The 144,179-nt window shown below is 41.0% G+C and overlaps 8 protein-coding genes across 11 annotated transcripts; 3 read left to right on the forward strand and 5 right to left on the reverse strand.

The window, feature by feature from the left end:
• Positions 1-1,556: 1,556 nt before the first annotated feature.
• On the forward strand, positions 1,557-29,237 carry kcnk2b (potassium channel, subfamily K, member 2b; the record flags this gene model as incomplete). 2 transcript variants are annotated; one of them, XM_080047391.1, is made up of 6 exons in its annotated part: positions 1,557-1,769; positions 12,433-12,550; positions 17,039-17,199; positions 19,940-20,135; positions 24,064-24,206; positions 28,902-29,237. In XM_080047391.1, exons 1-6 carry the CDS (start codon positions 1,572-1,574, stop codon positions 29,235-29,237), a joined length of 1,152 nt encoding a protein of 383 aa, XP_079903517.1. In that variant the 5' UTR covers positions 1,557-1,571. The 2 variants fall into 2 exon arrangements, with proteins under 2 accessions (XP_079903517.1, XP_079903518.1); XM_080047392.1 differs by having other exon boundaries at positions 19,940-20,126.
• Positions 29,238-50,820: 21,583 nt separating this feature from the next.
• On the reverse strand, positions 50,821-61,475 carry prkg3 (protein kinase cGMP-dependent 3; the record flags this gene model as incomplete). The annotated part of the gene is made up of 21 exons (XM_080048098.1): positions 50,821-50,907; positions 51,468-51,543; positions 52,455-52,517; positions 52,905-53,021; positions 53,311-53,474; positions 54,047-54,188; positions 54,667-54,756; positions 54,898-55,034; positions 55,635-55,746; positions 56,286-56,327; positions 56,425-56,472; positions 56,696-56,761; positions 57,200-57,288; positions 57,430-57,507; positions 57,815-57,878; positions 58,047-58,152; positions 58,444-58,557; positions 58,661-58,827; positions 59,026-59,152; positions 59,283-59,345; positions 61,388-61,475. 21 exons carry the CDS (start codon positions 61,473-61,475, stop codon positions 50,821-50,823), a joined length of 2,040 nt encoding a protein of 679 aa, XP_079904224.1.
• Positions 61,476-66,409: 4,934 nt separating this feature from the next.
• LOC307266165 (phospholipase ABHD3-like) lies at positions 66,410-72,077 on the reverse strand (the record flags this gene model as incomplete). The annotated part of the gene is made up of 9 exons (XM_080048106.1): positions 66,410-67,027; positions 67,491-67,656; positions 67,763-67,811; positions 68,181-68,354; positions 68,490-68,602; positions 69,507-69,552; positions 69,776-69,958; positions 70,381-70,541; positions 71,955-72,077. The coding sequence occupies 9 exons, from the start codon at positions 72,075-72,077 to the stop codon at positions 66,822-66,824; spliced, it is 1,221 nt and encodes a 406-aa protein (XP_079904232.1). The 3' UTR covers positions 66,410-66,821.
• A 952-nt stretch (positions 72,078-73,029) lies between these two features.
• LOC307266234 (cathepsin B-like) lies at positions 73,030-75,668 on the reverse strand (the record flags this gene model as incomplete). The annotated part of the gene is made up of 9 exons (XM_080048208.1): positions 73,030-73,106; positions 73,519-73,647; positions 74,209-74,325; positions 74,427-74,570; positions 74,677-74,762; positions 74,861-74,976; positions 75,094-75,208; positions 75,329-75,414; positions 75,546-75,668. 9 exons carry the CDS (start codon positions 75,666-75,668, stop codon positions 73,030-73,032), a joined length of 993 nt encoding a protein of 330 aa, XP_079904334.1.
• A 1,501-nt stretch (positions 75,669-77,169) lies between these two features.
• Positions 77,170-94,017, reverse strand: fdft1 (farnesyl-diphosphate farnesyltransferase 1). 2 transcript variants are annotated; one of them, XM_080048289.1, is made up of 8 exons: positions 93,840-94,017; positions 91,653-91,750; positions 82,172-82,355; positions 81,554-81,682; positions 80,659-80,850; positions 79,880-80,056; positions 79,425-79,577; positions 77,171-78,529 (listed from the first exon to the last, which is right to left on the reverse strand). In XM_080048289.1, the coding sequence occupies exons 1-8, from the start codon at positions 93,936-93,938 to the stop codon at positions 78,299-78,301; spliced, it is 1,263 nt and encodes a 420-aa protein (XP_079904415.1). In that variant the 5' UTR covers positions 93,939-94,017; the 3' UTR covers positions 77,171-78,298. The 2 variants fall into 2 exon arrangements, with proteins under 2 accessions (XP_079904414.1, XP_079904415.1); XM_080048288.1 differs by having other exon boundaries at positions 77,170-78,529; positions 91,653-93,959.
• On the forward strand, positions 86,925-91,374 carry LOC307266297 (uncharacterized protein). The gene is made up of 3 exons (XM_080048277.1): positions 86,925-86,941; positions 88,278-89,910; positions 90,069-91,374. The coding sequence occupies exons 2-3, from the start codon at positions 88,768-88,770 to the stop codon at positions 90,573-90,575; spliced, it is 1,650 nt and encodes a 549-aa protein (XP_079904403.1). The 5' UTR covers positions 86,925-86,941; positions 88,278-88,767; the 3' UTR covers positions 90,576-91,374.
• Positions 94,018-99,474: 5,457 nt separating the features above from the next.
• On the forward strand, positions 99,475-102,361 carry LOC307265839 (uncharacterized protein). Of its 2 annotated transcripts, XM_080047654.1 has the most exons (3): positions 99,475-99,811; positions 100,231-100,353; positions 100,678-102,361. In XM_080047654.1, the coding sequence occupies exons 2-3, from the start codon at positions 100,232-100,234 to the stop codon at positions 101,831-101,833; spliced, it is 1,278 nt and encodes a 425-aa protein (XP_079903780.1). In that variant the 5' UTR covers positions 99,475-99,811; position 100,231; the 3' UTR covers positions 101,834-102,361. The 2 variants fall into 2 exon arrangements, with proteins under 2 accessions (XP_079903780.1, XP_079903779.1); XM_080047653.1 differs by lacking the exon at positions 99,475-99,811 and having other exon boundaries at positions 99,958-100,353.
• A 1,693-nt stretch (positions 102,362-104,054) lies between these two features.
• On the reverse strand, positions 104,055-111,309 carry gata4 (GATA binding protein 4; the record flags this gene model as incomplete). The annotated part of the gene is made up of 6 exons (XM_080047577.1): positions 104,055-104,180; positions 104,367-104,503; positions 104,748-104,829; positions 105,298-105,423; positions 105,682-105,848; positions 110,793-111,309. 6 exons carry the CDS (start codon positions 111,307-111,309, stop codon positions 104,055-104,057), a joined length of 1,155 nt encoding a protein of 384 aa, XP_079903703.1.
• Between the last annotated feature and the right edge of the window lie 32,870 nt (positions 111,310-144,179).

Raw genomic sequence — 144,179 nt, forward strand, 5'->3', positions numbered from 1 at the left:
CTTGGTTTTTGACGGAGAGATCCCTCATTAAACCATGACAGAAATGCCTAAACAACGATAATGCACAGTGACACAATAGGAATTCCTTTGGCTTTATTTCACATGGGTTTTCAGCTCACCCATTGAGCAAGTGACTCTCTCCGTTAAGTAGTTCACTGTTAAATACTGGCTGCTGTGTCTGTGGACCTCATGGGTAGGTTATGTAATGACATATACAGTGGCAAGCTGTTTGCAAAACCGGGATTTGAGAGAAAGAATGTTAAAAAAAATGTAATGAGCTTTCAACTCGAGCCGTTGTATTCATTTGGTGCGTGGAACCCAAAGCTATACGAAACAACATGATATTGTAGTTACAATGCCTGTTGGAGGAGATTTAGGCTATACATATATAAAACCTCTGCAACTGTTTCAATATTGTGTATATATTATAATTATATTCAGATGTTATGTATTTATTTTTATCATCTAAACGTGGCTTTGTTTAATTTTAATTATTTATTTTTTACTCTGAATTTACAAACTTAACATTACTTGTCCATGGTCCAGATATCAGTGTTGGTGTTGTAGAATGACAGTAGGGGAGACCGGGGCTAGTAGGCACACTTTCTACTCTAGTGAGAATTGCTCATCACCTAAACATCTTTCAATAGTCATTCCTACATTAAATTGAAGCTTAAGGTGTTGGCTTGAAATGTGTACCCCTCACTTTTTCTAACTTATTGTGATAAAGAAGAAATTAATCATCAAAGACACCCTTACACATTGTGACAACCAACCCCATCAAGGGGTCGGTTGTCACACACTATGGGGTTGTTTATCACAATGTTATCTTAATGGGAATAATCTTAAAAAGAAGGCAAGAAAGCAGGACTAAATTTGAAAGTTTAATTGCATTGTCAAGTTGACAAATAGGCCTACATAACTTACTGTTTCTTCTTCTCCAGCTGGGATGGAGTGCCCAGGGATGCAGTAGCCTTGGCAGCTGGTCTAGTTTGGGATGCACTGGGTTGTTTCGATTTTGTTGCCTTTTTTTCTTTTGCATGCTAGCTGCCTTTTCCTGCTCTATTCTTTCCAGCTTGACAATTTATTTCATTATTGGGTTCCTTTTCTGGCTGCAGCCTTTGGATAACATGTGACAACCCACCCCCCCAAAAAAATGTGACGACCAACACCAACTTGAATTTCTTGATAGCATCAAGGCCAACAATCATCTGACAACTAATTAGCTTGCTAAAAACAATCTAAACTGTAGCTTACCCTCCACACTTTTTAGGGTGATAGATAGATAGATAGATAGATAGATAGATAGATAGATAGATAGATAGATAGATAGATAGATAGATAGATAGATAGATAGATAGATAGATAGATAGATAGATAGATAGATAGATAGATAGGTAGAGTGCAATAGAAAGACATTAATCCATCTTGAATCACTTCCAGTGGCCGCACCTGACCTGCTGGACCCGAAGTCTGCGGCCCACAACTCCAAGCCTCGCCTGTCCTTCTCGGCCCACCACCCCATAGTGCTGACAGCCCCGGAGGAGGAGGAGGACGATTGTGACACCCGCATGACTGTCATGAGGTGGAAGACCGTGTCGGCCATCTTTTTCCTGGTGGTGCTTTACCTCATCATCGGGGCCACGGTGTTCCGGGCCCTGGAGCAGCCCCACGAGACCCTGCAGAAGCTGGCCATCCTCACCGAGAAGATGAACTTCTTGACCATGCACGCCTGCGTCAACTCCTCGGAGCTGGAGGACTTGGTCAAGGTGAGTGGAAGAGTCAGAGATTCCTATTAATAATCCAAATGGTGTTCTCTTCCCTCCAAGGACCTGCTGATGTATTATGTATGCATCGATGTATTAAAACATTTCACGCACGGATTTTTCCATAACAGTGTTTGAAAACTGTGTTCTACAAAATGGAGAACTGAGGTTAACCCTGGGATTTTTGAAGCTACCCCTGGTTTAACACGGGGCCTTGAGGATTGTGGATAGATGTGGATACAATGTTTTTTTTTCACCTGAGGATATTTGTTCTGTATGTTGAGCTCCTGAAGAGCTAGTATATTATGTGGCCCCAGGAGCCTGTGTTTTATCTACAAATGGTGTCGTACTGGATTATGAGACAATGTGCTTCAGGCTTCAATACACACTACTGCTTTGTTTTAGCTTTTCCAACCGGAATCAGTTTCTTTCAACATTGTGTTTCATTTAAGCATTACCACGACGAGCATAGTTTTGTAACCATGCCGGCAAAGATCCCCTTACCCTAAAGAAGATGTAATTTAGCCCAAACACTTGCTTTTATTTGTAAGCTTCCTGCAACAACCGGTGTGCATGTACATTTCCCTACACAAATATTCTTTAAACAAATACTAGAGAGCACTAAATGAAATATTATAGGAAAGTGCAGGTACAACTTCCTTAAAGCAGTGCTATTCAGATGTCAAACATTTAAATTGCTTTAATGTAATAGCAGAATTAAAGAATAATTTATATCAGATTGGACACAATGTATATGATTAATAATAGCAAAAAAACACAACATCCCTGGTTTTGATTGTGGCCTTTTAACAGAACAGTCACTTCATATAAAGGCACTGGTTGTACCCCTGAGCCTGTGCATTTTTTATTTATGTTTTTGCCCTGTCTGGTTTTCACTCCATGCTTGAAACAAATGCAGAAATAAATCAATTTAAGTGGAAAATAAAGCAAGACTAAACTAAATGAGTCAATTAAACATGTTCAGTGCACATTTCATGCACTATAAATATCAGTATTTAGCGAGCAGTCTTCTACTAACATCCACTGACTCTTGACTAATCCTTTATGGATTTTTTTTGGATCGCACCATCAACCAAACTTGTCTGGTTTGATGAAAGGCTTTTCCTCTTGGGGAATCTAGCTGGCATATTGGGCTTGTGGATGATGATTACTTTTCTAATGTGCCAGAGCGAAAAGGTCTTTAAATCCCAGGGGGAACCAATTTGACTAGCGTTGCTAATTTTGGCCCCCCGTTGAACCATTTCCCTGATTTTGTTTGGGCAACAAAACTGCCTCCTGATGCCAAAAACATTATCTGAGCTCACTGCATATACAGTAGGTATGTCAGCCACTATTATGGTAACGTATAAAGTAGGCATGGGATATGAAGTTGATGTTTCGAGCATACTGGCCAAAATAATTGCGATTCAAGATATTATCCTATTAATAATTTTCAATCTTAAAACTCTGTCTTTTCTGGCTTCTTATGGCTTTTTAATCATACTGGAATCACTTTAGTAAGACACAAATATTGTTATTGTATCATAGACGGGACTCATATTTTTTTTGTGAAGACCCTTTTTAGTGAAAAACAATCTTTATCTTAAACAAAAAAATTACTTTTTTGTCAGGGATACAGTGGGCAAGCCACAGCTTACGCCATGGTGATAGGTTGAGTTTTTTTTAGATTGACTTGAAAAATGCAACACCGCCTTAAGGTAATTCAAAATAAATCAGGAAATCAATTTAGGCAGTGTGCCATTGATGCTATCGTTTGTCAGATACAGTCATATGAAAAAGTTTGGGAACCCCTCTCAGCCGGCATTATAATTGATTCTGGTTTCACAAAAAAAATATAAAAGTGGTATGTCTTTAATTTACCAGGAACAGTTAAGTACTGGGATGTTTTCCAAACAAAGATTTTTTGAAAAGCAGTATTTGGTTGTATGAAATAGAATAAAATGTGAAAAACTGGCTGTGCAAAAATATGGGTACCCTTGTGGTTTTGTTGATTTTAATGTCTGTAACAGCATGTAAAACTGATGACTTTAAACACAAAGTTGGTTGGATTATGTTGTTAAGCCTTGAACCTCATATAATTGTCTGTTTAATCATGAGAAAATGTATTTTAGGTGCCTAAATGCAAGTTGAACTTCTCTTTGACTCTCTGCTGAAGTGAGACAGAATGGGATCATCAAAACAGCTCCCAAAAGATCTGAAAAACAAAGATTGTTCATTGTCATGGTTTAGGGGAAGGCTACAAGAAGATTTCCCAAAGGTTTCAATTGTCAATTTCGACTGTAGGGAACGTTGTCAGGAAATGGAAGGACACAGGCATAGTGGCAGTTAAACCCAGGCATGGCAGACCAAGAAAAAAACAGGAGCGGCATAGGTGGAGGATTGTGAGAATGGTTGCACACAACCCACAGATCACCTCCAAAGGCCTGCAAGAACATCTGGCTGCAGATGGTGCATCTGTACATCGTTCAACAATTCAGCGCAATTTGCACCAAAACATCTGCTTTTTATAAAGACCAAATAACTTAATTTTTGTCTCATCAGTCCAAAGCATTTTCTTCCAATATGAATCTGGCTTGTCTAAATGAGCTTTTGCATACTCCAAGCAACTGTATCTGTGGCGTGGGCGCAGAAAGGGCTTCCTTCTCATCACCCGGCCATACAGATGTTTTGGTGCAAATTGCACTGAATTGTAGAACCATGTACAGATACACCATCTGCAGCCAGATGTTCTTGCAGGTCTTTGGAGGTGATCTTTGGGTTGTGTGCAACCATTCTCACAATCTGCCGCATATGCCGCTCTTGTACTTTTCTTGGTCTGCTAGACCTGGGTTTAACTGCAACTGTGCATGTGTCCTTCCATTTCCTGACAACGTTCCTTACAGTAGAAATTGACAATTGAAACCTTTGGGAAAGCTTCTTGTAGCCTTCCCCTAAACCATGACAATGAATAATCTTTGTTTTTAAGATCTTTTGGGAGCTGTTTTGATGATCCCATTCTGTCTCACTTCAGCACAGAGTCAAAGAGAAGTGCAACTTGCATTTAGGCACCTAAAATGCATTTTCTCATGATTAAACAGACGATTCTATGAGGTTCAAGGCTTAACAACATAATCCAACCAACTTTGTGTTTAAAGTCATCAGTTTTACATGCTGTTACAGGCATTAAAATCAACAAAACCACAAGGGTACCCATATTTTTGCACAGCCAGTTTTTCACATTTTATTTTATTTCATACAACCAAATACTGCTTTTCAAAAAATCTTTGTTTGGAAAACATCCCAGTACTTAGCTGTTCCTGGTAAATTAAAGACATACCACTTTTATATTTTTTTTTTGTGAAAGCAGAGTCAATTATAATGCCGGCTGAGAGGGGTTCCCAAACTTTTTCATATGATTGTAACACGAGGGGTCTCGTTATCATGACGGAGCATCTCGTTATCATGGAAACAAGAAGGTGAGAGAGATAGCTCATTATAGAGGAAAACCTTTGGTCATAATAAGGAGAGGAACCTCAAGTACCCCAAGACTATATTTAGACTACATTTAGAAGCGTCCCTGTGTGAGTGCGAGCATTATAATAGAACCATTAAATTCACAGAGCAACCATGTCCCTGAAACACTTCCTGAAAAGACACAGTGAAAAATCGCTGCCAGCATAGTATAGCATTGGATTTTGACATCTCTCCAGCAAAGCCACTATAATCACATTAACATTCAAGATGTTGTATTATACCTTTTGAGAGCGTCAGTCATCAGTGAGTCTCATTATAAAAAAAGCCCCAACAACAGGCATTGCTATTAACTGCTGGTTAAATATTTATCAATGGGATTTTTTAAGTCATTTATGGAGCTGGATGAAAATCTGTAGCTATATGACATTTGATTGCTCTTTAAGGTTCTGATGCGTTTTAATTTGACAGCTTTGATGGACGTTAAGTATCTAATGCATTGGTTTGCCTTTCAAATAACAACCTTTGTATAACGATCTCTTGTCAAAACCGTCAAAGGAAAGCAATTGGCACCTGAATCCTTTATTTATGATACCATATACTGTACCCACTCTAGGCTTATACGCGTACCGTGACATCAACATTGGCTTTCTTGTATTGAAAGACTAACCATTAAAAGGTTCTCCGAGGAACTCTCCGTTTTTGTTCATGCTTGCACACCGTTTGGACAAAAGCGGTAGTGTTTTTACCCCGCCGGCTGTTGTTCCTGGGTGAGCGTAGCCATGACAAAGGCGTCATGAAAAACAATTTTAAAAAAGCATTCTTTGCCCTGATTGTCTCGTTTGCTGTTACATTTCATTTATGATCATCACAGGAAAAATGTGACTGTTTCAGAAATATTTAAAAGTTCCTAGTAGCACCTTTACATGCAAGTTGTTCTCCAAGTAGGCTATGTGGGTGTTAATGCTTGTCCTCACTCTAAGTTATTCTCATCACCATTTCTCATTTTTCCCTATGCCAGCTCATGTGTTGGCACAAAGCACTCACAGTGATAGTTGTTACTGCCTGCCGGCGGTGAAAACATTTGACCGGGTCACGAGGGCTGTTTCTGAATAAAAGGCATGATCGCTTGCTGTGAGACTGTTTTTATGCTCTTTAGTGTGAGCCCGGGGATGTTGCTGACAACGATATACTGTATCTGTTGCACTGCCTGCATGACCCCTAATATTTAAAATGCCTCTCAGGCTTCTGTCTCACAAAAAACCTAAAAGGTAATTAAGGGCAAACCGTCGTCTGTTCTAAAAAAATGTCTTTTGAGCAGTTTTGAATGCTTGTTTTATGGCAAGGCGAGGCAAGTTTATTTATATAGCACAATTCAGACACAAGGCCATTCAAGGACGACTCCCTTCTGTCACTGACCGTTCCCCCCCGAGACAGTCTGTGTACAAACAAGAACTTCTTAGTCCTGGACACGAGCTGTACAATGAACTGAATTAATTATTGGCTCAAGAGAGATTTTGCCCTCAAGGAGAAATGTTTTAAAAGCACTTAGATGTTTTCTGGATGCTTACGGAGCTAGTTTTGAGCTGGTTTCTACAGCACGTACCTGGGAAAAATCAACTTTTGGTATTTTTTTCCTAGACTGCAACCCAAGCAAACTAGCTCTGCTCCCTCAGTAGCCTTTTTCAGCAACTATTTCTCTTCTGATGATTTATTGATAAACAGCTTCAATACAGGTGTCCCCCCCAACTCACTTCATTATGTATACACACACACAAACACACACACACACACACACACACACACACACACACACCTCTGTAGGCTCCCGTTGATCAAAAGCCAGCCAAGAGAGGTCTGAGGAGAGATGTGCTCTCAAAGGGAGTAATTAAAATTTTTGGAGTAAAGTCAAAAAAGCTCAGGATAACGTGAAGGCAACACCGGCTGCCAAAAAACCCAGGAGAGATTGCATAGTCTGTCTTCATTTCCCCATGGCCGTGGTTTGTATGCATGTAACCCAGTGCCAAGACACAGAATTTTCTATAGCCCGCTTTGGCATGGGAAAACAAAGGCACCAACTGAGCCAGGATGTCTTGATTGTGTGATTTGCTCAATTATAGTTTTTGGAGTCACTGTGTGGATGTAGGGTTTCCAAATGTTTTATCTTTCAATCCTTTTCTTTTGTTGTATTCGGAAATGAACGGATAAGAACCTAGTGATGTGTCCACCTTTGTACTTAGTGTTTATGTTGTCTGTGAATACATGTGTGTGCCATGTATGTTTTCTTGCCCCCTTGGTGAGCAGTAAAGCAAACTGTCAACACAGTGCCTATCGCCTTATAAAGTTGATACGGTGAAGTGTAAGTGAACAGTTAACACATCCAGTGGACACATCAGTATTCATTTGGAGTCTTGTATGTAGCCGCCTGATGGATGTCATTCTTATACACTCCCATTTACATTGAACTCTTTTTTTTAGTCTTGCCCGACTCCAGAAGAGAAATGAATGTCTGTCATCTGTTTGGTGCTGGGGGCTCATCAAATTATGTTTTGCTGAAACCAGCTGCCTAGTGCTGCCCAAAGGGAGGTTGCTGACAGTAGGTGAAGAGCTAAAATGCCACTTAGAGCAGTGGGGATCAAACTTGGGGGGGGGGGGGGGTTGGGGGGTTGGGTGTATTGAACATGTCCACAAGGAAGAAATGTCATGTTCAGCAATCCATAATGGAAAGAAAGCGTAGAGGATACCGGGGGAAAAGGAAATCAATTTCAACCCCGGTGATGGTGAACAAACCTGGGACCTGAGAACAAATCCCTGAAATCATTTGTATTGTATAAGTGCCAGAGGAAGAAAATAATTATTTCCTCTACTCTGCTAAAAACAAAAAAAAATCTTGCTTTTGGATCCAACCAATCGGTGCACTACGTTAGTAACTCTCTGACCCTCTTCTGTGACCTACCGTTTGGCAAAGGTCGCAAAGACATTCAAATGCATCTCCGCGGATACATCATTCCTGCTTCAGGCTGCACACACACAGTCCTTTTTGAGCTTTATTTTCTCTCTCCCCCTTTTGGTATTTATCTGTGCCAATATTTTGTTTGTTGTCCAGGTCATATTTAAAACATACTTCATTTAAAAGAAACACTATCCCCACACAAGGAGATTGATATTGGACAATTCCCTAAAATCCTTATAGATGTTCAGTGATGAATTTGTATGCCAATATTAGAATATGGCTCACTTTCTGCCTTGTGAAGGTCAGTTATGGTAGGATTAAGGTAAGGGAAAGGTCACTTGTACTTTCCACAACACATGTTTTGTCATTTGAGCGAACCAACCCTTTAAGCCGTTGTTTTCTTGCCTTTTTATTTATTTTTCAGCTTTTGTGGACAAGCGAGCACAATTCCTTTTACGCCACCACTGTCATCAATCTGTAGGCCTATCCCTCCCTCATGTCATGATGCCTCCGTTTCCAATTGGTAATTCACCCATTTCATCCGTCACACCCTCCATCTTTACCGCCACATCACATTCAACAGGCGCAGGTTAATGAAAGCACTCTCAGTTTGCAGAAAATTGCTGCCCTGACATTGCATTGACCCTAAACTCTGTGTGTGTGTGTGTGTGTGTGTGTGTGTGTGTGTGTGTGTGTGTGTGTGTGTGTGTGTGTGTGTGTGTGTGTGTGTGTGTGTGTGTGTGTGTGTGTGTGTGTGTGTGTGCGCGTGTGTGCCTGTGTGCATGCGTGTGGACAGACTGCGAAAAAGCTGACACTGCCAGTTCAGGAGGTCTATGCGCAGTTGTATTATGTACATGATTATGATGAGCGTTACTGCCCTGAAGGTCAATTTAAATCAAATACAATCAATGGAGATCATCAAAAAGAGCTACTACCATTCTACTAAAAGTCTTACATTATTTAAGGAGCCATGCACAATAATGAAATCATTTGTATTGCTCTTTCTTGCAGGAGAGACCCCTCCCCCCCCCCTCCACACACACACACGCACACAGGGGAATATGCTTAATGCTATTTATTAGAATCGACTGTGTTGCATCGCTGCTATTCCTCTGAGGTATCAAAGCTTTTTTCTCTTTAATTTATCTTAGTAATGATTCTGTGGCCCATGACACCTTCTTTCTCTTAGTGCAGTTGAAGAACAGTCTGTTAAAGAAAAAAACCCTGCTGGGATCCAGCATCCAGAGAAGTTCACTGATTGCTTAACCTTGCGCCCTGTAGTTTCTGTTGCTTTCCATTCAGGCATGACACAAGTGCAGTTTCCAATGATTAGAGGAAGTCTCTATGAGGGGGTTTCATCAAAAGTCTCAGTAAAATTTGAAATGTTGATTTCTTTATTTTGACAACAGAGATAGATGAAAGCAGAATTATCAAAGGCATGATTTTGCCAGTGAAACAGACACACCTATATTTTATATTTGGAATCCATTATGTATTTATAGTACTAATACACATTGCTTTGGAAATTGCTATGTTTGCACTGGAACCAATGTTATTCATTAGATTCAACGTTTAACTGTCAATCCATAGTCATAAATAATTACCAACTCCATTAACGCTAATAGTTAACACTGCAGCTTAATGTTACCAATGCAAAGTATAGTTCATTATTCTGGCGTTTTCAGTGTTATAACTTCAGTGTGGAAGATTTTGAACATCAGCCACCAAGTTGAGGAACGGATCTAAATGGTGTGGGTGTCTGGTATGCCAAGTTTTGAATGAAAGTACAATACAAACTGTAGAGCCATAAAGCTAAAAAAAAATTGCAACCACAACATAGCTGGCTGTTTGGCCCATTGAAGACGCTCTGACCTATCAGTGGTCTACAGTGATTCATGTCACCGTCAAACTGGTCTCTGGACACTCAACAGTAGAGTAGGGTCCAAAAACTATATAGGTACCAGGTACATGTACCAGGTATTAAGTACTTTATCATAGTGAAAAGGCAAAAAAGGCCAGTTGAGTAAGGCAAGGCACGGCAAGGCAAGGCAAGGCAAGGCAAGGCAAGGCAAGGCAAGGCAAGGCAAGGCAAGGCAAGGCAAGGCAAGGCAAAGAAGAGTCGGGTTTCAATGTAATGGAAAAGCCAAAAGTGCCAAAGGTCTGGTTTAACAAGACTTACTTTGCAACTTTGGTTAACATGTACTACTGTGCTTAATTGCATCGCTATGATTGGACAATTGTTATGTGCTACGAACAATAGACGGTATATCAATCAGGAGAGCACTTCAAGAACAAAAGTTTTAAAGAATGAACAATTCATTTATTGAAATGTGCTGATTAGAAGAGTCTTTGGTGATTACACCCCATTGCCAAGTCATCTGAAGTGGGCAGCCAAATCCTGTGCTGAGCGGAAAACCCCCTGATGAAGCCTAGACACTGGTGATGATGGGGGGGATGATGATGATGTGACGAGGACCGGAGGTGAATGGGGTGGAGGAGGGTTGCATCCGTCATTGAAATTGCATCGATCGCTGAAATGACAACTGCCAGCAGGTTGAGGACGGTTTTAAACATTTGACAGGAACAAGATGATTGGCTCACAGATGTTAAGGTGGATAGGATTGGTATAACTAATAGAGAGAACCTCCCATAATCAGAGCGTGAATGAAACTGAGGGAGGACTCTGTAATAATAATAATAATAGCAGATAGTCAGTCTTCCTGTCTGAACTTTCACTAAGCTTCATAAATGGACTCCACTTATATAGCTCTTTTCCCTGGTTTTTTCACAGCCTCAAAGCACTTTACATTGTTTTGTACACATTCACCCATTCACACACATTCATACACCGATAGCAGCAGCTACCACGTAGGGTGCAAGCTAACTATCGGGAGCAATTTGGGGTTCAATGTCTTGCCCAAGACACGTTCGACATGTGGCAGGGAGGCGGGGGATCGAACCACCGACCCTGCACTCCAGTGACTGACCGCCCTACCCACTTCGCCACAGCTGCCTGAATATATATTATAAAATGTATATTTACATACATTCTGTGGTAAAAATGCACCATATTTGTAGTGTGGATGCACATCTCTCATGGATGTGTAGGTGACTGTTGATGTGAGTAATGGTGCAGTGGAGTGTTGTCCCTCCAGCTGGTGGATCACTCCCCTCCTGTCACACTACAGCGCTGAGTGAGGAAACATGTTGCTGCTCTGTTTCCTGTACTAGCCGGCCGGTGTCTACAGCTGTGTCCCGTGTCACACCTCGAGTTCCCCTCAGCACACACACACACACACACACACACACACACACACACACACACACACACACACACACACACACACACACACACACACACACACACACACACACACACACACACAGCCTACACCTCGCAAGACTAATCAGCACAATACTGACTCAGCTGGCCACACTCCCTATTTCACTCAAAATGAGCTTTTTTATAAATATGTAACACAATGCTTTTCATAGCCTGGGTACCTTCAATGAGGGGCTCTATTTTTGATATGACTGAAACAGAGCCTCAAAGATCCTGGGTCTGCTTGGTTTCTGGCTGTAACCAGAGTTGTCATGATTACATGTGTGGCCTTTGCTGGCCTGCAAACGTTCACTGTTGCACACATTCAGCATCCCTATAGTTGTGTGCAGAGCCTGAGGCTGTGTGTCAGAATAGCAGCTTAACTGTGTGGACTAACAACCAAACCATTGGCTAGCTGCATTTTGAACTCTGATGTCTTGCATGTATCTATTTCTACAGTATGTAATACATAATGAATATTTGACATGTGGGTGTGTGGAGACTGTCAGGTGCCTCCACACACCCACATGCAAACAGTGTTACCAAAGGTACCAAAGTAATGTACCATGTAAGGCACTGTGTTCAAATTAACACATTGATCAAATATTCAAGTGTGTAGTTGTACAAACTCTTCCATGATTTGTGAGTCATTTGTGAATGGATGATTGAATAGGCCATAGGGGTGAGAGTATAAGACTTGTTGGTGAATTTGTGATAAGAAGTTTATGAAGGTGACAGATGCCCCTCATTCATTCTCAAGACTCCTTATTCATTTTGGTTGGTTAATGTTGTCTATCCTTCTCCCATCACCTATTTCCACTTATGTTCCTCAGACCAGCTGATACCAAACACGGGGACACAGTGGATTATGTGCTAACGTTTTTTTTTTTTTTTTTTATGTATTTAATTTTTCGCTCCAGCAAGTGGTGTCAGCTGTCCGATCAGGTGTGAACCCTTCAGGAACTCCATCCAATCAGACCAGCATCTGGGACATCAGTTCCTCCTTTTTCTTTGCCGGGACTGTCATCACCACCATCGGTAAGAAGAGTCTCAGTTTCTCACTCTTTTAACAACTCACTCCTCATTTATTTCCCTTTTGTCACTGCTCCTGACAATAACCCAGACAGCATGCCATGCTTTGAAAATGTCTTTGGAATATTGGAAAGAGCTTTATAAGCACGTCCCATTCATATGTTTTTCTTCATGCACGAAGGAGTCAGAGGCACATTGCAATGTTGATGACAAATTCGGCATAAAATTGCACATTTTGCATGACAGAATTTTCCCCATTTTCCAGACTGTGCTTCATTGCACCAGGATTACACTTGCCTTTAGCCTTTTGCTCCCAGTTTTTTTATTAATCAGCAACCAAACAAAAACTTTTTTATTCCTTATGGTGATTCACAACAACATAAATAAGTTGTATGAGCTACCCAGTGTACCCAACGCAACTCAGAGGTGTAACGATTTGGACCAAAACATGATCAAAAACATTGCCAAAAAACATTGCTGAATGGCTAATGGCTAAAGTAGGAGTTTTCGTACTTGTTTGTTTGTTTCAGAATCTACACTGAAATTATTCTCAACAAATATGTTTATGGGGCCTCGTGTTTTTTTAGGTATTGCAAAGGTTGTGCTTTTCTATTCAATACATTTAAACTCCTGAACGTCTCGTCATGAATGTACGACAACAGAAATTAAGTTTGAAAATGACTAAATAACAATAGCAAGCTGCAATATATTTTAAAGTTAATGCGCGTCCGTTGTACATAATGGGGACTGTATCAAAACTGCCCAACTGAAAAAGAACTGTAGCTTAAGAGCCCAAAGGGATATTATTTAGATATATATTTTCTAGTGCCTGTGCTCATTTGTTCCTAGTTGCTATAGTATGTAACCAGGGAGCTGACACGACGCACTTCCCTTTTTCATCACCTTTTTTAAACCATAACTCCCTCTCTCTGTCACCTCCAGCTGCAAGAGCTTACTAATCATGAAAATGGAATGGATCACACTCCCACACACACACTCCAACACACACACACACACACACACACACACACACACACACACACACACACACACACACACACACAGCCAGTCTGACAGCTCATATGGCTCTTCTCAACGGGCCTTGAAAGGTGTGTGCTTCTGCTCAGTACGGCTGTCGGGCTCCATTTCACATCTCTGTCTCAGCTCATTCTCAAATCAGAAAACGTGTAATACCATACAAAGCTCAGGGTTTAACTTTAAATTTCCCATTTTAAAGTTAACACCTGAGCCGTGGTGTGTATTTTGCCATTACATTGCACGCTTGCTAAAATCCAATCCTTATTCCAGCCCCCCTTTTCCCAGAATGTTGCTTCACTGCAGGGCTTTTACACATACAGTAGCTCTTCTCACCAAAAAAAATATAATTTTTGACTGGTCACAGCAACAGCACACCCAAGCTACTAGTCTTATCCGGCTAGTCCAGGCAGAACCTTAACATATCTGGGTGGACTGCTGAGTTCCATTTCCCATCTCCAGGGTACTGTCGAAGCCCAAATCACAAAATGTTTGCACGTTGCAGTAACTTGACTTTGCCCTCGGGTTGGTAAAGTATTTGCATGTTTCTTTTTTAAACAGATGGAAGGTAATTCCGTGCTGCGCAAAAAAAAAAAAAAAGCTGAATTGTTGATTTTCCCTTTTTTGCTCACCTGAGACTGAGAATGGAGACTTCCTGTTTTTTTTCAGATGTTATTGACTTGAAGACGAAGCGATGCCTCTGAGCTTTGGTGCTTTGAGTGCCAAAGCAGAGAGAGGAAGGAGAGCTCAAGGGCTTTTCATTTAGATCTGAGTACACATATCATTTGTTGTGTGTGGGCTTTCTTTTAAAAAACTCCAACGTTCGGAAAAGGCTGCGAGGTGAAGGTGAATAGAAAATGCTCTCAACACAGTGCTGGAATTTTCACAACAGCTCTGATTTTTTTGCTCACTCCCAGGTGGCGCTTTTGCTGAGTATCATCTCTTGATTCTTGTTAGCGTAAACAGCAACATAATTGCTGCGCTTGTCTGTCGGCAATCATTATGATTGTGCTACTTGGTACAGAATGTTCAGTGCACCTTTTGCTGCTGCAAAAAATAACAAAAAAATAAAAATCTGTGGAAGAAAATTCTGTGACAGTGAACAAAAACATTCAGAAGGCTGAGCTTTCTTCTTCACAAAAAGGGCCGCAGCGAGAAGTCACATCCACGTTTCCTTTGCACGGATAGGTAATTGGATGTGCAGTATCGAGGCAAAGCATCGTTATCATCTTTACCATCTGTGTTCTTTATCCAGGAGATACATCATATACAGTATGTGGCCTCTCCTACATTTCCCCCCCTCTCCTGGGAGCCAAAGAGATGCCAAAACCATTGATCTCAGAGCATTCCCTATAGGATTACTATAGGGTCTCTAAAGCTGTTGTATTCAACAATGGAAAAGCACATTTCCCCATCGAGTATATAGATCAAAACAGGTCTGGTTTGAAACATTCTTTGTTGCCTGGACATTAACCCCTCCCCCCCTTCCCCTCCTCCACCCCCAATGCTCTCTCTTGACTTGACCACAGTCCAGCTCACTTTTACACCAACTGAAACCCACCATGACAGGGCATCATTGCAGTGGTCTTTCCCCTCAATTAATGCTCCAAGACACATCAAAACCAACAGTGTGTGTCTTAACCCCAAGACAATCAATTGGCTCAGTTAAATGTGGTGCTGCCTTTTCTCTCCTGGCACCTCTTAATGAGTTTAGAAATAGGTCGTTAAGCTTTTATTGTCCATTTGCCTCTTAAAGAGACAGCACGTGCCATGATACATCGCTGCACGTGATCTTAACATCACCTTTGTTAATGGGGTCCTGAATGCCTGTGGCCCATACTGACAAATGGTTCTGTCCATTTTGCGACTTTATCTCATTATAAAGAGGAGGTCATAAGGTTAATGTAGTGTTCATGCAGGCAACATTGCAGATGAGGGAAAACCTATTAGTGGACTCATTGGTATGTAACAGAATTTTGTGTTTTGTGTGTCCAAGTTCTTATCATGTTAGTAATATCTCTTACCACTTTTAACTGTTAAAATTAGCTGTTTAAATATGTTTATTTAGATTTTTTGAAATGCAGTCAATTGACCTGTTTAATTCACTCTAAAATATGTAAGTGAGTGGAGCTTCAAATTATAAGGGAGCTGCTGTTTCTGTTTTGTTCTGTGGGGGGGCACCCATCTGGTATCCTGTCTCCTATGGAGTTAATCATGAAATTATCAAAACATGAATGACAATTTATTTTTGTCACGTTTAGTGTCACCCCACTCCAGTGTGAGACTGCAAAGTGTTTACAAAGCATCCCACAGTCCCTATCCTGAGACAGACGACTCTGTTGATAGAGAATAGTAGATTGTTGTTCATTATGCAGACCTCGCTGAAATGTTAAATTATGGAAGTCCTACTTTGTTGAATGTGCAGAGTCAGGTGTATGTTGTGCTAAGGTCTTACAAGGATGTAGTCTTCTGTAAGCCTCATCTGCTTTATCTTGCTGCGACTGATGATATTTTTGAAGAAAAGATGCATGGCTGTGTGCATATAAGGACCACACTTCACAAAACTGTCTTTCAGCACTTTATTTCAAGCACTAGCACAACTTCCACGACAAATCACGCAAAGGGACTTTTTTCTTCAGAAAAATAATGCAACTGCAGCTTTTGAGGAATGGAGCTAGGGATGGGACGATAACCGTTTTTCAAGGTATAACGCAAAGTTTTAAAAGCCCTATTATTTTCCATCATACTGTTTTAAGTTTTGGGAATACTCTGTGTGTTGTTTGGACAAAAGAAGATTGTGTTAATCCGGGGAACTTTGTTTTTGTGTTTACCTAAACATTTCAAAATAATACAGCTGTAATCTAAATACCTTGATATTGGGTATTTTTGCTTAAGGTTAACACACCGTCAGTATATCATCCCAGTGCCTGAATGGAGCGTTTACAGGACCTTTTACAAAATTCCCCACACAAGCCAAAACCATCTCAACAGTGCACTCTGCAAGCTTTCGCACTCATGCATCGACAATCGTCTCTCCTAAATGTATGCATGAGTGTAAATTAAACTGTTGCTCCCAGACGGGAAAATATCAGTCAATTTAAAAGTCACTTACGTAGTAAAAACATTCCTCCTTTTTAAAGTAGGGTGTGCAGTTCTACAGTTGTACACAGTTACTCTCTCTCTCTTATGCCCCAACATTTCACAGTAGAAAGTGTAAAACAATTACGAAATAAGACAACCCTAGACAGACAGACAGACAGACAGACAGACAGACAGACAGACAGACAGACAGACAGACAGACAGACAGACAGACAGACAGACAGACAGACAGACCAATGTCCTGTTCATAACAATATACTCGGTTCAACCTCACTAAGTTGCAGTTCATTTCTACTGACATGTTTAGATGAAATGCTGCCTGACTAGCTGATAAAGTGTCTGTGTCTCCTCTGCTTCAGGGTTTGGGAACATCTCTCCTCACACAGAAGGCGGGCGCATCTTCTGCATCATCTACGCTCTGCTGGGGATCCCTCTGTTTGGGTTCCTGTTGGCTGGGGTTGGAGACCAGCTGGGGACCATCTTTGGGAAGGGCATCGCCAGAGTGGAGAAGATGATTGTGGTGAGCGCCTTTTTTGCTTTATACGAACTGTGAATCGTTTGAGCCTTTCTGTATTACCCGTGGACAATGAGCTGTTTTTGTCATGTAGACAGCACAGCTCGTCAGTGCACCTTTTACCGTAAGGTACATTGACAGAGCTGTTCCTGAACCATCTTAGTGTCCATGTTACTGTAAAGCTGCAACAGAATGTCAATCTGAAATTCAGATACTTTGTATTGAAAGCCCAGGTAAGCAAATTGCAGTTGCAATATTTAAAAGACAAAAAACAAAGTTTTATGTTTTCTTTCTTGCTGAACTAATTGGGCTTTTACCCTTTTTTATTCATTTGTTTATTCACTTTGAATTAACTAAGCATACGCAGAACATTGTTTGTCTCTGGTATACGTTGTTGTGCCACATTGCAAGCCACATATTAACTTCTGTCAAGCACATACAGTATACACATGGACACGTAGCACATGTTAAAAATCTACTAGAGTTTTAATAGGCACATTTAGTCATGTTGGACATGGAGGATATACATTGACAGTATGGTTGACGGTTAGGCCGCATTCAGTTTCTCCTGCAATCTCAAAGTCAAAACAGAAAACAATCAAACAGCTGCTGTTTGCACAAACTAGAAACTAATAACAGATGTTAAATGAATATACATCTACACAGGAGAGTGAAATGATTTACCCATAATGGACCCTCTGTGATTTTAAACCGTTCAGACTGCTGGCAAGTGGTTGCATTGTCGGTACTGACTAGTATCACAAAAAATTTTTTTAGAAGGGCAGGAAGTCCACAATGTCTAACGTACTGAGATGTGTGTGTGTGTGTGTGTGCGTGCGCGCGTGCGTGCGTGCGTGCGTGCGTGCGTGCGTGTGTGTGTGTGTGTGTGTGTGTGCGTGCGTGTGTGTGTGTGTGTGTGGGTAGGTTGAGGGGGTAGGAAGGTTTGCAACAGATTGCGTTGTCAGATAAATTATAGAAATAAACACAGCCTATGTTGTGCTTTAAGTCACTGTTGACATCATAACCCTAGCCATAACCGAGTGCTGTGCGAGTGTGTTACTGTCAAAATACAGTCAAAATTTACACAAAAAAAATTGCCTCCATAATATTTTATAATTCAGCATGCGTCAACTTTTTCCTAATTACAAGAACAATAAACTGCCCTATCATATACTGTACATTTATGAATAACGTACGTAACGTTACTATTCAAAAGGTGGGTGCTTTGGAGCCCTCAGTTGCTGAGATATAGTCCATTTTGTAGACAGTGGTGAAAAAAATGGTAGAACATCTCAAAATCCTTTTAATTCAACCACCGCATCTCATTTTTCTTAGGATGTTCCTTTTTCATCCAGTTGCCGTGGAGTTTAGCCATTTGCACTTACAGTTGTCAGCGTAGCCCCATAATGCTCTGATAAAGGGACACTCAAACGGTCCCCGATGTCATGTCAGCATAAAAGCGCTAACAATAGAAATGCTTCAGAAAAACCAGATACTTGGGAGCAACAGGTTAATTATGATTCTGATTCACTGCGGCTATTCTCCCTGGGGGGGAGGAGGCTGCCGGCTATAACAATGGAAATAGCTAGATATAATATAATACATATACAGTAATATGATAGATATAGGAAATAGATCTGCAGTGTAGCTGCTGCTGTAGTAGCTGCTGTGCCAATTAAGACACTGACAGAGAGAAACCACTTCAGCTTCACAGGTCCCTTTGGAATAAATCTTGTCCTGTAGGGCTCACATTATGTCTCCTCAAACTGTACGCTACCGTAGTGTGCTTTGTTCAGTGAAGCAAGGACATCAGGCATTACAGACGGAGTAATCTGAGGTCTGCCTGCTCTTTATGCCTCTCCTCAGAAGCACTGGGGCTTTTGGGCTTACATAGCTGGGAGGGGAAAGGGCACCGTACACACAAGAAAGCAGTTGAAAGCAAAACAGTCACCTCAAGTGCTACAGCAGCAGAGAAAAAAAAACTGACAGCTTTTTGAATATAAACTCTGATGCACTGTAACTGGCATGCAAGGGAGATATGGCAGCTTGCATTAATTGCATTTTTCTTTTCTCGCATAGTCACATTTGATAGCAGAGGCTGTAACTGTAATGAACCTCGTCTAAAAATCTGCTGATATGAATGTGTGCGAAATTATAAATAAGTCATGTCCCATATCTCCACCAGCACGGGTGGGCGTGCCATCTGACATGTCACACATGGGTTTTCGGAAGCCTGACATTTGAGATTCATTGGAAAACAGCAAATGTATTCCCTCAAAGGAGGTTAAAGGAATTGACTCATCACACTTTAAAGGGGGGCAGTGGTGGGTGGTGGAGGGGTGTGTGTGTGTGTGTGTGTGTGTGTGTTGGGGGGTGACAGGCAGCATGTTGTCATGTTTTATAACAGTGATTGACAAGAATTCACCAATACCTGTCTTCTGACTTGAAATATTTTTTAGATTTTAACCAATTAGCAAGTTATATTACAATCATTCATAGCACTGCGTAGTAAAACATAACATAACATAACTGTCATCTCTTTTCAAATTCAGGCATTTTGTTTACATTCCCGGGCTGTGTGTGTGTGTGTGTGCGTGCGTGCGTGCGTGCGTGCGTGCGTGCGTGCGTGTGTGTTTTAATTTGCTTCCCCCTGGTTGCCATTAAAAAAAAAGTTTTTCATATCTTGATTGTTCAAAAATCCTCTTATCTCTTCTTCTTGTAATCCCCCACACACACACACACACAGAAATGGAAAGTCAGCCAGACCAAGATCCGGGTCTTTTCCACGCTGCTCTTCATCCTGTTCGGCTGCCTGATCTTTGTGGCGGTGCCGGCGGTCATCTTCCATCACATCGAGGGCTGGAGCGCGCTGGACTCCATCTACTTTGTGGTCATCACCCTCACCACCATCGGCTTTGGAGACTTTGTCGCCGGTGATAAAGGTCCACTCCAAATTTTTCTATTTCTTTTATTTCTTTTTTATGATTATTTTTGGGCATTTTCAAGCTTTATTTGATAGTACAGAGATGGAATGGGGAGACAGAGAGAGAGAGAGAGAGAGAGAGAGAGAGAGGGGGGAGGGATTACACGCAGTAAAGGTCCATGGGTCAGGTTCGAACCCGCAACCACTGCAACGAAGGCCGGAGCCAATATGGTACGTGCTCTATCCACTACGCCAGCGGAGCACCCTGAAATTGTTCTATTTCTGATTAATAGGCCTGTCTTTCATTTTTATATGTCGCGGTTTTAGAATCAGTGTATTTATAGTTGAGTTATTCCTCCTCAGTCAGACTTACTCAACAGATGTGCAGGGCAGCCGTATAAGCCTCCCGTTGGTCCTACTACCTATTACTATGCTGCGCTGCACATTATGATAGATGTGTTCCCGATAGTTTCTAACGGGTCGTTATCCCTGCAATATGATAGTGCTCCCATAAGCTTCAATTACTGCACACTGAAATCAGGTTTGAACTCACAAATCATACAAGCACATTAAAACAAACTGTTATTGAAGTAGCCTATCATAATGATGTCAGGCTAACAATACACTAAGGAACAATATAAATTACAGAAATAAGTTCTCTTTCTGTGTCTTATTTCTGCCTATCGTTCCAGTGAAACGGAAACATGTCAATCTTTACATACGGAGAACAAGTTTGACATTTTGGAAAATCTGCTTGAACACTTTCCTGCTATTAATCTGGGGACAGCAGTCTGTTAGCTTAGCATCAATTCAATTCAGTTTATTTAAGAAGGGGACAGTGCAATATAATAAAACACATGATCATACATGGGTTAAAAATGCCAAATTTAGCCAAAAGGCTATTTTTCACCTGTAGTCCCCTGACATCAATGTTAAAAGACAATACAATTAAACAAGTTACAACAACAACATAAAGATGACGGAACCCAACAGACAGAACAGGGCATCACAGAACAGACAGAACTGACTAACCAAGGTAAAACAATACAACACAAAATACAATACTGGAAACCGGGGGAAACCGTTTTTTCACGTTTGCCAATCAACACAATATACAGTATATGGTTTGTATCACACGAACAAAACCAGTGAAAGTGAAAAAAGTCAAATGTTGCTGTTTCACTCGGTATGGGCCGGCCCCATCCTGTTATTGCTCAGGAGCAGTTGCCAGGCAACCAGTAGAGACAGTCACTGCTCCCAGTCAGGAAATAGTCTGACATATAACCCTCTGTGAAATGGCAAAGTGTTATTTTACAGTTGTGTTTTGTGCAGATTAAACAAACGAGACGCAATTAATGTCACTTACTGCAGCTGGGAGGCTGGTTGGTTCCTTTTATTATCTCTGACAGATGTCTCTGTTTTTCCTCCGTTTTGAGTCTTTACTGGCCTATTTTTTTTACTTCTTAATTTGAAGTAAAAAAAAAAAAATTATCTTAATACATAACTGCTAACGAATGATACTTAATACATAATATGCATGTGTGTATGTCAGAGAGACAAAAAGAGGGAGTGTGTGTGTGTGTGTGTGCGTGTGTGCGTGTGTGCGTGTGTGCGTGTGTGTGTGTGTGTGTGTGTGTGTGTGTGTGTGCGTGCGTTGGCTACATGTGTGGCAGGCGGGAGATATTAGGTTGATTTGACCTCCCCTCGACAGGCAACAAGCGAGAAGCAGATGGGGAAAATCACAAACACTTAGTGGCTAGATTAAGCTTCCCTGATCAGGTGTAATGATTGTAGATTAGATTACAGCACCTGTGCAGACACCAGTAGTTACATTAATCTAATCTGCCTGCACTGCTGTTTAGTAAACTGCTGCTGTAATTGATGGTTATCTAAGCACACAGCGGGCGGGCTTGGCTGTGCTGCATCATAACACTTGATTTATTGAGAGCTAACACAAAGACACAGCTCATGGTGAGAGCCGAAAAGGGCATTCAAAATGTACTGGAGTGTAATGTTTACAGGCTGAGAGGAAGTCCATGCTTCCTGTAGGACCTCAGGTGCTATGACACATATATTACATATACATATATATATACATTCACGACTATCCCTGAGTCACTTCTATATAAATATATGTTACATATACATATATATATTATATACATATATATATATATATATATACATATATATATATATATATATATATGTATATATATATATATATATATATATATATATATATATATATACATATATATATATATATATATATATATATATATATATATATTAGGGCTGTCAAGCGATTAAAAAAAATAATCTAATTAATTACAGGCTCTGTGATTAATTAATCTAAATTAATCGCATACTTTTATGACACTTTTATACCTGTTTATAAACAGCTGTATAGCCTGCTACAGTTTGTTTATCTCTCTCTCTCTCTCTCTCTCTCTCTCTCTCTCGCGCGCGCTCGCTCTCCGTCTCTCGTAACTTCTGTCTCCTCCCATCTCCCACAACAGACAGCGCTGCACTGCCACCATTTCGTAGCCTACTTATAGGCAAAAATATTGACACACACACACACTCGTTTAAGTGCGAGACAGCTAGCAAACAAAATTGGAGGAAGATTGAGAGATCGGCCTACTGTTTTGAACCTATAGCCTACATTGTTGCACCCACTAAATCAATAATGCACGGACACTGCGGATAATTAAGTAAGATGTCTTCCTACCTTCATGTTTATTTGCCGAAGCATCCCATAAACCGTCCATAGAGCCCTCGAGTCGGCCCCTTTCCCCTGCTTCACTCTTTACATTTCTCCCTTTTACCCGCGCGCCCGGCCCGGCAACATGGACATATAAAAGCTACAGGTGCAGCTGCGCACCACTTTTGCACCGGATCAAAGGGCATTATAGAAGTGCGATTAATCTGCGTTAATGTTTTTAATCGCGTTAATTTTTCTGTGATTAATTAATCGAAATTAACGCGTTAATTTGACAGCCCTAATATATATACATTCACGACTATCCCTGAGTCACTTCTATATAAAAGTATATTATGTACGCCTTGACTCACATCCATAGTTAGTCAGTTATTTAATCTTCCTATCAGAGTCAGGCCAAAGCATTTGCTCATTCTGCATGAGATCACATGATATCTCTGCATGACGAAGAAAACAAGACAAATACACGTATTCTAGGTTCTGGTAACACATAAACAAAGCCAGAAGAAAAATCATGAGTCACACAGTAGATTTACTTGATTTTCAAATAAGATTCCGTCTTTATGAATACATTTATTTATTTATTTATTGGAAATCATGAATCTCCAGTAGAGGGGAGAAACAAAGTACTTTTAAATGTTCTACGAAAAAAACGTTTTGTTGGTATCTTTGTGCTGCCTGTCTATTTTTATCTAATTGGAAAAAAGAAATTCAGTTTAATATAAAACTATACACTGTATAGACCTGTATGTATATCAGTTAATATATAATATTATGTTAACTGTATAAAATAATATTTGGCTCTAGTTGCATTATCAGAGCACCAATATTACACAAATGGCTTTACAGGAAAGGATAACAGGCCCTGAATATGTATGTGACACTGCAGAATTATATTCTTACTCATTAGTCTCAGTCAGTTCCTCCTTTATATTTTCTTAGAAAATAAAATGGCTCTACTCAGATCTGAGCTCAGGGGCAATTAAATTCAACACTGTAGCCGGAGAAATGTCTACCCTCTAGAATGGAATAGACCAAGGCTCATTAAATTATACTAGTGTGAAAGTTAATGTTAAAACAGACTTAACGGACCTCATCAGGCCTTCTTTCACTGAAATGAATTTTTCTTGAATAAGACACTTTGCTCAGTAAAAAGTTTAACCCATATTTTAAAAAAGAAAATCTTTTTTCTAACCCACTTGTTGTGTCTTTGGTTGTGCAGGTGGGTCAGACAAGCCAGGCTATCTGGACTACTACAAGCCCGTGGTGTTGTTCTGGATCCTGGTAGGCCTGGCGTACTTTGCTGCTGTGCTCAGTATGATAGGAGACTGGTTCAGGGTCATCTCCAAGAAAACTAAGGAGGAGGTAAGTGCTGATGTGCTCCGGAGCTAGGTCACAATTGCAGATGACTCAGGAAAAAAATAAGTAAAAAACAGAATTTCACTTTGGGGAATTTTTTTCTTCCATTGTGGAGAGACGGTGTAAAGGGGAGGCAAAGATCGCCCCCGCTAGTAGCTTTATTTTCAGCTGCTTTAAACCCATTGTCCAACCTTTAATTCTTTTTGTATTGATCAAGATCCAGCTGTCCAGATAAACCTCAATTTGTTTCCTCAAGATTAAAGAAATTAAAAATCACCCCAAACAGCCCTGCACCCAAGTGAGTCATGACATTGGTCACTGTTATAGCGAATAAGACTTCACACATTGATGGGACAAGCTTGTTAGTAGCGCCATAACTGCAACAAATTGTCCTCCAAATACTAGCCTGTTATCATTATTTAAATTTGAATGTGACACATAAATGTTTGAAACAAACTGCATCCTAGATCTCTCTCTCTCTCTCTCTCTCTCTCTCTCTCTCTCTCTCCCTCTCTCTCTCTTAGCACAGCTAGATTAAGCGCCATATCAATAGAATTGGCCTACGCACTTGTGTGGAGAGTGAAAGAAAGACCTTGAGAGAGATTACTTTCACACATTTGCAAACCTGTCAGAATCCTGCATTAAAAAAGAGTTGATTTTTGGTTTATAGAAATGAACAAAAGCAAAAGTTGTTTACAAAAGTTCTAGCTCGAATACTTTGTTTGAGAATACTAAGGCTTTTATAAGTGCAGTCAGCGATTCTGGAGAACCCTTGTTGTCAAAATCAAAACTGATCATCTGTCTGTACTGCTTGTGCAGACTCCAAAATAAATCTGGCATTAATACACAGCCATAGGCTCTGTAAACTGGTAAGTAAACAAAGGGCACCCACTGTAGCTATAGCGACATGCCAGTTTACAGAGCCTATAGGATATGCTTTAACACCAGAATTATTTTCAGCCCACACACACAGCACAGACAGGTAGCGGATGCGTGAAGAGATATTCACTGATTTCGACAAAAAAAGTGATTTTGACTCCAAGCATTCTCCAGAATGGCTGACTCCACCAGTAACACTGCGTGAAATGTGTTCTTATCTCTAGCTGCAGGGAACATATATTTAAAAGAAAACATCACTATTGCTACTAGTGCACATCAAACTGCATTAGACCACTTCATGATGCTGCCATTGCTGCGAACCCTGCAGTCCGTTTCACCAGCCTTACCAGTATTACATCGTAGGGTGGAGGAACATTTGTAGTCAGTTCACAGGTGCGTGATCACGACACACGCCTTCTCCACTCATAATGGTCGATGAATGGCTCACAGTGCAGTCATGAATCTTAGTCGCCCTGCGTAGAAAATACCAATCCTTAACAAGAGTTGGATTAAGTTTTTGTTGTTGTACTGCCGCTCAGCAATATCATCCCTCGCTTTTGTGGCAGTTCCATTATTAACATTGAGGGGGGAAAAGGATGGAGAGAACCACACCACCTCTCCTGTATAACCCAGCCACATGCACGTCTCGTTTCCTTACTACACGTAACGCGGCAGTCTGCAGTGGGATTCCTTGCACATCCATAATTAGGAGTTACAGCTGTGAGCTCTGTAGAGAAATACATTAGAGAGGAGGTTTCGGTGGGCGTTTGGAGGGAGGGAGGGAGAGAGAGAGGGAGGGAGAGAGCGAGGGAGAGAGCGAGGGAGGGAGGACAACTAGGACAGGGAAAAGTGGAAAGAAGCCGGAGAAAGCACGTGAAGTCAAGTGTTTGTGCTCCAGCGCGTGTGTCTAATGTGGGGTAACGCAAGGACACACCAGCCTGGTACAACTCAAGAGGTCGATGAATTATGAAAGGGCTTGTAGCAGGAGGCTTAATGCATTATGAAGGCGGGATCCTCTGCCTCACAAAGGACCTTACAACAAACTGACTGTGCCTACCAGATACAGTGTGCAGAGTCTACAGAAAAAACCTGGGCCATTGGGTCACTCACGTTGTTCCCACACAAAATACATATTGGTTTTATCGCTGGAGGCTCTTGCAAGATCTTGTCTTAACAGTAAATTCATAGGTGGGTATTAAAGCTAGGGTTGATACTTTTTTCACTGCAATATTTGGCAAAACTGTCATAATAGCCATTCAGCTATAGTAGGTGAAGTGGTCTCTGTGTGCTGCCCCCAAAAATTGCCACCGCTCATGTTAATTTTGACTGATCAGAGCGAGGTCAGATTCTCCGTTCTTATTGGCTGTGGGACCTTGGCAACAACGTTGATGCGTCAGTTGCGTGAGCGTTCACGACCCTAGCAGTCTGACACTAGCCTACTGTTTGGCACTAGGCTACCACGGCGGACAGCGAGTAGCAATGTCTTCACAAACGAACCGTCAATTTACCATTCCCCGGATACAAACAACTAACACCGCTAAGACAGCAAAAAAACGAGGAAAGACGAATTTTGAAAAGTTAACTGCTAAAAGGGAGACGGAGAGAGCTCGAAATAAAACCAGAGTAAAGTCGGAGTGTTTCCACACGGGCCATGTCCTCTTGCCCTATCACGTCAAGACCTCTCAGCCGTTGGAATCCCAACGGCTGTTTTCTCGCAAACTCTCAACCCCAGCTTTAAGGTGCATAATGCTAGCTGAGTTGAACAAAGTCAAAATCACTTTCAGAATTCGCAGATGTTTTTTTTATGCTTCTTTATCCCATTGTCGTGAACCCGTAGTGGAACTTCTTATGACACTACAAGTAGTTCCTGAATAATGAGGCTATATACTAGTTATTCTCTAAAGGAATCTGCATATCTTTTTTCAATTATAGGTTGTAATTTTGAAAAGTTAGGTTATTTGTTTTATTGCTCAGACTTTAGGCCTGGGACACACATGCTGTGTCTACTGCTCATCTGCGTCTGACTTTTATATACTACAGCGGCCACACATCCAATCTCCGACGCCCGCTTGAGGCACGTCGGCAGCGGCGCTTTTTTCTTCGGAGAGACGCGAGTCCATATCGAGTCTCTCTGCTTTAACTGGTAGAGAAATACTCCGTTGACAGTCATATTGACTACATACCAGCGGCATTCGCTGTACTTTCATTCGCTGTAGTTTGATTCGCTGCAGTTTCCCCAGTTTTCCCTTTCGATATAAAGCTTTCCACAGGCGAAAATGTGAAAAAAAGGCAGTGAGGCACACTGATTACTGTCGAAATTCGAAATGTATCATATGCATCATAAAATGACATGAAACAACTTTGTATCTATGAAAACTATGTAGAAAGACAGGGCTCTTGCTGCAGCAGCAGCTGAGACGTTGCATGTGTGGCCAAAAACAGCGAGAGAGTCGCAGCAGTAACAGACACGCTCCAGAGGTATAGACGCAGGATGTGTGTCCTGGGCCTTAGATTAGAAGATTGATTCCACTCTCATTTTGTATGTCTAACACCCAGAAAGAAAGCAAATAAGCATAGGTAAAACCATTACATTTAAAGAATCATTCCTAATCGACTGTGTATGGGATGCTTAATGGCAGGTAACAGATAACTATGTATACCTTATCAAATTCATTCCAGAATATTCCTATCCTTAGTCTGGCCATTTCACATTATGTTGAAAATGATAAATGCACTTACAATTACTGCAAATAATAGATGAAGGTTATAGAGCAGCTCTGCCACATGCATAGCTAATTGGAAAGCAGCCAAGACACGTGAGAAGCCAAGAGCTGTCAAACAGATCCTCGATGTGGTGTTTTGTCTGCATGTATTCAAGAGGTGTGCACAGTTAGGTGGGCAGTGCTATTTACCTATTCTGTCTGCACCTAAAGAACACCTTACCAAATAGAAACAGGGCTTTTGTGCGTGTGAGAGATCGATGTCATGAATTAACCATTGCATTTCCTCTCATTTCCAATTCCTTCATTTCTAAAGACAAGAAAGGCAACACAAATAGACCTACACAGCTTCAGTTGAATGTCAGGCTCTGAACACAGCTTTATAAATATTTATTTTTGTCTATGTACAACACAAGAATAATTGGGAAGACGTTATATCACCTGTAAAACAATTCAAGAATGCATATGTTTCTCGACTGTTAACAATTTAAAGAGACACAATACCAGTATTTTTTTTTTACCACAAAACTGCCTATCTTATATGCTTTACCATATATTTCCAATTGTCAGCTAGACAAATTCACGTTTCCAGGCAGGCAAAGGTGTATAACAGTTTCTTAAAAATATACCTGCACTTCAATTGTATGCTTCTTTAGCATTACCTATACGCAACATTAAATCAATCCACGGCCATGCACCAGAGTACATCTCAGACATGCTGGTGAGATACACACCAGGTTTATAGATCCCTGAGATCATCTGGTACTGAACTTGTGTTAGTCCCAGAAGCTAAAGGACCAAACATCATGGAGAGACAGCCTTCAGTTATAATGCCCTAAAGTCTGTTTTATATGTGTTTTATTGTGTTTCTATTTAGTTATGTTTTCTAAGGCGCATTGTATCACTTTCCTTGTGAGAGATGTGCTATAGAAATAAAGCTTCATTTGATTTGATTTGATAAATAAGAAGACCAACGCTCAACCAACTAGACTGCAGGTGTGAATGCAGCATGTGTGGGCTACTGAATCCTGAAAGAAATACCAGGTTGGCTACAGTATAACCTTGGGCCTCTCTCTCTCTTCCTCTCTCTCTCTATTCGCAGGTCGGGGAGTTTCGAGCTCACGCGGCCGAGTGGACGGCCAACGTGTCGGCGGAGTTCAAAGAGACGCGGCGCCGTCTCAGCGTGGACATCTATGACAAGTTCTCACGGGCCGCCTCCATCAAGCGCAAGCTGTCGTCGGAGCTGGGCATCAACCAGGAGATGACCCCCGGCAAGAGGACGCTGTCGGTCAACCTGTGTGAAGACAGAGAGACCTACCCCAACCTCACTCTGTCCCTCAGCCCCGCCCTGCACCGCAACGGCAGCCTCTACCTGAACGGACTCAGCCCGGACTACGCGGACCGACGGGAGATAGCCATCATCGAAAATTTAAAATGAGTAGCAAAATCGTGGACAAAAGTAACTCTGACTTGAACTTGACTGGAAACATTTTTTTTGGTGGAGCTTACAAAACCACATGCACACTTTGGAGCCTTTTTGACTGAGCCTCTGTGATAACGGACCCGTGCGACAATCTTTCCATGGAAAAACCTTGAGAATGACTCGATGGTTAACTCCTTACATACATTGTGTCTGTTTGAGAACTCACCTGAGAACGTATGGCGCACTGGCTCCCAGGTTCCATTCATTCCACAAAAAGGAGCGTGGCTTACCTTTTCATTATGTCCGTGGCCAAACGTGATTGACAGCCGGTGGATTGCTCCAGACTGGAACAAATTATTGTATCAGAGGGCACTGGTTTTTACAAACTTCCCCTTGAGTTGGAATTGAAATGACAAGCCCCATATTGAGGTAGCATCACACTGGGTCACTTCTCATATATATATATATAGCCACACAGAAGCCGGTTAACACACTGAAATAAAATTCATTCATCTAACTTCGAGAGCAATAGATGTGTATCCGTGATCTTTCCTTTTGAATTTTTTTCGGAGGCCCTAAAAATCTGCATCAGATAAAGAGGATCCTCACGTCACTACCGTGATCGACAAGGAACACTGGGTTTTTATATTAGCCAGGCAGTGGACCTGTGCTAACACAAAGGAATGTGTCTTTTTTTTCTGTCTTTCAGTTTACACTTCTTCCAGTATGAATTGATATGCCTTTGCATTCACCGGTCAGTCTGCCACTCACTGGAGAGATTGAATGTTGACATGTTTTTGTTCCTCCATGACTGACATTCAGCTTTGTTCACCCTAAGGAATAATCCACTTGTGCCTTAATGAAAAAAAAACACACCAAGCATGTGAGAATGGTGATACATGAATGACTGAGCAAGGTTTTTGTCTGTTCCCTGTATACCTGTTTATATATGAGCACAGTTGTAATAAAGACATATTTACAGTATAGATAGAATGGATATGGGAGAAAAGACCTGTATGTAAAAGAGCCAAATGGAAGAGAGGACAGGGAACTCATTTTTAAGAGGAATATACGGTATGGGTGGCAACTGAGAGGGAGAAACCTTCTGTGAAAAATGTCACCTCTTTCTGCCAGTTTGATTTTGCCAATTACCACCGGTCTGATTGTTACGACAATGTCCAGATTCTACCTATACCAGAGTACAGAATAAGAGCGGTCTGATAAAAGGATCGGCCGTGCTCTTTGTTCTACTGAAATCCTGACAGGCAATTGGCTAGAGTAGACGGTTGACCCACTCTGTAATTTAAAAAAATAAATAAACTGAAACATACAGTAGATCACTGTTAGTCTTTTTTTTTGCCAATTGGAAATCAATCTCGGCATGTATGGTACAGTAGCAACCTAAGCTCTGTGGCTGTGAAACACACTATCGTTTTATTACTGTTTTTTCATTATCTCTCATCCCTAGCTTCAGATATAAATTTAGGGAATACATTCCGCCAATACTAAATGTACACCATCAGAAATCTCTTCTTTTTTTCTGTATGACATTGCAGCGACTAAATGATCAAGAGATAAGAGGCTCTGTGAGTCGCATCACACCGAAATAGAAGCACTGATATAAATCAATGCCTCTCGGCGGCTGATTTGGTGTTGATTATGGAAATGGTAGGATTGTCACGGTTCTCACTTTCAATAATTGTTTCATTTTTTTTGCATGGATTCGTCACTCAGTGCTTCTGTCCAGCAAAGAAAGTTGTACAATGCTCCAAATATTGAATGGAGCTTATCATTTATAGCATTAAAATACATTTACTTTTAATACAGTGTGACTTACAAGGCATTATGAGTTCAAATTCACTATAGTGTTTGTTGTACATTCCAGTGAAACCTAACATCCACAATATAGCCTATTTACAAAGGAAGTGATTGGTTGTGCATCACTAAAATGAAACGTTCTTTATATTTACATGAATTAATCTTGTTATCGTAACACTATGTGGCTAACAGCTGAGCCGAAGCCTTCAGTCAGCTGAAGCAGAGAGACCGTCTATTGAGTCCTCTCTCGTTCCCGTTGCTGGGTCGTATCCTTGGCCGTTCCTATTTACTGGCGTACAGAATTACATTTTTATTATATATTGAACCTTGTGGGTTTGCAATGACTATTCCAGTTATTAGACAAGGTCTCAGGCTTTTCTAGGAAAACAAGTTGTTCTTTGTTAAAATCTTCCCGTATGGCCGCAGATTGACATAGTTACCGTTGCTATAAAGTAAGTTTGATCGTGTAGCGGACTTTTTTTGGCTGTAAAAACGACATGTTGCTTCAGTTAATTGTTTACCTTCAAGGTGAACCTGCTTCACCTTGTCGGTCTTTATTTCTCGAGAGTTGATCCATTCGCTATATATTATCCCTTACATAATGAAGGACTCTAGTCTGGCACCGCTCAATTTTCATTTCCCTTCAGTAGTCAGTCTGGGCCTGTGGTATATTAGTGGGTTTTCTCCGTCCAGATTTTTAATGGTCCAATCAGCGAACAGAGGGAGTGGCTGAGAACAATCACGTTGAGTTTCAGCTGTAGTCAGAAGCCGGCGCATGACATACGTCACAACAAAACGTTATGCGATAGGTTTGTCAGATCCAGAATGGCACTTGACAGATCCAATAGTTTTAAACTTCAACAGACACCCGCCTTCAAGTGAGTTAACCTTTGTCAATTGAGCAATTCCAGACATTCTGTACCAATGAAATAAAGTATGATGGTGTGGTAGGACCAGGCTAGAAGGACTCCACACCCAAATGTAGAAATTTAATTTAAAGTATAACTGGTGAACCACAGCCTAGGACGGCATTAGTCGGTTACAAATTTGCCCTCTTTTTCTGGCAGGAATCTCCTGGTCTTTTTGAAACATTGCACTAAGTAGTAGTAGTGCAAGAGGAACATCAGCTGTCATGTTTAATCAAGTCAAAGAGGGGTCACAAAGAGACTGCGTAGAATAAGATAGAAGACACGACTCTGGGAAATCCTTTTGAACCACGACTGGGTTTCTAAAAATACCATTGTGTTCATTTTCTTTTCTTTCTCAAGAGCAATCAATAGCATCAAAACACTCCCTTTGTGTTGTACTGAGTTTCAATACACTGAAAGGAAGATTACTCGTACGTGAATGCAAAGTCGCCTTGGGGGAAAGCCATCCAAGCCAAGCCTTATTGCAGCAGCTCAAAGCGAAGCCCCCTAATGACATCCCAATGCTTTTCCCCCAGTCGCGAGCGTGATTGGCAGCCACTGCGGGGCGTGCTGTCAGTGCTAAGGAAAATCAAGGAGTGCTGTCCAAGGAACATTATGTAATATGTCAGTCTATGTAAGGCTGTGATGTGGTGAGGATATGTGTGTGTGTGTGTGTGTGTGTGTGTGTGTGTGTGTGTGTGTGTGTGTGTGTGTGTGTGTGTGTGTGTGTGTGTGTGTGTGTGTGTGTGTTTGTGTGTGTGTGTGTGTGTGCGTTAGTGTGTGCGTGTGTGCCTGAATGAACGTGTCAATGTGCGTGTGCATCGACAGCGTGTGTTGAGAAATCTCATTTAATTTCCACCCACAGCATTTTCACGTGGCAGCCTCTTCTTTTCCTAGGGTGACGGTTTTTAATTAAGTCTGTGACTGCATCAAAACCCCAGTTCAAGCATGTTGAATGTATCGATCCGTTCACAATGGCAGAGATGAGCCTCATTATGAATGTAAGCACATGATTTAACATTGTTATTTATGTATGCAAAGAAGTTCATTAAGCCCAGTGGGTATGTTGTGAAAACAACTACAGGCTTTTTAAAGCTTCCGGACCATTTTTTGTTTTTTTAAACATACACACAAAATGCCATATATAATGATTATATATATATTTATATTATCATGTTATAGTAGTGTATAGTCATAATAATTATAATAGTAATCAGTGGAATTACTATTTATAATTAACAAAAACTTTGGTTTGGATTTGGATCAACTTCCTTAAATGCACACATGAAAATCTATTTTAAATGAGACCCATTATTCCCAGGAAAACAAAATGAACAGTTCAATTTGTGGGGGGGTCATGTACACACATGCACTTTTTTTTTTAAATCACAGGATTTCAACAAATGTTGCATGCTACTTTAGATGTAGATCAGATTTGTCTATAATCACAGGCTTTGCTTTGATTTTGATAACCGTATGCCAACCATGTGTTTATTGTACGTTAATATGCTCATGTGGGTATGTCAACTCAACTTATGACAAGATTTTCACAAGGTTTAGAATAAAATATTTTATATGTAAAACAAAAACAAAAAAAACGTCAAGTTTTATTTCAGCTCTTGAGAATATGTTGTTTACTGCTTGGCTGTCCCTCAATACTTTACTTTCCCATCACGTTAGTGGCACTTGGCGTGGAGCCACAAGTTACCACTGAGGACATCCATTTTAAATAATGCCTTACAGATACAAAGTCAATTGTAAAAGTAATTTCCCTAGACTGTGGTATCAAATTGCTCAAATGTTAACCAAACATGAGTAAATAGTGTATTTGTTGGTTACTATTTTCAGCAGCGGATAAGTACACATTTTGTGCCCAGCAGGACCGTATATCAGGAATTGATTCAAAGCTTAATTGAAGTCACAGTTCAATTCAACAATGTTTAAAAATAGTTGAGGTTTATGACAAGAACACAAGCCTATATCATACCTTTGCTATATATGTGAATAGGGGAGAACAGGGTTGGTAGGCACACTTTTTACTCTAGTGTGAATTTCTCATCACCAAAACATCTTTCAACAGTCATTCCTACATTAAATTGAAGTGTAAGGTGTTGGCTTGAAATATGTGTCCCTCTCATTTTACAACTTATTGTAATAAAGAAGTAATTAACCATCAAAGACACCCTGACACATTGTGACAACCAACCCCATCACGGGGACGGTTGTCACACACTATGGGGTTGTTTGTCACAATGTTATCTTAATGGGAAAAATCTTAAAAAGAAGGCCAAACTAAATTTGGAAGTTTAATTGCATTGACAAGTTGACAAATAGGCCTACATTACTTAATGTATCTTAACACAAAATGAGCGAGGAAGACGAACAGGAAACCAATATTAAGACCTGCCTATGTAACCTCATAAAGAACAATATGAATAGGCCTAACAATAATAGCCTCCTCAACTAGGCTACACATATTCACTATCTGAGTTACAGTGAGGGTAAATGGCTCACTCCAACTAAGCAGAGCTTGTGTGCCCACTGGTTGCCGACCAACACTTCTCTTATACCTCTCCTGAATGGCTATTGGAGAACGTTTCCATACAAACCAAACAAAAACTACCCTCTTCATCTGATGAAGACTCCTCCACCTGTCTCTTTCTCTTCTGTTTCTTCTTCCCCAGCTTGGGTGGAATGCACTGGGGAGCAGTAGCCTTGGCAGCTGGTCTAGATTGGGATGCACTGGGTCATTTTGATTTTGTTCTTTTTTCTGTTGTATGCTAGTTGCCTTTTTCTGCTCTATTCTCTCCTTCTCTGGGGTGTCAGTGAGGATACAGCTTGACATTTTCTTTCGTTATTGGGTTCCTTTCCTGGCTGTAGCCTTTGGATAATATGCAACAACCGACCCCAAAGAGAATGTGACAACCAACTCCAACTGGAATTTCTTACCAGCATCAAGGCTTGCAACCATCAACCAACAACTAGTAAGCTAGGTCACACCACTCTTAACTATAGCTTTCCCTTCACACTTTTTAAGGGTAACAAGTGTTATAAACCAATTGTGTAAAAGCCTTAAAGAAAAATACTGAGGAGATGAATATTTACAATTTGACATGAAAAACACAAACCATCCTCTCACCTCAGATTCAGCAGTCTTACTCCAAAGAAGACTATGTAGGTGACCTCTGATCCCAATTATGGACATTTCCATTCCAAAATGTCAGAGACAGCGCCTGCTGGTGGTGAGATATAACAAACATGACAACCAACCCGTGTGACAACTAACCCCGTTCTGCCCTACTTGTTAGTAGGATTAATTCTTAGTTGATGTTGGTCTTTCCATGAAAGAAAGAAAAATCATCAACTGTGTCTTGTCTAAAATGTATGAAAAATATCTTAATAATATGTTGTTTGATTAAACACGTTCATATTACATCCTTCCTACACTGTTGTGTTTTTAGTTATTTGTCACTGCGATTTTCCACCGAACACCATTTTATCCTGAAAATAGTACACAGCAATTGTCCCAGAAGACAGCCGTCTGTTCTGTGCAGGACACAATGGCGCCATAATCACGTTAACCAAGTATTACACACTGACTGATAATGGATCAGGGCTGACAACTTATCTGAGTCACAAGCTACAAAATGTTCTCCAGGGCTCACAAGGACAGCGTTGATCGAGAAGGCAGCAACTCATGGGTAGCGTCACTGACACCTGCACTTCATTGTACATTGTATTTGTACTGTTTTGAAGCTCTATGTGTACAATAGGACAACGTACCCACAGTCCATCCAGAAACAAACTCCTCCTCTTGTTTATCTTATGATGGAGCCAGGCTAGATTTTTTCCTCTGCTTCCAGTTATATGTATGCTATGCTAACTAATTATCCCCTTGATCCAGCTTCACAAGTGACACACAGAAATAAGAGTGGTAATGATCTTTGATCTTTGTACAGTATATTGTCTAGAAAAGACATGGTGTTGCTGAGCATTGATTGAATTGAACCTCACACACCTGGCCTTTTCATGTATCTATAGGGACACACATCCTATTCAGCTGAAATTGATATGGGTTTCACAAAAATGGGGAAATTAAACCATATTTCAAAGAACATTATTAAAAAAAAAATTGGGGTCAAAGCAGCTCAGCTCTATCACTCTTTAATAACTGCAAATAAAAACCTAAAAGGAAAAGAAGAGACAAAGGAAAAGACATTAAGAGGCCAATTATGCAGCATCAAAATGAAGCCCTTATAGTCTGTGAGGAGTTTTCCTTATGCGAACCGATAGGTTACTCAACAACTCTAAAGATAGTGAGTGGCATTGCGCGTCACCTTCGCTGTCAACAAACAGAAGGGACCATTTGCACATCCTCAGATGCTGCATTACACTGAAACATCTCGACCCCCGACTCTGAAGCCAGTATTATTCAGAGAGGAGGAGATGACTGCAGAATGGCTATATAAAGACACAAAAACAACTTATTTGAGCTTTTTGTGGTGGTTTTCAGAGTTTGCCTGGTAAATTATAAATGGGTATGGGTGTTTGTCTTGAATAGAATTGGGTGAATCCCTTCAATGTTTTTTTTTAAAATATTTTCCTAAATATATGACTATTTCTAAATATATAACTATTCCATCTATATTTAGTGAACCGATGCAGTCCCTCAAACCACACAAATGAGGTGCCAAGAGGATGTATTGTGTTTTCCTGCAGACTGGTGACCGCAGGGGCCAGCCCGGTTGGAGATGAGTCGGCTCGTTAGCGATTCTGTCTGCAGTGACAGAAACAGTGACTCAGCCGCCAACCACCACGACCAACTCAGGCTGGAGAGGTACATGGTTACCTCACACATGGAGAGGGAGCTGGAGCTGTGCGTTGGTGTGCGTGTGATGACTGAATGTGACAGCTCCTTTGCAGACTATCTAACAGTATGATTATCATAATTGGCCTCATGATGTCTTTTCCTTTGTCTCTTCTTTTCCTTTTAGGTTTTGATTTGTTTGTTGTTGCAGTTATTAAAGAGTGATAGAGCTAAGCTGCTTTGACCCCAAAATTTTTTTTGAATAATGTTCTTTGAAATATGGTTTAATTTCCCCCTTTTCGGGAAACCCATATCAATTTCAGCTGAATAGGATGTGTGTCCCTATAGATATATGAAAATGCCAGGTGTGTGAGGTTCAATTCAATCAATGCTCAGCAACACCATGTCTTTTCTAGACAATATACACAATCAAAGATCATTACCACTCTTATTTCCAGTGGCGTGCACAGACATTTTGGGGGGCAGGTGCTCATTGCAAAAAAAAAGCGCACAATATATTCTATCGATGAATGACCAAATCATTTTAAGGGTACTTGTACAAAATCCCCCCCTGGCCTAATGACTTTTAATACCCGGCCACACATGGTGTTTCTCAAAGGAATTTGGGACCCTGGACCTTCTAGGGGGGTCAGGGAGAATGCTCCCCCGGAAGAAAAATTTTAACCTTTTAAAGTAAAATTCATCAATCAGGTGCACTTTGAGAAGAAAGCTAAGGCTAAATCACCTGTGTCAATGTGAGCTATTTAATACTATTTTCTGGAATAATTTGGAGACACAGAATTACCAAAAAGCAGAAAGAAAAAATGTACATGTTTGAAAAAAAAACAGTCAGTTTCGGATTTTTTTAAATAATCCCTTATCCCGAATTATCTCTTTGAAGTCTTCGTTAGGCCCCTGATCTCCGTACTAATAATATCCTACTAAGGTAAATACAAGATTACTGCAAGTCTGGTAACATAGAAATAACTTATGGTTGGGACAAAATAATATAATTAGCTTATATAGCTTCATGATTTAGTACCACCAACCCACTTTGCGTAGTTAAAATAAAATGTGTGGACAGCTTTTAAGATATTTCAATAACATTTGAGGAACAGTTCAACATTAAAATCTGAGCTTTAAAAGGCCCTGGTGAACTAAGCCTGGTTGTAACTGCTAAGTAGGGCGTAGTTAAGACCAGGCTTAAGAATGGGCGTAGTTAAGACCAGGCTTAAGAATGGGCGTAGTTAAAACCAGGCTTAAGAATGGGCGTAGTTAAGACCAGGCTTAAGAATGGGCGTAGTTAAGACCAGGCTTAAGAATGGACAGTTAACATGACTCTGGTCTTGACTCTGACCCTTCATCTTCATCTTCCTCCTTGCTGCTGGTGGATGCTTTCATCCAGGAGAGCAGAGAGCTGCTCCCCTGGGCTGCCTGGTATGGTATGGTATGGTATGGTAAATGGACTTGTATAGCGCTATATCTCCGTTTATCACAGACTCAAAGCGCTTTACATTGTTTTGTACACATTCACCCAGTCATACACCGACAGCAGCAGCTACCACGCAGGGTAGGCTCAGCACTAGGGTGCTAAGCTAACTAAGCTAACTATCGGGAGCAATTCGGGGTTCAGTGTCTTGCCCATGGGACACTTCGACATGTGGCGGGGAGACGGGGGATCGAACCTCCGACCCTCCACACCAGAGGCGAACTCCCTACCCACTTCGCCACTGCCGCCCCTCGCCACTGCCTGCTGTAGCTCCCTTTCTTTTGCCTTTTTAACCTCTCCTTTCTAGGCATTATACTGCAATTTGTAAATAAAAAGAGACCAACCATATAAAATAAGACTGCTTGGTTACATTACAACCAGGCACAAGGCTAATTTATCTGCAGGCAATTGGGAATTGCCTTTTTGTCATTTAGCAAATAAATTACTGCATGTGTTAATTATATAGCCTAAAGTAAACCTAAACAACACTAAATATTCAGCATACTGATAGATTCACATGCTGTACCAGTGACAAACTCTGCCGAAATTAGTTGTGTTCATCACGTCATATCTATTTTTTTTTTTGGGCTAGCTTGTTAAGCAGGACAGTCGGCTAATGTATGCTCAGCTGTGTGGCGCTGCATGATAGAGGCTACTTTAAAACAGAGACAGATAAATGCAAGTTATAGCTTGGCAACTGAGGCTTTGGGGGCAAACAATACACTCTTGACTCCATTCAATGTATGTGTTACCTCGCTGGTGGGGCAGGGCAGGCCGGGGAGTAGGTGTGTGTGTGCAGCAGCTGTGAACTGCTGCGGCAACGCGCCTCCGTTTGTGTCCACTCTGCGCGTTCACGTTGAAGTGTGTGCGGAGGAAGAGGAAGGGGGGCATATTTATTGGGGCATTATTGTCAAACGTTTTTAATCGTTGAGCATTTATAGATGATAATGTCGGCATGGGCCACATACACTGTAAAAAAAAAAAAAAAAAGAACTTTCAGATTTTTTTTATTTTTAATTTTTTTCAAAAGGGCACTTGATTGGGCCAGGGGAAAAGGGCAGGTGCTTCAGCACCACTTCAGGTCTACCTGTGCACGCCACTGCTTATTTCTGTGTGCCACTTGTGAAGCTGGAGCAAGGGGATAATTAGTTAGCATAGCATACATATAACTGGAAGCAGAGGTAAACATCTAGCCTGGCTCCATCATAAGATAAACAAGAGGAGGAGTTTACCATGGCATTCTAAGGAGTCTTATGTGAACGAGCAATGCAGATACCCTTCCCTTCTCAGTCAAGCTCTCGTCATGTCAAATGTAAAAAAAAAAAACTCATGGGAGCACTAGAGGAAAAGTAAGGGCATCACCAAAGTCAGCAGAAGTCCTCTGAGGACCATAAATTATTTTACAAAATGTCATGCTAATCCAGACAGTAGTTCATATTTTGCAGTCTGGACAGATGCAGTGGACAAGGTGATCAATCGACCAACATATATGTCTCCAAAGCTCTCAAATGAACATGATGTTGGTCATTTATTTAATCTTTCGTGTTGGAGCAATTTCTCAGCCTGGACCCAGAGAGCTCTAGTGAAATCCATGCAAACCAACGGCGACACTGCACAGAAATACTGGGTTAATACATCAGTTTTTCAGAAATGTTTAAATTTCTGCTTAAGTACAGGTTAAACAAATGGTGTGTATTGTATGTTTATTATGTCTCAGCTTAGCACATGTCCAAGCCATTTCAGACGTCGACGTTTGATGTTCAAGCTGTTTCCTCAGGTCTGTCTCTGTATAGGTCTTGGTTGGAGATTTTCACTGGCCAGAACATGTATCAAATTCTTCTCCGACCATTATTGTGAAAGACATTTAGCTTCATCAAGTCGCTTTATACAACTCGCCAGCACTCGAAATAGTACTGCCTTTACATTGTATGTTAATTAGTGTGCCCTACAGGTTTTTGGCGGGGATATTCTTCATCTGTGGACAGAGCTGCAGGATTACGGTTTCTCCCCTACCTCTGGTGAGAGGAATTGTGTTAATGTAACGTTGACCTTGTAAGCTGAGTATTAAGCTCAGGCTCCACTTTGAAAGAGTGAATCGTGTTCTCGACAAGGTGACAGCAGCCCATCTTTATCATTGACTACAAAGTCTTAAAAAGTCAACCTGAGAGCAGAAGACCAACTCTTTTAATCCATCTCACAGCATTTTCCTTTCCTGGCCGGGCTGACTCAGTTAGGATATCCTCTTCACGCTGAGAGGATGAAACGACATCCTGACCTTTGCTGCTTGAATGCTCCCTGTGGCGTTAGATAAGGTGTCCTTGATGAACAATAATGACACAGCGACCCAAAAGTATGGCTTGAGTATTATTTTTAGAGTGTAGCTGATATGCTGTCAGATATGCCCCCACGATGTTAAATGGGATATTGGTTGATAACCTATCATTTGTACATCTTACTGTAGCCTACATGTTCAGTTTTAAATGTTGAGTATAAATGCAGAGTATTTTAGATATCTCCTTGATTTGACCTCAAAATCTAACATGTGTAAAATCGGGGAGGTTGATACATCTCCGAGAGGGCTGTGTGCATTCTTGAGGCCTCAAAGTTGACTTTACAAACTTGGGGTCTGAACTGATTTGTATTCTGTTTGACACATTTGTGCACAGCACAGATGTCAGGTTGCTGCTGTGCCTTAAGGCATTTTTGTGGAAACTTGCTGATGCTATCTGTTGCTCTAGCTATCTCTCCTCTATTTCTTAAAAAGGTGTTGAAGGAATAGGCTGTCCTATTTCTTCATACTGTAAACAATTCAAGAAAGTGCTGTTGAGACATATCTCTCTATTGCAGATTGTAAGTGTTATTGTCATTGATTACTGTTACAATTGACAACAGTTCAGGAGACAAGAGGCAGAAGACTCACGAGAAAACAGTTAAGTTGCAATGTCAAGTCAATATATTTTGATATAGCCTGGTATCACACGTAATACTTTGCCTCATGTGGGCTTTGAAATGGAATATAAAAAACTGTATCACGTCGTAAACAATGAAAGGTCTGAGGTATTCTGAAGCCAGAGATAACATGGCAAGAAATCAAAGAAAAAGCTATTCGATGGGTTTGCCCTTTAGCCCTGCACCACTTAATGTTTTAATATTAACAATGGATTAAATGACTGTACAATGTGAAGGGTTGCTCTAATTGGCCCTCAATCTAACTGCTGATTTGAATCTGGGGGTGTGTTAATCATAGGAGGAGGTAGTGCTAAATCAGGTTGGTAATAGCTTAGTATTATTTTTAGAGTGTAGCTGGTTGGTAATAGCTTAGTAGTAGCTTCTCCCCTTATGACATCATAAGGGGCGGGAAATCTGAATTGTGCAAATCCACATGGGTAATTTGTAATTGCCCTTTATATAAGATAAGATAAGATACAACTTTGTTAATCCCCTGTAGGAGAAAATTGTTTGTTGCAACAGCCGTGCAGCAGTGGAAGGACACAGGATAAAAATGACGATGCAATAAATACAATAAATACAAAGTGCTAATGCACAAGTAGACACTTATAGTTAAAGGAAGGACAACAACAAGACAAACAGAACCAATGATGATTAGTGATGCATTTACACACATACATGCGTACCTGAACACACATGTACACCCATTGACATACACAAACACAAACATCAGGCACTGTTGAACAGCCTGATGGCTGCCGGCACAAAGGAGCACCTGAAGCGCTCCGTCTTACTGGGGAACATGAATCTGTGGCTGAAGGTGCTCTTCATCTGCCACAGCTCAGCATGGAGGGGATGGGAGGGGTTGCCCAGGATGGACTTGAATTTGTCCATCATCCTCCTCTCCACCACCACCTCCAGACTGTCCAGCTCAAGTCCCACAACAGAGCTGGCTTTCCTCAGCTTGTTGAGTCTGTTGGACTCCCCAGCCTTGATGCCTCCTCCTCAGCACGCCCCAGCGAAGAACAGCGTGCTGGCTACCACAGACTGATAAAATGTCCTTAGTAGCCTGCCACACACATTAAACGACCTGAGTCTCCTGAGGAAGAAGAGTCTGCTCTGACTCTTCCGGTAGAGGGCCTCTGTGTTGTCTGACCAGTCCAGTTTATTGTTGATGTGTACTGCAAGGAATTTATACGAATCCACCGTCTCTATTTCAACCCCCTGGATGGTAATGGGGTTGGGGGCTTCCTCCTCCGGCGGAAGTCCACCACCAGCTCCTTGGTCTTGCCGATGTTGAGCTGGAGGTGATTCTCCTCTGACCATCTGACAAAGTCCTCCACCACACCTCTACTCGTCCTCCCTGTCCTCACTGATGCAGCCCACGATGGAGGAGTCATCGGAAAATTTCTGGAGGTGGCAAGTTCCAGAGTTGAAGCTGAAGTCAGAGGTGTAGATGGTAAAGAGGAAGGGTGAAAGTACTGTTCCTTGGGGTGCGCCAGTGTTGCTTATCACCAAAATCCTTGGATGATCGAAAGAGCCATTGTATGCGGTTAAGTTTTTTTCCCCTGTTACTGTACAGTTGACACACACACATTTTTTTTGTTTGTTTCTGTTGAAGAATAGAAAAGAGAAATTTTGAGCGCCTATAAGTGCAGCTGTTGGAGAGGGATTGTAGTGCACTCATGCACAAGAGAACGCAAACTAGAGGTCAAATGAGAAAGCAGCTTAAGCTCAATCTATACACACAGAGGATTCATGCACGACACAACTCCTGTTATTTTGATTGGTGTGCAAAAAAGTCTTTGGCTTTTTTGGGAAATCTGAAATAACATTTAGCCTGCCTTGGGAAACAGCAGCAAAGCAAAGCGCTAATGTTTAACATAGCATGGAGCAGAAAGCACAACGTTTTCGAATGTGCAAAGAGTCAGAGAGATCACTTACCACTGTCTGCACCATGGGCGTAAAATTGCGTATGGACGGTGTGGACGTGTCCATACCAATATTCAAATGTGCTGAAATTGTCCACACCAATATGAGAAGGATATGACAATGACGAGAAAGGGTTAATGCGTTGCCTCTTTATAGTCCCGCCTTATGTATTTAGTGATTGGCTTTGCCTCCTGTTGGTTGTCGTGGGTTGTGTTTCGGTTAGCGGTGATTGGTTGCTTAATTTGAGAGCGGCAAAACAGTTTCTGCTATCATTTCGGAATCTATCAGCTCAGCTGCTGCGCTATGAATGCGGCTGAAGTTTGACGTCAACTGAGGAAGAATGTCGGGGAAATAAAGGAAAGGAGTGGCGTTTTCTCCCGGTGGCCAAGGGAAGCCAGGCTTCCCTGTTTTTAGGCTGTAGTTGTCATCCAATAAAAACATTTATATTAACAGTTACGGTAATCTTTGGTGCTGTGCTACTGTCATTTCTTCCCCATTTCTCTCCTCTCGTTGAGCATTTCCCAATGCGCGAAACAGCGCCCCTTTACATTTAGATTCTGAAGACGCGGCGAAACACGACACTGCACACTGTATGTCTGCGAGGAAGCCCTTGGTAAAAAAAATAAAAAGAATTGACCAATCCGGTGAGGCTATTACCATGACTCTGCCCTCTGTGATTGGTCAGGAGGGTGCCAAGGGAAGCCACTCGGCCTTTGGCTTCACACCAATCAAATCAAAGCATCATTATCAACGTCACTGAAATTTAACAACAATAACAATAGGGGGAGATTAGCATGTTTGCATTGTTATCATATTAGCAAGAACAGTTATGGAGGGTGGATAATTTGAGTATTTAGTAACAAATTATTTGACCAAACTGCCAATTGAGAAGCCATTAAAAATCAAATCTGACGGCAGGCCAATGCGTGTGGAGAGAAAGAAAGTTTATCGCACTTTCCGTGAGGATAACTATGTCCGCACAGAGTGGCTAGCTGGTAGCGGCAAACTTCAGCTAATGGCCTTCCTCTACAAATAGTGAGTAAAATACACACCTTCTCCCGGCGCGGGTTAACTGTTCCCTTAACTGTCTGTGTAACTATGTGTGTTATGTTTTGTGTTATTTTATTGCTAATTGTGTGCCTTGATTGCCTGGATTAAGTTGCATTGGTAGGCCTACTGTATATCCACTGAAGTTGTTCTGGGTTGTCTTAAGTATAGTGTTGTAATGAACATTTGGCCTAGTTCTTAAACGAAAAGGATGTATAAAAAGTATGTGTGTATGTCAAGCACCTACAACTGATTGTGTGAGTCGTGTCTCATGTGAACGTGAAACTTAAAATAGCCTTAAACGTCCCCTAATTATATTGTGAATGAATTCGAATCTGCATTGGGCATTAAGCGGCTAGTTGTGCATTCCGGTCGGGGTGGGGGGTGCATTTATAATAAAATGTATAATTTAATAAGACGATAAGGAAGTGTGTGAATGAGTGAGTGAGTGAGTGAGTGAGAGAGAGAGAGAGCGAACGAGCGGTGTCGGACAGATTACAGGCGTGTGTAATTCCTGGTAAAGTGACCAGGCGCTATAATAGCTCTTGTAGTTACATTAAATACAAGCTGCGACGTAGCCTACTCTTTTCTGTCCCCCACCTTCCAATACACATATATGCCTATTGATTCTGCTCTGCTATGTGCTGTAGTAAAGATAGATCGCCTTGGAAACAATTAAGCCCCCGTAGACCGCGAGCATCTTGTCTTTTTTACTTGCGCAAATCACCATTCTCTGCAGCTGTCACCGGCTCTGTGTTGTTTCTCTCTCACCGGCTCGTCGAGGCTCTGGCACGCTCGCGCTTCAGCTGTGCTCCAACTCCCCGGTTGACTCGTAAACTGAAATTCCGAGTCGGGGACAGCCCTACTGTGAAACATAAGCAGCCAAGGATGTATGAATATAATACGTTTTTTAGTACAAAACGATTGATAGCCGCTCAGCTCTTGACTAAACTGTACATAGATACATGATAAAACTGGTTTGGTTAATAAACTAGTGAGCGGTTGGATGCTGGGTCTGGGGCGAGGGCGTTTCGCCAAATTGTGTGACGTTTTGCCAAAATGTGTCCCCACCCATATGAAGATCAAAGTTACGCCACTGGTCTGCACAAACCTTGTTGTCATCACTTGTCTCTTCTTTGTGAGTGAGCAGGCCTTCGTCAGAGATAATGACGTTTTAGCATAATGGAGAAGAAGGTCAACACACACTGAAGGAGAAAGTCATCGCCAGTGTCTCAAGAGCTTAAACGGGCAATTTTATTCAAAAGATGCACTGGCAAAATCATCGAGAAAAACTTTAGGGGATTCTTTCGAGACTGTAATTAATTCAAGACCGACGCCTCAATTAAAAATGTTTCATAACACAATGATTACTGGCACTTAACCAAAGCATGTTTTTGAATTGAGGTGCTGCATACAAAATATTTATGCTGCATGTGCTGTTATACTATGCATACACAAGCGGCTAGCGGCAGTGCGGTAAATTATACACGGCAAGGCGGATCTAATCAGTATCTTGGGAAGTACACCGTTTGTTTAACCACTGAGTGAACAAGGTATATCAACTGATAATGAATTTGGGAAAAGACTGTGTGCTACCAAACATTATTTTATTTTATTCACACTTAAACAGGTGAGTGAGTAAAACATTATATTAAATAATAGGTGCCAATTCTTTCAGCGATTTCACTCTCATCAACCTTGCAGCAGGCCAGCTGTTGTCAGCTCTGATTAGACCTGATGTAAGCTATATTTAGCTAGCACCAAACAGCTAACAGAGAAAGTTAGCAAGTAATTAGCCAAAACAGTGGCGCATTTAGCAGATGCTTCCCTCGGGAGTTGACAGATGCAAAAAAAACAGTGTTAAAGGTAGAGTGAATATTGAATATTGGATGAAATGTCAGGAGAAAGACACCTTGTTTTCACATAGTTTAACCTTTATTAGCACATTTTTGTTAGCACATGTTTTTTTTTTACAGGAATAAGTGAAACCAGACACTTTTAAATTACCAAAATGTAATGTATTACTAGCTTTAATATTTTATTTGGACCGATTTAGGTTGTTGTTGGTAATGGTTACATAAGCATGCACATATGCTTGTAGGATCAGCAAGAACTTGTTTCTGCACACACTCAGAAAAAACAAAGGCTTCTTACAGATTACAAGCAATATGTCGACTCAATACGTGTTGTCAACACACATACGCTTACGTAAGGAATGTGACTGTGCTGTCAATCAGCTCGTGTCAGTTTATAAAAGCAACCCACATGAGGGAAATGAACAAACAATGTGGTGCAAGGTTTATTCAAATGATGAATAATAAAGGAAATGCCTCCTATTAAAGACTAAATCCTCAGGGGAAAAAGATACCTCTGATGGGCCTTGACGCTGAGAAAAACAGAAGAGGACTTACAAAAAAAATGAGATTAAGTGAGGCAGAAAGTGGGGCGCATTAAAATCACTGAGAGGTGAGCAGGCGAGTTAATCATTTACCAGGACTTGCCCTGAACAGACATACACAGATGCCCCACTCAGACTCACTAACATCAAGAGTAAACAGCAGAGCGTCCATAAGTGGACTGGACACAGCAAAAAATGAGTCTGCACAGTCTAATGAACTCAAGACAGCTCACGGTAAAAAACTCGACCAGAAAGAACATCTATAAAGGCTAAACTAGACAAACAAGAGAAGAGAAAACCAAACTATGGCCTGCTGCGACACAAATGAGCTGCTTTCCCTGGTGGTCTAAAAACTAGGAGTCAATGCTCTCACACTGGGCTCAGTGCACATTCCCCACAAAGAGAGGGAGCGAGGGAGATCAGACCCCGTCGAGCCCCCCTGGATGGAATTTTTAAGTATGTTCAAAGACCAGGATCTACAAAAGTGGGATCTTGACATAGTGACTTACACATTCTTTGAAGAGCCAAAAGATGAAAGCAGATGAACATCTGTGTGGTGTGACAAGGACTTTAACTTTCCTCAAGAATACACATTAAACGAACATGAATGCCATATGTTTTTGCCGTCTTTCATACATTTAGTTTTCATTTTATTAGACAAATGATTTTTTCACACAAGTTGAGGTTTGCCTCGTTGCATCGTCTCGTTGCGTCACTCATCATGCACAATGGTTCAGTGGTATGTGACATTAGCACTATAGTAAGATGGAAAATGTGTAGCGATGTTTATGGATCTTCAATTAATACATTATGCCTACTCTGGTTACCAATACAATGGTAGTAAAAGAACCTCCGATAATTAATAATGGAGTGGTGTAATTGCGTGTATGTGTCTTTGTTTCCTTGTTAAAAAAAAGCTTAAAATAAAATAAACACAAAATAATAATAAGGCATAACTCATGAAAGAGCCTGTAGTGAAAAATAATTGCTATAGGTGCATTCATGGCCCCCACCTGCCCTTTCTTTTGTTTGAACTCCGTGCAGTAAGCACAAATTGATTTCATGGAATTCACTATGTGAGCACTAAATAACAAAAGGGTTTTAAAACTACATTTCAGCGTGGGACCAATTAGCAGCATATATGCCGTCAAGAAGAAGAATTAATTAAGCCTAAAATGCATTAAGGCTCCTGGTATTTTTTAGTTTTGAATCTGCTTTATTTTGTAAACTGTATTTTGCATAAATTTACATTACCACAATCTAATTGTCATAGAACAAAGAGCCCACTTTGCCTAGTTCTACCAGCAAAGCAAATCAACTTGAACACCTTTGCAAAGGGTAACATTTGTCCTTATTATGATGATCACGGACACTGTAGATGCGTTTGATGCACAAACACCATCTTGGTGCCGCAAATAATCCACTGTTGAATGCAAGTACACTCTCTACTACTGTTTGAGGAGGTGTTACTAAATTACTAGATGTTTTAGAAGATTACTTCCCCTTTAAAAAAAACAAAAAGGTTTTAACTATAATTTAATTGTGACTTGCCTTGCGCTCCAAATCACATACTTTCTTTTTACTAAACTACATACTAAGGTACAGAAGAGTTTTAGGGCCACAGGAGGGGGAAAAAAATCAGATAAGGATTTTTTTTTTATCATTATGTCGAGAAATATCAAGAATAAAGACGAATACTCCAAAGTGCTATCGGAGTTAGTGGGGCTTTTATTTATTTTCAGCCTACTGCAATTGACATGCATGTATTGGGACATCCTAAATCTTTTTCTGGCATACTAAATAGTAGGGAAGTATATGAGGAATTGAACGCAGGGTTGTTGTTACAGATTGAGGTCTTCAGGAGGAATGAACTGATGTGACAGAGTACGAACACGTTATGCAAACTTTAGAACAACAAGAAAAAAGCCTGATCCTGATATGATAGTCTGTTCATTCATGTCCCATGTACAATGCAGGTGTAAAACAAGGCTGTCCACATCCACAAGGCTGTTTGAGAGCAGGAAACCCCAGTTCACCAGTGTGAAGAGATCATTTCTTGTACTACACCGTACATCCTCCGGGCCACTGCTGTCTCCGCTTTAAGCATATAGACTTCAAGGAGTGTGAGCAGTAAAGGGAAACAGCTGGCGGTGGATCTCCCCCCCCCCTTTTTGAAGATACACTTGCTGTATTTTCTGCTGTGGGAAAAATAATCTCAGTAGGCAAGACAAAGGTGTTAACAGGAAGGAAGATATGGATTCCTTCCTCTTGTCTGTGTTAAAGCCTGCCCCTGTGACAGACAGACAGACAGACAGACAGACAGACAGACAGCCTTGTCAGCCTTGTCAGAGCCCAAAATTTAACAATGACCCAAATTGTTAAAAAAACAAAACAATAAAAGCCAAAAATTAATAACTTGTCGATAATGTAACTAAATGTATCAACTTATTAGTCTACATTTTGGGTTAGTTATTACATTATGGAACAAGCATAATATTTTTCTTCTGCTAGTGTCATAACTGTATTACATTATAGAGTTATATATATATGGATTAAAGGGCTACATGCTCCAATGTAGAGTGCAGTTTCAATAAAAGCATTCTTTCAATAGTCCTAATGTGATTCAAGGCTCAAAGTGTTCAAACACAAAAACTTTGATAATACACAATAAAAAAAGATTTCTCGCTCCTTAATGTATGAGTGACTCAAAATGTCATAAATTGCTACATTTTGGGCAAAAAGTTATTATGTATTGGGCTCAGCATTTTGTTACATTATCAGCCAGTTATTACATTGTGGGTTTTATTACATTCTTTTTTATTAAATGTCAGGTCATTGTTACATTTCAGGCTCTTACCATCCATACACATACACACCTGATAACAAAGCACAGTATTTGGCTCATTTGGCCACACCATGTATAACAATTAAAAGTACACCTTCTCCCACTTGGGATTTGCTCTTATTACAATTAAATGGTGAGTGAATATATAGTATACAAACAGAGCCAGGTCATGTAAGCGTATAAGAGCACTTTTTATTTACTAAACTTGAGTCATGTAGAAATCTGTCATTAAGGTGTTATGAGATATTTTAGTACAATCAAGGTGCATTAAGATTACCTGCACACACACAAAAAGGGGAGGCACGTTATCCACAAAGGAGAAAAAACTCAACAAGAAAGTGACAGTTTATTAAAAAAAAAAAAAAAAAAAAAAGCTTTAAGCATTTATCAGCTTTTGCTAGAAGCAGTTAAGCGAGTTTTGATCTCTAAAACTAAAAACATGAATCCAAAAGAACAATAAACGCTGTACATTACGGATCTGAGATCAGCATTGGTTTCATTCAGTCAGGTTTGGTAAGGGCTGGCCCTTTTGTAGGGCTTGTATAATGACTCTGGCCTATACTATTCTTCAGTTAATGAGCCCCTCAGCAGGGTGTTCTATTCTAATCAGTGGGAAGTGTGGATGGATGACATCATTCACACTTCTTCATCGGGGCACCGAATCTCTTCGTGTTGAATAAAAAAATAATAATGTCCTAACATCTTTTCTTAACACTTCCTCATGTTTTTTGGCCCTTCAGTCTGCTGGATGCTCAGCTCTCCACAGCAACAGAGAACTGTTAATGAATACTTTGGAAGTGGCGTTTCCTTGCATTTCAACTCTAATTTATTAACCAAATTAGTATGAAATGGGTTAAGCCCCTATCTCACTGGGCTGCGACAGTTTGCGACAAGTTGGAGACACTAAATTGCGAGAAAATATGCAAATTAGCAACAATTTTCACTTGCAGTCTCACTGAGTTGGTTCCTGACGACACGTTTGCGAATGTCCTGGCCAAGACTTGTCGGGAGCTCGCATTAATGTCTCGGGAACATCTGGCGAACGTCTGGCGAGCGTTGCACGAACGGAATGTCAGTCTAATTTTTGTCTCAAATCAGTCGCAATTTAGTTTCAAATGTCGCCAAAACCTCGCAAAGTTGTCTCACATTTCTCGCACTTTCTGACTCGCGGAAACTAAATACAGAAGGGTTTGCGACGCGTTCAAGACACCTGCGACGACTCTGAGACTATTTTCTGAGACAGCACAGTGAGATAGGGGCTTTATGTCTGTTTTTTTTTTGTACAACACAAACATTCTACTGCCCAGCATGTGGCCTTGAACTCCGGTTATTGCGGTCTGCTCCCAATGTGGGCGATTTGATCAACTCTTGATCCTTTTAACATTAAAAGACTAACATATATATATTAGAAGTCACGGTCCCAGCCGGAGAACTCCTCCTCTGCCTTGCTCTGATCAGCAGGGAAACGATCAAAGTTGATGTAGCAGGGGCCCTGAAGGAGGAAAGAATAGACAGGCCAATCAAAAAATATGTGGACACATTCACAGACACAAACACAGTCACATACAGTCTTGTCAAACTGTGTCAGTTTGTCCCTCCTAGCCTGTTTCATCTATGTAAATAGAGGGTTTTTTGTCTTGAAGGCCCTAGACATCTATTACTTGTTACTATGACTAATAGTGTAGGAATTCTAAAGGTCCTCCGAGGATCTTTCAGTTTGTGTTCATTCTTCCACCCCCTTTGGACAAAAGCGGTAGTGTTTTTACTACGCCAGCATAGTTCCTGGGTTGAGCATACTCATGACAAAGGTATGAAGAAAAACGATATAAAAATTATTCGCACTGATGGTCTGGACTTATTTGTTGTTATATGTTATTTATGTTCATCAGAGGAAATATTGTTTCAGAAATATTTAAAAGTTCCTTGTAGCACCTTTAAATTCTCTTTCGAAATGGACTGGCCATATTCTGCAGTACTGTTTATATCTCAAAAAGTGTTTGTCTGCCATATCACCACCAACAGTAGACAAACTGAGCCAGAGGTTTGACTTGCCTTGCGTATGAGCCGGACTGTGGGGGCTTCCATCTGACCCATGCGCAGCTTGTGCCAGTTCACACTGCTGTACCATCTGAAGGGAAGAGAAAAGAGAGAGTACAGGGCCAAACATACTGACAGTGAGAAAAAATTATTATTTGTCAACAGGAGGAACTTGAACTGTAAAGGCAATTGTATCTATAGCACAATTCAGATACAAGGCCATTCAATGTGCTTTACAGGGGCATACAATACATCAAGGTTAGACATTAGAAATTGTATTTAAGAGATAGTAAAAAAAAAGAAAATACATCAAGATCAAGATAAGACATTTAGACATTTTTAGCAATGAAAATTAAGTGACTGACAATATAGTTATTTTCTATATAGCTTATTTAACTTAATTAGAATCTGTATTCACAAAACCAAATAGAATGCATTTCAAAGCAATCATGTGGGCCGATCATACATCTGTCTGCTCTGACTGAAGTCTCTACCTAAATTTGTCCCACCCATACGCTAAATAGATATATGGCATTTGATGTGCCTTACTAACAGAGTACGTCTCCTGCTGTAGGCCAGTGAGTTTCTAACCGTGGGCCGTGCCCGTGTAACTCTACAATGTACTCAATTATATCTTTCACTATAAATAGTGAGATTACTGCGCACAATTTATCACAGTGTATTAGTACAAAGCAGCATACAAATAACCTTTAATGTACCTGTGAAAATACACTCAAAACCCGCAATTCAGAGACATACCACAACAAACTCATACGACAAAGATTGTTTTACATATTTAAGTAGTTAGCACTCTATATCGTTAGCCTCATAGCATAATTGCCTAAATCATATTTACTCTACTCTACTTTTACTCATCATCTACTCTATTCTACATCTACTATACTCTACATCTACTTTACCCTACTCTATAACCCTTAAAATATGACTTTGGTAATTATGCTATGCTATTAGGCTAACAATATGGTATGTTGCGGTGGTTACCTGTGATGCCGCACATCTTTGATCCCATTCTTGGTGTTTCCTAACCTCTGACCCGGCCGAGGTCTGCAAACACAAAAACACAAGACACAGTTCAGACAGAAGACATTTACATCCTAAAAATGTTTCATGCGATTCCAATTTTTAAGTGATATGCATACAAAAAAATACATTGTATTAAAAAATACAGTTGCATATTCTGATCCATGTGTATTGATTTTTCAGATACGTTCCATAATTCATTACTTCAGTAAGAGTTGAATGCATTAAAATGCTAAAACCCCCCTGTGTGATTTTCAAATGCATTTATACATTTCATTCAGTTCATTTTAATGAGAAAGTTATTCAGGCAAACGCTCCGAGCTCATTTTTGAGCCCGGGCGGGACCACAGCATTACCAATGTATGAAAAATGCTAATCATGATGCTACAGGAGCCGATTGCTTTCTCTCACCTGCACAGTTTGTTGATAATAGACTTGGCTGCCTCATTCAGGTAAGGCGGATACTTGATCACTCCGTCCAGAATCTTGGCATAAATCTTCTGCGGCTCTGAGCTTGAAAATGCAGGGCTGGCAACATTGAAATGAGAGAAGAGGCTTGTTGTTTGAATAGGTTTGCACCAGTCAGACATACAAATGTCTTAGATATCAACATGGGTAACTGCATGCACTGAATTCATATTTCCCTACTGCCATCTACTGGCTCACATCTGTGGGTTCACTCTCACTTATACTCTCACTTTACCATATCTGCCTGACTCTCTTGTGACAGCATCCTTTTGCTTCATAATCAATTATTAACACAGGCTCAATCGACATGAACCAGTGCAGTGTTGTCAGTATTTAGTGTTCTGATTACCTTCCCACCAACAGCTCAAAGATTAAAATGCCAAGGGACCAAAAGTCAACAGCAAAGTCATGACCCTGGTTCTTGATGATCTCCGGAGCCATGTACTCAGGAGTGCCCACAAACGAGTAGGTCTTCTCCCCACGCACCATCTCCTTGGCAAACCCAAAGTCCACCTGCACACACACACACACACACACACACACACACACACACACACACACACACACACACACACACACACACACACACACACACACACACATACATAAACACACACACACACACATATAAACAAACAAAGGCACACATAAACAAACACAGACATAAACACACACACAAACACACACACACATGAGGATTATACAAATCTTACACAACAACATGTGCATGCATACAACACATATTCTCTCTCCATGGAACTCTTTATCGTATTGAAAAATGTTATAATCATAAATCAAAACAAAATTATTTGTGATAACTTGAACCAAACTTAAGACTACAATATGCTTGCGAACAAAACTGTAGGCCCTGCTGCTGTAAACAACAACAGTGAAACAGTAACTTCTCAGGTAGCTTTCTAACTTCAAAACAGCATCAAGGGGATCCAATTTTCCTGTCATTAAATTAAGTTGTGAGAATATACATTAGAAAATGTTCACTTCTCAAAGACGCACCCAAAGTTACATAGTGCACCTTTAAGGAGATAATACATTGACACATACAGTATGCCAAGATGAGCACTCACCAGTTTGACGTAGCCCTTTACGTCCAGCATGAGGTTCTCTGGCTTCAGATCTCTGTACATGATGTTCTTGTTGTGGAGGTGGGCCAAAGCCTCCACCACACAGGCGGTGCAGAACACGGCAATGTGCTCGTCAAAACGGCCTCTGAAAAGCACACACACCTAAAAGGTTAAAAAATAGAAGAAGAAAAAAACCTCTCCGACAACATCTTCCACGTAATCTGCTTTTTATTACCTTCCACCACGTTATGACACTGACATTTTCATTTGGTCTTTGAACCAAAAGCTCCTATAAGAACCGGAGTGGGAGATAGCTTCCTGTTGTTACTATAGATCACCGAGGGTAACAGCATCATCAGTATCACTCTGGGTCAGAACCAGGCAGCTACTATAAACTACTGTATGAAGTGTATAAGTGTATATTAAGGTTGATCTCAATATGTGTACAATATGTCAACAATCGCAAACGCTCAAATATGAAAAAAATGTATAAAAATATTTCACAACATCCCACTGGTTTACATTATATTATTTTACTTTGTGTAACAGCGCACTCCAATATGATGGAAAAAAAACATCTAAATGAGACAAAAATACAAAATAAATCATATTTTTTTCCTCACACTTCTTTGAGCTTGGTCCAGATCTCCCCTCCAACGCAGAACTCCATGACCATGTAGATGTATCGTGTGTCTTTGAAAGCTGCATGAAGCCTGGGAAGAAAGAGGGAGAATAGGGGGGGAGGGAGAGATTAAAGAGCAACACCCAAATTCTCCATGCATCAAAATGTATTTCTTAGTTGTATTTCAGGAGCCGTGGGGGGGGGGGGGGGGTGGGTCTGTTGAGGCAGATACCTGACGACAAAGTCACAATGCGTGGCTTTGAGGATCTCCTTCTCCAACAGCATGTGCTCCTCCTGTCTCTTGGCAACAATGTGCTTCTTGCTGACCCTCTTCATGGCATAATATGTCCCATGATTCACTGTGGTCATCTTGTGGTCAACAACGGCAAAACAACCATGTTACTATTAGTGCTAAATACATACATATACAGTAGGTAATCACCAAAATATGAGGTCTTGTGATAGATAAAGCCTACTATTGACAGTTTTAACTTTATTGCTGCAACTTACTGCTTAATCACTATAGCTTAATTGGGAACTGTGTAGAAATGCTTATGGCGCGAAGGGGCGGTTAGGAAAGGGGGAGGTTACCTTTTCAGTCTAAATTATTTGGCAGAGCAGGAGTGAGTCTTTAACTTTTATTTATCATCACGGATATTTTATTCTTCCCTTTTGAAACTTATTGTAAAAAAATATATATATAGAAATGAGTGATACATGTGGAAATATGGAGAAGACTGCAATCATGTTGTGAGTTAGGAATTTTTGGAATGCATTCAGTCCTACTAAATACATTTTATTTTGCTATTTCTTTGTGTGTTTTTGACACCATTTTCCTTGTCTTTGTCATATATTGGCTTAAATACTATAAGGGGGTGGGGGTGGGGGAGGGGGTTATTGCACAATAAAAATAAAGATCCAGTCCCTATACGTATTCACATTCAGATTAAAACATGAAAATACACCAACCAGTTCAACACGACCAAACCCTCCGACCCCAAGCGTGACGGGATCGCCTTGGTAGCGACCCTCCTGATACAGCACAGGAACCAGATCCTTGAACTTCAGAGTGGACTTGGGACTGACAGAGACAGAGACAGAGACAGAGACAGAGACAGAGACAGAGACAGACAGAGACAGAGACAGAGACAGAGACAGAGACAGAGACAGAGACAGAGACAGAGACAGAGACAGAGACAGAGACAGACGGACAGAGAAGGCTTCATTAATACTGGTGGTGGTAGGATGGCCTAGAGGAACAGGTGGCTGACCAGTAACCATGAGGTCTCTGGTTCAAACCCTGGGACTGGACAGGAGGGGTGTTATTTGAAAAACTACTTCTGGCTGGTATTACATCTACGGTGCCCACCATCTCTACCATTGTGTCCTTGAGCAAGGCACTTAACCCCAAAACTGCTCTAGGGGCACTGTACTATGGCTGACCCTGCGCTCTGACCCCCTTCGAAGTGTGGTAACTTGAGAGGGGATATGCGAAGAACGAATTTCGATGTAATTTGAGAAATAAAGAAACTTAACTCCCGTGTGATTATGATCGTGATACATCTTTCAGACTGCATCCGCCAAGTCTTAATCATATTCCATTAGCCAGTAGCCACTCACCTGGGCGTTAGTGGAACTTGTGCCTCCTGCAGCACTTTGGAGCTGCAGGGAGTAAAAAAAACAAATGAGATGTCAAGATTTGTTCAGGAAAAAACTAATTAGGACACATCACACTATTCTCAACAAGACTTCTACTCACTCGTCAAACAGCTCCAGGTGTTCCACGGGAATTGTGTCTTCAAATACCCTGAAGGGAAGGAAGTCATTGTAGTCAAACAGTGCACCAATCAGACAAGGACAAGTGCACTGCCAAAAGCCAACACAGTGCAAACAAAGGTCACAGTGTCAGAGAACAGAAAACACTGGGAGGAAATCCTTCAAGGATGTTTCTATCGAGTAAACATCTGCCATGGCCGCAGAGAAATATCACCCTGGTTTACACTCAGAACTCCATGTCTAGTCACACTCACTCTTTGTCAATGGTGAAGCAGGTAACGGGGCCGTCGGCACTGCAGGTGGCGGTTCTCAAGACTGCACTGCAAGAGGGGAAAAACACTGCACATGTCAAATCAGGATAAAACTGTCGAAAATATGAGAACATTTTTGCAGTAGCACCTGAAAAAAATGACATTGTATATTTTGTGTGTTTTGTATTGCCGCTGCAAGGTTATCATCATCTCAACTAATAAACTAAAGCTCATAATGATGCAGATGTTGATTTACAGAAAAGTCACTTTTTCAAATGAATTTATCTCTGAAAAGTCTCCCGAAAAATTAAAAATAAACTGCTTCTGTAGGTGGCTTGATGATATTTGATTCTTACATTTCTTCAGTATCCGTTAATGACATTTAGAAAATCACAGGTTACACAACCCAAATGCCAAAGATGACGGCAGCTAGGGAAGGTGCACAGTGCACACTGTGCAAAAGCCTGGAAAAAATGCCCACAGGCATGTGTGTGTTGCCAAGGTTACCGAATGAGGGCCTGTTCCCCGAAATGCTCCCCTTTTCCCATCCTACGAATCTGCTTCTGATGCCCATTCACATTCTTGGACACCAGCACCTGAGGGGGAATAACACCAGAGGGGAGAAGGGAGAATTAGTGTATACTGTATATATCTAAACATATAATGACAGTATATACACTATGCAAAGCAACACATTGAAACATTTGGTTTGTGCACACACGATGACCCAATATTACCTCTCCTTTGAGGATGATATAGAACGTATCTCCTTCTTCTCCTTCTCGAACGATAACAGCTTTGTCCTGGTACTTGACCTGAGGAAGACAAGACAAAACAATCAGAACAATAAGGTTATTTTCCATATTAAGAATACTGCGCTCACATATTTTTTTTTAAAACAAAGTTTGGGAATTCACAGGAAAACAAAGACACAAATAGTACACCAAACACCTTGACTATGCCTTCTTTTCTAGGCTACTTAGCATTTTATGAACTAAAAAGCTAATGTTTAGGTTTAATTTAGGTTTTAAACTTGGTTTTATTAGCTCACCAAAGCTGTCTTTCTGTTGATGTTGTAACCTGTAACATCAAAAGTTCACATTGGGAAGTGTGAGTACAAACCTCCTCCATTGAATCAAGGATTTTGGATAACTGGACATCATTCAGATCTTTCAGAGTACGAGACCTGTGAAAGCATAAGCATCAGGGTTGTTGTATTAAGTCATTAAAAAACACACTGTATTTTGACAACAACTGAAACCACCCAATCAAACTACCAAAGGTCTAAGAGTAGACCTATTCTTTAACATAACCACTATTAGATTCCTACGAGCTTCGGAAACTATGAACTCACGTCTTCAGGAAGCCCATGAGCTGCTCCCGTTTCTTCTTGGACTTGTTGGTTATGATGGTCCTGTAGGTCTGTCGCTCCATGCACCACACTCGCCCTGCTGTCTTTGCTGCAAACATAAGTTAAGAATGTAAAGTCCTGCGGAAGAGCTTTACTATCTTTAGAATTGAGCGTGAAACCACAAAAATAGACCTAAAAATTTCACTCAGGGCCGGACCTGAACCCCTCGCAGGCCATCACCAAAGGTTGTATCTAGGACCCCTACTTTTTTGAGGAACTACTGAGTAATAGTCCATTCTTAATACTTTACACATATGCTATTAACCTTTAGCATAGAGATAAACCATTCCATTATCATATTTGCATGTACAATCCTGGAGCCATCATGACGAAGACTTACCTTTTACTGTTGCTGTCCGTTTGCAGTTGTACAGGATGGCTAACTCCCCGAACACATCACCAACGTTTAGGTTGCGGAGATCCCGGCCTGCCTGGGTGACACGGAGCTCACCGGCTAAAAGGTGGGAAGGAAAAGAAAGTTGCTTGAACTATGAAAGGCGCAGAATTTCCCATATATTTTATACGTATTACATTGAAAAAGAGGAGCGTGAGCACACCTGCTACGATGTACATGCTGTCTCCTTCGGTGCCCTCTTTAATGACGTCGTCCCCCGGTTTGAAGTCAAATACAACTAAGAGATCCACCATCATGGCTGTTTGCTCATCGTCCAGGCGACTCAGGAAGTCGTTCTTCTGGATGGCTTTGACGATCAGATTTGTCTCGCTGTGGATGGGAGGTGAAAGAAGGCATCTTGAACTAAGGTCATTCAAATCTTTGGGACGCTCTCACGAAAAAACATGTAAACCCATCATACATTATTTGGGTGTCCGAAATGTGCTGGGGTTAGGCAATTAGATTAAAAAAATTCTGAATGGCAAAGCGGTCGGGATATTTTACACGTCAGCAGCACTTATTACCAACCTGACAGTTTTCTTGACCCTGTTTCGTTTAATCTCCAGGGTCTCGGGGATCATTTCGGAGGCAACGACGGCCACACGGCTCTTCCTGACCTCCGGTTCAATCTCATTACCGCTCTGGGAGGGAAACTCTGAAGTAGACATACAGGGACACATAGTGGAGGGTCAACCACTGTTAAAAGGGCTGCCATGCTTCAGCCGAAAGTTGAGTCCAAGGTCACCTCGGCCAATGTGTGTTGTGTGCCAGTGTTGAACTCTTACCCAGATCATGATATTGACTCTGCAGGTCCTGCAAAAATTTCTCTTTCTCCTGCAGTCGTTTTTCTGAAGTGGATGAAAGCAAACACACATAGGTAATGTGCAAACCATCGAAAAGAACATGCTGATACGGTGTAGTTCTTGAGTCTCCTTTTTATTACACAACCGGATGGAAAGTGTCAACTTGTTCAGCCCAAACTGAGGCTAGAACGAATATTTGAGAGAGAACGCGATTTTTTATGCGGACCGCTCAAATGTGGTCATGAACGACCTATGATCAAGATATTCAGAGTACACATTTGTCAGTGCTCTCTGATGGATAAAACTATAAACACTGGCTCTATATTGCCTTATACTTGGCATGTCTCATTAGGAATAAGCCAATGTACACCAATATGATACATTAAAGCAAGTATCAGCTGTTAATTCAAAGTCTGCATTGTTATTGCCAGTTAATTGCGATTGATTTTTTTATTTAGCTGTGATGCTGATGTGGTAATTCTACATAAAACTGCATCAAAGAGCAATTGTACCAGTCTAACTGTGTTCAGACAGAACACGGGGCATCGTATAATGCAATGAGACAGAAATCTGCTAGAGGCGACAATATCTGTCACGAAGATGCACCGGCGCAAGTTCATCCATCGTCCAAATCTCACAGTAGGGCAGAGACATGACTCAAAATGTTAAGAGCAGAAGTTTCTCTGGTGAGTTCTGAGTCCAGAGGCTGAGCTGAACACAAACACACATCTCCTCGTATGTTGCCAACCAGCTTACAGCCTGCACAATGAGGCAAGACAGGGACTTACATCACTTCCTGTTACAATTTAAAGGTGGAGTCAGCGATGCTGGAGAAGGCCTGTTGTCAAAATCACTTTTTATCGAAATCACTGAATATTTCCTCACAATTCACTACCTGGCAATAGACAGCCAAGGCTCTGTAAGCGGGCATGTATGCAAAGGGGCTCGGACGTCCATAGACGGATTATGAGATAATGGGCCCCTGGGCACAAACTCTTAAAGGGCCCCCGACTCCTCCCTGTCCACACAGATACATACAATTAGTGGCAAAAACATATTAAGGAAGTCAGTGTTTCCCACATGATTTTGGGATACTGTTGGAGGGACCCTGTACCTTGTAGGGGGGTCAGGGGGGATTTTTTTTTACCATTTTAAAGTAAAATGCATCAATCTGTTGCACTTTGGAGAGGAAATTTTAGAGGCTATATCAAATTCTGAGATGCAGAAGGAACATTATTTTTCATATTTCTCAGGCAGCACTCTTTACTCTGCAACTGTAAAAACAGTAGATTGGTCTGCAGACCCATGTTCTATGATGGAGGGGACCATTTCAACAGATAAAGGGTGGATAGCTACTTTTTATGAACTATTTAGAATTCACTCATAGAAAGCTAATTTCTGTATGTGTGAGGGGGCCTTTAAGGCCCCTCATGAAGCCCCTTAGACAGAGCTACTAATGCTGATGTTTTGCACTTGCTTTTGTAATTCTCCCCTACTACTGTAGTTGAGGGGCCCATGATGATTTCTATATTCATGATTTTAATGAGTATTCTTATAATTAGGCTATTCCTTTTTGGACCCTGTTATTGACATGAGTGACTGAGCTCTTTGACTATGCGACATGCGACTATGCGAACTATCGGTATCTCTGGCTTAGGGCCCCCTGAGCCCTTGGGCCCCTGGGCCTGTGCCCGGTGTGCCCATGCAGTAATCCACCCCTGTGGACGTCCCTCTGTATAGCTAGTAACAATGCTATCGATATAGGCTAAGATGTAGCGCTAGGAAAATACAGGTAGCATGTGTTTTAGTAGTACTTTAGTGTTGATAATAAGCCTATCAATATTCAAATAGGCGTTGAAGTCAAATACTTCTCAAAGCCAAAGGATAATCCCATCAGAAGCATAGCCATATCAACTCCACCTTTATTCCTGCCTTCCCTGTCACATGGTGACTCTGTAGTGCTCATAATGCTCACTGTTTGACAGTGACATAAATCTCACTGAAGTACATTGCTACATCATAGCTGGATGTGGTCTCGTGTGAAGTGACCCTTTAATGTGGATGGTACAGTTATGGTTTGCACTCACCCAGGTCTTTGTTTTGCCTCTCCAACTCCTTGTTGATCAGACATTGCTGCTCCAGCTGCTGCTTGAGCTCCTCTACTTGCTTCTCCATGACTACAGAGGAGGAACAAACAAATAAAGATGTGTGGGAGGAATCCATAGTGTCAGAATAGATAAACGACAGTCCAATCAATAGTCGGCAGGTAGGAAAAAGGGTTTAAACCATGCACGTGAACACATGACATACAGGTGATACTCATATTAGTAGAATATCATGGAAAATGAATTGGAATTGAGGCAAGAATTCATGCAAAAGGGGCCCAAACCAAGTACTGAGTACATATCGATGATTTATATAGGGCCGACATTTCTGTATTTAAAATCCCTTTTTTATTGATTTTTATGTAATATTCAGAGATTTTGAATGTGGGGTTTTCATAAGCTGTAAGCCATAATAACTACAATTATAACAAATAAAGACTTGATATATCTGACTTTGCATGTAATTAGTCTATATAATGTATTATTTTCACCTTTTAAGTTGAATTACTGAAAAAAAATAACTTTTGCACGATACTCTAAATTTTCGAGTTTCACCTATAGGAAACGTGTGTGGAGACATACACACACAGAACCCCTTTATATCATATTTCAACTGTATGTAACTATGCCGATGCCTTTCTGACAAGGCACTGAACCCTGCTCCACTGCCTGCACGCAGCAAGGGCCCCGCTGAATAATGCAGACTAATGATGGACAGTCAACAGGGTGCTCTGTGAAAGCTGTCACACCCTGCCAGCTTTTTTGCTACAGATCTATCACTGTATATCTGACTGATAATTGAGCAGAGCCTGTCAAAATATTAAAACAAAAACAAAACGTTATTATCTCCTAAATTATAGCATGCTCGGGGGTATTTCTTTATTCTCTCTGATAGTGTGCTTCGTCAATCATGTGTGCCCCTGCTGTATAATTGAAAGTGTAACTATATAGCCTAGCAACAAAAATGTGTTTGTGTATGATAAAAAAAAGAAATGAACTGACACAGATTAATTAGCACTGTGTGTGTGAGGTTAGGGTTAACCACACACAGCAGGTCTGCTATCTGTTTACAAAGGCCCTGATAAAGAGGCTCCTCCACCATCTTTTAATTTTACCACTAAGGGGAAAAATGTTTAAATGTCTATTTACAGGCCAAACATTGTAATCAGTACAAGCTGACCGGTATACCCTAAAACGCACCACACACACACATCCGCTCAGAGGTGGACAAGCTGTTTGCCTATTACTGATCACCGTGCTCATCACGTGACCCCCAGTTACCACGGCCTCACCCTGAACATTGGACGGACTCGGAGATTAGACATCATGTTAATGGGAATCATAAAGCCATGCACAAAGCAATTAGACCGACAACAAAACTGTGACTGGGAAAATATAAAATGCCTCCTGTTGCTACTATATTGAAAGAGGGTTGTTTCTTTTGGGACAAGAAAGTCTACAAGGAAGGTCATAACTGAGAAAGAGTGTTGGAACACACCCCGACACAATGCAGAGACAGTGCCATCAGTGAAAAGGCCTGCAGTGTTGCATAGGAAAAAAAAAAGCTTGATAATCAATTTTTTTTACAGGATTCGTTGCATCAGACCGGAATTTCATATTTGTCTGGGGGTGATTTATGAACCTGTCACACACACACACACACACACACACACATACACACGCACACACACACACACACACACTCACACACGCACACACACACACACACACACACACACACACATATACACACACACACACACACACATACACACACACACACACACACACACACACACACACACACACACACACACACACACACACACACACACACACACACACACACACACACACACACACACACACACACACACACACACACACACACACACACACACATATAGACAATGCTTTCTATGAATTTGCCCCAATAAAGTCAGCCCAGGTAGATTGTGATGATAACATTTAGTGGCAGCTGGTCAACTTTTAATGAGGGTGAAAAACCACTGTTAGTTTCACTCTGCACCTTCAGTCCCCCGGGCAACTGGGATTTGAAACTGAACCCACTCACTGCAAGCTGCTGGTTGTGTATATTTCACTGTTTTAGTTATTGAATTGTTTTTGTTATGTGTGATTGTTGAATAGCTACAAAAATGGGGGTGTGTTTAATATGCATTCTTTCTCTGAATCTCAGGCGTTGTCTAGCCCATGCAGATCATAATTTCTTTGCTTCATGGAATATGATGTCAACAACTGTTCTACCTCAAAGGAAAAAAAAACATTTATTTCACACTTTACGAGCCTGTAAAAGCTAAGAATCTGTACTTTAAACACATTTCATGAACAGCACAGCGCTGCAAAGGCCTTAAATGGGATACATCTCTTGACATGACACACAACTCTCACAGACACACAATGACATGGAACACAACGTAAAGCCAGAGAGAGAGTCACACTCACCTGCGGATCAGGAGAGAAGATGAATGTCCAGCGTCCAGCCTATAAAGGCCACATGGATCATAGGAGAACAACCTATTCAAATGCTCACAAGATCCACTTTCAGTTGTGGAGAAGTATGAGCTGTGTGTTGAGTTCCTGCTTGACCCCCAGACTGGACTGGACACACCTGAGCAGACACGAGCATGCAGTGTGCAGCCTCTCTAGCATTACTTTGTCTTTTCTTTTTTTTTCCTTCTCAGCTTACTTCGCCAATGCCTGCTCTTCGGCTCTTACTATTTTTACTTCTCTCCGGCTATATCACACTCTCAATCTTTCCTCCTCTATTCTCTATCTGTCAATCTCAGCAGCTCTGGTGTTGAATCATTAACGATAACCCGAGGCCCCTCCCATCAAACCAGGTGGAGGGATACATGGGGAAGAGGAGGAGGGACTGTGTGGGGTGTAAAAATACAGCTCAGCTGCTATAATGCACAGCTAAAGTAGCATTGCATTCTCTTTTTTAACTTAAACATAACTTCAATATTGATTTACAACATTTAACAGTGAAGTTCCCGTTTCCTGACGTAGAAGACATACAACCTGAGAAAAGGTGTAGGCAGGCAAAGTAAACACCAAGAAAGACATCGTAAAAGATAGACAAAAAGTGGAAGTGATGAGAATTACAGAGATGTTTCTCTCCCACCTTCTTCTAACTTGATTTTTTTCTTGGTTTCTGATAATAAAGCCACAGTTTTTCCAAGGGCAAAAAATATCCTTATAATAATGATCATGGTGAGTGGATTCCCTCTTAAAGGCCTACACTCACGTAGCTGGAGTTCAAGGCAAGTATCAAAGCTGAGGGGCACCGACACAGATAAGATCAGAGTTACAAAGTGCCTGATACTTCATTAAAGCACTCTATTTTTCCAACATGCCGCTGGATGTTTTCCAGGCCACAGCGTCACTAAATGAATCCCAATGAGGCTAAAGGGGGTTAGCGGTGGGACAGAGGGCGTGGGCCCTTTTATTGTTCAGTTAATTATTGATTATCTCTCTGGTTAATCAGCGACATTAATGACCCCCTACCGCTCAGTGATAAAAGCGCTCCATTTCAGGCTATGAACCTAGAGGGAGGTTGCGCGTGTGTTATGACATTTTTCCATTAAGGGAAAAACATGGTGGTATAAATCAAAACCAACCCAGGCCCAGTTATGTATCGTCACAGACCACTGTCACAGGGTGAGAATGAGTTTACTGATAGCTACCTTCAGCTTACATCACCTTGGTCAATTAAAGATGTAAAAAATCACCCACTGCAATTAATTTTTGTGTTGTTGCCATTCTTTAATTCAAGTGCAGTGGTGGAATGTAACTAAAAACATTTACTTAAAAGGTGCTCCGAGGAACTTTTTGTTTGTGTTCATCCTTGCACCCCCTTTCGATAAAAGCAGTAGTGTTTTCCACTAAGCCAGCTGTTGTTCCTGGGTGAGTGTACCCATGACAAAGGCATTAAGAAAAACTAAATACAAATAGCATTCTTTGCACTGATGGTTTGCAATTACATGTTATTTATGATCATCAGAGGGAAACATTTGACTGTTTCAGAAATATTTAAAAGTTCCTCGTAGCACCTTTAAGTATTGTATACATTTTTCAAAAAAACACAGCAATTAAAGGCATAAACCAGCATTCAGCATAACTTGCTGCTACAATCTTAATGTGTCCATGTTTTTGAGTCACAATGGAAAGTATTCTCAAGTCAAGCAACTCTTTCACCTGAAAAAAAAAAAAAAGTATTGATCTTAAATCATAATCATCATAGACTGTAAGTGGTATCAATACAGACATGATAAGACATTCTTTTTTCAGATTCTCAAAACAATAATGTGCATCAATGACAATCAATAGGCAGGAAACAACACACATCAACTCAGAACCACTCGCTATATAAATTATTGACAGTGGGTACAAATACCTCAAGTACTACACTGAGATTCACTGGTGCCAGCTCATACGTCTGATGTACTGCATCATTTACATTGCTTCCAAAGCATATACAAGCACACCATAGCTTTACATATAAGTGGATTTCCTTTATTTATTTTAATTTTTTTATTATTATTTTTTTTTACATAAATCAAGTCTTTTCTTTGTGGTCCATATGTGAACTCCGGCTGTACTGTACAACTGTTTTTTTCAGCTTGGAATTGACAGCTTTAACAAGGATGGAGGATTACCTTTACAAGGTGGTATGCTCTGTGAGATTGTATGTAAAGTATGCATGGTTTAAACACAGAAAATTATGATCCTTCAGGGCAAATGACACAAGGAAGACTTGTGAAACAAAGGTAGCATAAAGAAAAACAAACAACAAACTAATATCAATGGGACGGTATTACCTATCGCACTGTTAACATTCAACTCATTTTCTATTTAAATAACATTTTTAAAATAATACCTAAAAATCCAAGCTTCTCTAGGAATACTTGTGTATTTTGTTTTCTACACACTACAGTGCTCTCTGTGAAGTCGGTGCGCTATAAGTGCCTGTGGTTGAAACAAAAGGTTAAAAAGCAATTCACATTCCATTAATAAATAATTAAAAGTAAATAACAAATGTATATATATATATATTTTTTTTTTTGTGCGGATAAAATTTTAGGCATTAACTTATCAGTCGGCTTCATTGAAATCCTTCTTCGAATGCTCATTAAATGAGAACCTGAGAATGACAAGGAGGTAGATTGGCATAGCTGCAGCAGTGAGGTCATGTGATTGTACAATGCAGTTGGTCATTCTCTGTGAAAAATATTTCTTCTGCGGGAAGGTGAATGACAACATGCAAAGCCAAGCGATGCATTTTGTTGAATTGCTGCTGTGATGCCAAGACTTCATAATCCTTGCAGCTAGCAGCCATGCTAGGTGTTTCGGTCAACCAGTAGTTAGTGACTTGGTTGAAAAAACAAAAGGGTGATCAGCTCTTCTGCTCCTCCTCGATGCCACAGGCTTTCCTTAAGTCGGCCGGGTGTTCGAAGGCGGCTTGGACAAACTGACCAAATAGGCGCTCCATGAGGCTCTCGCTCTGTGGGAAGAAACCCTGCAGGAAGGCGATGTGTCCGCCGTGGGCCGTCAAACACAGGGCGACATTGGACAGCTCCTGGACTATGGTCAACGGAAAGCCTGTGTGCAAGGAAATGCATTGAAAAAATAATGTAGTGAGAGTAGCCAAGCTAGAATTACTATAAATAGCGTTCTCTGCTCTGATGGTCTTGTTTGCTGCTGCATTTAATGTATGATCAGAGGTAAAATGAGACTATTTTTAAAATATTTAAAAGTTCCTCGTAGCTACTTTAAAAAAACATTTAATTACGTGTGATATAACTAAACCACCTATACACTCAGAGGATGGCACTGTGGCACCTTAATCCCTAGTTGAACAATTGGGAGCATAGAGATTTGACTTGGGTCTGTGTCCCTAAACTAAAATAAGGTTGTAGTAAAAGGCACCATTCATAACTTAAATATTTGAAGAAAATATATACAATCATAACATTTTTCCCCAAAATGACACACACAACATTACATCATAAACTATAAGGCTAACAGAACACCCCTCCCCCCCTATGTCCTGTTGTCTACTCACCATTTTTGGGAGAGAAGGGGTCATCGGCAGCGTTCAGACACAGGATGGGCACGGCTGTCTTAGGGAGTTTTTTGCCTGGGCTGGCGTCGTGGTAATAGTCCTCAGTAGACTTATAACCAAACATCAAACAGGTGAAGCGCTCGTCAAAATCACGCAGTGACTGTGACTGGAAGAGAGGGATGAAAACGGAGAGGTGAAGGCAATCCCACATACAGGGAGATGATGATGAGAAAACCACGACAAAAAAGTAAACGCAAAGAGCCGGGTGATACCTTCAAAACGTGGTCCACGTCCACCACTTTCTCCAGAACCTTCCTGTGCCTGAAAGAAAATCATTATTTTCAACTAAATATATCACAAATTTAAGAAAACAAAATGTAAATTGTCTGTATTGTCACATAGCCTACAGCTGGTATCACACCAGTTGCGCTTTGAAAGTTCAACGGCAAATGAGGTCAAAGTTCAAATAATTTGATAATTTATTTTAAATGAGTGTTTAATTTGTATTGATGTAAATATGACTTTTATATCTAAATATTATTATTTGCTGACAAAATATATTTCAGTCTAAGCTACTTTCGCAAAAAAAAAATATATATATATATATATTCCGAATACTGAATTGAGCTGTGAATACTAACTTAGCAAACGAATATTTGAATATTTCGGGGCAAGCCCTTACTGTCTGACCTGGTGACTGTGCGACACAGGTTGTTGGTGAGGTATTTGTTGAACAGCAGCCAGTTGAGGGGTTCCTCCATGGTGTCGGAGGACTTCAATGCATCCCATGGGACGGAGATGGTGAACCCCGCCACCATGCCGGACTCTGTGCGCTTACGGGCCAGGTAGTTTAACAATACCATGCTGCAGCGGTTGACAAAGTAGAGGGAAAAAGGTAATTTGACCTCAGGGAAAGATGAAGGTAAATCCATAAAATAGGGTGTTGTCAGAGCCATGCGAGCAGTTGGAAACACCGCATACTACACCACACCAACTCACCCTCCCATAGACACACCAGCACCGAGCACAGGGGCTTGTGGGTAAAGCCCTTTGACATGTTGCACTACATGCTCCAGATCAGCAGTATTGGCTGCACAGTAGGTGACGGGCGTCTGAGGCAAGAAGAGGTACAGAGGAGGAGCGTTACTCTCTTACTAGTATAGAGTTCAATGCCAGATTTTAATGGCTATGCGCACACACACACACACACACACACACACACACACACACACACACACACACACACACACACACTAATCCACACACAGCTGGTGCTATTCTATATTTATCTTACAGTCAGCCTATCAAAATGAATGAATTCTTAGAGGATCAAAACACATATGGTGCAATACAGCAGCAGCCAGGACGGTTTATGTTGGACTATAAATACTTTACCGTGCCCTGATCCTAGTGAAGTAGCCAGTGCAACAGTGTGGCTCTCTGGTGTGCTCCATAAGGCTTTAAATGCACTTAAATCGGGATTGGTTGACTATACGCAAAAAAAACATATTATTTAGTCTGATCCTTAAATCCGTTGGGAAATAGTGGCAGTAGCAGACTTACAGTATGAAGAAAGCAGATGTATTGTATATACAGTATGTTAAGCCTTATTCAGAAAGTTTTTTATTTCTGTCCCAAATTGTAAAAAATAAATAAAAAAAATAAGAAATGAAATGAATAAATCCCCATACGAAATCAGACTTTTGATTTAGTATGTTAGCCATGCGAAATTCTTCCAGAATCAGGATAGCAATCTCAATTTAGCTTGTATAAAAAAAGACACTAATATAATCTTACAAATAATGCTAAAAAACAGTGCAGCAGACTCACAGTCAGGAATTGGTCAAAATGATGTACCATTCATAGGTTAGACAAATGTTAACTCACAAACTCTAAAGGTGTGACACTACACAAACAGATTGTGTACAAACAAAGGAGACAGAGGGGAAAGGAGATTTTTAGTATTAAATCGGAGGTGACCATTATAATTTGTTCGGTAGTAGTCGTTGTACTTACCAACAACTCTTCCCCTGCCGCTCCCCTGTTGTTGAAGACCACACATCTGGGAAAGAATATGTCTATGAAAAAAGATCTGCTGCAGCAGCTATACTACTGGACTACTACGAGTTGAAATTCTGCTCTTGTCACGTCGCATACGTTTCGTACTTTCTTTAATACAAACAATTATAAATACTAAAATAGTTCAGAGTATTGCAAAATTCACCTCTGATTTTGGCACACAGCTTAAAAGGATCACAGAAAAACAGCTGAGTAGCACAGCTCACCTGAAGCCGCGGCTAGCAGCTTGGCTAATGGCATGGAGCACATAGGCCTGCTTGCTGTTACCCGTCAGGCCTGGGAGGAAAAGCACTGTGGGGCGAGTAGAGCATTCTGGGTAAACCCCACTGGCCTGATTGTCCACCCAGTCTAGAGAGATCTGCCCGCCGTCAACTGTGCGGATCCGCTCACTGAGGGATGAAGGGAGGATTACTCTGTAGTTAACAACAACAAATCCATTTGGTTGTAACATTTGAGTGATACCCTTGTAGTAATAATACATATACAGCCCCGGAAAAAATTAAGAGACCAATCTGGGTTTTTCTTAAATCTTTATCTCTACATTTCTTATAGAAAATGCTCTAAATGACAATATTCTTATTGTGAATTTGGTAGAAATGTTGTCAGTAGTTTATATTATAAAATCAAAATGTTCATTTTACTCAAACATATGCCTCCATAGAGTAAAACAAGAGACACTGAAAATTTGGAGTGGTCTCTTAATTTTTTCTGGAGCTGTATAGACAATAAAGTAAGGTGACACGATCACTGTCACTCAGAAAAAGGAACCTAGCAAAATAAAAGGGGAACTCATGCAGGAGGTTTCTCATACTTGCGATATTGGACGGAGGGTTTGGACTTGAGGAGGACATTGAGCAGGGTCTGAAGGCGGCCCCCCCAGCACCACGGGGTGGGGCTGAAGTGCTCGCCCACCACAGGACAGTGTTTGTGGAGGAACACACCGAAAGGCGTGCTACAAACCAGGGCTGGTGTCTGCAAGGGACAAAAACAAAAGGAGAAGTTGGAGGGTCAAAGGTGGACATTACATTGTCACCTGTGACAAACAAGAATGCAAGCAGAACCTGATTGGTTGGTTAGCACGTAAACAAACAAAATATGTTTTTATTTTTCTTATTAATTACGTCATATCTAGACTATAACATTTATGAAAAAAATAATTATGTGGTATTAAAATAACATAACATCAAACCAACCGAAAAATTTACCAACTGCAAAAAAGAAAATTTTTAAAGTTGCACTACGCAGTATCAAAGGATGCAGATTTGTTTACATTTGCAGAGCCAAGAGTAAATTAACAAAACATATTTTGACTACATGTAATTATAATTCTATCATCATAAATCAAAAAACTAAATTATTTTGACACCCCTGGAACCATAAGACTAGACTTTTCAGGAAGCTTTCTAACTTCAAAGAGTGCTCAAGTGCTCAAATTTTCCTTCGAGGAAAGTTTGTTTATTGCGTTATGAGAATAAACTTAAGAAAATGCTGACTCCTCTGACACACCCAAAGTAACATAGTGTGTATGTATAGTCATACTTGCTTTTATGAATTTATTTATAGAGTTACACAACAGGTTTAATTGTTAGATATTTTCTAAGAGGCCACAGAATGTAGCTAGTGTTTAAAATATAGATGAAGCGTGTGCAAAATGTAGGACACTCAGCATTCACCTGTTCACAGATGATTGCAAAAAAAGAAAGGAAAAAGGGGAAATATTTGAAAAAGACATTTCATTAAAATAGGGTAGACTGAGATGAAATAAAAACAATATTTTATCAAGTCGAATAAAATAAATTAAATAAGAAATATACACAATAAAATCTACTGATAAACTGAACATTTTAATAACATTTAGAATAATAAAAAAGAGTAGAATAAGTACACTAAATTATATAAAAAAAAGTAATACAATTGAATTCAATCGAGTTGAATAAACAAATAAAATACAAAAATACACGATTAAATAGAATACAATTTGAACTTGAACTTGAACTGAGAAATTGGATTACATTTAAAAAAAATAAAATAAAATATTTATATAAGATAAAAGACAATACAATAAATAATGTTGAGTGTCAGTTAGTAAATCCAGTAGGCCTAGCCTACATTAAATAATAAACCTAAATAAGAAAAACACACAAGAAAATAAAACTAACTAGAATAAGATTACCTGAAATATTTAAATAGGCCTACATTTTTTTTAAATAATTTGAGCTGCCTAGAATCATTTAAAGTCAAAACCAATTTAAATTGAAATAAAGACAATGTAATCAAATAATAGAGAACACCAACAAAGGATAACGGATCAGTGAACGGTATTGCAGCCTGGAGGTTATAAAACAGGGTTATAACCGCCTCCTGTCTTTGACCGCAGTCACTGACCTGACACTTGCGGCCGCCCAAGAGATACCACAATGCGGCCGTGAGCGAGCAGATGAACACCGTGTAAGGTCTGGATACACACTCCCAGTATGTCCTCCATAGCTCCAAATCTGTTAAAAACATTGCTGTGGGCTTATCTATCTAGCTGAAGCAGACAGCAGCAGCTAACCGGGCGGCTGGCGAGATGTTAAAGGCTCGTTCACCGACACAACGGCACAGACACACTGAAAGAGAGACGGTAGTTCATGTCCAACCACCTGCCTTCATCATCACCAACATATATAAGGTCACAGATGCTCCGCGGGGACGTCCTACCGGCGGTAAAGAGGCCGGTTTTCACCTGAGCTGCTCCGTTCAGCTGATTCCTCTGACTGACAGCCCACTGAGACTACAAATATGGGGAACTAACTAACACGCATGCGCCGTCCTTTTCGTTCTTCTTCTGCTTCCGGTCGGTCTGCTGCTTTGGCGCCACCTTCTGCTACAATAATGCGATCATCGTATATTTAAGAAGGTCCTATTTTCCTGAATAACAGCCTTAATTTGTTTAATACTCCATTATTTGCACAAGGACGCCCCTGGACCCCCAGACCTGAAGGTTGAGGGTTATGTGTGCTAATTATTTTACATAAAACTCATTATTTTCACATTATGCATTTTTGAGGCCCTGTCAAACTGTTGACTGAAATTATGATTAACTGACTTACCCACTTTGCCCTTGCCTTTGACACCAAACAATTAAATCTCCGAATGATTTGTAGAGTAGCCTATCCAAACTGATCATTGTCTCGTAGGCTACCTTTTTAGAACACTTGAAACTTAATATTAGGCTACAGACCTTTAATTCTCTCGTTGCGAAAGAAAAAAGTAGGCGTACAGTTCATTGGGGGAAATGGTTTTATTACAACAATAAAAAAAGTGCAAAAGCTCTTATTATTAACATAATTGTTAATTCAATGACATCTCTCAATATATTTGCTTTAAAATGCGATACTATGTAAAAAAATAAGGTATTTATTCGATTATTCCCTGATTGATCAACAGGACTTGACGGTTTGCATTCTTGCATTTTCTTCTAGTTGAGGGGGATTCCTGCCACTACCTCTGACTCGATGCCACACTCGTCATTTCCACGCTTGATCTTGAAGAAACCTGGCAACGAGAAGACGAGAAAATCACAATGAGTCGGCTCACAACAACAACTGACTCTCCCTGCGTTCCAAATTACATACTTTTTTTTTTTTTTACTATACTACATACTAAAGTACAGAAGAGTTTTAGGGCCACAGGAGATAAGGAAGATTTTGTTTCCATTGTGTCGAGAAATGTCAAGAGTAGAGACGAATACTCCAAAATGCTATTGGAGTTAGTGGGGCATTTATGTATTTCCAGCATAATACAATTGACGTGCATGTATTGTGACATCCTAAATCTTTTTTTGGCATACTAAATAGTATGGAAGTATATTGGTATTGGAACGCAGGGTCAGTGACGTTGAGATAATATGTCACTAAAGAGACACATAACTGCTCTCTGACCATACCAACCCGGTGTTTTACTGTACCTTTATCTCCCCAGTCACTGTTCCAAGAGTTTGCAGCCAGCCAATAGGGTGTCCCTTTCTCCTCACCCCAGCCCAGGATCTTGATGGCATGACCGCCTAGCATCTCACCTTTCACATGCTGGTACACGCCTACAGAATATAGAGTCACATTGAATGATATAGAAAAAAAGGCCTTAAAGGACAACTGTGGCGGCTTTTTTTCCCCCACATTTGAACACATTAAACTACAATTATGCTAAAGAATAAGCTATGCTTTTAGTATGACGGTGTGTTCAAGTATCTCCAGCATCTAAGATTAGCTTTTTTTAAATAACTGTTTCATATTGTATAAAACGTGGTGGGTCAGAATCCACCAAGGTATTCCAAAATTTATCTGAGACCATACAAGGTGACACACATTTCATTTCAGTTTACCTTTTTCCTAATTGCTTTTCTTAGGTGTAATATAACCAACTTTTGTCTAATCTGAAATGTTGAAATTTTTTCAAATGAAACAATCTGGGAGGGTAAAAATCTCTCTCTCACTCACTCAAAGCAGGTTTCAAGTTGATTTTTCATTCTGAGACTGCTTTGAAGGTTTCAAATATTTCTCAAAACTAAAGAAAGTTTTGCATAAGGTACAGTACATGGTGTAGAGAGGTGCATTCAGTTTTTTTCCCCACTTTCAGTTGTATTTTAGTGGAGCCTCACCGGTCTTATACAACAAGAAATCGGCATATACAGAGAAAGCTGCCTCCACCGGCCCGAATTTGTACAGCTCAGCCATGATCTGCTGCTGCTGTGGCGGGACGTTGTATGTGCGTTTTCCTGAGGGTGACACAGGGAAAAACAGTAACATAAAAACACAGAAACAAGACATTGGGGATGCCAGAAATCTTGGGAGGGGGTAGAGTATTTTAGAGGTATACCAAAGTGTTTGTCCTTGGGATAGGATAGTGAGTATCCGTCGATGCACTGCTCCGCACACTTAGGAGTTTCAGACTCGCCCTTACAAGGAGGACGAGTTCCGTTGACGTGGTGCTCACAGGAAGCGATGCTGTAGGGTCGGCAGCCTGTCAAACACACAGTCACTTTCAGCTTCAAACCCTAAACACATCCCTTAAAGTGCTTCCAGCGTGAACCCATTTCACTTGACACCCAGGAAGGGTAAGCGCTTACCGACTTTGGAGCCGTACAGGCCTCCTGTCACAAGCCCTTTCTTTGCCCAGAACTCCCATGCAGCGGAAGGAAACCCACCATTGCAGCTGTGTCCATAGAAAAAAAATAAAGACACCACACAATAAAGTGTTGCTCAGTGTCTTCTTCAAAGGGTATACGCTCGTTTTGTGGTACAGGCACTCACCCCATGCCACACTCTTCACAGCAGGACAGTAGATCTTCGGCGGAGATCTGGACAGAGATCTTTGCATTGCTGTGGATACACAGCCTGTCAGATATCGCCTCAGCTGCCCCAAAGGCCTGTGGGTAATCAAAAGGAAGGGGAATCACTTTTAACGAGCCTCCCTAAAATAACTGTATTACTTTAGCAACTTGATCTACTGTACTATTTTGTCCCAGTTGTTGGCCCTGCCTTACCCAGCAGGACCCACAGGATCCCTGGTCCCGGATCTGTTGGATTGAGGAACATTTGGGCCACTCCAGGCGCGAGTCGAAGGTGTCCGGAAGAGTTATGCCTTCGATGTTATGAGCCCTGAACAACAGAGGACGGTTACTGAGCACTGCAATATCATAAGGTAAACCTGCTGACTGTCACCTGATAGGGTCATGTGAGAGATTACAAACACACACACACACACACACTTAAACTTACACCTGTGGCAGCTTGGGTCCATTCAGTATAGTGCCACACAGTCCCTTCACATAGCTCATGTCGATTCCATCGAAGTTCTGTCCAGCCTGGAAAAACAGAAATCATGACAAGCTGTGCCTGTAGGCATCCTCAGGTGGCCATGCACATGCGGTAGAGACCTTTACCAGAAAATGCAGTAAAATAGCCTCAAATCAGATCAGGTTTAAAATGAGCTCACCGTCCAGGTGGTGTTGGCCTGGTTAATAAGCTGGACCAACTCTGAGGAGAGCAGAGGGCGGTGAGGCTGGACCCCTGGGACACAGAGGGTCACCAGTACACAGAGGAAGACCAGTGAACGCATCCTGCAGGTCAGACAGACAGGCAGACAGTCAGACATGATCACCTGGGCTGTGTTTGAAAAAGCCATACTAACGTCCTCCCTCCCACATACTCAACATGTACATACTCCATACTTTCTACTTACCGATCGATTGTGTATGCGGACCGTTTACACTGAAGTATACAGAAGCAATAAATAATTTTTTTTAAAAAGTCCATGTCGTTTGACAAGACACAATGCATTGTGGGGCGGTTGAGTAGGAAAAGTATCCTATTGATTCATACACAAAATCTTCCCAGAAGTTAGTACTCATCTGGGAATTTCTTGCCAACACAAACTTGCATACACAACCATCACATACTCAATTTGACGTCAAAATGAGTATGAGTAGGATGTTAGTTATGGCTTTTCGATCACAGCCATGGACTGCAGAGAGGTTGCTGCTTTATGAACTATTTCTATGGCTTATTTATTATGACTTATTTATGCCTGATTAAATGCTGCTAGTTGGAGAGGTGCTGTAAACAAAATGTTGCTGTGTTGTATATGCAATGACAATACAACTATCCAACCTAATCTTTACAACACAAATAATGAGAGTGTAATTTAGGTGGTTAGGATATTCATCAATGTAACTGACGCGATCCCACCGGAGCATCTTCTCAACATGCTGAAATGATTTCACCAAAAAATGTCCTTGTTGTAATCACATCTAAATATGGTTGTGAAATAAGCACATTGGTGTCACAAATACATGTATCTTATAAATGGATTGATACACATTTGGAATAAGACAGAGCGGCACAAGTACAAAGAAACTATAGTCATAATTTCATCTTAGGTTATTAAGTATATTTGCTGGGGATGAAGTCTAGTATGCACATTCAAATCTCTTGTCATCAACTCAAATATAAATATGTAATAAAGTATCACTACTCCTGATAAAACAATACAAAGAAAAACAATCTCCTGAAGTCTTAACGTTTACCTGTGTTGCAGTTCTTTTCGACAGACGTTTGTTAGAGGCAAATCCTTCCTTTACTCTCCTTGAACCAAACACCAGTCCTCTTTAATAGTCTCACTTCTTATTGCCTCTTTTTTTTACAAGTTATGGAATCACATGTCTGTGTAAAGAATGCGTAATGATTGTACACATCATGAGACTTACTGCACTAAACGTCTTACCAAAGGTTGACGACTGAGCTTAAAATGATGGCTTGGTAATAAAAGGAACATGTGCTACTTACCATAAATATATAAACTTTATGAAAATTTTAAATGTTTTATTTCTTTTAAGGTCATAACTTGGGATCATTTATACCATAGATAGTAAATATAATAATAGATGTATACACACAACAAGCTAAGAAATAAATTGAACAATAGCAAAGTGCAGCAAAATTACATTTTAACGACTATAATCAACAAGCTATAAAGAAAACAGGGCTTGCGCAATCACCATTTAGTGATTTTCACTAGATGTTTTCAGCTCTTTATTTGTTCAAATATTTACAAATCAAGATGTCACATTACATAGCAATGTGTGTAGCTCTCCTTTGGTTCTGTACAAGGTTACTCTGTGCTAGCCTTTCTACTCACCAAAGCTGTGTTAAGGACACTTAGCTAGCAGTCTCAAAATGCATTCATTTCTGCCATACAATGTATCGGAAATCACGTTTTTTTTCTCCCTTATTCGTTTTGAACAGTCCACGTCAAAACTGGCGCGGAATTGCACCATTCATTTCTCTCCTATTTCCAAAAGAGGGAACGAGTAAAAACAGCAAAGAACGCAGACGGTAAAGTGTTGATACGAAGCTCTGCCATTAGTGGACGTTGTTGCCTTTGCCTACATACAGTGCATTTCCCTTAAGCGCACTGGTGTACCAATTCATTATAGTGTTTTTGCATTAGAAACATCACAAGTGGAATATGAAACTAGCTTCAATTTCACATGAAACAAATGAGGACTTGGGTTTGAGACAAAAATTAAAACAAAAACTAAATGAGGTTTGCTGAACCCTCAAATGGGCAGTGTCATGTGTTGTGCATTTGAACATTTCAGCACACTAAATGAAGATAAATTAAACTGTTACTTTTTCTGTCTTCAAAGATTTGAATGTACCGAATCATTTCACTCAGTTCAAAAAAGGGTCAAAAGGGTTCAAATAAATCAAACTAAATTAAGAAAGAAAAAAAAACAAATCATAAAAGGTCAAACAACAAAACGCCCCTGAATTGCTTCAATGTGCCATGTCTGCTGGTGAACATAACCACACAACGCTCTGTGTGTGTGTGTGTGTGTGTGTGTGTGTGTGTGTGTGTGTGTGTGTGTGTGTGTGTGTGTGTGTGTGTGTGTGTGTGTGTGTGTGTGTGTGTGTGTGTGTGTGTGTGTGTGTGCGTGTGTGTTAATAATTTATCCGGATGCAGTATGTAGTACACTTGCCATCACTAATCAGACAACACTAATTCGAGCAGCCTGCCACCAGAACCCCTCCATAGTCTAAAAACATGTCCATGGTTCCTGTGATGGCCGTCATGAAGAAGACCAAAGTGCTTCAGACTCTTCCAGTCATAAAAAACAGAACTACAGAGAGAGGGTGAATGGGTTAATTGAGTCTGTGGGTGGAAAAGGATGATGGGTAAAATGGGCTTCACTGTCCTTGCACGTCCCCGCCGGTGCCTTGTGCCTGTGCTGCGGTGGTGCTGAGGTACTGCCAGCTGAGTGCGGCCAGCAGCATGGCAGCAGACAGGTACATGGGCGACAGGTGAGGGGGCCTGGAGCTCAGGCTGGACTGAGACAGGGCCGACTTCTCCCGGATCAGGGCCAGCACGTGCAGGGTCTTGTCCCGCGACGGGTCAGTGAGGGAGACCTTCTGTAGGATCTGCAAGATGTGGGGCGCAAGATAGTTTTTTGTGTTAAAAGTGCACCACAGTATCAGGAAAAGTAGAACAACTTAACCAGATAAGGCAGCCTTTCCTCGACCATATAGCAGCGCTGAAGAGACCTTCATGACACCTTTTTGTTTTTTGTTTAACATTTACCTTTGATTTAAACAATGTCTTAGAAACCTTTTTCAGTAGAGAACGCCATGTTAGTTGTTATTTTTTTTTGTCTTTCGCTTGTGGGGTCGCTTTTCCAGTTGTGTGTTTGTGTTAAAAATATATATTTTTTTTTAAAGTACACCACTGTGATGGAGATAAAAAGGTGGGCATTCTGGAGAATGTGTGTTGTCAAAATCCATTGCTGTCAAAATCACTGTATAAATTTCCTCATGAAATGTATACAGTGTAGCTCCATATTATGGAGCTACCTGTGTGCGCACTAAAATTACATTTGATGTTAATACACAGCGTTGGCTCTGTAAACTGGCATGTTACTAGCTAAGGGTGGGCCCACTTTGTTTTAGATACCCTGTGTTTTCCATAACAGTTTACAGAGCCTAGGCTTTGTATTGCATTTTTCAGAGCGCACACAGTACGCGGATCGTGAGGAGATATTCACCGATTTTCACAAAAGAAACGTGATTTTGACAACAACACATTTTTCCCCACCCGTGTTCCAATTGCTATACTTCCCTACTATTTAGTATGCCAAAAAAATATTCTTGACATTTCTCAACAAATTGAAAGAAAAATCTTCCTTATCTGATTTTGTTTCTCTCCTGTGGCCCTTAAACTCTTCTGTACTTTAGTATGTAGTGTAGTAAAAAAGAAAAAAGTATGTGATTTGGAACGCAGGGCACCTTTAAGAGAGCGAAACACAAAGGACACACCCACCTCCTGGCTGTACTGTGCGATGATGGTCTGCACGGCTCTCATGGTGGTGGCTTCCATCATGAGCGTGACGGCCTGTCCCTTCCTGATCTTCACCACTCCCTGGAACACCTTGGGGTTGTTGTAGCACGTCGATAGGGTCGCTATTGCCATCACCTGGTCGGAAGAGGGATTAGCATGTAGTCAAGTGTCTTCTAAAAACTAGTGGATTGAAGTAAACAGCTAACAGCAGTTCTTTGAAATCTGTGCTGTTCAAATATATCCCATCACACACACACACACACACACACACACACACACACACACACACACACACACACACACACACACACACACACACACACACACACACACACACACACACACACACACACACACACACACACACACACACACACACACACACACACACACACACAACAATCAAACTGCAGTGTGAGTAATGAACCAGTGTGCACCTGTGGAATGGCACAGAAATTGAAGACGCTCTGGTTGTGCAGGCGGGACAGGTAAGCGATGACGTCGGGCACATGACCCAGAGCATCTGTGACCAGCAGGTTGAGACAGGACAGAGCAGACTCCAGCTTCTCAGGCTGGGCCAAGTCCTCCAGCCGCCCCGCAAACTGACTCCAGGCCTGCAGACGCATGGGCACAGAGGACGCAATACTATCATCACACATGGGGACTCGGGGTACATTTTCTCACATTGTTATGTCCTTTATTATTGTACATTTTAAATTACTTTAGTTTCTCTTTACCGCTTTGTTTTGCCTTACTTTTCGCACTTTAAAAAAATATATATGTATTGTCAGGCACATATTGCAGAATCGACAATACATTTGCCTTTGGTACAATGGTGCCGTCCTCTAAGCAACAAAGGTGCTCCCTCTGCTGTTTGTCTAACCAACATTAATAGATGACTTGTAAAAGATGCATTTCGTGGGCGATTACTCAAATGGGAAACAACGACTACAGCAACACTTCTCCCTTTCTTACAATCTATTTAATACTGACACACGTGACACAACTCTGCAGGCTGCACACAAATCTGCGTGTGCCAAAAGAATAAAAGAAGCACCAGAGGTTACATCAACACCTTTTGTATAGAAATGCAATTCACAAATGCACAATGTAATTGAAAAAAAAATATTATGGAGTATTCTCTTATATTATCACGATGCCATAACTGTGGTCTCAGGGTTAAACACACGGCTAAAACAAACACACATGCTCTTACCTCCTGTGGCCAGAAGGCACGTCCCTCTTGCGTGTCCTCGAGATAGTCTCGGATGATGTTGGTCTTCTGGAGGAACAGGCCCATGGAGTTGGCCAGCTCCGTGTCCCTCCCCACCTCAGGGTCCTCCAGCTTGGATGCAGAGAACAGCTGGGAAAGGCCGATACCAACCAGGCCGGCTACGTAATGGCAATACTGCACAGATGGTGGGAAAAAAAAATAAAAAATTAAACCAGCTTTCATATTCAAATACTGGTTTTTGATTGAGCACGCCAAATTAGTCTAACATCTACAACATGCAGTAGATTGTGGCCAATTAAATATGTACAGACTACTGTCAGTCAGAGACATAGTTTTATGTTTAAAGGACATTTTCCTTAAAGTTATACTCTGTAACATTACCATCTACTTTATTGTCTGTTAAGTTCCCATCTATCAAACAGTGAGTTAACACAATGGTGATTGAGCATATGACCCACTGATAAAAGCACCTTTATTTGCTGCTTCGCTCAATCGCTCAATCAATCAATCAATCAATCAATCAATCAATCAATCAATGCTTTCTGCTTGATTGTTATACAATCAGATGGAAAAAATTGATGGAAAGGTCTTTCTGCACAGAGACCACTGTGTGTGCTGTCTGAAGTTCCCGATGTTCCACATGAAATAGATTGCAGCATTTTTGAAAGTAACTCTGGCCCAGAAGTGCCTGCAACTACATTTACGACCACTAGAAAAATGCCCGATTACAGCTTTAAAAAGGTGAAGTAAAAAAGTGATTTTGAAAACAAGCATTCCCCAGAATCCCTGACTCCACCTTTAAGAGAATTTAAAAATATGTTCCTATGACATATTTATGATATTTTCTATTTCTATATCACACAGCAAACACACTTACCAGGTCCCACTCCTTCATGGATCCCACTTTCTTTTCCAGGAACTCAGCCATGCCCACTCCCATACGGTGGCAGATATCTGAGATGACGTCTCTGTATTCCTGAGCGAGGTTTCTGAATTCCAGTGATATCTGGATCGGGAGCACACCATGAGGATTACAATCAATCAATCAATCAATCAGCTTTATTCAAGGGACTCAAGGTCCATTTAAAAAGACATACAACATACACGTTAAATTATACCAATGTTTCCACATGGATGACTGCTAACGTACAGTACTGAGACGAGGATTAGCCAGCCGCATAATGATAAAGTTATGAGAATCATTCAGTCGACAGATACATTTTTACATCAGATTACAGTCACAAAGATTTTATTTTAGATAATTTGTTTTCTCGTTGCAGAAAAATTAAGACCCCCACCCCCGCCCCCCCTGGGCCAAGACCCCGCAGAAGACCCCGGTTTGAATCCCGCCCGGGTCAGTTCTCTGCATGACCTCCCCTCTCTGCCCCATTTTAACTCTGTCTCTCCAATCTGTCTAATAAAAGCAAAAATGCCCGAAAAAAATCTTTAAAAAAAAGAAAATTAAGACTAAATAAACAAACTCGCTGCTACTGACCGTGGAGAAATCCTCCAGCACCTGTCGGTCCTTCTCCTGGCTCTCGTTGAAGCACCAGTCGGCCTGGTACAGGTAGGTGTGGAAGTCGTTGAGCATGGGGACCTTCTTGTCCAGGGAGATGCTCATGTCGTCCTCCACCGTGTCCAGAGCACGCAGCACCAGGTAGAAGATACACACCGCGTGTCTGGAGCATTTAAAAAAAAAATAAAAAAAAATAAAACGAAGGAGGAGGATGTGGTGAGACACGGAAAATATATTTTCTTTTGAGTGTGTTTAGAAATGCAAGATGTTGGATGAAAACAATGTCAGCTAAGTAAAAAAGCACACAGACATCACATCAGTGATTCTTGAGAACCGGGACAAAAGGCCGTCTTCCATATGTAACTGCTGTTATGTTTAAAACTAAAAATATTTAAAATTGTAGATGTTATTATGGATTAAGAATAGAATGTCTGGAGCACAATTATCCTCTTAAATTTAATTTGATCATTATTGAATGTCGATAGTTAGCCTGCTATTGGTGTATGAATGTGTGTGTGAATGGTAACGTGGGAAAGGAAAACAGGTCTCCCTTGCAAAAGAGTCTTCGGTCTCAATGGGATTTACCTGTATAAATAAAGGTTAAAAAAAATAATAATAATAATTATTATGTCAAATATATGTCACTTGTTATCTTCTCACAACGTCCAAAACAGTGTGTCCTCAGAGGAGGTTTGAATCTTTCATATGCAATAAAACCTATTAAAAATGTACTTTAATGATTAAAATAGCTTTTTTCATCTAAATAATCTCTCATATCAATAAAAACAGTTTTTCTTCAACACATTCATGTTTTATATGCTTTCTGAGTGGTGGGACCACTTTAGGTCAACATGTAATAAAATCAGGCGAAATAAGGGGCAGCTGTCACTTTGAAGGACCTCTTGTCAAATTCTACCTCTGCAGAGTACATTAGAGTCAGACAGGCTCTGATAAGTGTTGTAGTTTTAGAATATTTTACATTCCGAATCTTGAAAGTCCTGTGTCACAACCATGATATGTCAACACCGACTTACAATTTCTGAAGAAGTAATTTGAAATGTTTCGATCATCAAGTAGTTCATACTAGCACCTAACATCAACAGAAAAGCCAAATGGCTACTAGATAAATTCCATTTGTTATGTTTAAAAAACTTTAAATATATCACCACCGTCAGTCAGGAAATCTGACGGAGTTGACATCTGACGGTGGTGATAGGCCAATGGCGGTAAAAAAAACAAAAGCTGGGAGGTTGTGTCCAAGCTCAGCTCAGTGGCTTAGTATATGTTGGATACAAACATGTAATTTGATTTGCCTAAACATAGGGTTTGTATTTTTTCAACATTGCACCCTGTTTTGTCACACTTCTCAAGAATCACTGACAGAATAAGGGATTCCCCTTTGACCTGGGGACAAATTGAGCACACACACACACACACACACACACACACACACACACACACACACACACACACACACACACACACACACACACACACACACACACACACACACACACACACACACACACACACACACACACACACACACACACACACACACACACACACACACACACACACACACACACACACACACACAGAGACAGACAGACACATATTATAGACCAGGGGTGTCAAACTCTGGCCCGCGGGCCAAATCTGGCCCGTTTCGATATTTAATCTGGCCCGCGAACCAATTCGGCAATTCCATTAAATTCGGCCCACATAAATTTTTTTTTAAATTTTTTTTCTCTCTCATGTGGAGCCTGTGCCATATCTGCACGTCGCACACGCTCCCAACCGTTAGGACACTCGCAGCTTACCACTAGGAATGTCTTCTGAAAGTTCCACAGCTCAGGATTTTAAGCCATGAATTGATGAACTTGCATTGAAGAAAAGATGTCAGTTTTCTAATGGCTGTAAATAAGCCAATCTATGTAGCTAAATAGCATGCTAATATTGATGATTGATTTTGTCAACTGTCTAAGGATGAATGCTAACATTATTTGGTTTCTAACTTTTGCCTCAAGTTACAATATAGCTCACTAGCTAATGTTAGACAGCCGCTGATAGCCCACCCCTTTTGTTTCCAATGGTGGCTTTGCATTTCATTACCAATGTAAAGTGTCATAAATAGTTAACACTGGTGCTGGGTCATGATTCCTATAAAAAATAAAATAAAAAAACGTGATATGTTTTGAATATGCAGAAAGTTTAGAAAAATCCAAGAGAAAACATATTGTGGCTCAATCCAGGATGGCTGAGAGCCTTACTGCATTATAGTCCTTTATATTTGTTTCACCAGGAACCTGAATGTTGTCTTTTCCTTTACAAAAATAAAGACATTTCTACAATAAATTAACGCAGAAAACAGAAACAGAATAAACTACCAGAATACAGGAAATTAAGTGTTTGACGCACAAACATTTCTGGGGGAGCACCCCCATACCCCCCACTAGGGATGTCCATGGTTAACTGGTTAACCGTTAACCGTTAAGAAGATCTTTAACCGGTTAATACTAAAGGTTAAACGGTTAAAAAAAAATTAAAAATATTAATTTCTCTGAAATCCGGACTCTTATTTTGATATCGCTAAACCGGATGTAAGAATGCCAACTGTCGGTAAAGAATGAAACGAGTAGTGTAGGCTCCTCTAAACTTTATAATAGGTCCATGGTACGCTCCCAGTCACAACTTATGGTCACAACACTCCCGTGTCATATGTTTGTATAATTGAATTTACAGCGTGGGCTCCCGCTAGCTTAACATAGCGCTAGCATTAGCCTTCTTGAGGTGGATGCTGTCCTGCATCTATCACCGTCTCAGTGAGTGTGTGAGGGAGTGACAGACAGGCAGTGAGTGCCCGCCCCCTGCACAGACACAGGTCTGCCATGATTGTGTGCCAGGATCAATAGCGAAAATCCGTCATAAACAAAAGCGTTAACTAAGTATCGTTATGCAGTACTGATAACATCGGAACTTATCAATATTACGGTCTTTCAAAATGTTGCCCCGTGCTCTGCACTACTTAGCACCGGGTTTCGGTAGGCTACCCATCCCCTAAGCCTGTGTGTGTGTGTGTAAATGTCCCTTTTCAGTCACTTATTGCACTTTCTGCTCCTACATTCGCATACTAGACCTCTTCTCACAACAGACAAGGTGCCGTGTGAATGTCAAAATGTAGGCATTTAAATTGGCTACTGTTCCCTGAATTGTTTTTAAATTAATATGCCGGTCCTTGGAACAAAAAAAGGTCAGGAGCCCGGCTATAATGCTTCATGTATTTCACTATGAATAGGCTACATTAAATCTTAACGGTTAACCGGTTAATAACCGTTAATTCTGGTGGTTAACCGGTTAAAGAAAAAATTCTAAATGGCCATCCCTACCCCCCACCTATAATTTGTCCCCCAAAATATGTAAACAAAACCTAGCCTATGCCCCTGTATGTACGCAGGTTATATACCTAGATATGTTGTTTGAGTTTTGGATTAAAAAGAAGGCATGTCAGTAAGCTACATGTCTGGCCCTTCGTGTGATTATCAAGTCGTAATTCGGCCCTTTGTGAAAATTAGTTTGACACCCCTGTTATAGACAGTCAGACAGACACACACCCACATACACTGAAGTAAGTATTTAGAAACAGCTGTCATCTCTTTTCTGTCAGTTCTGACCTAAAAGGTGATCTTAAATTAGACAGCACTGTCTGTATTAATAGCAGTTTCCCATTAGATGCCTTCTGCAGGTCAATATAGGTTAACCATCCCAATCTGGCAACATTAAGTCGTAAATAGTTGAGAGACAGTTTGAAGATATCATCATTTAGCACTACGAGATATTCCAAAGATTAATAAATAATTAGTTAGTTGCAACCATGTTATTTGTGTAGAATATCCTTAGTCATGCAATACTTTCCTCTGATATCAACAATAAATAACCATCTATTAATACAATGGAGAAGTAGGTACTGGCGTGCGTTTTAATTGTTGACACTCGACAGTCCCTTCAAAAAGGATTGGGTCTGCCATGACCTGCAGTGCATGTTAGTTTATTGAGGCAGCTGCCTGTGGTTGAATTGATAAGCTTTTTTTTGTGCAAACTGCTGTCCAGAATAAAGGGCATTGGTGCCTGATACAAACACAAGGCATTATTTTTGAAGGACAACCCATTTGAATTGTGGAGTGGACCTATGCAAGACTCCAAGAACACAATGTATGCCTATGCACTTCAAGAAGGTATAAGGGTCAATATCACTATAAAGTGCCTTTGGTGTCCTCATCAGAATCACTCAGTCATCATGAAAATGTAGCAGAATAATGAAACTCTGAGGTCTTATTATAAATGGCCAAACATTTACACACATATCAGTACAATGATAAGTCTCTTGAAATGTGTTTCCTTCATTTTATACCATTTTTTTTAATTGGATGTATGTGATTTTGGCATGTCCCACACACTGCTCTGCTTACTACAGTGTCTGTAATAAGTGGTTAAATGATACTAAATCAAAATTTTTTTTACATGGTTGTTTTGTCCACAACAAGTTATTTGATAAAGTGAGTAATTTTGATTATGTATATTCTATTTTCATAATCATATTAAACGTTTTGCATGTGTCCCTGAAATTGCTGTCCACCCTGTCATTATGGGGTAACTGCCCCTTTAAGAACCGCTCTGATGTCATCAGGGGCGTTACTACCACCATTTTGTCTTTCTTCAGTGGAGGCTGAAACAGTGGCTAGTTGCAGAGTAAGTATTTATACTTTTATTTCGTAATTTTCATCATATTATGTGTGTAGTTGGATGTTGTCAAGCTTAACATGTCCACTCTGTCATAGTGAAATATCAATTAATATAAAAACCTTTCAGAAATTTGAAATATATTTGTTAAACGGTACACAGTCACCTTGCTAACTGAATCATCTTGCTAACTGAAGGTCCACCATGTGCTCATTAAATGCTAACATTAGCCAAAAATGTCCACCCTGTCATTGTCCACCCTGTCATCAAGCCTTCCATGACAGGGTGGACATGGTTCGTGACAGGGTGGACATGCGCATAGTTTACGCCACATGCTGATAATGTTACACATATTACAACTATTACACACATAAAAGAGTGGACAATATGGACTTTTTTGGCAATATCGGTATTGGCAAGCCTAGTTTGATAAGGCAAGCCTAGTTTACCTGGACCGCCAAACCCTCTGGGGTTGACAGAAGCGGCAAATCCAAATCACGTGAGCAACACGCAGCCTCAGTGAGTCTCCGTTTCAATTTATGGGAAGGTTCGGCCTTCAAACTATATACCAGTTTTAAATTGTGTTGATAGGCCAAGTAAAACTGGACTTACGATAAATAATGTACGCTTTTCGTGAATATTGCCAATTAACAATGACTGTGATAGAGCGATAGAGATAGCGAATTTTGAGAGTTGAGAGATTTGTGATATTTAGCGTGTTTGGAGTGTATAGTTAGTGTGTTATGTAATGTGTAGTGTGTAGTGTAGTCATTTTTTTGGTTTGTGTGTCAAAACAATGAGGGTTAGGGTTAAATCAAAAGTAGTCAAAAACAGCCAATTATAAGCTGGACCAGTGTGTAAGGGAACATTTTGATTTGTCTTTTTCAAGGAATGAGCTCAAAAGGAGCTGAGATAGCAAGGAGATATAGGGAACGTCGTGATGCTGACCCAGACAGAAGAAGAAAGTACCTTGCGAAAGAGAGGGACAAATGGAAGAAAGACAGAGAGACTGGAAAGAAGAAGGGTGTCAATGAGCTCAGTGAGAGAGAGAAAAGGGCAAAAAGAAAGAAATGGAGAGAGAGAAAAAGTCAAGCTAGAGCAAGAAACAGGGCCAGTGCTTTGCTGCAGTCAGAGACACCACCCAACTCCCCTGCAGCTCCTGAAAATCAGCCTGAGCCAGGGCCCTCCAGGTTAGATCATTGGAAGTTTAGCTGATGAGACTTATTAGAAAGTTTGGATTTATTTGAAGGACAATTATCAACTGTTTATGTCCCCATAAAATTACACATTGATAGCTAACTCACTAAACTCTAACAAAAATCCTTACAAATATTTTGTGTTTCAGGCAACGGCGTCAAGGGGAAAGCATTCGAAGGAGTTCGAAGAGGAAACTGAAAAAACAGATCAAAATATTGGAGGCACAGCTCGCAAAAGAGAAAACTAAAACTGAGAAATATAAGAAGAGGTTCCATAGGACCAAGAAAGAAAGTGCGTCCAAATCACCACGTGCAAAAGTCAAGGCTTTGTTGGGACGTCAAAAAGTGAATTCACCCATCAAAAGAGCTCTTCTTTTCCATACATCCCTGATTGAAGATATTAGAAGTAAATATGAAAATGCAAAAACAAACAGAGAGAAGCAGTTGATTGCAAAAGTGGTCAGTGGAAACATTCTGAATAAGTACAAGCTCCAAAAGCATGCCCAGACTTATTTTGGCTACTCTAAGAAGAGAGCAAAGTATCCTGTGGATCTCACCTACCATGGGAGGAGGTGCGTCAGTCGAAATGAGATTAGGAAGAAAGTTACATCATTTTTTCTTCGAGATGATGTTAGTCGAATGACGACTGGCCGCAAACAAACAGTCACGCGGCTGAAGAAGAAGATGCAGAAGAGGTTGCTTACCGATACAATGAAGAACTTGCATAGGAGGTTTCTCTCTGAGCACATTGGCCACATGTCATACACCTCCTTTTGCCGTCTCAGACCCTTTTGGGTGGTAACCCCCTCTTCCTCTGACCGTGACACATGTCTCTGCAAAAAACATGAGAACTTGCAATTCATGGCCAATGCCTTGCAGAGCCAAGGGTTGCTGTCCTCAAGAAACATTGAGGAAATGTCTGAAGTAACCATGTGCGACCCGAAAGCCAAGGTCTGTGCTTACGGTGAGTGCAGTAAATGCCTCCTAACTTGTCACCCGATGCTGAAAACTCCTGGGGAAGGGAACATTCGTTTATCTCAGTGGATGACAGAGAAAATCACAAAGGATGAGAAGGTGTCAACAATCACAGTGAAAAGGGAGATAACAACAAAGGAGCATGACCTTAACACAGATTTCCAGGAGAGGCTTCTCCATTTTAGGCGCCATGTCTTCAACATTAAATGGCAGTTTGATGCCTACAGGGAGCTCAGGAGGAGCCTGAAGCACAATGAGTCCCTCTTGCATATAGATTTTAGCGAAAATTACTCATGCAAGTACAGCGAAGAAATACAATCTGTGCATTTTGGAGGCTCACATCAGCAGGCCAGTCTGCACACTGGAGTGCTTTACACCGCTGGTGAACAAGCGCCACACACCTTTTGCTCCATATCACCCTCCAGAAGACACGACCCTGTGGCCATCTGGGCCCACCTTGATCCAGTGCTGAAGGTAGTGAGAGAACGACACCCTCAAGTCAGCATACTTCATTTTTTCAGCGACGGGCCTGCAACGCAGTATCGACAAAAGGGAAATTTCTTCTACCTCTCAACGGAACCCTACAAGTATGGCTTCAAAGAAATAACATGGAATTTTTTTGAGGCTAGTCATGGGAAGGGGGCACCAGACGGTGTGGGTGGGGCCCTCAAGAGGTCAGCAGACCGGATTGTGGCCCATGGAGGAGACATCCCTGATGCCCAGAGCTTGTATGAAAAGCTGAAAAGCCTGGACACATCTGTCGAGCTGTTCTTCGTCCCAGAGAGGGATATTGAATCAAAGACTGAGGTAAAAACTATAATCCATTATCCAATGCAACCCATAGTCCTTCTGTCCCGGTTTCTCTCCCATCCAGATTACAGACTAGTTTTGTCAAATCTGATCTTTTCATGTGTTGTGGTTAAGTTAAATGTATTAATGTTTGATTTTCCACCCCCTCACTATAGGTACCTGCAATAGCTGCCATAAAAGGCACTATGAGAATCCACCAAGCTATCAGTCTGACACCCGGCCAGATGAAATACCGAGACATTTCATGTCTGTGTAAAAGGGAGGAAGGTGTTTTGGACTGCCCCTGCTTTAACCTTCAAGAGGTCACTCTAGCTGATGTTCCTGTTTCATCTGAGTCCCCAGCATGTGGAAAGACACCAGATAACCCTAGGAGACCAGAAATGATTGAGGCAAAGCACATTGGCGAGTGGTGCGTCGTAAATTACGACAATGAAGCATACCCAGGTTTCATCATGGATGCAGAAGGGCACAGTGTGAAAGTAAAGTGTATGCACCGCAATGGCATAAACAAGTTCCACTGGCCAAGTCTCCGGGAGGACATCTGTTGGTACCATGACGGGCAGGTACTTTGCCTAATACCAGAACCACAGGCTCTGAACAAGCGCTCTGTACAGATTGAAGCGTCTGCTTGGAAGTATGTGGAACAGCAACTGCAGAATTAAGCCACATATCTGCAGAAAGGGAGAGACTGTTTGGTGTGTGATCCCTCTGTAACATGCGTTTTTTTTTTTAAATCAACCATTCTCCACTTTTTCTTCTTGTTCTACAGTTGAATGTTTGACTTTTACTGTGCAGAATGATGTACAAAGTTTAACACATTTTAAGTTTAGTTTACATGGGAAAAGGACCTCTGACATTTTTTTTATACATCACTTACTTTAGAATTATTGCATTTATGAGGCCATTCGATGACTTTTCACAACGTGTCCACCCTGTCATGTCCAAGGTCCACCCTGTCATGTCATTGTCCACCCTGTGATGTTCATGTTTTATGAAAATAAACCAAATATTTTCACAAGTTAGTGAAACCTTTTGTATGATTCCTTTTTAAACAAATTAGCCCCAAATAGTATTGTTTGAAAGTTTGACCAGATATCCTTGTTGTTAGATTTTATTTAGAAAAGAAAGTGCAACTCTCGCAGATTTTATAGAGAAACAAATAGTTTGCCATAATTTCATTGTTATCCTAATACTTTTCCCATTAACTAAAATATATTGTTGAGAAAGGGACTAAATGGCTTTCTGAAAATGTACATTTTATAATCATTATGTAATTACAATGTATTTACTCTACTTTGAATTTGTCCACGACAGGGTGGACATATTTTGCTGTTTGCATGGACATTGTCTGCTTGCAGTTAATTAATAAAAAATGTTGGAGCTTGACCAACATGCATTTCTAACAGCATAACATCTACTTAATACAATGAATATGAAGTTCAATGGAAAATCTCAGCTTTTTATTTTGGAAATGGGGAAGTCTCAAAGGCACCTTATGGTGATATTGACTCATAAACTGCTGACAGTTATAAATGCCTTTGAATGCATGGTTTGTTTTGCACAAACAGTTTCACGGAGCAACGTAGGCCTACTACTTGTGAGTAAAGGGGAAGCACCGTCCCAGCCAACGCCCCTTGCTCTGCCCTTCAGGAAAGAAAACATGCCCTGCAGAGTAGACACACCTCCTCCTCCTTACCTTGAGCAACAGTTCCCCACATAGTCGACTTCTGTATGCTCACCTTAACTCCCCGTCCAGCGCTTGAATCACTGCCGCGAAACTGCGGCTGGTCTGGTTCAGGTACAGGTAACAGGTCCGCAGACTCTCGCTCATGGACTCCTGGCAGGGGAGACAAATGGCCGTGTGTCGGTAAAAGCCTGCGGGTCTGAGGGCGCTGGAGGGGCGGGCGGCCTCCTGCAGGCCCCGCTCCCCGAGCCTCAAACCCAGAAAGTGGGAGCGAGGTGCGTAGGCGCAGCCACGCGGAGCCACGGATAGCGATCGCTTCAACACGGACAGCGAGGCCGGACACTTGCAGCAAGCTCCGGCCATACGAATAACCGCTGGCCGCTATAACACGACCAGCTCCATGGCGATAGCAGGGCCTGCTGTGGAGAGGTTTGAAACGCGCAGTCCATGTAGAGGACAAGCAAAGCGAACCAGGAGGTCGAGCGAGGTGAAAACTGTTGTTTAGGAGGGCGCAGTGATCTGAACACAGCCAGAGCTCGCTGTGTGACTGGGCAGGGTCTGCGCACAGCGTTTGTAGATCTGCTGTTATGACTTTGCAGCCCCTCCCACCCTCGTCTACCCAAAACAACACAGGCTGCACTTCCCCATGTGTCCTCAGCATGCTCCCAGAGAAGAAACGCCTCTGGTAAGGCTTTAAACTCTACTACGACGAGCGCACACGGGCAGTTTTTCACACATGCATCAGAGTAGGCAGATTAGATACATTAGACATTTGTATAGGAAACACATCTGCTCATGCAATAATGCTTCCTCTTGGTGAGCGGCCAAGTAGGTTAATAGCTTTGGGATATTGGGGGAAAAAATACACTCTTATACTTCCATCTTTTGAGAATGAACGCAGCAACAAATCTTAATAGCCAGGGGGAAAACTATTCCTCACGGATGCAGAGTTCTCTGTAACACTTTACACTAAGGGTACATTATTTAACTGATAGTTAATGCTTACTTAATGCTATTAATGGTTAGTTAATGCATAGTTACTGTTATTAAGCATTTACTTACAGTGAATGTTTAGTTTTTAACAGTTAGTTAATGGTTGGTTAACCATGAACTATGCTTAGTTAAGCATCTAGTAGGCCTAATCATAACCATTACTTAATGCTGAGGTAATTCTAATTAAGCATTAACTAAGCAGCTTTTAACTGTAAGTTAATGCTTAGTTAAAGCATAGGCTATTAAGCATTAACCAACAGTTAATTATTGTATCTTTATTGTAAAGTGTTACTTAGTTCTCAATGTTACAACATTGGAATGAATCTTTATGGAATCTTTCATTCTTCATCTGTCATAGCAACTCTTACAGTTGTTTTTTTACTCAGTTTATGCATTACACCACAACCAGCAGAAGTGCATCCTACTAAGCTGGGTCATTATGACCATGCATGAGGGCTGTTTGCATACATATGATGTTAGATGAGAACATGCAGGTTATTGTAAAACTCCTGTCATATTGGTGTGATTATCACAATAAGCCTACCCATCAACCTCTAGTTAGCATGACTCTTATTTACTTTTGGGCTATTATTATTAGCAGGCCTATGTAGCCAAATAAGTAGGCTAAGTGTAGGTCGACTTGTAAGAGTCACAAACACAATGCATTGGTGGATATGATTGAGGTTAGCTTTAGTCTGAGCCATTAGATAATGCTGCCAACCAAAAGAAAGGCACTATTATATAAACTCTCCGGGCATCTTCTGTTGCAGCCCCCCCCCCCCTCTCTCTCTCTCTCTATGGGGCTGGTGTTATAACTGGGGGGATGAGATTTGTTGAACCTTCCCCAAGCTGATTATGTAATGTAAATCCCAAGTCAGTGGTCATGTATCTGAGCGAGCACCGGACAGAGAGCGACGATCTAATTAGCCATGTCATGATGCTGTTTCCATTGATAAAGGCAAGCATCATGTAGGTCAGCCAATTTCAGTGCATGCTGTTTACACTATAACCATGTGAGGACCTAGTCTACTTGTTCAAGTATGGAGCCATTGTTGGGTCATGTTTATTTCCGTGTCGCCGCGATGCTGTGCATAGGAGAAAGATGATGTGCTACTTGATCAGCGAGGCAAACATCAACATGCAAATATCAACAATGCATCCAACCATGTGGCTGCTGCCCTTATATTCACATGACATGTTCAGCATATATGTGCATGTGCTCGGAAAAAGCTCTAGGTAGCCTACTCACCCAATTCAACTTTGGCATGACGGTGCTGCAACCCCCCATCTTAAACTTAAAGAGGTTGTATATCTCCTCCGGGTGGCCCAGTGACTTCACGATGTCCATTTTCGCTTCGGGTGTTCAGATGTTACTGTTACAATCTGATGTGTGATCCTGGCGAGATGTTTCCCACTCATAGGATGCGGGGCCGGGATGTAGCAGCAGCAGCAGAAACACAGCACGGCTTTTTTCAGACACAGAAGTCGTCAGATCGACATCACGCCTCTGATTGGCTGGCGGGTCATGGGCATAGTGCGCAGTGACCAATGAGCGAGCCGAGCGTCTGGTGTGATGCCCCGCCTCAGCAGACTGTCAGTGGAGCTCCGCTTCTGATTGGTCCGCTCTTTATCCCAAGGGGAAACCATACCTGCTCAGTGAAATTATATAATAGAGGGACTGATAGATCCTACCTGTTGGTTGTGATCACCAGACAGTGTCAAGAGACAGTGAGTTTCATCATGTCAACAAACATGGAATTAATTCATCATTCTAAATGTAGCCTATCTCTTGTTAAATCATTTGGTCAATTGTTTTAAATGGATACATTTTTCTTTTATTGTTCTGGTATGATGTATTATGCCTTTATGCTTTTTTCATCTTGACTGAAAAGGAATGTTTATTTTTATTTTTAAAATGCTAAAAAAACCAAGATTAATATTGTTTGATAATAGCCTATGTAATAGCCTATGTATGTATCCTAAGATGTATATGATTAGAAGAGCAGTTTTTGATCTTGCATCAGGAAAGTTGAGTTTCACAGCAGCAGAAGTACAAGAACATGTTTTTCATGAAGTTGCAATAAACAATGTAATAATTTTTTTTTTATGAATTTGAATTTTTCAAAATGTATTTTATTAAGAGTTACAATTCGGCCACATTAAGTGTCTTAGCTCATGCACCGATATGTTGAGTAAAGCCTGTCCAGGCTGAGTTAAGTTGAGCAGTTTATTAAGCCTATCATCTCCACAAAACTATATTTGTATTTCTCAGTATGGTGGCATTTACAAACTGCTGTCCCCCCCAGAAACTGGCGCCGTAGCTCAGAAATATACCTATTTTTTAAGGTATAAAATCCATGCACGATCCCCAAAGGCTTACCTCATGTAGATGCACCAACAGTGTTGATGTAATAACTCAGGATTCATCATGACAGAAGTTACGCACTATATTTTTAAGACAAGTCAAAAGTCTGCTGTGAAAGAGGCTTGATATGGTCATGTATGCGGCAGAACTGCAAAACCCTCTTTACTAAGCAGGAAAGGTACTGTAAAGTGATCAAATACATACTTTTGTTCTGTCTTGAATTTACAAACTAGGAGTCTATACTGCCATATTACCAGCCCTGTGAGACTGTAGACTTGTAGCACATGTTGACCTGATGGTGGCACTAGAGGAGAAGTCAGAAAAGGATTAAACTGACTACAACTCATTCTTAGGGGAGCATGAATGTCTGTAGAATTTATTTTGTTGGTAATCCATTTAATAGTTAAAGAATTCACTCAAAACCACAATTGTCAACTTCACGGTGGCAGAAAAAATAAATTCAGAAAAGTTGGTATGGGTTCATTTTCTGGGAGCCATGAATGCTTTGACAATATGACATGCAATGCATTTAATATTTATAGAGATATTTGCATCTTAGCCAAAGTGATAGACCGGCTGACAGACTTGTGGACGCATAGCTCCACCACTTGCATATAGCTAAAAAAAACGGAAGCAAATTTAAACCCACAACGTCCTGTATTTCAGCATTTCTGTGTCGTGCTATGTCAGTCCATGACCTGAAAAGCACAGAAAAAAAGATACTTTAGAAGAAACATTCACAAACACCCAGATCCTGTCCAACGTGTTACTCTGCAATGGATTTGTTTACAGCGACATTCTCCACAACTGTTCACAGGCCTTCGTTTAAATACACGCTTACCCCTGTCTTCCAGCAACATTTCTCAGGAAAAAACACAAAGAAGATTGTTGCCCATAGTTGTCGTATTGATAAGTTATATCACCAGATATCCTCTTATTTTACTGTAAGTAAAGTGATCCCTCAGCCAATGTTTGAGACAAAAAGAAAAACGGCAACATTGACTTATAAAGGTGCAGGATAGTCACACACACACACACACACGCACACGCACACACACACACACACACACACCAGGGCTGCCCATAAGGGGCCCAGGCCCCAGAGAAAAAATAAATAAAAATGCGGATGACCTAACTTAGCCAACCTTTCTTATGAACGCTATATTCGCAAGAGAACTTTCTATAATAAAAGAAAACATCTTATTCATTGTTACTTGCGTAAAATATATCACATTTTATATTGAAAATATCATGGGTTGTTTTCTCCCCCTCAAAACCGTTGCATGCAGCAGGTCAACCAAGCAAGCGTTAGCTATGTATTGATGATGAGCAAGCTAACCTAGCAAGCTCAGTGATGCCAGGACCTGGACATAAACCAGGGAACCAGAAAAGAAAGGAAAAAAAGAGGGAACTTTCAAGGGCTTTAGTACCCCGGAAAATTCCTTAATATCAGTATTTCTGCCAGCAGAAGTGGATTTTCAATTCAGAGATACTGTGATATTTCATCAAGTTTTGAGGTGTCTTTGTGAGGGTGTTCTGCAAATTATTCTGTATATTCTAGCTATTATTTTCTAAGAAAATTTGAAAATTACATATTTAGCCTTTAAACGAAGGTGGCAGATGGTTGTTATCCTGATGAGGAAAGCTTCTGGTAGCAGTGCTATCATGGTAGACCCCCCTACAGCATTGGTGTGTCTAAAAGCTTACATTACAGTAAATGTTACATTAAATGTGCCAAAAAGCAGGTGCAGAGATCTTGCAAGGGCAAAAAAATTCCGCTCGCTCGCACAGCATCGTCGGTATCTCTGCACACCTATTATTTCCAGTAGCCCACCCTAATCTAACTGGCTAGAACACAGGTATGTGTTTATGCAGGAATTAGCGCATCATGCACATTGATACAAGTTCAGTATGAGTAAAGGGGGCCCAATGACTGGACCTTTTCTGGGGCCCAGTCATTTGTCTGGGCAGGCCTGACACACACACACACACACACACACACACACACACACACACACACACACACAATTGTACAATTGTAGTTTAATGGATATTGCTAGAGGGTGTACACCTGCACACCAGCCAACCATGCAGTGCAGTTTTTTGTGACACTTTGTGGCTTCCATTAATCACTTTAACCCATAAAATGCACCCGGCAGACGCATCTCATGCATCTCCATGCATTTGTACAATTGTAGTTTAATGGATATTGCTAGAGGGTGTACACCTGCACACCAGCCAACCATGCAGTGCAGTTTTATGTGACACTTTGTGGCTTCCATGAATCACTTTAACCCATAAAATGCACCCGGCAGACGCATCTCATGCATCTCCATTTGTGTAGGAAAGAGCACAATGATATTTCCCCTATGCATACTTCTAGGAACTTGATAAACTGGAAAAAGGGGACTATGAGGGTGTCAAAGCAAGTTGATGGCTAAGTAGTAAGAGCCTGAGGTTATAAACATGAACAGAGTGCAAGTTGGGTAATACTGTATGTCCAGAGGAGGAGCCCAGTGCTTGCATTCACAAAGTGTGAGAGGTAGTTATCCAAGGAAACACATTGAGAGTTTGAGCTAACTTCGTCAGATCCGTTTCTCTTGAAAATGGACTGAGCTATAGGACATAGCTGAGCCTAGAAGAATATTCTGGAATTGATGGAGCTTCCCATGTAAGTAAACTCTGATTTGTATTACATTTTAAGCAATTGAAAACCCATCCTTTGAAATCGGCCTTTGTCTCACATTAAAGGGATAGTTCAGTATTTTTGAAGTGGGGTTGTTGGGGTTGCTAATGCATAGTTAGTCTGTGACCTTATGGAGTTGGCGATCAGTGCAGTCATTATTTGGAGTTTTGGGGAGAGGTCATGGTAGCAGAAGTCAGCTTTGTACTGTTGCAGAGGGGGCCAGAAGAAAAGAGTGTTGTTTCCACATACAGTATCTCACAAAAGTGAGTACACCCCTAACATTTCTTCAAATATTTCATTATATCTTTCCATGCGACAACACTGAATAAATTACACTTTGATACAATGTAAAGTAGTCAGTGTACAGCTTGTATAACAGTGTAAATTTACTGTCCCCTCAAAATAACTCGACACACAGCCATTAATGTCTAAACTGCTGGCAACAAAAGTGAGTACACCCCTAAGAAAAAATTTCCAAATTGGGCCCAAAGTGTCAATATTTTGTTTTGCCATCATTATTTTCTAGCACTGCCTTAACCCTCTTGGGCATGTAGTTCACTAGAGCTTCACAGGTTGCAACTGGAACCCTCTTCTACCCATTCATGACGACATCAAGGAGCTGGTGGATATTAGAGTCCTTGCGCTCCTCCATCTCCCGTTTTAGGATGCCCCAAAGATGCTCAATAGCGTTTAAGACTGGAGACATGCTTGGCCAGTCCATAACCTTTACCCTCAGCTTCTTTAGCAAGCCAGTGGTCGTTCGGAGGGGTGTTTGGGGTCGTTATCATGTTGCAGTACTGCCCTGCGGCCCAGTTTATGAAGGGAGGGGATCATGCTCTGCTTCAGTATGTCACAGTACATGTTAGAATTCAATGAACTGTAGATCCCCAGTGCTGGCAGCACTCATGCAGCCCCAGACCATGACACTCCAGCCACCATGCTTGACTCTAGGCAAGACACACTTGTCTTTGTACTCCTCACCTGGTTGCCGCTCCACACTCTTAACACCATCTGAACCAAATAAATGTATTTTGGTCTCATCAGACCACAGGACATGGTTGCAGTAATCCATGTCCGTAGTCTGTTTGTCTTCAGCAAACTTTTTGTGGGGTTTCTTGTGCATCATCTTTAGAATAGGCTTCCTTCTGGTATGACAGCCATGCAGACCAGTATGATGCAGAGTGCGGCGTATGGTATGAGCACTGACAGGTTGACCCCCCACCCCTTCAAGCCCTTCAGCAATGCTGGCAGCACTCATACGTCTATTTTCCAAAGCCAACCTCTATGTACGACGCTGACCATGTGCACTCAAACTTCGTAAACTGGGCCGCAGGGTGGTATTGCAACATGATAACGACCCCAAACACACCTCCAAGACGACCAGTGGCTTGCTAAAAAAGCTGAGGGTAAAGGTTATGGCCTGGCCAAGCATGTCTCCAGACCTAAACCCTATTGAGCATCTTTGGGGCATCCTCAAACGGAAGGTGGAGGAGCGCAAGGTCTTTAATATCCACCAGCTCTGTGATGCTGTCATAAATGGATGGAAGAGGGTTCCAGTTGCAACCTGTGAAGCTCTAGTGAACTCCATGCCCAAGAGGGTTAAGGCAGTGCTGGAAAATAATGGTGGCCACACAAAATATTGACACTTTGGGCCCAATTTGTACATTTTTTCTAAGGGGTGTACTCACTTTTGTTGCCAGCAGTTTAGACATTAATGGCTGTGGGTCGAGTTATTTTGAGGGGACAGTAAATTTACACTGTTATACAAGCTGTACACTGACTACTTTACATTGTATCAAAGTGTAATTTATTCAGTGTTGTCCCATGGAAAGATATAAAGAAAAATGTGAAGAAATGTGAGGGGTGTACTCACTTTTGTGAGATACTGTATATAAATGCTAACCTAAAACATAAATATCCGTTAAATTCTACGCTTAACTGAGGTTTTTTTACACAGTTTTATTGTGCTACCATGCCCTTTATTTTTTGTTTCACTCTGCCATTGAGTTGCTGGACTCAGAGCTACTGAAGATTACTCAAGAGACACAGTTAAGCATTTATTTATTATTTACTTCTGGCCCCCTCTGCAACAGTTCAATGCTGACTGCTGCTACAGCGACGTCTCCCCCACTCTACTTATAGTGACAGGGCTAATCGCCATCTGCACAAGGTAACTCAGTACTGTACCTTTAAGATGACTTTTGATTGTTGTTTTGCATGTTTTATTTGGAGTCCCCTATTGCCTTTTTTGGATGTTTTTTAATTATCCTTTCTTTTACTTTTGTAGGTTTGTATGTTTTAATCTCATCTCTTAAGCTTTTATTCTTGTGAAGCACTGTGCATTTTATTTCTGTTGAAAGTGCTATATTTAATATAAATATTATAATTATTGTATATTTTTCTGACCAAAAGTTCTCATATGTGTGTGATTATTTTTTTTTTACATCTATCTATGCTGAAAACGCACAGACAAAAGGGCATTGCATCGCCTCTTGAATTGACTACATTCTAAACAACTGACGCCTACAGTATTTGGTTCATTTTGAATAGCCTCTTTTCCTACATGTTAACAAGACTGTTTTTACTCAGGATGAGCCGTAAGCGTCCTCTGTTCAATGGATACGAAAAGGAGCCTCAGCGGTACACAAGGAAATGCTTTGCCAGTCTGAAAACGTTGATGCACGGATGTCAGACCGATGGAGCCACACTGAGGTAAGTAGTGACTGAAGAGGAATAAGAGTACTTGTTTATAAAAGGTCAGGAACGGTTGTCTCAAGCAATGTGATGCAACAGGAAGGGCCTTTGTTGGTCTCAGGCCTGATGGTATTTCAGGTGTCACATTCTCAGTTCCTCTTGGTGTTACGCATGCTGCAAAAATGTCAGGGTTACATCAGTACACAAAACATAATTCTCACATGAACAAAAATGTGTTCTGTTGCCTAGATACAGGGGGTGTCTCACATTACCCGATGTCTCACATTACCTCGTTCTCCCCTATAGTTTAACTCCTTTCAATGATGTATCTTTCTGTGACAGGACAAGCTGTAGTCACCCCTGGGTCAATGGAGGGACCAAACACCTGACAGAGAGCGTCTTTGATCTGCTCTCCTCTTGGACTGATGACACCCAATCCTACGTGACCAAAGTCCTGGAGCATCTCAAGCAGAGACAAGCCCACCACCATGACACCTTTCTCACCGACTCGGTCAACAAGAAATTCTTGCAGTTTCACCGTGACATGACGGAGGAGTGCGGCTCAGAAGATAAGCAGCATTCATGGGCCGTCATTGAGAAACGGGAGGAGGTGGTCATGTACGGACCTTACTATCCTGATTACAACAGCGGAGAGCACAGCGAGGACGTCATCATCAAACAAACCCAGGCCCTTCTGGATTCAGACGCAGTCTCGGAGGACTGGAAGGTGTTTGTGTTCACCAGGAACAGCCCGTGTTTGGCCAGAAACTGTGACCCGTGGCCGTGCATGTTAAACCTGGTGCGGAAAGCTCACGAGTGGTGGACTGTGTATGGAGTCAAGACGGTTATTGGTTATGTGAAGTGCTGGGGCTTCAAGGGAGCTAAAGAAACTCTGTTCAGGGATATTAACTCCAGCCAAGTGGACTATATAGATCAGACCGAGGACCATGCGGGATATGTTGAAGCAGCGAAGAAGAGCTTTGGTGTCAGCAGCCCCGTATGTGAAGATGTGTTTTCTGCTGTTAAAAACCTCCTGAGTTCTGAGAGTTTCCCGCTGCTAAACGTCGTGCGTGGACAGGACTGGAAGGGCTACTTCAAAAGTATGCAGAGCGTTTTTGAATCCAAACCAGAGGAGGAAAAAAAAATCTTCACCCAGGAGCTAGACACTGCAGTCGAAGCGGCGCAAGCTCTTCTGCTTTCGGTTGAAAATGGAAGCGTTGAGGAATATCTAGAGAAAGGACGGGCGTTTGCAACCGATTGCACTTTTGGTTCTCAAGTATCAGACGTATCAGGGTTCAGGGATGTTATGAGAGTCACGTTTCAACAGTGTTGGAAGGAGATGGTGCAGGACAAACACGCTGAGTTCATCAGGGAGACGCTGACAGAGCGTTTCAATCAATGCACCGTGCAGCTTTTTATCAACGATGTCATGAGGTTCACAGAAGGACACTTGCAGATTGGAAGGATACAATTTTCAGAGGAGGATAACCTACATTAGGTCTCCCATAAATAAGCCAGGGCAAGGAGGAAGTTAAAGGGGACATACAGCCATGGAAAAAGTTAAGAGACCGGTCTGGATTTTTCGTAAATCTTTATCTCTAGATTACCTATTGAAAATGCTCTAAATGACAATATTTTTATTGTGAATTTGGTAGAAATGTTGTCGGAAGTTTATATTATAAAATCAAAATTTTCATTTTACTCAAACATATGCCTCTAAAGAGTAGAACAAGAGACACTGAACATTTGGAGTGGTCTCTTAATTATTTTCAGAGCTGTACATAGGGTGAAATATTTCATAAATGTGTGGTATGCATTCAAAGTGACATTAAACCTTTGCACCATTCATTTCTTTTGCATTATGTAAAAAAAATGCTTTGTCTTTATTAGTTTGCTCAGTAGAGCTACAGTTGCACACAGAGGAAGGCCATCAGGTAGTGTTAGTGCACACGGAGAAACGTCCATCTTTTCACTGTCTCTTTGCTTAACAGCATTTAACAAATGGTGTATTACAATTATACTGGAGTGGAGTTTTCTTTATACATACAGTATATGCTCTTATATTCGTTATTTTGGTAATTACACGTGGCCATATCCCACATTTAGACATGCTGCCAACCATGGTCGTTGGAAGGCAAAGTAAAGCATCAAGTATTGCTAACTAACTGTACAGTCTTGATACGATACTCCTTCATAAAGCTTATCAAACAACCTTCAGTTGACAGAGGATTATTAGACAATTGTGTGGTTTGGGGCTGTATATAATAATTCTAATAATAAATACTAGCAGGGTGTACATCTGCACTTGTGTCAGCAGAGGGAGCTATGTGCTATTGCTTCCTTCCAAGTTCATCATGTGCAACTTCAATGCTGCATAGGTAGTTTATCATGTATTACTTCATAGATATGTCAATACCGACATGTTTTTTCTTTACATTTCTTCTTTTTTTTCTTTTTTTTTACAGTTTATATGACAAGGTCAATAGTATACAGTTCAGACAATGGTCCAGAAATAAACAGGCCGCCAGGGAGCTGTTTCTATCACAGTGAGCAGTAAGTTGATATAAGAAATGCCTCCACGTTAGCTTTTCTTTTTAGAATTAGATTCACTGAGAAGTTACACTTGTGCATTACACTCATGGGCGCTACGAATAACACCTGACTGTCATCGTCCACTGCCAATTTGGGGATTTTTAAAGGATCAGTTCACCCATACAACGTGCACTTATATCATTTTTATCCAGTTAGCCTAACTGGTATTTACTTTGCAAGGGTTTTGGTTTTGTACGTTTACGAGACTGAGCCTCCCCACTACAACAAAAATGATTGTATGATTTGGTGTTGTGCTTGATTATTTGGCAGTGTTTGAAAAAAATCAGGGACAAGGAGCTTCACAGCATAATCCAAAAACCTCACCACCCCTTGAACGGGTTCAATCATCTACTCTACTGCACATAATAATTAATGTGAACTGACCCTTTAAGTTCAGATGCTGCAGATCCTCCATGGTGCGACCTTTGACATCAAGATGCTACTGTGAATGAGTCAGGCCATGATTTCATGGCATAATTTCCATGATAACATGAAAATGAAGTAAAATTTATATGAAATTAAAAAAATACTCAGGGAAATAAAGTCTGACTACTACTGTTATATGCCCCCACTTTGGCTGTGTGTGTGTGTGTGTGTGTGTGTGTGTGTGTGTGTGTGTGTGTGTGTGTGTGTGTGTGTGTGTGTGTGTGTGTGTGTGTGTGTGTGTGTGTGTGTGTGTGTGTGTGTGTGTGTGTGTGCGTGCGTCTGTGTGTGAGCGCGCGGCTCTTTAATGATTGTATAACACCAATTCTGCTCAGTCCTTGATCACTTTGATTGAACCCTCAGTGTCTGTGCTGTTCTGTTTGAGATCCACATTTCCTTGTGGCGCCAGTGCTCTTGTCCAAGATCGCTGTAGTGAAGGCACTTTATAGTGTGTGTGTGTGTGTGTGTGTGTGTGTGTGTGTGTGTGTGTGTGTGTGTGTGTGTGTGGGTGGGTGTGTGGGTGTGTGTGTGTGTGTGTGTGTGTGTGTGTGTGTGTGGGTGGGTGGGTGGGTGTGTGGGTGTGTAGTCTGTGGGAACATCTGCATCCAGAGCGGCAGTCTGCTTTCTAGAGTCCCTTGTCCCTCAGGAGAGTTTAAATCTACGGATAGATAGGGTGGTTTTGAGATGCTGGGGTTGTGGCTCTTCTAGGCCAAGATAAGGTTGTTCCAGGGCTCAGCTTTGGAGCCAGAGGACCCGCCGTGGCCCCCGGGGGACATCTTGAGAGGAGTGACCCCACCATGAGCTGCCATATAGGCTGGTAGGGCTGAGATCTAGACGGATACAGAAGGAAAATGGTGAGAATGGGCAGACTCTACTTAGAAACTAAACAGTAGTTTTACTGTCTTTGGGTGACACAATTTCTGGGCTTAATGAATGTATTAAGCAATGGGTGCCTTTACCAACATTTTTGGATGCAAATATTTTTTTTTAAATTCTACTTTAAGAAACTGTCAAACCTGAGCATGTACGCTGTGGTGTGTGTACAAGCTGTGATTGTCGGGCTCTGTCTTTATCTGGCGAGGCTCCTCTGTGTTGGTGGAGGCACGGGGAGTACTAGTTGGCGTGACTGGGGTCCCCTCACTGCCTGGGGTCCCTGTGATGCAAATAATCATATAGCCTTCTTTACATATTCACATGTGACATGTTCTCTAACAAATATACAAATATACCAAAACTGGGCAGTAAATCTATCAAACCTCCTTATTATTTATCAAACCAAATACAATTTTACCTAGGGGAGCTTTCTTCTAAGTGGGACCCATTAGTCTAAGTTTTACACTTATATCTATATTTAGAAACAGACTCAAACATTAGCGCATGTTGTTTTTGAGGCTCACCAGTTTGGGATTTGTTGAGGTTCTTGGGTTTGCGTTTACGGGTCTGGATTCCCTCTTTCTTCATAGCCAGGGGTCGTGGTACCTGTCACAACACCAAGACAAAAGTGGAACCTTCAGTCAAACAGCTGGAGCATTAATGTAGTGTCCACGTCAGCTGGTGAGCCCAAAATCAACTGACTGGGTTGTCTTATTTCAGCGTTTGTGGGTTGGTAAATAAGCCATATACCCAGCACTCAAAAGTGATTAATCATATGTCCCCCTGTTAAAGCTGCTCCGAGGAACTTTTTGTTGTTGTTATTCTTGCACCCCCTTTGGACCAAAGCGGTAGTGTTTTTACTACGACAGCTGTAGTTCCAGTGAGGTTCGCATGACAAAGGCATTAAGAAAAACTTTATAAAAATAGCATTCTTTGCACTGATGGTCTTGTCTGCTGCGACATGTCATTTATGATAATTAGAGAGGGAAATTAGACTGTTGGAGAAATATTTTAAAGTTCGTCGTAGAACCTTTTTAGTTCAAGTAAGAATCTGTTTCTACATGTCTGTCTCACCCCGTGGAGTTTCATGTAGAGGCCACAGGCGTTGCAGACGGGCTCTCCCTCTGCGTTCCGTCTCCACAGAGTGGTGGTGGTGGTGTGACAGTTGGTGCAGGACAGGCCCACCCTCCTGGAGGCAGACTGCAGCCAGGAAGAAGTCAGAGTTACAATAGAAAAAAGCAACAACAAAAAAGAAAATCTATGAATCCCCATTGCATCATCTGTGTACCACACTGTTGCCGGCTCATTGAAAAGTTTAATGGGTGTTTTGTGCCCTGAACCTCCCCGCCCCCATACAGTCAGGGTTAGGGCCTTCCAGTCAGCGCTGCCTTGAAGGCTCTGTTGGGGGCACAAAACACCATCAAGCCATTGTAAGGTTCCCTATATACTGTCACCCACCAGGCGTCTTTGAGGTTTGATCAGAGGTCTGTTGATGCCGTTCATCTTGTGGTACAGTCCACAGGCGTTGCACAGGTAGTGGCCGGTGCCGTCCCGCCTCCAAAGGGGGGTCGACATGGCACCGCAGTTCACACACTCTCGCCCCTCAGCAAAGTCATCGAACAGGTCTGAAGAAGAACCACAAATCAAATCAAATCAAATTAGTTTCATTCGTATAGCCCAATATCACAAATAGACATTTGCCTCAGTGGGCTTTACATTCCATACAGTACGACACCCTGCCCTTACACCCTTAGCTCGGCTGAGAAAACACTTCCAGTAAAAAAAACATTTATCGGGATTAGAAACCAAGACAGGAAGATCACAAACCAAGACAGCGGTAACATGGATGGCCTGGCAGGACCGGACCGGGTGTCGGCTACCGTTGTCAGACATGGTTAAGAAAATAGTATTGACCATAAAATAAGAATTCAAAAGTTCTAATACCTCGAACCGTATTAACTAAAAGTATGTGAGTATTGTCAGATACATTTAATCAAATTATCAAAAGCACTGATTGTGTAGCAAAATGTCAGGGTTTTACTTTGGAGTAATATTACTGCTGCGTCGGTGTGTAAGTTGCATTTGTACTGCTGTAGATATTTACAGTAGGCCTGCTTTACATAGGCCTACTGTTTGATCATCTTCAGTAGTGCATCAACTTCTATTAGATCATTTGTTTTGCTGTCCTCTGAAAACCACCTATCTCTCTTTCCTTAGCATACCAGATTTGTCTTAAAGCCTTAACGCAAACATTCAAATTGAATATCGCCACATGTAGAGATACATGGTTATCACTTGGCAGTTAGGGGTACATGTAATCTGGGAAAGGGACCTCAAATGCACTTAGGTAAATTCCAACTCTGAGAGAGGCTTATAATTATTTTATACAAAGAAATTTACGTAAAGAATTTAAAAGAAACATAATTATAACATCCATGTTGAGTTGTGCTACTATTTGCAGCCTAGACCCCAGACAGGGCCATTATCAAGCAGTAGTGGCATTTCTAAACCAGCAGGAGGTGCCGGCTGTGGGGACTCTATAGGCCCCTACACAACAGCAGCCTGGAATCCCTCCTTATCTCACACAGCTCCCCATGAGATAAAGACTCGGCTGGAAATAGAGACAGAATGAAGCTCCATCATATTCAAATAGAGACTCCACATCTCTACCATCTCTCTCTCTCTCTCTCTCTCTCTCTCTCTCTCTTTCAATGCAATGCTCGCTCTATCATCTGGCACATGACAGAGTGTCTCTCCCAGGAACCACTTCGGTGTTCAGGGGGCAGTGACCAGTCAGCCTGTGGTTGGGGGGTGAGGTGACAGTTTCATGTAGCCACAGTGCAGTTAACAGTATTTATGTGACGTTGTGCTGGCAAAAGCTCCAGCAAATGTGGACCAAACACCAAACTTTCTAACCGTAAAGGTCATATTGAAATCAGCATGTTGTGTTCTATAAACTGTGTGCGCTACTCTACTACAATCATTCTTCTGCAGATGACATTAAATCTGGCCTCCATCTGTTGCTGCATGGCTGTGCTGCAGAGCGGAGCTGGAATGGCACTGATACACATGCTGGGCAGGGCCTCCTCCAAGGCTGCGAGCAAAACAAAATAAAAAAAAACAGTGGGGGCACGCCAACCTTGAGCCAGGCAGCAATTTGTAGCCAACACAAGACAGCGACGCGAGACAAAAGAAGTACCTTTTGTATTATCTAAAAAGAGCTTTATTTTTTCCGCCGCATGAATGTCAGTTTGTGTCTTTTTATCAGGGCGCAGTTTAAAAACAACTCCCAGTAACGGCCTAAAGAGGACAAAGGTGAAAGGAAGGGACGAAAGACTCAATCGACTGTGACATAATCTGACGGCTGTGTTCACTGAATACGTTAGATATAGAGACTTCAGGTGCAATATACAGTATATCCAAATATGAACATTTGATGATGTAAAACCCAACAACGTTAATATATTACAGTATATTTGAGGGCACTTTTCTTAGCGGTGAAATCAATAATAATAAGTACATTTACTCAGACTGTATTTAAGTACAAATAGGAGGACTTTTCTTTATACTTCTAGTCCACATTTCAGAGAGAAGCTTTGCACGGTTTTACTATACTACACTTATATGGCAGCTGAATTTACTTTATTATTTGTTCATATGGGGAAATAAATTAAATGAATGTATACGAGTTGATGCATTGTTGTAAATTAAACAACCAGAGAGATTATGACACAGTAAATTGAGTAGTTTACATTCACCCCATCAAGAAAGAAATTCTGCTCACAAGTTATTATGTAATAATAATATTGATGATCTATATATATATTAGTGTAACACTCAAATGCTGCTTTGAGTACTTTTACTTCTGTTTATGATTGACATTTTTACTCGCATTACATTTTCATACTAATTTCATACTCAATTTGATATTTTATGCATTTAACATTTAGTTCTTTCAGACTATACTTTACTGAAGATTTTAAAAATGTCCATTGCTTTTTAACAATTTAAAGTCAAGATTTGACTTTTTATTTTATATTTGATGGCTGACTGATAACGTTAGGCAAAGGTACAAGCTCCTCATGGTTACATCTCGTTACTGCCCGGTTCCTATCAGACTGATGTAAGACACAGTATGTAGTCCAAAGCATACATCTCTTGTGATATTTCAGTAAGATCAAATTTGGAAAATGATAATTAGGCTTTCAAGGAGAACGTGATTAGATTTTTTTTGTATTGAAAACAAATCATAAGTGTTATTATAAAATCTTATGTTATGTTCCGGGGGGGAGGGGGGGAACTTAGAAATGTTTTTAAATACCCTAAAATATTTTTTATAGATGCTTTTAATAAATCTTAGTCCGTAAAACTAAGGCATACTGGTTATCGTCACTCTAAAAATCTAGATTGTTGTAATGAATTATAATTCTTGATGTGTTTTAAAGTGAGTCACTAACTTATTATTTCCTCCTGCTCACCGACACAACAACAGGAACTTTTTGGCGGCATGGCTGAAGGCCGCTTAATCAAACACTGAGATTTGATCCAATTTGATTGTGAAACAATGAGGTGACGCTTGTTATTGAAACGTCTATGGAGAAAAGGAGTGATTGAGACAGGCCGTATATACTGTGAGCTTTGAGTGTGATTGGGATCAGATCAACGCTGTTATCTGTCACACACACACACTCTTTGCACAGCTGATCTTTGTCTTGCTTCATCAAACGCTTTGTGGGAGTTTTGAAATGGGAGCTGTTTAAAATCATCCCCACCCAAAGCAGTATTCAGTGCAGTCACCTGTCTAATTAATTAGCAGAAAAATGATAGCTGTTAAATATGTATGAGGAAGTAATTGACTGTTAGTTTGATATTTAAATAAACAAACACTTATAAGTCAAATAATGACCCTGCTGTTCGGATAAGATTGTTAATGACTTAATCATGAAATGGGAATAACAACCAAAGAAAAATCAATTGAAGATGCCGAATTACAGCACACAACATAATAGAATAAACCCCTATACGCCTATCAGTAATGTACAAGGAGCCATAGGCGCAGTCATGGAAATACTGACAACCCTTAAAGTAAAATCAATGGCTGACATGGTCCAGAGTACACATCAACCTATGGGCCACATTCACATCCAGTCACAGGGACATGAGGCTGTTTCTTACATGACTGTATTTTTTTTTTAAATTATTATTTAATTTGAAAAGAAAATTCAAACGGTCTCACTGTGTCCTCATTGACGGAAAGGAGTGATAAAGATCAAATCAAATCCAATCTGATTCAATCAAGAGGCCACAGTCAAACACAACCCATTATCCCTGCTCCATAAACTGTCATCAACTCAGGTACGGTTACATATTCATTTTTTTTATCACTCCTGTGAATGTGTCTTTGATTGATAAAAAAATATATATAAGCTTCAAAAAAGATGTATTATTTGTTTCCAAATTGTTTCACCAGAGTGTTAATCTCACTGTTAATCATTCATGGCCTTCTTGATTTATTTTCCCTCATACAGGAAATACTGTAAACATAAAATACTGTAGCCATGAATTTTATTCAACAATGACTTCCGGTTGTTATGACGTGTGAAATGTCAGTTGGAGTAGGTGATGAAGCACTATGCATGCGTGCTGCGCAATAGGCCTACAACACGACTGAACCACCTATTTTACTCGTTGATGTGTTTGGCTGTTCCCTCTGTTATAATCAAATTCAATAGATTCAAAAATAATATGAAATTAAATAAAACATGCACATCCTGCTTCGTTTAAATGGGGCGTTCAATTTCGTTCTGATATTTGATAAATAGGCTACATCTTGAAGCCTTAAGAAAAGAAAAAAATATGCGTAAACTTGTAAAAATGTAGCCTATTCGTTTTATACCAGAATGAGTATGTAGGTGTTAATTAAATGACAAAAAAAATATTAATATAATGAATCAATGTTTAATCTTAGTTATAGTAATACACAAATCGTATTGTTATCATGTGGATTTATTTGTCATTTTCAAATAATATATCAGGCCTTTTAAATGAGTGCAGTCCGGTGTGTCCTGTCAATTAGCCGAACGCTGAAGGCCTTAATCTCGATGGGTCTTCATTAAGAGATTATTTATGATACACATGCAGACGTATTTTCATCATCAGCATGTCACGTGCAGTAATAATAGTTTATTCTTTAGGACCTGTCATGCAACTGGACTTGAGGCAAAATATTTATATTTTTAAAGATAATTCTGTTAATACCAATTTTTCAGACCTTGCAGCCTTGTGTTTGTGGCGATTAATTGTAGGCCTACCCGTCATTAATCCCTGACAAATATAAATAAATACAAGAGACATGCTACTTTCATGTTATCAACTGCATCTGCATTTTTATCTCCTTAAGAGCTGGCCGTTTTTTACAAAGCATAACCCAAGGGAATTTCAGGAAGTCAAAACACACTTCGAATGGGGAAATACAAAAGAGTGTGTCCACTTTGATTTATACAAACTATGTATAAGCTAAAATAATAATAATAATAAAAAAAAGCATTTGATTTAGTCATGTTGCTCACCTATGTTTGGGTGCCGTGCTGTGCCATGAGCGCCGGGTTGGAGACCGTGGAGCACCTGGCTGTCAAAGGGGGACGCCGACCACGTCCCACCCACGCTCGGGCTCATGTAGGCCGGGTAGGGGCTGTGATACGACCCGCCGAGGCTCCGGGCGCCGTAGTGCTCCCTCCCGTTGGCAGAGATGTTCAGCGGGCTGCTGTAGGCCGCCGCCGCCGTCTCCCGGGCCGCGGCCACCCCGGAGGACAGAGGCGGGCTGGTGGAGAAGGCGAAGCGCGGAGACACCGAGGAGTGGTGGTTGTACGTGTGCACCGAGTCGGCGCCCGACTGAGCCCAGGCAGAGTGATTCGACACGGGGCTGCTCTGTTGCGACGCACCGGGCGTCTGGAGGTACGGGATCATGGGGGTGACGACCCGGGTGGTGGGCACGTAAACCGGAGAGGTGCCCGCCGAGGCGTTGTGGAGAAATCCGGCCTCATAGGACGTGGGTCCGTGGTTGGTGGTCATTATGCCCTGATACATTTCCACTCCTTAAAGCTGGACATCCGTGTTGATTAACCGGATAGTGCTATGGATGCAGCCACGCACTGGATCGCTGGGTAGCCGATTATTAACGCACAATTAGAATATGGTTTAATACAGTCCGCAAAGCTCTCTCGTCCTTTATCAGATGGACGAGCCACGCATAAGAACCGTTTTAGTAAAATTAAGATAAAACTGAGAGGAGACACGACCGAGGAGGAGGAGTGAGAGACTGTGATCAAGATCCAGCTGTTATCATCTCTCTCTCTCTCTCTCTCTCTCTCTCTCGCTCGCTCTCTCTCTCTCTCTCTCTCGCTCGCTCTCTCTCTCTCTCTCGCTCGCTCTTTCGGTCTCTCTTAACCAAAATGGTAAGTGAAAAATTATTTTGATTTGACTTATTTTTACCAAAAATAATAGACTGGACAAATTTTGGACTGTATTATTTGTGTTATTATTTTTATTTAACATATCTGAAAAATAGATAAAGGCTACAATTATATTTATATATCTTTAATTGTTCCACTCATTAAATCGGTTGATTTTTAGTAATAATTTTAATGTTGACGTCTAAACAGGGTAGCTGATCAGTTTTTATTTCTGTCATATTTAGAAAAAAATTAAAACCATATCGAAAATCAACAAGAACGCCTTTCACACAATTCACAAACTTGCATTACCTTCCTTAAAAAAATCGTTGACGTGCACAATTACACATCGGATATCCTACAGGTTTCCCATTGAAACGCATTTGGGTTTTCTCTGAATAGTCAGTGGATAGTTAATCTTTTAGGTAGTTGATAGTTAATCAGGTAGTCCTATTTACTAAAAGATCTCTGCAATATTCGTGTGTGGCTAAAGTACTCTTGTTTTTTATAGTCCTAGGCCTATTTAACGTTGTGATATAACTATAATATTAAGAGTTAAATTTTTTCTACAAACGTGCCATAGTTTTGCCAAAGTCTTAGTGGTTGATACATTGTATTCGCCTATGCTCGCATGTGCTCTTGATTTATGGATATGTGTTGTGTTTGAGATTGCTATTGATGTTTTCTTTAAAGCCCTATACTTAGAGACTGCAGAGGAAAATTAGTCTGGTTAAATCCGGCACATTTACATGATGAACTATGGTGCTCATGTTAATAATCCGCGTTTTCCCTTTTAAATAAAGACGTTTAAAAAACAATAGCCGAATTTATTTAAAAAACTTAAATTCCATATAGTTTTGGCCTATTGTTTAGTGGGGCAATTTGCAGTCCAAAAAAACGTTTATTAATGAAAGTTTGATTATTCTGCTATATAAAACTCTAATTAACGCGCTTAGCGGGCGCACGGTCTCGTCAACAGTTGGATCCAACTAAGCCAAAGTTATCCTGTGCCGATATAAATGAATTAATAATTAGGCTATACTAAAAGCAACTCTCAACTCTGTAAATATATATTAGCTGTTACCAGAGCCGGCCCAAGCCTTCAGGGGGCCCTAAGCGAAATATGATTACGGGGCCCCTCTCCAATGTTAGTGCTGCTGAAACTATAGATCTTTGTTAAATATCATTCACACACCCAGTGTTTTCCGCTAGTGCCTCCACTGTGCGGCTGTGCGAAAATATTTGACCGGCGAGATTCAGACCCTCCTAGGGGGGTCCGGGGGTATGCCCCCCCGGGAGATTTTTTTAACCTTTTTAAAGTGAAATGCATGAATCTGGTGCACTTTGAGAGGAAAATTAAGAGGCTAAATCTGAGAAATTGTGTGAACAAATAATTTGGAGACACTGGGTCAGATGAATTAGAAGCTATTGAAGAAGGACACTTGGATTTTCCATAAAAATATTAATATAGTAAGGCGTCCCCCTCCCGGGCCGGGCCCAGCAGCAGACCCGGGTTCGATTCCCACCCGCGGTTGTTCTCTGCATGTCACTCCCCTCTCTGCCCCATTTCACCTCTGTCTCTCTGCACTATCAATAAAGCATAAAAATGCACAAAAAAATCTTTAAAAAAAAATATATATATATTAATATAAAATAAAATATTATGCAGGGTCCTCTGGGTTGGGCTTGGAGCTCTTTTTCTTTTACGGGACATATTTCTCTGTAATATAGTGAATGCATTTAAATGCAGTGTGAGGAACGAAGCAGAAGAACTCTGTTGTCCAGCTACTGTATCTTTATTTCCACATACGAGGCTGAAATAGGCCATATACTATACACAGTGCATGGGCAACTGAGGGCAGCCCCATTTCCAATTGTTTTAAATAAACTCAATACACACTGTGCATGGATGTGAACGTGACATGATCAGATAATTTCGGATTTCCTCCCAGATAAAGTGATTACATTTTTAGGCTATTAATTATCTAGACCAAAAAATTGTATTCCTTTTTTTGTATGATAACTCACATTTGCACAGTATGATGTTAATATCAAACACACAAACTAAAAAAAAAAAAAAAAAAAAAAAAAAAAAATTTTTTTTTGGAGGGGGCCCCACAGGCAGTCGGGGGCCCTAAGCGGCCGCTTAGTTCGCTTATGCCTCGGGCCGGCTCTGGCTGTTACCTGCAGTAGTCCAGTGTCACTTTAGTTTGTTATCACACCAATTCAGTAGGCCTACTTCCACACATGTGCTGAAGTGGCATTTACGTGTCTGATAAGATTTGGAGAAAAATAAATTAGCACGCCAAATATGATAGATCATTCTGGATGCTTGACGCGCCTGTAGTCGGAAGTCTCCGGCGGTTGTTGTCCCCTCGAGGACAGATTTATACCTGTCATCAACACAGTGGACGTAAACACACGAGGCCATTTCATTGTGCTGCCACTTCCCACAGACAGCCGCTCATTGAGTTATTTGGCCCATTATGGATGTGTGTGTGTGTGTGTGTGTGTGTGTGTGTGTGTGTGTGTGTGTGTGTGTGTGTGTGTGTGTTATTAAATCATTTAATGTAAAATGTAAAATAATTTACCAGATAACATTTGTTTGTATTTCATTTTGTGGGTTGACCCGGCGGAATGGACTAAACAATTAATACAATTAAACTAAAGCCATAATATTATACAGTTAAAAAAAAAGATACAACAAAACAATATTTGACCAATACAGAAAGGGTGAGCCCTGAATATAACCATTTGCATTGTAGTTACTTTGTATTGTTGTATATTTTTGTATGACCTACATTTACTTATGTAGTATATCTATTTCTTCTGTATTGATGTGGTAGTGCAAAACTCTAAGATAGGGGCAGGACTATATAAGCTCCTTGCTTTTCCCTGATCAAACATTATTATACCATCCTTATTTTTGTCCTTTGATGGAATCTGATTGATTTTCATGTTTGTGTTTTATGCTGTTTATTTTATGTGATTTTCCCGTTATTGTTCTTCTTTTATGATGATTTTATGGTCATTGTTAAGGATTAAAAAAAAAGGTAGAACTTTAACTGTAGTTCATTAAAGGAACTTCACTGTTGCAACAATATCTGATTATATGGTTAACACATGACGACCAGGCCTATTTCTTAATTCTTGAAATATTTTTTATATTTCAATGCAATGCACTGTTCTTATTAATTTTTTTATTTTTTTATTTTTAACTCAGTAAGTTTCTTGAAATGGTCACCAAGGGACTACGTGAAAACTGACTCTAGAAAAATGCATTCAATGGTATAGTTCATGCATTATTATTACATAGTCCCTCTTAAATACATTACATTCAAAGATACGTCCACTTTTTTATTCCACGTGTTCTACCTCCTTGATGAAACCCACTGCCTGTTACCCACAACATAAAGCATTTTACTGAACATACAGTACACAGTGTGTATTTGAATGAATTATTGAGTACATTAAAGACAAACCAGCAGATAACAAAAGGAGAAGCTCTTAGAATATCTATTTATCTATCTATCTATAAAATGTATGCAATGACCTATAACCTTACACATTAGTATTGATTCACTGTCCCTCACCCTCTAGAAGTCAAATAGAGCAATATTGCCTCAATGGAAATGGGGAACTGTCATCAATGTGTAACTGCAGGCTGATAACAGAACCACCAATTGGTGGCTAATAATGTCAGAGACGACTCATGCTTTTATGGGTCCTTCAGACTGTGTGCCATGGACTGAAGTAAGAATTAAAATGACGAATGGGAAACATGGAGAAATAACTGCATGCTGTGCATTTTGCACAAGAGGTTTGTTCCGTAAGATAATCGGTCATTCCTCCTTCCGCAGCAGCAGCAATAATGAGCAAATACAGGGGGAAAAGTTAACAGCAATACCAACAAATCAAACAGAGTTCATCCTCTCTTTCTGTTATTGTACAGTACAGTGGGTGTTTTCATTTGTGTGTTTGCTCATGCCAGGCTGTATCACTGACAGTGACAGAGGCCAGAGCCCACGAAACGTGTGTGTTTGTGTGTGTGTGTGTGTGTGTGTGTGTGTGTGTGTGTGTGTGTGTGTGTGTGTGTGTGTGTGCGTGTGTGTGTGTGTGTGCTTATACCCATCATTCTGTGCAACTGTTTGTCTTTTCAGTGTGTATGAATGAGGAGGTGTTGGGTGAAGGACTAGATAGAGATGCTGGTATGTGGCAGACTGTTGCTGATGAAGGTGTGTGGGTCCACGTGCGTGTGTTTGTGTGTGTGTGTGTGTGCACACGCGCGTGTATGCATACGTGCATGCGTTCTTGTGTGTGTGTGTCTTCTTGTCTGTCAGTGTGTGTATTCGAACCAGGCACCAGGAAAACTGTCCCCGTCTTGGCTGGGGCCAAGATTCAATCATTTGGGGTCAGAGACTTACTTTGGCCCTTCTTCCTTGCACACTCAAACACATAGCCCCCCCACCCCCCCCACACACACACACACACCAAGGCTAGTAGACTCCTGGCTCCAGGAAGAACACTTCAAATGGTGAAGCAGGAAAACCCAGGAGGCAGAGTAGGCTGTCGATAGGGGCCAACAGAGGCTAGGGAAACACTCACACACACACACACACACACACACACACACACACACACACACACACACACACACACACACACACGTTACCCAGTTAGATTTTGCATTGGCATGCTGTTTTGCAAAGTGAGCAGAAAGTATTTTCTTCTACAAAAGGTCTCTATCCCGCCTGAATGTGTTCCTGCCGACCCCACCTGTTGGCTGTTTGTCTTTATCTGATCCGATTGATCAGCATAGATCTGCTCACATGGCGTTGATAACGATGAAACAGTGCTAATCAATGTTAACTCATTGTCCATCAAAAGGGCCCATAAAGACCTCTGATTACGCCCAATGACTCTCTGAAGGCTGATCCTTTTTTAATTTTTTTATTAATTTACATTTGTATCATTATTTGACACTTATTTGATTATAAGCACATTAGAAAAAGCTTCACTCTTAACTCCCTCCAAAAAATAGATCGCTCTGACTACCACTGTGGTTTTTAACTCCGCTGTATTTTTATGTTGAAATATCAAAACTATAAAAAATATATTTATTCACTGTGTGTCTGTGGTGATCCCTATTCCTTAACTTCAGTTCATGCCATACTGTAAGTTTTACATCCTACAAAGACAACATTTTCTCTTGTATACATCATGTATTATGAAAATGTATGTATAGTTAAAGGTGCTACAAGGAACTTCTTGATATTTCTGGAACAATCTAATTTATAAATATATATAGTTTTTCTTAATGCCTTTGGCATAGGTACGCTCACCCAGGAACAACAGCTGGCATTATAAAAACACTACCGCTTTGGTCCAAAGGGGGTGAAAGAATGAACACACGGAAAGTGTGTGTGTTTGTTTGTTATGTTTGTGGATTAAGAGTATTTGACCAGGTAAGGTCAGGGAGTCACAAGTCCTCTCAGCAAGACACCTGGGCTTCAACAAGACATCATCTCTCTATCTCTCGCTCTCTCTCTCACACACCTTTTTTCTGACTTAGACACATGAACACACACACACACACACACACACACACACACACACATTTGAATAAATTGTTAACTGCTCAGTTGCAGGTCTTCATATTTGACGGGCTCAAGTGCCCCGGATTGGACTCTTGGTTCACACTGTTTGAAGAGCAGCACAAACACACATCACACAACTCTCAATTACCAGATGATAAGAATTCAATTATCAAACACCTCTTTTGTTCTGATGGGCTCCACTGTTTGTAAAGCAACTGGCTCACTTGCACAAACGTTTGAATATTTATTTGACACTCGTATTCTAATATTTGAAATTCCACTCTTGGGCGTTTTTTTGCTCGCTCAAAGGCCGGCTGATGAGAGAAATCCTCTGGAGGTTCTGTGAGTGACTCTTCACTATAGGTGAGATGTTGTGCAGACGGTCACATGTGCAAAATCCACCACTGACCAATCATAATGGCCGGATATCTGACTGACAGCTGGGGTTGCCCCGTGATACAGAGATACCGAGATACCGAGAGAGTGTGTGTGTGTGTGTGTGTATTTTTAGCAGTTTAGACCCAGGGATCCCAAGACCTCTCCCTGTGATAAGCAGTGGCCAAAGTCCGCAGGCCAGCAAAGGCTTGAAGAGCAAATAGGAAAACACACACACACACATACACACACACATGCAAGGACAGTGTTTAAAACACTGATATATGCGGCTCAGTTGCAATGATGTGGCAGGCAGAGGGAAAGCTGTTTGTTTGTACGTGGAGGGGGCAAGTTAGGGCCAACACTCAGGTTAGGTAAAGGTGAGGTGACGTCACCAAAACAATGGATTGTAGTGTCTTGGTCAGGGTTCGAGCAGAGTTCACACAGAGAGAGGGTGAGAAAGGCTTCCAAGTGGCTGAGGCGTATAAGAAAGAAGATGAAGCAGAGTGTGATGTGGAGGGAGAAGGAGAGCAGGGAAGGGACTATTGCAAATGTCAAAAAACCTTCTTCTGCTGTCCCCGAGGTAGCCCCCCCCCCCCCCCACTCACTGAAAAAACAAAACAAAAACAAAATAAGGAAGCAGGAGGAGAAAAGGTGCCTCATTGTCCAGGGACAGTCATCGCCTGATAACAGCAGGGATATTTCTATTTGGACAAAGAGAGAGAGAGGGAGAGGGTTTTAACAAATTGGTGGCGAGGTCTGAAAAAGTAAGGAATTGTGAACAAGTAGAAAGGAAAAGGCGGAGAGGAGGAGAAGGGAGATGCCACCAGACAGGAGGAGCATTGGAAAACAAAAGAGGCTCCACACTCTGCTCTGTCTTATCTGTCTGAGGGGTCTTATCCACCACTGGCTCTGTTAGTGTAACCCCATTCGCTCCCCTCCCTCTCTCCTTCCACCTCATCCCTCCATCTCCAACCCACCACCACCCCCGTGCTGCTTGCTTTGGACACCCGCCGTTATCAGGTCCGGGCTGACGTCAGGGGGGCCGCTGGTGCTGGAGGGGGGTGGGGCCGGAGACGGAGGCTGATAGCGTGGCTGAGGCTGCCTCCGCACAGGCTGTGGGAACCGCGGGCCCAGCCCACCTCGACCCAGTGGCCCCGCACGTCCACCACCAAAAACACTCAAGGGATGAGGACCACAACCAAAAACACACAAGGGATGAGGATATGCGGTTCATTCATGAATGTGCACACACTCTTTTTTGGTAACATTTTATGCATAAATGCACTGGTCTCAGCCTAAAAAATACCAACAATGTCTGTTTGTAGCTGTAGAAACTTTCTTCAGGTTGCCACACAAACACCACACACACCCAAATCTGAAGAGCAAAGATACCGCTAGTGGAAAAGAGGGAAATTTGATACATTTTGTAATGTTATTAGTTGTTCAGGCCGTACACAAGGATACAATTCATGTCACATCTGGAAAATCGTAAAAATGAATACATTTCAAGGTATAGGAGCAGGATGAATGTCTAATATTACTACATTAATGCTTAATAAAGCATTAGTTAACTAAGAATAGTTACTGCTTAACCAAGCATTAATAACTAAGCATAAACAGTTCGGTAATACTTACCTATGCATTGACTAACCATTAATAGCCTTAACTAAGCAAGCAGAAACTAACTTTAAATTAATGTGGCTTTACTGTAAAGTGTTAAAATTAACTTAATTGTGTCAAAATACATTTAATTCTGACTTTCTACTTCAGAATAATCATGTCTGCCAGTTTGGGGTTTGCTATGAATCAACAAAAATACCTATTTTGAAAAAAAAATCAAATGAAAACCTTTAGAACAATTAAAATATATACTGTATGTGGTGGTGGGGGTGCCGGTTGTGCATTGGGTAAGGGTGCCCCCTCCCCGGGCCCAGGCCCTGCAGCAGACCCGGGTTTGAATCCCCCCGGGTCAGTTCTCTGCATGTCTTCAACTCTCTGCCCCATTTCACCTCTCTACAAATCTGTCAAATAAAGCAAAAATGCCAAAAAAATATCTTAAAAAAAAAAGATACAGGGGAGAACGGGGGAATGTGAGCCATCAGGTAATGTGAGACACCCCCTGTATCTAGGCAATGGAACACATTTTTGGTCATGTAAGATATATGTTTTCAAGCCCCTCTCATTTCCCCTTGGCCATGAAAGAGAGGACCTCATGGTGATGTTGTAAGCATGTTTTTTTCACAAAAATGTCTTTTATGCATGTAAAAGTACATTTTCTTGCTGTCAACTTAATCGATTGTTGTGCCAAATCAAATTGATTCAGGTAGAAAAACTTCTATCATACATGTTAATGAACTACCAACATATGAAACCATGTGATGATGATAACTGAAGATTAGCCTGATTTGCTGAGAGCTTGCTTTTTCTCAAATTGTGGCAGTGGGTTAAAGTGAGACAAATGCTGTGGGGTAAAGTGAGACAGTGTCTGTGCCCTCTTTTAATGAATCCATTATATTTGAGGTAGCAAGGAGACTAGTTTGAATAAGACAAAAGACAATGTGGGCTGGAGGTGGGGGTTGATGGTTGAAGGGGTGTCAGCAAGGGCATGGTTTGGCACGTATGTATGTGGGGGACAGGAGAGTGACCTTTAACACCAATAGTCTATTGGTGTTAAAGGTCACCATTGGCAATAGACTCTGAGTAATATGTCTTTATTCAATGAATGATCCCAATAAAACAAATGCAGAAAAATATTAATCAAAGACTCAAAAGATGGAAATGGCAGCTGGGTCTAGTCCTGTGTTCTGAGTCCCAGGCTGTTCTAGCTGGTTCTGATTGTTCTTTGCTCTGACCCCCAGACACTAGCTGGCTCTAAGGTTCCTGTGTTCTGACCCCCAGACTGTGTTTTAATCTAACTGGTTCTATCTGTCATTTGAATGTTAATTATTGAATATGAATGACAGGGCTGTACAGTGCGACAGTTTTGATCGCATTTGCTACTGAAATTGATCACGTGCGATGATGAATACGAATCCATTCGCATTCGTGCGACAGGTTGATAATGAGGAGAGGCTGTCTTTGAAACACAGAGGAGAGATGCACAACACTGCTTAGAGGGCTCTACATTAACACTGCGGGTAAATGAGTCTTAGGCAAGTAAGTTATTGAGTCCACCCTCCACTTTGGCTGGTGAAAGATGTGTGCTCGGGACCTGTGCGCGATTCTAGGTATAACAACTTCACGGCTTCAACGGCAATTACCGGAAGGAGACGGCACATTACCGCAGTTGAGTTAGCGCGTGTACAAACAGAACATTTCCTGTGCGCCTTCACATTAAAAGCTTGTTACTAGCCAAACGTGAGTTGACTTTTATTTTGAAGCCGGTAAGAACAGGAAGTTAGCGCTTTTTTCTAGCTTGAAAGGCAACTCCTTCAGCTGCAGAGAGCAGTCAACAGTAGCCTAGTCTATTTAAACAAAGTTTTAAATAGGCCACTGAAAAGCTACTCCCAACACATTCACAACAACCTATTTAATTTATCCTAAATTGTACCAATATGTATACTTATTTATTTAATAGGCTATGTTTAATGTTTTAAAGTTTGGTTTTAATTAACAGAAGGACATTATAATAATAATTCTGAATCAGCAAAAAATTGCAATTGGCAGGTTAGATTATTTTTTCTAAATTGCAATCAGTGCACCCCTATTCATTTTTCTACAATTATTACTGCACACACTAGGATATCATATTAATTGTGAATCTCAAATGAGACCAGGATGACATGCTCAAAGGTAATTAGAGCGAAATGCAAGGGTTAAGGTTATGCAAGTTTTCAATCATAGCCTACTTTGTGTGCTACCAAATTTATTTTTGTGCTACTGAATGTTTTTGCTTGCTAGCACCAGTGCTACCACCTAAAAATATAAGCGTACAGCCCTGAATGATATGGTGTATTTGATCAGAGTTACTTTCAAGTGTTTAGAAAATGTTTTTCTTAATTGACCAAACCCCATGATTCTGTTACTAGTCCGAAATTAGTTTTGGAATATTTGGTTTTCAAGCTAGCTGTCAGGATTGTAACTGTTACAACATTTGTTGTTATGGTAGTTTCAGAGTGGAAAAGGTAAGTGGATTTGTTTACCCCCTTGATTTCTCTGGTCAAGACAACTTTTTTCAAACAATCATATTTTCACTGCCCTTTGTCATGAATACATTCTGCTAATGCCCTTTTCTAGGAAACATCCTGAATTAATGGGAAATGTGTACATTTGACTGATAAATAATTTTAGCTCCCTTAAAGGGAAGCAAATGTAAAAAATGTCTCACATTACCCCGTTCTCCCCTATACTGTATGTGGTGGCTCATGAGCAGAATATCACTAAAAACCTGGCTGCGGCCCTGACATTGATCCATGTGGGTCTTAAAGGGGAACATGGCATTTATAAATACATACAAAACGGTGTGCTTGTGTGTATATAATGTACTGTGTGTATGCCCACATCTCACTCTCATCAGCATTTTCCACTTTTGTGGTCTTTTTTTAACACTTAAAATAAACTCAAAGATCACATCCACAGCAGATATAAATTGTGACATTAATGAGCTGCTTTCTTATCAAAATTCCCAACTGTTACATCTCTTCTCATCCACTCCTATAAAAAAAGATGTATTATTTATTTTTGCATCAACTAATGTCCCAAGGGAGCAATATAACAGAAATTTTGAGATCATATTTGTCAAAAATATTTCAGCAGACAGGCTCTCCACTTACGGAGAAACAAAGTGCACAAGTTCAGGGGTTCACGAGTTCACGAGGGATCATCATACGTCACAAGTAAGATGTTTTCAACCCTCGCTCTGGAGAACTCAATTCCCCAGGCACCCCCCTGTCCTGATAAAACTTTACATGACAGATATTGTGTGGAGAGGGAAGCTGTCATTTAGGTCGAAGATAAAGCTGAGACAACGTGACGCTCATCAGCCAATGAATCTCCATGAAAAGTCAGTTGCAGTTGACAGATTATGATGTCAGGGGTTGGTGTTAGTCCATTAGGATAATTTATAGGAATTAATTGTTTAAGACTAAGCTAAGGAGGCCCTTAGCCACCCCCCCCCCCACCCTCCTCCTCCCAGTGGTGGAATGGCTATTGTCATACCAAAAGACCAAAAGATCTGCAAAAGGTGTGCGTGTGCGTGCATGCGTGTGCGTGTGTGTTTGTGTATGTGTGTGTGTGTGTGTGTGTGTGTGTGTGTGTGTGTGTGTGTGTGTGTGTGTGGGTGTGTGTGTGTGTGTGTGTGTGTGTGCGTGTGTGTGCATGTGTGTGTGTGCGTGTGTTGATACAGGTCAACAGGTGCAAGGTTGATCTGGTGGGGAGTGAGAAGTGGAGCGTGGAGGGGCTGCAGCAGATGAAGTTTCACATCATTAGTTGCAGGTGCAGCACTCCCAAAAAACACATACTCACACACACACACACACACACACACACACACACACACACACACACACACCCATGTCATCTAAACCTTGTTAATTATCACCCCTCAACATCAGTATAACCACTTAAAACTCTGTGCCGCTATTCAAACTCCGGTTTGGCTTATTTACAGTAATGGGAGTGAATTGAACCGTCAGTCGGCCATTTCCACATCTTCCTACGGGTGTCTCAGATGTTTTCGGAGATGGATCTGTCGGATGGGGAGTGGAGACACACTTATCAGTGTGTTGGCCTCGATAAGGCAGAGAAGATTTGTAACGGTTTTAGTGTGTGTGTGTGTGTGTGTGTGTGTGTGTCTATTATTGCTCAGACTATCTCTCTCTCTCTCTTGCGATGACCTCTCCTCGGTTGATCAAGTAGGAGGAAGAAAAGAGTGGCCTTGACGGAGCGAGAGGAGGAGGGGGTGAGATGTAAAAATAAGAATCGGGAAAAGAAGGAGGCCGTTGTTTCTGAATTGCTTTTTTTTTCTCCTCCACCTCGCGCTGTAATTTTCTCTCACTCTGTTTGTCAGACACACACACTCCCTAAATTTCACCAGTGGCCGCCGGTGTCCTTGGGTGTAAAATTAGTGACAGATTGGGGATAGAGGTGTGGGGGGTTGGTGGGGGGGGGGACAAAAGTGAACTTAAAGTGCACTCTTAAGATGTTTTAATGCATGGGTAAATACATCTTCACACTGTTGCAGATGACACTGTGGCACCAGGCTGCATCTTGAACGCTCTACGGAGTCAACATAAAGAAAGGATTTGTTACGTGACGGCCTTAGAGACACGTGCACTGGTAATTTTTATGAAATTAGGTTTTATTGTATCTGGCAGACACCACTTCCGCTGAGTGTTGAACCGTCGCTAAAGGACAGAATATAACTGTATGGGAAAACAACAAATCCCAATTCTGGGGATTTAATGTATCTTTGTTTGATTCTTGTTCTCTAAGAACGTCAAAGGCAAAAAAAATATATGTAATGGTAAATCAAATACTGAAACTAAACTCGCAGTGCACATTTCAGTGGGTTAGACGACCTGGGCTATAAGCAGCTTTTGTATTGCAGCTTGCAGATGCAGCAGTAAAAGGAACACATGAATGCGCTGAAACACCACCTGGGTGAACGGCTGGAAAATCACGCAGCTGCTATCTGCTGCTGGGCCACATATGCATATATTAACACGTGTGCGCTGTGCGAGTGCAACATGTTGGTTCTCAATTCTCGCTGTAGAAAGCCACAGCAGAGCCAAACACTATATCATAACCAACTTATAAAGCAGACATAGAAAACAAACGATGAAATGGTATTTGGAGCTTGAAGAGGGGTACACTGGGACACACAACATGTGCTTGACTGACAGGTCTCAGCACCATCATGGTTTGGCTTGAACTAATTCAGGCTCACTCAGACTCCACACTGTTTGTCTCAAATTTGGATATTTTTGTATCTAAAGAGAAGCGGTTAGATAGCAGAGAACAGTGAACCACTCGTTTGAACATGTGTACTTGAACGGAGGATTGATTCACTAACATATAGCCTATATAGAAAATAAATCCCAAATAGAAATGCTTTTTCTTACGTCGCATTTTGATCATCCATCCAATCAATAGAGTATGGTCCCTTCAGCTCTCTTGGTAGTCTGCCATGCTGCCTGAGCCGATGCCCCCCACCCCCTCTCTGCCCTGTGGGTGAAAGGATAAGCACAGGGCCTCATTAGTCTTTTTAATTGGCCCGGGACAGTTGTAGTGAGCCGGCCTGTGCTCATGGCCACACGCCAGGCTTAAGTAAACCGACCCAATGGAAACACTGTACAGGCTTACCGGCAGATCACAGAGTGCAACATGTTGTACTGAAGGAGACAGCTTTTCATTTAGACTATAGGGGATTCAAAGTATGCAGTATGATTTTTTTTTATTATTTTCTTACACCAAATTCAGTTTGCTTCTGAAATAATAGAAACATTTCTCTTGGACCTGCTTTGTAAGATTTTAATAAAACATTTCTAGACACATCGTCTCCCATCACTTGACAGCCCGTTGGCATTCTCTTGTGCTCGCAAAACTTTGACCAGACTGCAGTGTCTGCTTTGTCTATTCAGACGTGTGTATGTTCTTTGTTCAAGATTAAAATAAGAATTTGTTTTATTATTTGGTATTTAATCTACTTTTGACTTGTTTTTGTTAGCGTTCATTGTTCAGTGCATGTGTGATACCGTGTGCATTAACATGCAAGCGGGGCCTTGGTGTGTGTGTGTCTGTGTGCACCGTGGCGTCCATAGCTTGAGGGGAATCCATCAAAGTTTATCATTATAAGTAAACATGACAGAGTGGACAAAATGTCTTGTGCGCCGCCAGACTTGCTATCTAACCCACGAGCCATATCTGTGATGATGGACTGATGTGGCGCTGGCTTGGACTTACCATGAGTCTGAGTGCGAGAGTGGGAGTGCTATATATGAGCGCACACACACACAAACAGAAGAACACACACATCAAAAGGCGCAACACATGTATACACTCAGGCCCCAGTAAGCACACACTCAAGTTACCTTTAACATGGCCCTCAAAGGGATACTACCATTACGCTACATGAAAAGTTGACTTATCGCACAATCATAAATGAGCAGGCGCCGTCATAATTCAAATGGGAATTTATAGTTGTTATTTATAGGGCAGTGTTTTGCTGAGGTTCATAGTTTTACCTGCGAGTGGAGCAGAGACTTTGTTTTTTCTTCTGTAAAAGAAAGGAGAAGGTTACTGTCCAGGGCAAGCCGTTTCTTTTTTATATGGCAGAGGAGATCAGAGGAGGGTTAAGGAGTTGCAGAGGGGTGATTCATATGAGTAATGCTAGCTTGAAGCTCATGATCTATGCATTAGCATGGTTTCCCTTAAGTATTAGAATAACCTTGAATATGTCAAGTAGGGTTATCAAAAGTCCGAAAATTATTTAGGAGGATACAAACATACCACTCTATACCATTGGATTATAGCTTCTTTTTTTTGCATTTGCCCAGGGTGAGGTTTCTTGCATGTGTGTGCTCTGGGGTCAGCCTGTGTGTTCCTCTACTTGTTACAACACCACTGATAAGCAGGGTAAACAACCATGCACTGTTTGCTCCCCTACCACGGTCATGTGATCAAAAACACTGATGAGAACTTACATGTCCACCACCTCTCTTTCAGGTTTCCACTGGTGTCCGTTCCTCTCCTTCGTGGCGCGGCTCCTGCGCTGTCTGGACATTTAGCTTAAAGAACAAAAACAAAAGGACGCCATTGATAACCTTTCCCCCCTGCCGTTTAGTTCCCGGGTCAAAGGTCATTGCTGCAGTGCCTCAGCTGACATGGCAGACTGACAGTGGGTGTAGTGGCACTGGATACAGTATCGAGCTGCTTCAAGCCCATGTATCCATCACTTTCATTCGCCCCTCTGTCTTTGTCAACTGACTGCTGCCACGAGTGTCCGGTGTGTGTGTGCGTGTGTGTGTGTGTGTAGGGGGGGTCATTAACCTTATGGTTACCTATAAGGTGGTCTTTCAGTCACTTTCCTAGACCACCAAGGGAGTGGTAAATGTGTCACCATCATATCTAAACTATTGCAACTTTTTAAGCATATTGAAAAAAGCAATATTACTAATTCCTTGTCTTGCAACCGACCAAAAAAAATTATTTATGTTTAAATCGTTACTTTTGTGTGTAAAGTCCTGAGTCCTATAGTAGCCTACTGTAGCCTTATATTGGCAGGCTGCACATTTAAGTAAAATATTTAGTCAAATGTGTTAGGGAATACACGTATTTGCTTTCCTTACATTTTTATAATGTCATGTCTGTATGATAAATATGAGTCTACAATTAACAAAGACTGGAAACAGGGGCAAATAGCTAGCCTGACACAGCCTACCAGTGCCTCTGTAGCTCACTAATTAACATGTTATTTCTCGTTTATTGAAGGTAAAAGTTTCAATTGAGGTTTAGGTTTCCTTATACATTTCAGTATTTGTTAGCTGTTCCCCCCGACGACATGAGAGTGGTTTGGATCCTCCCAAATTCTTAAAAAAAACTATTAGGGAACATTAAGCTAGTAAAAGCATTGCTAACCTAATGTCTAAATCTTTTTGCAATAAAACATCTTGAGGCAACTCTGTCATTCAGTCTAGCATTAAAACATTTAGTTATGTACTGTATATAAATTGGGGTTGTTTTTGTGATCCAACATATACTAAGCTACTGAGCTAAGCTTTGACACAACCTCACAGCTTTTGTTTTTTTTACCGTCATTGGCCTATCACCACCATCTGACGTCAGCATCTAGTGATGTTAGTTGCTAGTATGAACTACTTCAGGAAAATATAATGATCAAAACATTTCAAATTTCAAAAAGCTATTTTTAATCATTAAAGTGCATTTTTAATAGGTTTTATTGCATATGAAAGATTGAAACCTTCTCTGAGGACACACTGTTTTGAACGTCGTGAGAAGATAACAAGTGTAATATATTTTTGACATAATAATGATAAAATTAAATTTAAGGGTATAATTGTCCTCCAGACATTCTATTCTTAATCCCTAATAACATCTACAATTTTAAATATTTTTTGTTTTAAACATAACAGCAGATACATATGGAAGACGTCCTTTTGTCCCGGTTCTCAAGAATCACTGATATATTATAAATGAAATATAATGTGAAAAGGTAGACGATAGAAACATCGAATTGTTGTTGCTGTGTCTTTTTCTAAATAAAATCAGTATGTGCCTTTCCTTGTGTCAAACTCCAAGGTAAAAGTGTACATCCAAGTCATTTTTTTTTCAGTTGCCCTCATTATTTTAATCAATAAAAAACTCTCTCTCAAAGATGTATCATCCTAATTGGTTTATTGCACAACACACATACTGCATTCTCACGTCTTGCCGTAAACACACAGATAAAAACAGATGACTTTCATGTTTAAGTTCATTATAATGAATTGATGAACAACTCCCATATGTCCAATCAATTATCATTTGTGTGACATGTGCTTTTACAGTGTTTAGGTTTTGCTGCTTATGGCTGCCACAGTGTACTTGAAGTTATCAGCAGTTGTAGTCTAAGCTGGGAGTGTCTGACGTGGGAGCAAACTTATTTTAAATCTCTCCCAAGGCCTGTGCTGGGTCAGACCTTTGTCACTACAGCAGTTTTTTTTAAATGATATAAGCAAGATATTATCTTTAGCCTACTTGCAGTGACTTTTGCACTAAAAGGATTTTAGATATAGAGCTAATGACAGTCCAACACCAGATACAATTTAAATATAAAATGAAAATCTAAATATGCAAAAAGTGAAAAACCTATTGCTTTTTTTATGCGCTGAATCTGGTATTATAAATTGTCACATACGAGAACACGTAGATTCTCTGTTGCACACATAGAAACATGAAGATAGCCTACTCATTGTCCCGCAAATGTGCTTCTTTTTTCTTCTGTTGTTACTTTAATGCTACCAAGCTGTTTGTGGACCCAGATGGGACAGAACCATAAAAAATCCTATATCACAGGCTGAGAACAGACTACCTGTTAAGATCTGAAATGACAGGGAAACCAGGGAAGCTGTAGGTTTGATGGACTTAAGACTATTATTAGAGCCAGGTCTAAGAGCCACATCTTGAAAACATTACTCAGTAGAGAGTCAAAAGTTTACTCCAGCTCATCCTTGGCTTTTTTCGGAATGCTTAAAATGCTGTTTTCTAAGCCGTGCCTGTTCCACCAAGAAAGAAAGGCATATAATCAAACATTTAAAAGACAATTGGTGGGTGGTCACGGCTGTCCCTATGCTCGGTCACGTGACGATTTTGATGGTTTTGAAAGGGCAATGATAACCAGAGCCACGGGGCCCCGGCCAACACAAACCCCGCTCCCAACCAAACAGTCCCCCACAATCCTTTGCTCCATGCATGGTATAAGGGGAGGAGGGGGTGGACAGGGGTTGATCAGAGTCTGAACAGGACGGAGGAGGGACACACCGGCGCCATGGCGATCGCCAAGACAACTTATCTCCTCTCTCACAATGATAACGGCTGTCAAAATATCTGCCAAGATACATAGCCAGCCAGGAGCTGGTTAACTCCTGCCTAGTCCAATCACAGGGCCTGCAGCCAGGGGTCTCTCCCCTCCCTGGGGGGCTCTCTGGGACCCAAGTCCCACAAACACACCCTATCTCTGTCTCATTGACCTCTCATTTTAACTTATCTCAAATAAGTTAAAATAGGCTTGATAGGAGAGATTGATCATCGTCACTAGGGCTACATTAGCCTACATTTACATTGGAATTACATTTGAGTTAATGTCACAAATCAAATGTTAAAGCCACTTTATATTGTCTCCCTCATCCCCGTCTTCTCTGACAAGGACCAAGACAAAAAGTTCAGGGAGCTCTGCTGTTTTCTTGTCCCTATAGTATTTATGGTCTGCTCTACCTGATGCAACGGACCCTCCTGTACAATTTGCAGACCTTTTTTTGTAGGATCACCGTTCGTTGTGATTTGTCGCCACCAAGTGGTAGCCTAGGCTACTGTTGATAAATGTCTCCAGAGAAAGTGTCGGGATGTATTTAGGTACGCTTAAAAATATAAATAAATTAAAATAATTAAAACTTGAAATTAAATCTTAGGCCCTACTGTTTGCAGGTGACATGTAGGCCTCATGGACCTAGCCTCAGGCCCGGTTCTAGAAAGTCAGACTTGGGTGGGCCAGTAGAAATTTTAGGTGGGCACACTTTTCAGGGAGGCCGAGGATGCGAGCGCGCGTAGAGCGCGCAAGCGGAAATTTTTTGCCCTTGTAAGATCTCTGCGTCTGCTTTTTGGCACATTTACTGTGAATTGTGTAGAACACAATATGCAAATACACTTTGAGTGTTGCTGTGTGGGAGATTTGATTCTTGCATGTTTTTTCCCAAAATGTTTATGAATAACATATAATATACATTATATTTTTCTTAATCGCAGTATTAACTGTAGGCAGCCTGAGCTGATTGCAGAGAAAGCTTTGGGACTGGGCAACCTGGATGGTGGTAGTCCAGAGCTATATACTATACACACTACTTTCCACTATTGCCTCTGATGTCCAGCTGGGTGAAAATAGTAGCCAGCCGAGGTCAAGACCCTGCTAGAGGGTTCCGGGGGTATGCCCCCCCCGGGAGATTTTTTTTTACCTTTTTAAAGTGTAATGCATGAATCTGGTGCACTTTGAGAGGAAGATTAAGAGGCTAAATCTGAGGAATTTTGTGTGAACAAATAATTTGGAGACACTGGGTCGGATGAATTAGAAGCTATTGAAGAAAGACACATGGATTTTCCATAGAAATATACATTTGAAATAAAATATTATGCAGGGTCCTCTGGGATGGGCTTGGTGCTCTTTTTCTTTTACGGGACATATTTTTCTGTAATCTAATGAATTAATTTAAATGCAGTGAGAGGCAAGGCAAGGCAAGTTTATTTATAAAGCACATTTCGGACACAAGGCCATTCGAGGAACGAAGCAGAATAACTCTGTTGTCCAGTTATCTTTTTTTCCACAGACGAGGCTGAAATAGGCTATAGACTACAGTATACACAGTGCATGGGCAACTGAGGGCAGCCCCATTTTCAAATATTTTTTAAATAAACTCAATACACACTGTGCATGCCATGGACTTGAACGTGACGTGATCAGTTAACCTCGGATTACCTCCCAGATGAACTGATTCAATTGTATTCCTTTTATTGTATGATAATTTACATTTACATAATATGATGTTGATATCAAACACAAAAACTAAAAAAAAAAAATTGGGGGGGGGGGCCCCCCTGGCAGTCGGGACCCTAAGCAACCGCTCATTTCGCTTATGTCTCGGGCTGGCTCTGCTAACCAGTGACCACTATAAGCGGGTGGGTAACTTGGAGGCAGGCTGTCCTGCCCACCCAATAATACAATTAGAAGAATGGTGTATTCTTTAGTATTAATTAATTGTCTGAATTTTATTTGACATTTTCTTGGACAGCGAACGAACAGGTCCGTCCGATAGTGGGTCTGGACTTCCACCAAAAAAAAAATATATATATTTTTTATTTTTTTGGGATTGGGTGGGCGCAGCCCACATTTGGGTGGGCACGGCCCACCCTGGCCCCTGGCTACCGCCGGCCCTGCATAGCCTACAATTTGCCGACAAGGGGTGGGAACTGCAATATTTTTTATAGCGAGTGGAAATGTAGGAGAGAGTGGCCTAAGTTGTGCCACTTTAAAACAGTAAAGTAAAGTCTCCAACTCAAATATGTACATATATTGCAGGGTGTTGTGCATCCCTGGCAATAAAAACTTTGGATCTGGAATAAACTGTTGAAGAAATATAGCTTTCGGAAAAAAAAGTTGTCTTGTGGCACAACTTGCCCCCGGTGTGGTGTAAGTTGGAGAGAATACCATGGGGTAAATTGTGCCATTAATATATATCTCATAAACTGTAATGCAAGGCAAATCCATTAGACAATCACTTATTTTAAAGTAAATATTTTACAAAGATTGAAGGACAATTTTCTTCAACAAGGCCTAGCAGATCTAATGGTTTTACCTGAAAAGCTCACAATGACAAAGTCACCATCATCATCTTTCTGGCCATCTGAACTCTCATCAGTGGTGTCGTTAAGTGGAATGGAGATGTCAGTCTCTTCTGAGCTACTGTAGACAATCACTTTCTTTTGGTGACCAGCGTATACAGCCATGCCAATGGCACAACTCTCAGAAATTTACTTTGCACTAGCTGCTCCGCCCTTGTAGAACCAACTGCCACCTGGCATGTGCGATTCCCCCTCCATTTCTGCCTTTAAATCAAGGCTCAAAACCCATCTGTACACCCTGGTTTTTCCTCCCCATTAACTATCTTACCTCTGCACTACTATCTTTGTTTATATGTGGATGTCTGGGCTTTATGTCTTTTATTTTGGTTATTGTTATTTTACCTTCACTTTTTACCTACTGAATTCACTATGTACAGCACTTTGGACAGTGCAAACTGTTATAAATGTGCTTTTATGAATACATTTTATTTACTTACTTACTTACTTACTTACTTACTTACTTACTTACTTACTTACTTACTTACTTACTTACTTACTTACTTACTTACTTACTTACTTACTTACTTACTTACTTACTTACTTACTTATAACTCACCCCAGGCCCTCTGGCACAAATCACCCCAACCCCAGAATGTTGGATAATAAGCATGATGCAGCAGTATAGGGCTGACATTGTGCTAACTATATAGACACAAAGTGTAGCATACTAAAGCACTAAAACATGTCAAATGTTTTCAAACGTGTCTATAATTGTTCAGACTAAAAAAAACCTTGATCATGGAAATTTTACTTTGAAAGGCAAAAAACTGTTTTTTTGAGCTTAAATATGCTTATATCTTATACCATGTTTCTCCCTTATTTACAGGATGAGTTAAATTGATGGCTCTTCTTAAATATGTGGTCACATTTCCAATTTCTTCTATGGTTTTCTAGAAACAAGGGGTGGCACAACTTCCCCACCGGCACAACGTAGGCCACTCTGCCCTATATGAACTCTTTCGTCACACATGACAATGTGTTAGATTTGAATGTGGGGTTGAGTAGGCACACAAGGCACATTTACTGAGCTGCACTGATTTATTATTTTATTGCCCTGTAATTCACTGGTAGCGTAGCGTAATATTGCTGTGTGGCTTTCACCCAGTCAGTAATAGGCTGCAGTGTGGCTAGACTCCGGCGTATCAATATTTAACTGAGTTTTGGACAGGTTATTTATTGGTAAGGGAAGATTGAGGGGATTTTAGCGAACTTTGGAAAACAGTATAGTTCCCTGACCAGGAATCGAACCCAGACTTGCCTCTCGCTATTCTTTAACTAAAACTCAAACACAATGGGCTATGGATATATCTACAGCACTGTCTGCTGGAAGACTGCAAGGAATGCCTAATCTGGGACACCTACGGTCCAGAGCATTTGTCTCTTCTTCTAACACACAACAATGTTACTATTGTTGTCAAATCCAAGCAGGGGTTCCCTATGATTGAAATCACATGCATTCACAATTTTGATTATAAAGATGGGGGAGGGGAAACATACCATCATACAGGATATAAACCATGTCTAGTCCAGACAAAGGACAGTGGCATAGGTTTTAGAGGAAATCAATGCTAAGGCTGCAATAATATTGGGAAAATGTTTTTATGTTTTTTTCTTCTTCAATCAATCTTTAGCTGTCCTACATTCGGAGAGGTGTTTCCAAATGTGGGACAGCATGATTTGACTAATATGGGACAGTCATTTAAATTGGGGAAATCCACATGTAGGGAAATCAAATGTGCAATATGAATTTTATTACAGGTCCAATACTGTTATAAAGGAGGCATTCATAAAAAAATTGAATCGAACTCAATTCTGTGCATAGGATATAGTAATTTTCTCATATCCTATATATTATGCTCTCAATGCAATGTATAAAAGGTTAAGCTACAATGGCAAAGCGCAGAGCAGGGATATGAAGCCAGGACAAGAAAATTATTGTTCTAATTGAAACCATCAAACCTGAGTTTTATGCATTAAACACACTGTCCCAGATTAGAGCAAAGACATTTTCTTGAGCAATTTGCACATGGACCACTAATATATGTGCAATTTCTTCTCTGAGTATGATATCTGCATCATTTTAATTAGCCAACAATTTAGGGATTTCAGAATGATCATATGTTAATATCGTAAATAAATTGCAATTGCAAAAAAAATCCCACATTAGGGATCAGTGGCGGGCCGTCAGGGCCAGCAAAGCCTTATCTGCTGGCCTAAAGACTTTCAGAAAAACTAAACTATATATTATTAATAAATTATTATATTTTGTATTAAATATATCATTTATACATTTTAATATATAAATTGTTTTCATTAATTCTATCTATTTTAAAGAGTTTGTTCACGTAAGTCTAAATACGTAATTGAATTGTTTTTCCTTCGGCTGCGCTGCCTCCAGTGTGCTGATATAGTAGAGCTCTTATCCAATCAGATTATTTCCCTGCACTGTCTCCGGGTAAAAAAATATCTGGCCGAGGCCTTCAGAATTCCGAGAGAATCCCCTCTCTGTTGACGCTAATGGGGACGATGTTGTGATTGACATGTTCTTTAACCAATCAGAATTCTAGTTTTGAGTTGGGCGTATCCTTTTACACGGCTAGGCCTTCTAGCTGGCCTTGTCGCAATCGCAATCGAGAGGGAAAGTTATGGGCAGAGATTTGTGTCAGTAGAACTTGAATTCGAATTGATAGAACTTGAATTCGAATTGATCGACTTGAATAGGAATTGATCAACCTGCATTTAAATTATTGATACTTGAATTCGAATTTATGCACTTGAATATGAATTATCCATTTGAATTTGAATTAATTGTACTTGAATCTGAATTTTATTTACTTGAATCTGAAACAGTTAATATTCCAAATGACTTTCAAATAAAAATTCAAAATTCAAGTTTTCAAATTCAAGTAGAAAAAAATTCAAGTAGAAAAAATTCAAGTAGAAAAAATTCAGATTCAAGTAGAGATGTGCACATCCGGTTTCTTTGAGGAAGAGCAATCGAGTGCAGATCTCTGATCCTAGGCTACAGCGTCTGGCCGGTGACCGTTATTTAACGTTCAGGAAATATAAAGTCATACATTAATTTGTTTAATCATCGTCTGTATTTTTGACCTCTTGTTTTATAATCGAAGTATCTTTTAGAACACTAATCACGTTTGAGTAATGAAACTGAAAGTAGTTATAATATCGCCAATATGCTATATCAATGAAAACAGACGGTCAAACAGCGTCCAAATGAGCTAAAATCCTAAATCCAATAAACAGTAACATGGCAAACTTATTTTTAGGCAAGCTCTAATTGATTATTTATTCATTTTTTCAAACGTTTACATGTTTAGAGGCGGAGGATTCCTCCCTCTGTCCGGCTTATCAGACAGCACTCAGCTGTCTGTCAGTTGAACTGGACAAGCAAACGTAAAATCATCAGGAAATGATAAAAACATCCCGATGGAGATTTCTATGCAGTGATTTTTTGATTTTACAGGGTCACGTTGTGGCAGTGACACTCTTTCATCAGTCGGAGCTGCAGCGTAAAGTGAAAACAAACTCAGAGTAGGCCTATAGTCATACTATAGTCAAAGGCGAACATATATGGGCCCTTTACTTGATACATGCGCGCTCACCGGCCGGCGGGGACACAATTCTTATCAGCGGTAACTTGGCACGATACCGGCACACACCTTGGAGGAGCAGATGCGCAGGTGAACATTGCATCCTGTCAGCGCGTCTCTCTCTCTCTCTCTCTCTCTCTCTCTCTCTCTCTCTCTCTCTCTCTCTCTCTCTCTCTCTCTCTCCTGTGGTAGGGCGCTTAGCAGACGGAGCGAACGTATAGTGACTATGTTGAAGTTATCTACTGCTTTGTGCCATTACCCTGGATTTTTAATGATAACCTAATGCTCATTAGTGCGCGCCTCTCAGCACTCTGACTCTACCGAAGTGCGCATGGGAAGGCGGGGCACAAACGTAATCTTGTCCTGGGCACGGGGAAGAAATGCGACGGGCATAGGCCTATACTGTAGCCTATACAGTATAGCCTATAAACTGTATATATATATTATAGTGTATATTTATGATCTGTCAAGTTGATGTGAGGGAGCAGGAGATGGGAAAGAGGACATAGGCTATGAGACTGTTTACAGAGCAATCGCGGGAGCACAGGGCAAAGTGTAGGGGGGCGGAGAGGGGGTGCAGGCGGTGGTGATCTCTTATCTATTGTAGCCTAAGTGTTTATTAATGACTATATATATAGGCCTACTCTGAGTTTGTTTTCACTTTACGCTGCAGCTCCGACTGATGAAAGAGTGTCACTGCCACAACGTGACCCTGTAAAATCAAAAAATCACTGCATAGAAATCTCCATCGGGATGTTTTTATCATTTCCTGATGATTTTACGTTTGCTTGTCCAGTTCAACTGACAGCTGAGTGCTGTCTGATAAGCCGGACAGAGAGCGTCGGAGGAATCCTCCGCCTCTAAACATGTAAACGTGTGAAAAAATGAATAAATAATCAATTAGAGCTTGCCTAAAAATAAGGTTGCCATGTTACTGTTTATTGGATTTAGGATTTTAGCTCATTTGGACGCTGTTTGACCGTCTGTTTTCATTGATATAGCATATTGGCGATATTATAACTACTTTCAGTTTCATTTCTCAAACGTGATTAGTGTTCTAAAAGATACTTCGATTATAAAACAAGAGGTCAAAAATACAGACGATGATTAAACAAATTAATGTATGACTTTATATTTCCTGAACGTTAAATAACGGTCACCGGCCAGACGCTGTAGCCTAGGATCAGAGATCTGCACTCGATTGCTCTTCCTCAAAGAAACCGGATGTGCACATTTTTACTTGAATCTGAATTTTTTCTACTTGAATTTTTTCTACTTGAATTTTTTCTACTTGAATTTTTTCTACTTGAATTTTTTTCTACTTGAATTTGAAAACTTGAATTTTGAATTTTTATTTGAAAGTCATTTGGAATATTAACTGTTTCAGATTCAAGTAAATAAAATTCAGATTCAAGTACAATTAATTCAAATTCAAATGGATAATTCATATTCAAGTGTATACATTCGAATTCAAGTATCAATAATTCAAATGCAGGTTGATCAATTCCTATTCAAGTCGATCAATTCGAATTCAAGTTCTATCAATTCGAATTCAAGTTCTACTGACACAAATCTCTGCCCATAGAAAGTACCTAGCCGACATTAGCCTACTGTCCATGGATAGAAGGCAGTATGTTAGATCTCTTCTATTTTTGATTAGATCTTTTAGATGAGACTTTGTCGAAACACAACGTGGATTACAGGAGAAGGAGTGGATTTAATGGCCAACTTACTGGGAAAGTTTTTTTATTGAGAAAAGGACCTTTTAAGAAAAGCTGGACATGGCAGGGTCGAACAACACCACAGCTAGCCGCTCTGACCCAGCTGGATAAAGGATCTGTGCAACACTTCCAATCAGGCAGCAACTTATGAAAGGTAGGCCTATAGTTGGCTCATTGCTAATTGTATTGCTGGATATGTCTGCTAGCCTACTTGCAACCGATCGCTGCCGTGTGTGGTGCTACGCTGGGTTTTCAAACCGGTGTTTACTAGGAGCGGTGACCACAGGACGCGCTACGTCCGCTGCCATTGCCGTTCTGCTATTCATTCTCCATGGTATGACCCGCTCGTGCGCTGCTTCACAGCATACTTTTCCATCTTAAAACTTATTAAAACATGCAAATATAATGTTTGTATTTCTTAGCTGCTGAGCTGTCCAGCGCTCTAAAAATGTAAACTAAAATGATAGACAGAAGATATGACAGGTAGTTTTCATCATGGCGCAGGGTCTGTGATTAAGCTGGGATCTCTGTGTATTTGACATTTGCCTTGACCGGTAGTTGCTAGTGACTTGTGGCTGTTTTGAATGAGTTAAAAAAGTTAATAAAGCAAGTTTTTTAAAGTTTTTTTAAAATCTTTATTTCATTTTGACAACATATTGGTGTAAATCTTTTTAAAGAACAGATTTTTGGATACAGACTTTTTTCCTTTTATTAATCAAAAAATAGTATGCACAGGTCTTGAAAATTAATTCTCAGCATATTTTATTGTTAAAAATGTATCATAAATCAGAGTTCCCAAGTAAAATTAAAACACACTTTAAAACCAAGAAATATAAATACAACATAAAACCAATAATATAAATAAATCATAACCTCCGCCCTGTGACACAAACAGACAAGGTTAAATCAAATAAACAACACCTACATTTTCCTTAATTTTTGACCATTGATTTATAGTATGAAATGAGACATTTTATGGAAGCAAAATAGCCAAATATCTCTTGAAAAGACAATGCTTTGCCTGCAGCGTCTCGCCTTAGTGGTGGTCGTCTTATAGAAGGAGGAGAAGTTTGTAATACATTACTACTATGTAGTACTACTACTGGCTGGATGAATATTTAAAGCTCCCATATTATACACTTTTCGGTTCTATTATACACCATATTATATGGTCTTAGTGGTCCCTAATACGTGTTTCTTTAATTGTTTGCTGAAAAAAAATTTCAGATAATTTATTGTACTATGCTGATGTTCAGCTAATCTCACAATGGCCTATTTTTAAAAAATGAGCTGCAGCTCCCCTCGTAAATATACAATCTTTGAGCTCCCCCCGCCCCCTGTCCGGAAGCGAAGCCAGATACGCCTCGCCCTCTGTCTGTCAGGGCCGTGGACCAATACAGGGTTCAACATAACTTTTTTTTCCTACTGGCCCGCCGGGCCAGTGGATCTGAGTTTTACTGGCCCCTTGTATATTTTCACTGGCCCTGCACACACTTTCTTTTTCTTCATAATTTAGTGTCAATAATTTTAATACCTGTATTAGAAAAATAACCATATCTAAAGGGAATATCTATACTGTAACAGTATAGATATTCCCTTTAGATTTGGTTATTTTTCTTTTAGTTAATTATATGAAATGTTGATATTGCTCATACACATAATATAAAACCAGGCAAGCATATTGAATTTGAAGCCTACAACTGAAAGTATGTTGAAAGAGTGGGCCAGTATTTTAAAGTCCAGTAGTTTGATGATTGTTTTTATTCTTGAATTTGGGCAGTTTAATGAATAGTTCACCTGCAGAAGTCATGTTCAAACATAAAAAAAAAATAAGAGATGAAGGTCTGATCATTCTTTGTGGTGTGGTAGGCTGTTTTTATTACTTTCTCTATATGCATTAGGGATGTGAATGTGTCGACCGAATGACCGGTTTTCCACTTGCGCTCAAGTTGACTTTAAAAATAGAATAGAAATCCGAAAATCAGTGGGTTATGCCGTTTTTTTTAATGGGAGATTTCACCGTGTACGAGTTCACGTCTGGTCGTGAGCGTCACTTCTCCATGAAGTGTCAGCTTCACATAAGAGTCCGGTGTGGGACCATTTTTTCAAACTATTGATAAAAAACAATGCAGTGCAAAATATGCAGCATAAGTTAAACGCTCGTCTAAGACTATGACGTTAAATCACCTTAGAAACACACAATGCCTTCGTCCGATCACAGCAGCGTTTCACTGTGTGATCTCGCCAGCGAGTGAGCCACCGCGCAGATGAACTGTGGTTTGTGGCTAAAATAATAACCGGGGATATTCTCCCCGTTAGCGATTTCAATGGGAAAGACTTCCGCGATCTGATTGAATGTCTCGAGCCTGAAAACACAGTGCCAAACTGCGCGACTATGAACTGTACAGTGAGCGGAGTCCCTCCGTTCGTTTCTGTCTACAACCGACACAATCACCGGAGACGCATTCACAGCGTTTAAATAAAGCCTCTCATTTGTATTACCATTGGGGCTTTGATGCAAATACTGCAACATTACGGCGGCAGATAAAGGAAAAGCGCAGTTATCATTTTCTGCACCTCAACCTCTGCTGTGGGAAGAAAGAAAGGAGGCAAAGCAAGTGGATTGATTTGTCGACTCGCAGGCGGACGGTAGGCAGCTCTGCCAACGGAGCGAGCTGCGAGAGTGCACCCGCTTGTTGCTCCGCCTGTCAAAACGCCCACGCATCGGTTGTCCACTGGCCTTTCATTAAAAAAATATATTTTATATTAGGTTTATTATATTGAGTCTTAAATAAACACTGCTTTCATTCCGACTCTCAACGCGCATTTCAATGAACCATGATGTAGTCTACAAAAAGATACTGAACTGTGATTGGCCAGTCACTGGCCCGCCCGGGCCAGTGACTGGCCAATCAACTTGCCCTGCATTAGGGTTGCCGCGGTGTGGACCTTTTCACACCGAGTAATACACTCGTGTCAACACCGGTATTACCGAGTACACCAACTGTAGGCTAAATTGCAACGGGAAAAAAACTAAAAGGCGACACCGCACATTCAAGAAAAGACACGGGTAGGCTCTGTAGTGCGGCTTTCCCTCTTTATGTTTCTGTAGATCCGCCTTACGTTTTGAACAAAACGAATGCTTAGAAGGTTTTGTATATATTTTTTTTATGAAAAAGCACATCAACAATAAAACAGTGCAAAGACAAACTGCAGAACCTTTTTTTTAAACAAATTATGACGGCGACTTGTATGCTCGTCTTGTGCCTCGGGCCGCAGGCTGCAAGCCCAATTGCCACAACTAGCCTATTTACATTTTTTTTTAAACACAAAGGGTAAAACAAGATAACAAAATCAAACACTATCTAACCAAATTAATAAACGAATGGGCTACAATTAAATAGGCTAAGCAAAACACAAGGCCTATGGAACAAAATAAAAAGTAACAAGAAGTAACAAAAAACATCGCTACAGTTAAACCGTTGAAAGGCAACAGGCTCATTTATTATTACTATTTTGCTTGGTTTACTAAAAAAGAAAGAAACAATATTCAGCTACTTATTTTCAAACTCTCAAAAAACTTTTATAAAAAAGTAAAATATGTAAAATAAACGAACAAGCCGACAGATGACGGGCCGGCTTATCCTGTCCGTGCTGCCGCCCGCAATATTAAATATTAAAACAGTTTTATAGGGCTAAGCGAACAGTAAAAAAATGTACTCAATATATAGGCTACATGTTTTTTGCCAAGAAAACCAACATGTTAACCTTCGCCGGTTTGAGAAGGGATCTTGTGGGGGTGACAATGTTCCCTGCCGTGCTGAACACCCGCTCGGATGCGCAGCTAGTAGCACACACGCAGAGGAATTTTCTGGCGACCTTTGCCAGAAGGGGAAGCCTCACCTGGTTGGATTTCCACCAGCCAAGAGGATCCTCATCAGCATCGATGCCGGCCTCTTGACAATACTTGGCAATCTCTGCGGCTGCCTTTTCGGGGAGCGTTAATGTGGCTGAGGCAGGTGCGCAATTGTTCCTCTTCAGCAAACTTGCCAAAGTTATTTTCTTTGGCTGGGGCTCGGCAGCGGCTCCCTCCTCCTCTTCATTTTCCGCTCTCACTGGCTGCGCTGCTCGCCCGAGGATGACTGCTTCTTCCTCCACCATCTGTTTGAGCTCGTTTACATTCGAGTCGTATTCAGCCCGGTACCGCGGGTCCAGGAATGTTGCCTTACGCATTAGCTCCTGGCTTGCCTGCGGCAGTGCTCTGTATTTTTCGCAAAGGACATTGATGATGCCAGCCTTCAGGTCTGCAGTTAAACGTCTGTCTTCAGCAGAAGGGGCTAACGTTCCCTCTTTTACCAACTGCAGCACGGGGAGTAGAGAGGAGGCAGTGACGTAATTCTCCCCGGAGAGAATGTCAGTGAAGTCGCTCACCGGCTTCAGCGCTTCATTCATTGCCATTAGCACATCCTCATCTTGCCAAGTGAGGTTCAAGTTGCTCTTACGATCCTCTGACAGCACTCTGTTTATGGCCAGCCTCTGCTCTAGCATTCTGTTTACCATCTTCTGCTTTGACCCCCAGCGTGTTGCACAATCCTGGGTGAAAAAAAAAGTAATGCTTAATATAGGCTTATTCAATTTTATAAATATTTTACATTTTTTCCCAAAAAGAATATGAGGCTTAGTTAACTTACCGTCACCAGCGAGTACTGTGGGAGGCCAAGCTCGACCTGGGCTTTCTGCAGCTCCTTTCTCCTCCTCCAGCTGTGAGAGAACATGCCGTTGATAGTGCGACAGACTGCAAGGGCCCGGTCTGTGCGCACTTTCTCCATCTTCTCTATAGTGTTTGACACAGCGAGGTTCAGGTTGTGCCCGAAGCAGCTCAACCAGGGCCATCCTAGGTTCCGCACAGCTGCTTTAATGTTTGCTCCACTGTCGGTGGTGAGACAGGAGACTTTATCCGCGCTCAATGCCCACTCCCGCAGAGCCTCCTGCAGCGCATCAGCCAAATTAACGGCGGTGTGGTCCTCAGGCAAGAAGGTCGTCTGGAGGCATTTTGACACCAGCTTCCAATCCTGGTCAATAAAATGCACTGTCAGTGACATGTACGGTGCCATCGTTGCGCTCGACCACAAGTCCGTTGTGAGGGAAAACTCTTCTACCAATAAGAGGGTCCGTTGTAGCTCACTCCTGACACTGGTGTAAGCGCACGGTATGGCAGTGGACGAGAAATATGTCCGCCCTGGAACGTCATACTGGTGGTCGAGTCTCGCCAAAAGCTCAATGAAGGACTTTTTTTCCACCGTGTTGAAGGACACCATCTCCTTGCATAGATATTTGGTGACTGCATCGGTACATGCAGTCCACCTAACACTGTCCTTTTTGTACTTTGTACATTTCGCAAACGCTCCAAAAATGGATGGCTGTGTCGGCCGCTGTGAACTCTCCGGTAGAGGCTTCGCTGCTGCAGGCCCCATCTTCACAGCCTCACTCTTGTGGTGCACCTTGAGGTGTGTGTGTAAATTTGAAGTGTTACCTCCATTTGCTGACACCTTCATGTTGCAAAGTCTGCATATTGCCTCGCTTGTGTTCTCCGGTTCCCGATTTGCGTTGGGTTTGAATCCAAAATATTTCCAAATAGGCGCCTTTGCCTTAAACTTCGAAACTAAATCAACTGCCATCATATTCTCCATCAACTGTCCTCTCTTCCTCACGCGATTAAAACACTCGATGACAGCGTCTGGCAGCGCGCCAATTCTCGGTGACGGCGTAACGTTCCATGGCAGTGCGCCTTGGATTGCTCGGTGACAGCGTAACGTTCCATGGCAGCATGCCTTTAATCTCTCGGCTGCAAACTCTCCTCCTCATAATCGAATACTCGGTCATTGTGTCTATGATCTTCTGCACAGAACAGAACTGCGGCCTATTTTACACACATTTATTTTCTTTCTTATATTTATATTATTTAATGAACATCTGTGCAGCAACTGAAAAAACTTGGTGTTGCCGGTGTGCACGTGACGTAATCGGTGTTGGCCTCAACACCGAGTAACACCGGTAACACCCACTACCGCGGCAACCCTACCCTGCATATGATTTTACTGGCCCCGGGCCATCGGGCTATACGTTATGTCGAACCCTGCCAATAAGAAATAGGGGTGTGGGCTGCACAGTGGAAGCTTCTGGCTTTCCAGTTTGTGAGGTCAGAAAAGGGGAGAATTCTGACTGGAGTATATTGGGTGGGGGAGGGGTGGTGGTTTCAGAAAGGGGGAGAGTGAGAAAAGGAGAGTGTTATTTTTTTAAATATTTTGGCAGTCTCTAGGCACACCGTGGACCCATGGATATGTTAGAACACATTTAAAAAGTGCATTTAGCATAATATGTGACCTTTAAATATTTTCATTAAAATGTATTTGAAGAAACAAGTATTATCAAGTTGTCATCACAATCAAACAGATGCAAATGAACAGAAATGGTGCAGAACATTTCAGTCATTGTAGCCTACAACAGATTGCATGGTACAGCATCCTCCTCATCAGAGCTCTGCTGTTTTCTTTGCCAATGGGCCCTCATTCTAGACATTCAAGACACGGAAGAAAGGGAATTATTACTGCGCGGTAAAGAGATTGTTTTTGAATCGTGCCACTCTCATAATTGCTGTAAGAGGTCTAACTTTACAGCTATGGAGCTATTCTTGGGGATTTTAATTTGTTCATCAATAGCACCTAAATCAAGTGCTGTCATCGTGCCACACGTCAGAACAAAGAAGTGCTGTCTTGGTTCCATGGTGTAATGGTTAGCACTCTGGACTCTGAATCCATCGATCCGAGTTACCTACCTGAGTACCTACTCAGGCCATCTAATGCCTCGTTTCCACCGAGTATAGCGGGTCGGATCGGAGCGGTTCGGTCCGGGCAGTTTGGCTTTTCATTTGCCAAAAGTTGGGTAGGGTACGGTTTAAGCGCACCTAACCGCTCTGAGCCGCTCCCGATCTCAGTACTCCTCCGTAGGGGTACTAGCCGCCTGAAAGCGTGCCGAAACGGCAGAGCCGTCATTTGATTGGTCGAAATAATCATTTCCGCCATGTGTAGTCAT

Source organism: Ammodytes marinus (genome assembly GCF_949987685.1).
Source record: "Ammodytes marinus genome assembly, chromosome: 19".
NCBI lineage: Eukaryota > Metazoa > Chordata > Actinopteri > Uranoscopiformes > Ammodytidae > Ammodytes > Ammodytes marinus.

What these genes read in the sequence shown, in the direction of transcription:
- LOC307266297 (XM_080048277.1), top strand. Translation starts at nt 88,768, where the DNA reads ATGACGACTGGCCGCAAACAAACAGTCACGCGGCTGAAGAAGAAGATG. An exon ending in ATATTGAATCAAAGACTGAG is followed by an intron (nt 89,911 to 90,068) that starts GTAAAAACTATA and finishes CCCTCACTATAG; the next exon opens with GTACCTGCAATAGCTGCCAT.
- fdft1 (XM_080048288.1), bottom strand. Translation starts at nt 91,960, where the DNA reads ATGGCCGGAGCTTGCTGCAAGTGTCCGGCCTCGCTGTCCGTGTTGAAG. An exon ending in GCGCTGGACGGGGAGTTAAG is followed by an intron (nt 82,356 to 91,652) that starts GTGAGCATACAG and finishes TAAATGCTCCAG; the next exon opens with ACACGCGGTGTGTATCTTCT. An exon ending in ATTTCTGTGCCATTCCACAG is followed by an intron (nt 79,578 to 79,879) that starts GTGCACACTGGT and finishes TCTTCCGACCAG; the next exon opens with GTGATGGCAATAGCGACCCT.
- LOC307265839 (XM_080047653.1), top strand. Translation starts at nt 100,205, where the DNA reads ATGTTAACAAGACTGTTTTTACTCAGGATGAGCCGTAAGCGTCCTCTG. An exon ending in ACCGATGGAGCCACACTGAG is followed by an intron (nt 100,354 to 100,677) that starts GTAAGTAGTGAC and finishes TTTCTGTGACAG; the next exon opens with GACAAGCTGTAGTCACCCCT.